This window comes from Carcharhinus amblyrhynchos, chromosome 4 (assembly GCF_965287045.1).
Source record: "Carcharhinus amblyrhynchos chromosome 4, sCarAmb.v2.hapA, whole genome shotgun sequence".
Classification (NCBI taxonomy): domain Eukaryota; kingdom Metazoa; phylum Chordata; class Chondrichthyes; order Carcharhiniformes; family Carcharhinidae; genus Carcharhinus; species Carcharhinus amblyrhynchos.
The window spans coordinates 45,217,068-45,361,246 of NC_137327.1; the positions used below are offsets into that span (position 1 = coordinate 45,217,068).

Consider the following 144,179-nt stretch of genomic DNA (forward strand, 5'->3'; position numbering starts at 1 on the left):
GCTGACTCCTTTGCACGTCTTGTTTTAAAGAGATAAATACTAGAGTGGACAATTATTCAAAATCTCAGAAGCAGATTATCATTGTACAAAATTCCTACCAACATCAGAAAATGGATGAAGGCTGCTCACGAAATAGAAATGAAAAAAAAACTGCACAGCAATTACATCATCAGAACCTCAGGCATAATTCTGGCAGCATAACTATGTCTGTGCCATGGATCTTGTGCATTCACTACGAGAAACTGAGAGAGCAGTGCTGATAGATCTTTGCTACTTTAATCCACCCCACAACATAAAACCACATTAATCAAGACACCCTTTGTTTCTGTTGCCTCTACTCTCCTAATACTATTCAGCCACAAAACCTCTTAATTGGGGATGAAGCATTTTGTGTCCTGAGGTCATGAAAAGTACTTAATACGTGCATTTTTTAAAATCTTCTTTTTAATGTTGCTGACTTGGTGTCATTAATGGTAGTCTATTTACTTGGTAACTTCTTTCCACATTGAAACTATCATCAGTAATGCTCAGTGGCAGGAATTCCTGATGTCTGACTGATGTGTCATTTGTTGATCATCAGCTATCTGCCTCACCTCACTTTGATACCATGCAGATAACCTGACAGGAGTTAGCCACCTGTGGAAGAAGCTCATTTTGAAAAACAGGTGAGGTAATTTGATCCTGATTCCACCAGTGATGAATGGCAGAGAAATAACAGATTTTCCCGTTGGACCATCAAACATCTTCTTTCATTGACGTATTTCCTTAGTATTCTTCTTTCTTTTCCAAAGGGGCTGAATCTTGTGGTTTGGCCAAATCTCTGATGCTATAGTCCAGTTTGAATAAACAAAAGAACTCATAAATGTTGGGGACGACCTCTTTCTAGGCCATGCATGGTAGTTGTGGGATGATTGAGCTCTGAATAAAACTAGAGCAAAAAGATTGATTCAGGCACATGTTTGTTTATTTAACAATATCATTGTACATAAACTCTTGGAATTTCTTCACAGGCAAAGATTTTTAGGAAGGCTCAGTGGTTGTAAGCCCATTTATGGCTAGTGACTGGCAGATTTTCCCACAGCAGGTGCAGGTGAAGTTATGATGGGGGCAATAATTATTTTCTCCTTCATACTGGCTCTTTACTCAGTCTCAAAAGTGTCTGTAACACTCCTGATGTGACATCTCCAGGAATCACATCTATGGCTTGTGCTTCCCAGTGGTGATAGTCAATGTGACACCCAGAGTGAATTCTTCAGGGAGTCTTTGACAGGTTTGCATGGAGACCCTCTGTTCTGTTTACCAGTTGTCAGCTCTCCATACAACACAAGGTTGGGCAAGTGACTGTTGTCCATCAGGGCAATGTGACCCGCCCAATGCAGTTGGCTTTGCAGATACTGGTGATGCAGCACTGGTGATGATGGCTGTTTCCAGGACTTCAATGTTTGAGATGTGGTTCTGCCTATAGATCTTGAAGATGTGGTGCTGATAGCACTAATGGAAGTATTCCAGAAGGTGTAGATGATGGTGGTACAAGACTTGGTGCCATACAGAAGAATGGCGAGGATTATGGCTTTGAATAAAAATAATTTTGAGTATGGTCTGTGCTCTGAGGATGTGTTTGCTCCACATTCATTTGTAGAGTCTGCTGAATGCGTTGTTTGCTTTTGAAAGCTTATTATCCAGTTCCTTTTCAATGATGGCATCAAACAAGATGATGCAACCAAAAAAAGTAAACTGCTGATGGGATTTAGCTTGTTTCCCATGATGACAAAGCTTGATGATTTAAGTTTTTCTTGGGGTGCAGGCTGATGTAGGACTTCAGTTTTATTCAAAAGACTTTTAGTCTGAAGAGCTGTGCTGCCTCAGAAAAATGTGTTGCTATAACTTGCTGATTTGACTGACTGTGGGCCAGGAGAGTGCAGTCATCAGCAAAACAAACTCCATGGATGAGTTTTTCTTGTGTCTTTGTGTGAGCCTGAAGATGCCTGTGGTTGAGAAAACCTCCATTAGTCTGAAGTGTACGTAAACTCCCTTGATAAGGTCTTCTGGTGCCTTTTGCAGCATCTTGAAAAAGATGGTGAATATGGTCAGGGCCAGCACGTATTCCTGCTTCATGATATCTGAGATTTGGAAGGAACTTCGAGAGGTCGCTATTCTGCTTGACTTCTCCATACTGATTTTTGTGAAATTGCTTCACCAAGGCCAAGAACCTGTTTGCAATTCAAACTTTTCAAGGATTTTCCAAAGTCAATCTCTGCTTAGTGTTGAATGCCCTGATGAGATCTAGGAAAGTACGGGCCCCTCTTTCATTTACAATACTAGTATTTGTCTGGATACAAATAGCATGAGCAGAACTTTCCTAAAAATATTTTAAGTGTCACAAAAAACTGGAGAGTTTCACTTTGTTTTTTCAGCAAGCTACCACATGCAATTTTTCCACACTCTGTCATTCTTTTTGGCAGTAGGGAGATGTGCCAGTAGTGGTGGGCACAAGCTCCAGTTTTCAGACTGTAACTCTCTGGTTTTCAGATTTTTTGGGAAAATTTCACCCACTATATTAACACAAGTTTACACAGTATATGGGAGATCTGTCAACACCGCCCCCCCACCCCACAGAGATCAGTACCCTCCCCCACAGACACCTCTCCGATTGCCATCCCCCCCCAGCAGACACCCCCCACATACCACCCATATACTCCCCCGCAGACCCCCTCACATACCCCCTCATCGACCCCCTCCACAGTTCCTCCTGCAGAACAGACCCCTCTCAGATCGCCACCCTTTCCCCAGTAGGCCCCTCAAAATTGCCAGCCTCCTGGTTGCCACTCCCCTCACCAATCACTGGCCTCAGGATCATGACCCTGACCCCACACTAAAGCACACCCCCTCCTCAAAGCAGAATGCCCCCATTCTCTTTTTACCAACCTTCTTCTCAGGCCCCACCCTCGGCACTGCCTAGTGCCTGGTGAGTAGTACCAGTGTGCCAGCCTGGCACTGCTAAGGTTGGTACCATCTTAGAGGCATGCCCTGCTCCCTCCCCCACCCTCTACCTCTTGGGGAGCCTCAATAGCCTTCAATTCCATTGGCAAGGCCATCATGTCGAGTCCCCATTGCTAGGGATCAGCTGTGAACCTTCACTGGATAGGTTAGAAACTTAAGTCAGTCCAGACATGGGTTCTGAAGCTCACTAAACAGGTATAAATGACATTATAAATATTTAAATCAGCCCATGAAAAATGGCTCGGGAAGATCACGACCTGCTGGATGCTGGGTGTCAATCTAATTTTTTGGGTCCTGCTGAAATTTCTTTGTTGCATCTTTTCTCTTTGCTGCTAAAAGCCTTGTCCACATCTTTAGTATTTCAAAGTTCAATTTTTTCTAATTGAACTGCTAGTCTCCTAAACTACAACTTAAACATGATAGGTTATATCCCTGTCACACCTGTTCTCACTAAGCTTACAGACTTCTTGTGCCCTGTAAATTAATTTTAAATTTTGCCCTGGCTTTCAAATCACTCCAAGGCCTTACCCAACAATATCCCTGTTTCCATTTCTTTAACTCTAGTTCCCCATTCAAATGCATGGTGCTCACATCTGGAATTCTTTCATCTTCCAATTGCCTTTTCTTTCCCTACATTCAAAACCATCCTTTTACATAAGAAATAGGAGCAGGAGTAGGCCATCTAGCCCCTCGAGCCTGCCCCGCCATTCAATAAGATCATGGCTGATCTGTCGTGGCTCAGTTCCACATTCCCGCCCTCTCCCCATAACCCTTAATCCCCTTGCCTATCAAAAACCTATCAACCCGCGTCTTAAAAATATTGAGCGAGGCAGCCTCCACCACTTCAACGGGCAGAGAATTCCAGAGATTCACCACCCTTTGAGTGAAGAAGTTCCTCCTCAACTCCGTTCTAAACCGCCCCCCCTTTATCTTGAGGCTGTGCCCTCTAGTCCTACTGTCCTTTCTGAGCAGGAAGAGCCTCTCCACTTCTATCCTATCCATCCCATTCAACATCTTATACATCTCAATGAGATCTCCCCTCATTCTTCTAAACTCTTAACGAGTACAAGCCTAGTTTATTCAGCCTCTCCTCATAGCTCAACCCCCTCAACTCCGGAATTTGCCATTGCCAACACATACAAATACACAAATTAGGAGCAGGAATAGGCCACTTGGCCCCTTAAACCTGCTCCGCCGTTCAATAAAATCATAGTTAATCTATTGGTAACCTCAGCTCTACATTCTCGCTTACTCCCAATAGCCTTCTACCCCTCTGCTCATCAAGAATCCATCTACTATTCAAGATTTTGTCTTTTGAGGAACGAAGTTCCAAAGACTCACAACCCTGTGGGAGAAAAAGATTTTTGTCATCTAGGGGTTAAATGGGCAACCCCTTATTTTAGTTTAGTGACCATTAGTTCTGGATTCTCTGACAAGAGGAAACATCTTTTCCATATCCGCCCTGCCAAGACCTCTCAGGATCTTAAAGGTTTCAATCAAGTCACCTCTTGATCTTCTTAACTACAACAGATACAAGCCTAGCCAAGCTTGTCCTGATGAAACAACCCTCTATGCCAGGTATTAGTCTAGTAAAACTTCTCTGAACTGCATCCTCCCTTAAACAAGGAGACATCTACACCTTCTAGTAGTTCAGGTGTAATCTCACCAGCATCCTGTACAACTGAAGCATAACCTCCCTATTTTTGTAATCAATTTCTCTCACAATAGATGATAAAAATTTTATTAACTTTCCTAATAACTTGCTGCAGCTGCACACTAATCTTTTGTGATTCATGCATGAGGACACCCAAATCCTTTTTCATCTCAGAGCTCTGCAATTCCTCACCATTTAGATAATATGCTTTTTTAAATTCTTCCTGCCAAAATAGACTATTTCACATCTTTCCATGTTATACTCTATTTGCCAGATCTTTGCCCATTTCTTTAACTTGTCTATATCAGTCTGCAGCCTCCTTGTGTCCTCTTCACAACTTACTTTCTACCTATCACTGTATCATCAGCAACACCTTCCCACTCACTTTTTTTAGTTCACAACCAGTAAAGTATGTTGAGACATTCCTCTGCAAATGATGAGAGCTATAGAAATGCAAATTATTATCATTTACAGTCAGATGGGGAATGAGCCTTTGAAAAACAAACTAATAGAAGTATGACTCAGTTGGTAGCACTCCATACCTCTGAGTTTTTAAACATTACTCAAGACTTAAGCACCTATTGTGGCCTAGGACTCAAATTAAGGGAATCCTAAATTTCTGGAAGTCATGTCCTATAATTAAGACACTGAAATCAATTTTAGTTTAATTATTTAGGTAGATATTGCTATTCAAGGAAGGACTGGGATTCTCCCTGTACCTTTGTCATGCTTTCTCTTTCAGCCAATATCACAGAATTACATAAAATTTGCAGTACAAACACAGGCCTTCAACCCAACTGGTGTATGTAAGTATCTTTATTCCCCATGTACCTCCTCCCAGTCTAATCGCCTCTTTCCACTCTGTCCCTATTGCCCATCAATCCCTTTGTCCTCATACATGCATCAAACCTACATTTAAATGAATTAATGATACTTGCTTCAGTCACACTACATGACAGTGAGTTGGACAGTCTCATGAGTCACAATGTAAAGAAATTCCTCCTAATATCTTTATTTGACATATTGATGGCATATTATATTGATGAACACTATTGTTCTGGGCTCATTCACAAGTGGAAACAATCTGCTTCACTTTCACATTATCCCAATTTTGGGAATCTTTATTAATTTTGGGAATCTTTATTAATTTTGAAAATCTTTATTAGGTCTCCTCTTTTCCTGAAAAAAAATCAAAGTTTTCCTGATACATCAGCCTCACCATTCTGGTATCATATTTGAATAACTTCTCTGCATTTTTTCTAATGTAGAGACCAGAAACTCACAGACCATCCTGTGGTCTGATAAAGAACCTATAGAAATGTAATTTTACCTGTCTGTTTGGTATTCTGTTTCTCTGGAAATGAACTCCAGCACTTTGTTTGCATTCTTTGTGGCCTAACCAATCTGTGATGAAACCTTGAGCAATGTATGTGTCTGCATTGTCAGAATGCCTTCATCTTGCCTCTTTGCTGGCATCTTATCAAAAACCTTCTGCATATCAATGTTAAAAAGTCTACTGCATTGTCCTTGTCTATTCTTTCTGTTATTTATGTACTTGCTTACTTAATTAATTAAGTGAGGTTGGTTAAACGTGGACTTTTTTTTAGAAATTCATGCTATTGTGTTCTGGGGTTTTTAGTATTTTATCATTTGATCTTTTAGCAAATGGCTTTGTATCTTTCCAACCATTTACAGTTAGCTAACTGCTTTACAGAGCTTTGCATTAGTTATATCTCATATTTTGAAAATAGGAGTTAAAATCTCTGTTGGCCAGCCCTCTGGCGTTATCCCTTTTTCCATTGATTTTATTGAAATATGTGTCTATCTCCTTCCTGGGATAGAATTCTTCCTTGGCCCAACCAACGGGTTCAATAGTGGGCAGGGGGGGAGAATTTGGTGAGAATCCAAAAGTCAGTTTCATACCAGTGTGGATTGCCTGTGATTTCTTTGGCTTATGCCCGCCATGGCAGATATGGGAACCTGCTGGAAGCTGGCATGAAATTGATTTGTATCCTGCTAATGGGATGCAGATGAAGGCCCAATTGGAATCTTCCCTCCGCTCCCAATTCTCCATGACACCAGTGGGAAAACAGATCAATTCAGAATGTGCCTGGACCAATGTAGTGTGCAAGTTGGGACTTATCTTTAGGGGTTTGCTCAGACATCCAAGGAGAAGACAAGAGGACTGCAGTGGCAGGGGATAAAGATGGGGTTGTGATGGAAGGAGCTGTGCGAGAGAAAGAATTAAGGGAGGATCAGAAAGGGTGAGGGAGCGAGGATGAAAGTGGGTGTCATGGGGGAAGGGGTTGGGGAGGGAGATTAGAGGGCTGAGAGTGTCTGGGGGGAGGAAGAAGTGGTGGAGACTGATGGAGCTATGGGAGAAGGCGTCAAGAAAGTATAAGGAGTGAGGGTGGAGGCAAGGAATGGCAAAAGAGTTGGGGGAGACAAGAAGTGAGTGACAGTGCAGAACTGGAGGGAGAGGTCAGAGTGACAGAAAGTGAAGGAGTGAGGGAAGGAATCTGGAGCACTGAAAATGTAGGTGTTTAGGAAGGAGTAAGGAACACTGAAGACAGAGGGAAAGAGAACAGAGCGAGGGAGGATGCAGGACTGGAGGGAGAGGATGGAGTGAGGGATAATGCAAGAGTGGAGAAAGAGGATGGAATAATGGACAATGTAGGAATGGAGAGATAAGACCAAGTGAGGGTGGATGTGGGAGAAGTGGGGGGAGGGAGAATGTCAGGGGAAGTTGCTGCATGCTCTGTTCTTCTTCATTTTGTCAGAACCAAAAGTAATCTTAGCCAAGTGTTGGGCAGATATAAGTACTGCATGGGAATGGGTGCACAGAAACACTGATCATTATGGATGGACAACTGAAAGGATACCCCAGCAGGCAGCATTTTAAACATTCAGGGCAGTTAGGTGAGTGTGATTGTTGGCAGATCCGCATGAGCTGGCTTATGTGTATTCAAAGCTGTAAAAGGTTCTGCCACACATATTTCTCCTTCCAGAATCACTCATGATGTGGTTGTGTGCAGCTGAACAGCGAGTATGTAAGCGGAATGGGGGTTGGGAGGCCTTGTAAAGCCGATATATTGGCAATAAAAGACAACACTAGACATTATTTAGTGCAAATGTGAATATATTTACATATAATAGTGTGTTCATCCATGCAACCATTTGTGCTCAAAATTTATTTATTTTCCTAGGCCTACCACTTCTACATTTATGTGCTGCCGGGACATCTGCAGTAAGGGTGGAGGAAAGCTGTGGAGATGTTGCCCCTGTTCCTTTGATGATTTTGGTGGCTGTCCTCTGGAGAGCTGAGGGCTAGAGGACCCCGAATGACTTTGGTTTTCTACTGATGGGCCAGCTGCTTCCTCTATAGTGAAGGGGATCAGAAACTGAAGGGATTTGGAGGGATTGGATTACCTCTGGGAGTCCTGAATCAGAAGCCCTTAGTGTCCAGCTGCTTCTCTTCCTCTGGTTAGTTGCCCAATGGCTCCGGCCTGACTTCTTGAGGGAAAGGGGCTTGGAGGGATGTCGAGGTGCTCTTCCCTGTCAGGTTCCCACTGCACAAACTCACCCATGGCAATGGCAATGGAATACTGGTCTGTGCTCATCTCTGGCAGAAACTGGACCTTCTACTGGACCAGGATCTCCATGGCATCTGCCACTTTCCCATGGAGACATCAACATTTTCACTCTTAAGGGCCATTTCATAGAGCAAGCATATAGATGCCTCCAATTCGTGTACCACTTTGTTAATGGCATCCAGCAGCTTTTCCTGATGTTGTTCTGCCTCTTACTGTCTCCTCACATGAGTTGGAAGACAGATTTCAGAGGCTTGTCATCAGACTGGGATCTCACAGATGCCTCTTCCTCAGTTGTCCTCCAAAAATCAGGGAGTTGGGCTGAATTTGCCCCTGCTGAAAACATGTGTCCATGCGGTGACCACAAATTGTACGACCTACATGAACTAGCATTAAAACGCACCAAGTGTGTGTACCTGAGCTGATGGTGAGTGCAAGTGACAGCAGTGACACCTCGAACAGTATGGAGCTCACCACCTCTTCCCCTCCCTCCTTGCTCTCATCTGGGCTGTGATTTGGACTGGGTTCGGAGAATGGCCTTCCTCCTCCTCTGGCCTAGTCTTTTCTTGGACGCATCAGCAGGTGATAAAGAAGCAAGTGATGGCATCATCTACTCCCAAGATGGAGAAACATTCAGTCCTCAGGTTTTCATTCAATGGAGAAATCCTTTCTAGGCCAAGGCCTAGCTCCCTGTCATAGATGACTCTGTCCCACTTAGTGCCCTCGAGCTTGGAGGCCCTTTCCTCAAATTCCATCAGGGCCCTTGGGTCTGATCAACCCCCATTGGTCTTCTGTTGCTGTGCTTAGATTAGCCAAAGCTTGTCCTACTCAGAGGAGAGAATACTTGAGAGGGGTTGCATGTTGTATCTGTTGGAGCATTGGATTTCTTAACATTCTTCATATCTGCCTTATAAGGCAATCCATTTCTGTATAGTAAGTCACCATTAGCATGAATTAGGTAGAGGTAGTGGACTAGCTCTGAGCACTGAGCAAATCCACACACAAGGAGAAGGCTCGTACATGCATGTGATATGGAGGCTGCTCAATCCTTCTGTGTCTTTGCTGGGTTGCCCTAAGCAAACCCCTCTCCTGCTCCATGCAGTGTTCCATGTCTGCTGAAGGGTGAAGGAGGCACAGTGGTCACTCCACTGCAGTGTGGTTGCACTGAAGTGGGACTGTGAGGCAGGAGGCAGACCTGCTGCTCCTATCTTCCATGCTGGATTGCCAAACTCCTGTGAACTGCATTGGCCACCTACAACCATGTTGGGTTTGCGTCTCTGCTGAACCTCCTCTTCCCATCTGCCAGGTAAAGAATTTCCCTCCTGACCTCAAAATGGTTGAGACAACATGGAATAGCATCATTAAATCTAGGGGCTTGACCCTTACCTCCCCTTTGTCATATCTTCACCAATGGTGCTAACAGTATGGAATCTGGGTACCTTATAAATATGGTGCCTGGAAATGATGGGGGAGTACACACCATCAGGCCCATCCCACCAAGGAAAATGGTGCCAAACACCCAGTAGCATAATTAATATCACAGCCAGAAAGTATGGCATGATTTCCCACTGCCTCTGCCACGGGAAATAGTCTACATCCATAGAGGAGGAAGAGAGACAGGGCAATAACAAATAGGGATTCTATGGTCATGAGTACAAATAAACACTACTATGGCCATCAACGTAACGTGGATGTGCCGGCATTGGACTGGGGTAAACACAGTAAAAAGTCTGACAACACCAGGTTTTAGTCCAACTGATTTATTTGATAGTAAACTCACAAGCTTTCAAGGGGACTCCCTCTTCGTCAGATGAATGGAGAGTTCCGAGGCCAGAACTCTCCATTCACCTGACGAAGAGGGAGTCCCCTTGAAAGCTTGTGAGTTTACTATCAAATAAATCGATTGGACTAAACCCTGGTGTTGTCAGACTTTTTACTGCATCAACATAACTCCAGGATGGTATGTTGTCTCCCTGGTGCTAGGGTCTGAAATGTCACTGAATGGCTGGAGGGAGAGGGTGATAAGGCAGAGGTCATAGTACATGTTGTTTCCTATGATATTGATAGAAAGAGGAATGAAGTTTTGCATCGAGGATTCAGGGAGTTAGGCAGTAGGTTAAAAAGCAAGACCTCTCAGGTTGTAATCTTGGGATTACTCCCAGTGCCTATTGACAATGCAGGACTGGAGGGAGATGTCAGAGTGACAGAAGATGAAGGAGTGAGGGAAGGAACCTGGAGCACTGAAAGAGTAGGTGTTTAGGAAGGAGTAAGGAACACTGAAGTCAGAGAGAGAGAACAGATCTTGGAATAGCAGTGACTATTGATACAGACGTTAACTGCAGAATAGCAAAGGCAAGTTCTGCTTTTGGTAGACTGCGTTCCACTGTATGGGAACATCGAGGAAGCAGCCCAGCAACAAAAATGCATGTCTACAGCACTGCAGTACTCACTACCCTCCTGTATGTCTGTGAAACGTGGACTGTGTATTGAAGACATGCAAGACAGCTCAATCATTTCCACATGACTTGTCTTTGCAGAATATTACGCATCTGTTGGCAAGACAAAGTACCAGACACTGAAGTTCTCTCTAGAGCAAGTTTACCATCAGTCCACACACTGCTGATGAGAGCGCAAACCCGCTGGGCAGGTCATGTCATCCGTATGTCAGACGAGCACATACCCAAGCAATTCCTTTTTGGGGAACTCTCTGCTGGAAGACGCTCGCATGGAGGGCAGAAGAAACATTTCAAAGACACACTCAAGGCTTCCCTGGAGTCACTTAACATTGATGCGACCACCTGGGAAGTGCTGGCACAAAATCGCCCTTCCTGGCGCTGCCTCATCCACAAAGGCTGTCAAGCTCAAGAAGCAAGGTTTATTGCTGGAGCACAATTTAAGCGCGAGCTGTGCAAGTCCAGAGCCACCAGCGCAACAACTACAGTGCCTACCCAAGTCTGTCCAATATGTGCCAGGACATTCCGTGCCCGAATTGGCCTGATCAGTCATCTTCGGACACACCTCAAAATGACTAATGGTGTCGAGGTCCTCATTGATGACGATGGACGAACAACAACAACTCCCAGTGCCATTGCTTGCAAGCACAGAAAAAGAAGGATAGTGCAGATTAATGCGAGGCTTAAGAATTGGTACAGGAGGGAGGGTTTTAGATTCCTGGATCACTAGGACTATTTCTGGGGAAGATAGGACCCGTACAAGTGGGATGGTCTGCATCTGAACCAGAACGGGACTAACATCTGTGTGGGATATTTTACTAGTGCTGTTGGAGGAGTCTGTTTGCAGAATCAGAGCACTGAATCAATAGCAAAACAAACAAGTCAGAAGGACTGCAACTATGTTAAGTTTCAAGGATGTCAGGCCAGGCTGGATGGCCTCTAACACCAAGGGTGCTGCAGGTGAAATGGTTGAGTTGAGGGCAATGATTGACATGTGGAAGTGTGACATTGTAGCTATCATAGAGACATGGTTGAACGAAGGACACAATTGGCAATTCAACATTCCATGATACAAAATCTTCAGGCGAGACAGGGGAGGAGGTAAAAGAGGAGGAGGCAGTATTAGTTAAAGACTCAGTTACTGCATTAAGGAGAGATGATGGGCCCGATTTTAGCATCAGGTTGCACCTGATTTCAGGAGTGAAAACTTGGTAAAGTCGGGCGTAAGGCAAATAGTGCGATCCGCACCCACCTCCGCACCGGTTCTCCCTTTACCAAGGCCTGAAAATGGCTGCAATCGGGACCATGCCAGAAACAGGCGTGACAGCCATTTAAATGTATTGGCATGCATTTCAATTGACTTAATGGGCTGCATGCCCAACATTGCTGGCACTTCCCCTTTGACACCGTGTTTGCCATTCTGGAATCGGCATGAAACAGACATGCTCCAGATAAGTCCAATTCAAAAACTTCATCAGTGAGGGTTAGTGAAGAGGTAAGTGCCTAGCATTCCATGGCTCTTTGATGCTTACGGGGGTCCTTTCATTTAGGCCATTTTCTTTCTCAGGTTGGTGGGGGCTCTGCGAGTGTGTTGGGGGGAGGTGGGGGGCTGTTGCTCAGCAGGGTCTCCAATGTCCGATTTGCAGCACAGACCCGGATCTCAGCACTGACCTCGGGTCTTATGGATGCTGCTGGATCCTAGTGCACTCAGCACTTTGCCAACTGAAGAATGTGTATACAAAGCCCTTGCAAATTGCACTGCTGCAGCCTCTGAACTTTTCAAGGAGCTGTGATTCTGGGGAGCATGTTGGTGGGGGAGGGAGGGGTCTGTGATTTTGGGGAGCATGTGGCTGGGGGAATGGGCAGTGACTGTTGATGGGCTGGGGCAAGCAGTGTTCCATAACCTCTACATGTGTTCCTCTTCATCACCAACACTCCTACACCCCCCCGTTCAGAATGATGAGATGGCTTTTGCCATGCAACCGATTGATCTTGCTGTTCTTTTCAGGCAGGAGGTGGCTGCCATTTGCTCAGGGGGAGGGGTGCAGGAGAAGGAGAGAGTGGAGACCCTGACAGTTCTGTGCATGATGTCATTTGAACAGATGTTGGAAACCATGTGCTGCTGACGGCTCCGCCTGCGTCCTACTCATGGCAGCCAAGTCCTCTGCGATGGCCACCTGAGTTGTGGGCCACTTGTCAATGGCTGCAGCAAGTGCCCTCTGAGACTGGGCCATGCTCTGCAGCCTCTCAGCCATGACCTCTGCAAATGGGCCACGTTCTCAAGGGCTGCTGTTGTAGCCCACTCTGTCTCAGCGCTGTCCTGCTGGTTCTCCTGCAAGCTTTGCAGCCTCTCAGCCATGGCACTCTGTGAATGGGCCACATTCTCAAGAGTTGCAGGCATAGTCCAGTGTGTCGCAGTCCTGTCCTGCTGGTCTCCTGTAAACTCTCGAACCTCTCAGCCATGGGCCGCAGAATCTCAAGAAGTCTGTTCAGTCCCTCAGTGGTGGCCCACTCTGACTCAGCCATGGCCTCTGGGATTCTGCTGTGACTTGGCCATCACTTGGAGCCTGCCACTCATGGTGAGGATCCCCTGCCCCAGGCTTTCCACTGCAGATGTCACCCTTGCAGTGTTGGCCTGGGAACCACACAAGATAGACAATAGCTGGTCCACCTGAAAGCTTTGGGACTCCTTCCAACAGCTTCGCAGTCACTCCAGTGTGGCCATCAGCCCCTCTTGCATTCCCTGGCTCTGTTGCTATATCTCCAGCAGCTGACAGAGAAATTATCTCAGAGGTCCAGCATGTAGCCTGGGGCTGTCCCTCTCCTCCAGCGGGTCCCTGCGTGCTAGCGGTCTTGGATGTTCCCTCCTCCACCCAATGTACATTATCAAATGTGTCATGTTCACCAGAAAGTGATCCAGAAGCTTCACCACTAACTGGACCTACCGACTTGTCAGTTTCTGGGATGGTGAACTGCAAGGTGGAAGCTGATACCAAAATGGTGCCACCCTCAGAAGTTCCTTCACCCTTACCCTCCGAGGATTTGTCCGAGCTACCTGGACCAGGATGGGCAGGAGCTGCAGTAGGGGCCTTGAGTCCAGATGGCCCCAAGGGTGCCCAGATCTATCCCTGCAACACACAAGGTTAAGTGCAAGGGAGGGAGAGGAATCCAGGATGCCAAACACATGATTCACATGTCTCCATTGAACATAGAACAAAGCACAAAGAAGATTACATCAGAGGAACAGGGCTTTCAGTCCTCTAGGTCTGTAGCGACCAGGTTGCTCATCTGATTTGCAACCCCCTACCCTTCCGGGACCATATGCCTCTATTCCCATCCCATTCACATAGATAGCTGTAAAGATGCTCCTTATGAGAGTGACCTTTAAGGAGCATCTTTACAGCTATCTATGCCACCCTCTCTGTGCAAATAAGTATGCCTCATACATCTCCTGTAAACCTTGTCCCTTACATCCAAAACTCATGCCCCTGAGATGTTGTCTTAAATTGAGTGGAGGACTGACAGGTGCTCCCTTCTTGATTCAGCCCGACCATGCTGTTATTGACAGCTCGCATCTCCCCTTCCCTAGACAGTTCCAGTGCCCACTCTTCAAAGTGGGTGAGGACCCGGAGGTCTGGCTCACCACCCCCTGACTTGCCCTCTCTCTGCTGTTATGGTCGGTCTTCTCCTCTGAAGGAGCCATGAAAGAAATGATGGCGTGATTCCTGCAGAGTATCAGGTGGTCGCCTTTAGAGGGCAAGCGCAGTAGTGCTCTTGGGGGGATAGGAAGGAGGTGCTTGGGGATCAGGGGCTAGAAACATGCAGGGTGCTGGGGATGGGAGGATCATAGAATCATAGAAACCCTACAGTGCAGAAAGAGGCCATTCGGCACATTGAGTCTGCACTGATCACAATCCCACCCAGGCCCTACCCCCATATCCCTACATATTTTACCTGCTAATCCCCCTAACCTACACATCTTGGGACACTAAGGGGCAATTTATCATGGCCAATCAACCTAACCTGCACATTTTTGGGCTGTGGGAGGAAACTGGAGCACCTGGAGGTGACCCACACAGACACGAGGAGAATGTGCAAACTCCACACAGACAGTGACTCAAATTGGGAATTGAACCCAGGTTAAAAGTGAACAAATCTCAGGTCCAGATGAATTGTGCCCTAGGCTGCTGTGGGAGGCAAGAGAGGAAATTGCAGGGGCTCTGACCCAAATTTTTAATTTCACTCTGGCCACAGGGGAGGTCAACACAGTAAGAAGTCTCACAACACCAGGTTAAAGTCCAACCAGTTTATTTGATAGTAAACCCACAAGCTTTCGGGGTTTGCATCTTTGTCAGGTGAGTGGAGAGTTCTGGAACTCTGCACTCACCTGACGAAGGGGCAAACCCCGAGAGCTTGTGGAGCTGTGAAGCAGCAGTGCTACCCACTGTGCTACCGTGCTGTCCAATCTGGTGGAGATTTGGGGAAGATACTAGATGGGATTAAGCACTCACCCTTACTGAACAAATAAGGTCATTGACCTTCTTGTGACACTGCTTCCTGGTTCTGGGAGCCAGTACCATGGCACTGACCGAGGTGGCGACTGCCTCTCAGGCTGCATTGCCAACAGCCCCCTGCATCCTCCTGGGGAAAACAGGGTATCCTGCCTCGTCTCTGCTGCATCAAGCAGCCTCCCCAGGTCATCCTCAGAAAGTGCAGTTGGAAGTGCCAATTGGAGTTGCAGGGTTTTGGGCGCGTTAAGCCCCACCCACAGGATTATGCAGTGCGATTCAGAATCACTTATATTTTTTCAGGCAGAGTGCGTATGGGGGCACCTCAGAATGGGTCTAAAAGTTGCATCTGAAACCCTCCCAGTTTCAATTCCCCTTAGCACTTAGAATCAAAATGGTAAAAATAGGGCCCAATATCTTTGCCCGGGCATCAAATGAAGCTTTGTGGGCAGAGTTTAGGAATACAAAAAAGGGCAGCATATTGTTAGGTGTTTATTATGGATCCCCAGATAGTCAGAGGGATATTGAGGAACAAATATGCGTTCATTGGTGGTGGTGGTGGTGGGTGGGGGGGGGGGGGCGCATTCAAAAAGAAAATGGGGAGGATGCAACCCAGTATATTCCCTCTAGGGTGTTAGATAGGAATAATAAGCCCAGAGAACATGGATGACCAGAGATATTCAGGATTCAATGAGAATTAAAATAAAAGCAAATCAGTGGAGGCATTAGTGAGGTATAGAATTGCAGGTTGGAACTTAAGAAAGCAATTAGGAATGTAAAGAGGGGATATGAGAAAGCTCTGGCTGGGAAAAGTAGGGAAAATCCCAAGATATACTATAAGTATATCAATGGGAAGAGGATGACCAGGAAGAGAAGACCCATTAAGGACAAAGGGGGCACTCTGTGGGTGGAGCCAGAGGACATTGATAGTGTTGAATGAATTCTTCACATCTGTCTTCACCTAAGAAAATGGGGATAATGGAATTCAGAGAGAGAGACTGCCAGGTTCTTGAGCAAATTGACATAGGGAAGGACAAGATATTGGAAGTGTTGGCAGCTTTAAAAGTGAATAAATCTCAGGTACAGATGAATTGTGTCCTATGCTGCTGTGGGAGGCAAGAGAGGAAATTGCAGGGGCTGTGACCCAAATTCTTAATTTCAGTCTGGCCACAGGGAAGGTCAACACAGTAAGAAGTCTCACAACACCAGGTTAAAGTCCAACCAATTTATTTGATAGTAAACCCACAAGCTTTCGGGGTTTGCATCTTTGTCAGGTGAGTGGAGAGTTCTGCAACTCTGCACTCTGATGAAGGGGCAAACCCTGAAAGTTTGTGGGTTTACTATCAAATAAACTGGTTGGACTTTAACTTGGTGTTGTGAAACTTCTTACTGTGTTTACCCCAGTCCAAAGCTGGCATCCCCACATCACAGGGGAGGTGCCAGACGAGAACAGCTATTGTGTATTTAAGAAGGGTTGCAGAGATAAACCAGGGAATGACAGACCAGTGAGTTTCGCATCAGTGGTAGGGAAACTGTTGGACAAGCTTCTGAAGGAAAGCATCTAACTCCACATGGAGAAGCAAAATTTGATGTGGAAATGCTGGCATTGGACTGGGGTAAACACGCCTGATGAAGGGGCAGCCAGCGTTCCGAAAGCTAGTGGCTTTTGCCACCAAATAAACCTGTTAGACTTTAACCTGGTGTTGTGAGACTTCTAACTGTGAAGCAAAATTTGATCAGGAGTAGTCAACACGGCTTCATCAGAGGGAGATCATGACTAACAAAATTGATTGAACTTTTTGAGGAGGTGACTAGGTGTGTGGACAAGGGTCGGACAGTTGATGTAGTTTAAATGGATTTCAGCAAAGCCTTTGACAGGGTCCCACATGGGAGACTGTGAAAAAGGTGAATTCACATGGGAGACAGGGTAATTTGATAAAGTGGATTCAAAATTGGCTCATTTGTAGGAGATAGAAGATGATGACAGAAGGCTGCTTTGGTGACTGAAAGCCAGTGTCCAGTGGCGTATCACAGGTATCTGTGTTGGACCCCTTTCATTCGTCATTTATATAAATGACATTGATGGCTATGTGTTGGGGGGGATAGGATTAGTAAGTTTGTGGATGACACGAAGATTAGAAAGATGGTTAACAGTGAGGCAGAGTGTCTTGGGCTACAAGAAGATATAGATGGAATAGTCAAATGGGCAAATAAGTGGCAGATAGAATTTAAGCCTGAAAAATGTGAGGTGATACATTTTGGAAGGAATATTCTGGCAAGAAAGTTGTCAATGAAGGGTAGGACACTAGGAAGTTCTGTGGAACAAAGGGACCTTGGCATGGTTGTCCATGGATCTCTGAAAGTAGAAGGGTATGTTAGTAGAGTGGTAGTATTATGGGACACTTGCCTTCATTAGTCGAGGCATACATTTCAAAAGCAGGGGAAGCCATGCTGGAGTTGTATAGAACTTTGGTAAGGCCACAGCTAGAGTACTGTGCGCAATTCTGGTCACCACATTATCAGAAGGATATGTTTGCACTGGCTGGGTGCAGATGAGATTCACCAGGATGCTGCTTGGGATGGGACATTTAAGTTATGAAGAGAGGTTGCATAGGCTTGGGTTGTTTTCATTGGAGCAGAGAAGAATAAGGCTGGGGGGGGGGCATTATTGAGCTGTACAAGATCATGAGAGACAGGGACAGACTGGATAAGGAACAGCTGTTCCCCTTAGCTGATGGATCAGTCCCGATGACTGATTCACAGGTGAGAAGCAAGAGGCTTGGAGAGGTGTGAAGAAAATCATTTTTACCCAGAGGGTGGTGACATTCTGGAATGTGCTGCTTGGGAGGGTGATAGAGGCGAGTTGCTTCATATACTTTGAAAAATAGCTGGATGAGCAGTTGGCACATCATAACATTCAGAGCTATAGGCAGACGGCGGGGGGGGTGGTGGGCTAAGTGAGAGTTCAGGTGCTTCTAATGTGTCAGCGCAGTCTCGAAGGGTTGAAAGGCCTGTTCTTCACTTTGTGGTTCTATGATTCTGTGACTTGGTCCCAGATGGGAGAATTCCACCCCTAGTCTCCTTGAGCATCTGCAATCCATCTAGAGCAGGAATTTTATTCTTTTTTAGATTTGGCTCGTAACTCCTTTCTTTCTAACTTATCCTATTGTAATATTGATTTCTACTGTTCGTCATTTCCTCTTGCCGTTTCAGTAAAGTAGAAACAAATTATCTATTCAGTATCACCGAAATATGCCTTCATCACATCGCTATTTGTGGAATTTTGCTTTGCACGTACACGGAGGGTGGCATTTGCTTTCACGAGTCTTTACATTTCATGTAAATTATTAGACGTGAAGCGGGTTGAAATGTTTCGGAAACTGGTAAACGAAGTGACTGAGACAATGCAGCTTTTCTGCTGATACCTACCTATCTACATTGCCTATGAATACCTGCAAAGTGAATGCTCTGAAAACCATTCTCTGGCAAGGGCACAAATTACAATCGCGTTCTGGTGTTGCCATCGTTACTGGACAGCAACATTCCAGATGACGTCACAATGATACCTGTCCCGGCACGCCCCCAGGACAACAAGCAGCCATTCATGATTTTGAGGGGGCGGGAGTTAGCATAGCGCGGTGACGTAGCGCTGGGTCAGTGCTATTCTGGTTGAAGTCAGTTCTACACGGTAAGAGTGCAGCTACCTGCAGCCCAGTGTGTGAGCAGCGTACCCGCGGGCAACGCAGTTAGACCATGTCCAAGCACCACAGGACACCAGCCAGAACTGTGGACAATATTATCGAGGTGAAAAGCAAGGTAGGGAATTTGCCATATCCTTTATTTTCTTATGTTTTTTTTAAAAAAACAGTATTTCCCTCAAATGCTAAATTGGCTTCATTTATCAAAGCCTGTGTAGCAGAGTGGAATTTTGTGGGCTTTTTTGGCGTGGTGAGGTGGTTCAGGTTATGTAACAATGCAACAAAACGGGTCTCAATTCTTCCGATCGTTGTTTCTCTAGATGTTTTTCAGGGGCTGTGTGTGTGTGTGTGTGTGTGTTATATTCACAACTGCGCACAGAATACGGTTACTTGGGACGTGCTGCGCCTGGGAGCGAATTGATCCGCTATTAATGTAGCAAACCTCACCTCTCGCAAAAAATCTCGTGATGCCTGTAATTTTTAGAAGCTGGCGGGTAATGTTGCTGCGGCTCCTGCTTTTCTTGTTTTGTCCGCCGACTCTGAGCAATGGTGCTAGTTTCTCAACATATAATGTGAATTATGATCGCAATTTTGGAGCCATGTTTAATATTACGTATGGCAAAGAGTTTGATAGGCAGGGTTTCTCGCTCGGTAACATTAGATTAACGTTTACAAAATCCAGTCTTGCATTTTTAAAACGGTATTTTGGAGTACTGGATTAGTTCAATTGTTCTGCTGAATTCGAAACCCAGCAGTTGAGTCGAATCATGCAGGTGCTTCAAACTCGTTTTTCCCAATGTCTTTTTACACAGTTCGATGCTGAATTTAGAAGATTTGCTCTGAAACGGTCAAATGTTGGAGGATTCCAGGAGTTTTACCAGCTGATCCAAGCCATCCATCAGATCCCGTACGTGGACGTATTGTTGGGATATACCGACATCCACGGGGATTTGTTGCCCATCAACAACGATGACAATTATCACAAAGCGCTTTCGTCTGCCAATCCTCTACTGCGAGTCATCATTCAGAGACGGGGTAAGTCCAATACCTGCTCAGTGGCAACCTTTTTATTGAAACCCTGGCTCCAAAAGATGTTCCTCTTTTTAAAAAAAATGCTTCTGGAAACGGTATTGCAGAATCTGATAATGGGCTAAATGGTCTCGGTAACGTCTTGAAACGACATGAGACATTCTTACCAGCCGCGACTGTTTGATGTAACATTCCTTAATCACTCCTAATCCTAAAACCTTGTAAGATCTGCGATGGTCATAAACAGGTCTGAACTATGCACGGAATCCCGTTAATCCTGACTGAAGCAAAAAAAAGCGTTATCCCACAATCTGTTTAAATGAAAGTGCTATTTCTGACTGAAGATTTATCCATTATTCACTTTGACTGTATCTATATTTAGCCCAAACAAGACACACTAACTCACTGCTGCCAGTACTACTAGATTTGGGGATAGAAGTGGCTTTAAAATATAGATTTTTAAGATAAATTATCTAAACTTTGCGTTCCCTGTTACAATCATTGATTATATTGGGTTAAAATGTGTTACTTTTGAGGCTGGGGAAGTGTCTCACTCAAAGGTTGCTGGTTCCTGGAAAAATTTGTTTTCTCGATTAAAATGCTCATCTTTGGGCCGTCTGTAATTACAATGTTCTACAAATACCCAAGTGAAATTGTACAAATGTGCATACTGATCTTCTAAGATATTTTTGATGTGCTGAAATGTGATTCTACTAGCCTTTTTCCTCTTGTTCATTGGGTTGATCTGTGGGCTACAAACTTTGCAATAATAGTTATCTTACAATCCCCCAAATGATATTATTACTTGATCAGCGTTCAAGTTCTTTGGATTGCATTGTCAACCATTGATGCTGTGCTCTGATGCCTTAACAATGCATCACAACTCAAACAGTATAATTGTGAAGTTGTTGTTTGCACAAGTATATAGTTGTTATTAAACCAAGGTAGGTAGCCAAAATGTGCAAGTGTCAGTGATTTCATGAGTACCCTCTACGCTAGTCACTGAGAATGATTAAGTGGAACTCTATTGTTGTTTTATCACTGGATCTTTTAATTGCTTTAGAATAATTGAAAATGTTTTGTTTTGAAGTTAAGCTGCAATTTAATTAGCAACCATCATTTGTATTTTATATATTTGCCATATCCAAATAATTTGTAACCAAAGGTAAATTTGAGTTAGCAAAATGTTAAGCCTCCACTTAAACATGAAGTTGGGATTGAAAATATACTGTTAGTTATTTGGAGGAATGAGATTTCAAATATTTTTGCTTCTGCAGATGGCATTTGCTGCTTTTCCCTGCCAATTTTGTCAGTCTGCACTCTATCAAGCCCCCTTCTTCACTGACCCTATGGTCTCTGCCAGCAGATCAGCTATCATTGCTGTTCTTTGCATCTTCTCTAGAATGTCCCATTCTGGATAATTGCACTAAACTTTTCGCTATACTTTTCTCTTTTGTCCCCGTCTGAGTTTGCCTTGTCCGTAAACCCACCTTCTCCCTTAGTCCTATTACCAATAAATTGCTGACCTCCTGACTTCCCTATTTAGCAATATTGGGTAACATGAAAGTCAATTTTACTCTCTCCTCATGTGTTGTGCACCGTCCTTCAAATCTGCTATGACTTTTCTTTTCAAAGAAAGACATACTTGGCTGCTCCATCCTTGCAAATTACATTCCCACGTCCTTGGCTTGTCACCTTTCAAATCTGCACCCACGTTGCTCTGAACCCAATGTTGAATCCCTCAAATGAGGTTCCCACCCTTGCCATAGCACCACTAATGGTCTTCATTAAAGTAACAGATGATACCGTATGTGATAGTGACCAAGGTAAACTGTTCCTGTGTTTCTTGACCTGTCTACAGTCTTTGACATGGTTCACCAAACTATACCCACACCACACTGTCGTCCTCCAATGACTCTCCATTGTCATCTAGCTGGGTTCTAATCTTAATTGTAGCCAGCGCAATAGCTTTAATTCCTACTCCTGTGCCATTTACCACTGTCCCCTGAGGAGCTACCATTGGCGCCTCTCCCAGTTCGCAGCCACTTGCTGCCCCTCAGTGTCCAAAAAGATAGCATCAGTTTCCCTAAATAACATGCTGATATTTAGCTGTGTCACCACCACTACCACCTCTCCTGGTCCCTCCATTGTCCTTAAGTTATGAGGCTGCTTGTCCGACATCCAGTACTAGAAGAACAGAAATTTTCTGCAACTAAACTCAAGGCTTCAACCTTGGTGTTATATTTGATCCCCAAGATAAGTTGCTAAGAACTTATCTGTGCCATTTCTAAGATGGTAATGTATTTCCACCTTTAATGTTGCCCAGCCCCACACATTTCAAGCTCATTGGTGTATGTGGTTGATTAACTCTCTCTCGACATGATGATGCCATTGCATTCCTGGCCAATCTCCAGTGTTCTCTATTTTTGCAAAATGCTGCTGCCCATATCTTGATTCCACACCCAGCTCTGTTCATGCATTTCACTATGTGCTTACACTGACTCCCTATTGAGCAATACCTACATTTTTCAAATTCTCAACCTTTTGTAAGTCCCTCCAAGGCCTCACTGCTCCCTCTTAAGTAACCCCCTCCAATTCTGGCCTCTTGGTCAACTATAATTTTAAGCGCTTTGTTATTGTTGGATGTGACTTCAGCTGCCAGGGTCCTGAGCTTTCATTGTCCCCCTAAACCTTGATATCTCTCTAGTTTTAAGGCTCTCTTTAAAACTATCTCTTTGACCAAAAGTTTGGTTGTCAGCTCTAATATCTTACGTGGCTTGGTATCAAATGTTTGATTAAAAACTATGCTCCGGTAGTATTTGAAGTCTGCCCCAAATATGGATTTTGTAATGTTTTCAGATTGGTTAAGTCACTGAACTAACTAATTTCCTAATAATTTGATTATAGCTCGTGTCAAAAGTGTTTTTCTAGTGAAATTGTTTATTGCAGTGCTTTTCTAATAGGTAAGCAAATGGCATACTGCCAAGATTCAAGAATGCAGTGGCACGTATTCAAGAAGTTTAAGTGCTTGGATATAGTTGAGTAATGCTGATAAAGATACACAATGAAGACCTCATCAATTCCAATACAGCATCCAAGTATTTGATGTTGAGCTAACCTTTCTGGACTGGTTTCTATAATCTTAGGTGGATACAATGTTAAGATTTTTTTGCAAAAATGCAGAACAGGCTGAAGGTGTTGACTTGAAAGCCTTTGTTATCTGTGTGCTAACAGATGATGGTTGTGCTGGCCAGGTAATGAAATTTTATCCTCATTCTCCACCCCACCCACTGTCATGAGATTATGCAATTAATGCCAAAGAGAACAAAAGTTAGTTGAATTCAACCTGAGTTTGTGCCTTCACTGTAAATATTTTTTAAAGAAATATGTAAACGTCTGAAGCAAAAAAAAGGCAAAAATACTGCCCTTACTAGCTTATTATTTTGTCCCACACAATCTTAAAAATTTGAAGAGAACAGGACCTCAAGTCAGTTGTATGTAAACCTGGGCTTGCATGTTTATGCCAGGAATATTGAATGTTCAATTGAAGCATTTGAACCTCAATAATCTTGTGCCAGACCTCTACATTTTTAATTGGCTTTTTCACAGGTAGTCATCAACTGGAACTTCACAAGTCATCATAGTCAAGTTCATAACAATCTTTTGTATTCTCCTGCTTTATATTTACCTCAAATGTTCTAGTTGGTTTCAATGGCACCAAGTTTTACCATCCAGTATGGGATTTTTGTGCCACATTGTCCAGCATTTAGTCAATGTTTAACACCTACTTTCCATTAAAATTATTCTTTAGGAAAGCATCTTAAGATTTTTGTAAGCATTACAAGAGCTAATGTCAAAAGTTTGCAAGATGTTTGGCACAATTTTTGGTAAATTGTAATAAACTGGAAAACTGATTTGGTAGAAGTTACTAAATTAAAATGGATCCAGATTCATTTAACGTAGGTTGCTGATTGTGAAGTGCTATGGGATTTTAATTCAAATGATGCTATGTAATGCAAGTTCTAATTAATAAGTGTGTGAAGTGTAGCAGGGCATCACAACCATGAAGCAATTATCTAGTTTTCATAAATTTTTGTTGAATGCTTGCCAATGATACAGGCATCAATTTGGTAATCCCTCAACTTTAGAAGTAGATAGGACTAACTTGCAGTACTTTGGTAGCTGTGCATGTAACATTCTAGTTGGTAAAATGCGTGTGCATAGTTGATCTAACTTTAAATTTAGTTGTATCTACCTCCTTACCCTGCGCTAATTTACAATGTAGATAAGAACATAAGAACATAAGAAATAGGAGCAGGAGTAGGCCATCTGGCCCTTCGAGCCTGCCCCGCCATTCAATAAGATCATGGCTGATCTGTCGTGGCTCAGTTCCACTTTCCCGCCCTCTCCCCATAACCCTTAATCCCCTCTCTTATCAAAAACCCATCAACCCGCTTCTTAAAAATATTTAGCGAGGCTGCCTCCACCACTTCAACGGGCAGAGAATTCCAGATATTCACCACCCTTTGAGTGAAGAAGTTCCTCCTCAACTCCGTTCTAAACCGCCCCCCCTTTATCTTGAGGCTGTGCCCCCTAGTCCTACTGTCTTTTTTGAGCGGGAAGAGTCTCTCCACCTCTACCCTATCCATCCCATTCATCATCTTATACGTCTCAATGAGATCTCCCCTCATTCTTCTAAACTCTAACGAGTACAAGCCTAGTTTATTCAGCCTCTCCTCATAGCTCAACCCCCTCAACTCCGGTATCAGCCTAGTAAACCTCCTCTGCACTCCCTCCAAGGCCAAAATATCCTTGCGCAGGTGCGGCGCCCAAAACTGCACACAGTACTCCAGCTGCGGTTGATTGACTTTAAATATGCCAATGCATGGGCTGGTCCACCAACCTGATCAATGTCACCCCTTTGTTCTTGCAATAAGAAATTGCATCCACCAGTCTTCTCTCTCCTTTTTGGTCAAGATTAAGAATAACATTTCTGAAGGAAAAGTTACGAATGTAAATCATGGTTTGGTTTCCAAGCTTTGGTCTCACTTGAATCACTGTACTTATAGGTCTACTAATATATGATTAAACTACCAAAAAGATAATTTGCCAGTTGATTATTTAGTGAATGTAGGTAACCCTTGCAGAAGAAGCAAGAGATCTCATGTGCAAGTTTTAGATGGAATAAATGTGCTAAATTTGACATTTCAATATGGAAAATTGCTGTGCAAGTAATGGGCTCTTTGCTAGATTTAAATGTTTATTTCGTATTTGTGGACCTGTCAATGAGATTGTGTTCCACAATGTGAATCCTTTGTGTCCGTATGCAAATTTCTCAATCCTTCCTGCCAATGCTTTGTGTGTAGACTTTGACTGTGGCACATGAAGTTAAATATACTATCATTGTAAAACAGTCTTTGTCAACGCTATCCAAAAAGTATGTAATCATGGGAGGCTTGTATCACAACCCCGTTGAACTGATAGGATTTGATTTTAATTGATCGAAATGGGTATGCAGTCCAGTGAAATTGGTGTATACTGGAGACGATATAAGAAAATAAGCTATTTGAAACCATGGTATACTGATCTTGTCAAGGTTTTTTTTTGAACTTCCAACAAGTACGATATTTTGCTTTCCGTTCAATTGAAACCTTTCTGGTTTCTATAGTCCAAAATTCAGAGGCAACTATTAGTATCTTAATGTAGCAACCCAACTTTGAATTTTCAACAACATATTGGCATTTTTTGGGTACATGCCAATTTGCATCCACTTGGATATTAGGTATTATCCACTTGGATAATATTTGTCCATCTAGCGTGAGTATATCATCTGTTCAAATTATTAGATTTTTTTTGTTGTGCAGTAGTTGGCATTGAATGTGTAAGATCAGTGTACTCAAGTAAACTACATTGAGTTATTGCGTGAGGGTTCGCATTGGCAACCTTGGATCATTCAGAATTTGACAATTTGTACAGGTAAATATTTCAGCTGAGCTGTAAAATTAAAATGACTGAGGGGGGGAATGAGTAGGGGAAGAACACCCATATTCAGTGATAATTGTCCAGCAAGCCAACATAAGATCTTGTAAAATCCCTTACTAACTGGGAAAGCTAAGCTATATATTGCTTCAAAGCTACATGTTTGAGTTTGGGAGTGTAGATCTTTCTGTAAAATGTCTTTAGTCTAATGCTGATCAACTGTAGTTTCTATTGGAAGGTTTATTTTCATGGTTAGGAGTGAAGGTAGTTGGTGGCAGATGAATTGCTTTTGTACTGAGTTGTCAGTCATGTGCGTGGTTCTTCTGCAGGTACTGGCATATGTAAACATGGTGGCTAGGATTCTCCCAAAAAACTTCTAAGTGTTGAATTGGCATAAAAGCTAGAGTAAATCACGCTTTCTTTTTCAGTTGCCATCTCAAAAAAAAAAGTCTCCCATACTGCACTGTAGAGTGCCTGAGCGTGAATCATGCTGAAATTCAGTGGAAGGGGCCTGTTCCCATCTTGGAGGCTGGCGGCATAGCATAGAGCGGGCCACTGCACATGCGCTGATCTGTCGGTGCTGAGATTGGTGTATGCACAGTGGTGCCACACTACTGGCCTTCTGGTTTTTGCTAGCCAGCTCAATTGCTGGCACCCCATGCATGCCTGGGCCCAGCCATCTGGGCAGTGCCAAGATGCCCCCTGGGCATTGACACTTCACCCTTTGGGCAGTGCCAGGGAGCACACACACTACCAGGGGTTACCACAGCATCCAATCCTTTAGGGGCCCCAATTTGCCTCCCCCTTCTCTCCAGTAGGTTTGAGCCACTAGCTCCCCGAAAGTGGGCAGCTACTATAAATCCTGCTGGAGTGAAATACTCCTAGCACAGCGGGATGGCAGAATTGCCTCTGTTGGCTTTAACACTGGCTCCTGCCAACACTTTTTTTATATAAAAATCTTTCTTGTGCAAATCTGACATTGCTACTTCACTGTTGCTGACTGTATTAGCAAAGTATTAACCCAATATAAAAGCAACTTCTTTACCTTGATTTTGAAAGGCGTTTTTTTTTTGCATCTCATTAATTATAGTTTTTTTAACATGGTCACTAGCATGAAGAATCAGGTGTGGCAATAGATGTTACCCCTATGGACTTTCTGGAAGACATGGTAAGTTTCCACATTGAGCAAAAGATCCTAACCGTGTGGATTAGGAACGGTATTGGTGTTCCCCAGGGAATTGGTACTGAGGCCTCAACCTTTCAGAATGTTTGTTTTTTTTGTTAATTTGTATGAAGGAGAGTTGTATATCTAACTTTGTAAATTATACAAAGTGGGGAGGTATAGTAAGTCCTGTGAATGGGAGCAGAAAGTTGCCAACGAGACGTGCAGTTCAATATATCAAACTCCATTTTGGCTATTAATGATCAGGTTTGTAAGGATCCTAGACAGGATTCTGACAAGAACCAAAAAGTATATGAATAGTGATGTCCACACAAACTCTTGTTTGAGATCCCTTAAGATAACACATCCATGCTAATGTGGGATAGGCTTAGGAACTAATACCACATGATACGTAGAGCAAATTGTGGAATCTGTGTTTCAGCAGTTAAATACAAAAGGCATCAAATTAATCTAGTATCTATTTAATTTAGATAGGAGTATTAGTTCCCTGTGGTACTGTTATACCCTTGTAGTACAATTGTTTAATTAGTATCACACTGAAATCTCTTGGTAGATATATGGTTTCTACAGTTCACATTGGAGGTGTGACCTGAACAGCATAGGCTTTGAGCAAAAAAAACTAAAAGCTCAACTAGCTGAGGAGAGACCAGAAAATTGTGAGTTGGAGATTACTATGTCTGGTGGGGCTCCTCAGCTAGACCAGATAAACATAATAAGAGCGAGGTGTAGCATATTCAGCCTCTCCAAGTCTGCTCTGTCATTCAATGGCTGATCTTGTCTCTGCCCCAACTCCATTTTCTTGTCTGGTCTCCAGAACCTTTCAACCCATTACCAATCAAAGTGTCCCAGCAGCCACAGTACTGAGGTACTGAATTCCACACCACCAACTACCCTCATTCCTAACCGTGAAAATGAACCTTCTCTGTAGAAATTGCATTTGATTGGCATCGGACTGGAGAAGTTTTGCAGAGGGACCTGCATTCCCAAACAAACTTAGCAAAGATTTTCCGCATGTGGCTTTGAAGCATTATATAGCTTAGTCTTCCCCTCTTTTAGCAAGGGACTTTACAAGATCTTAATTTTTTTTTTGCTGGAATTTTGTAAATCCAATATCTATTTTAAATCTGCTACCCCTTTCCTAAAACCATGACCCCTCATTCTTGATTTCCCCACAAGAGAAAACTTCCTCTGTACATCTACTCTGTCAATCCCTGTTGTTGTATGAACTTCAGTTAGATCTCCTCTCATTCTTCTTAACTCTGGAGAGTATAGGCCTAAACTATTCAATCTCTCAGAACAAACCCCTCATCGCTGAAATCAATCTGGTGAACCTTCTCGGAACTGCCTCCTTAAAAAAGGGGACTAAAACTGAACACGGGTTGAGGTCCAATTTCACTAATGCCTTGTACGGTTGCAACAACAAGTTCAATGTGTCTTCCTGCCATATCTACATATTAGTTTTGTGATTCATGCACAAGGACACCCAGATCCCCATGGACCAAGGCACTCTGAAGTTTCTCTCCATTTAGATAGTTTCCCTGTTGACTGCCTTTTTTACTTTTCTGATCAAAATGGATGACCTCTCTTCTACATTAAACTCCAGCTGCCAAACTTTGCCTTACTTATCTAACCTATCCATATGCATATCCAAAATTTGGCAGGTGGAGTTTAACGTGGAAAAGAGAGGTCATCCATTTTGGTCAGAAAAGTAAAAAAGGCACTCAATAGGGAAATCATCTAATTTACTAGCCCACCTATTTTAGGGTCATTTGCATAAGAGTTGACGACCAAGGCACAAACAATTCTCTTGAGACAAGAAGGTTGCCACCAATGAAACAATCATCCAAGGTTTCTACATAAATTTGGACTTGAGGAAGCTTATTTTATGCTCAGTTTGTGAACAGTCAAAATATTGAGCATTTGCAAATGTTGATATTTGTACTTAATTTAAATTGGTGTTTCAACTAGAACCAGACTTGGCACAGATTTGACACTCTGCATTTTTTTAGATTATAACCACAAGTTGATTCTTTGGCAATTTCATAGTGTCAATACAAGCAACTGCTGTTATTGACAAGTCCTTGACTTTTGTCATGGGAATTGGCATAACACCATTGCATGTGTCTTGATGAGATGCTGACCACTTTGGTGTAGAATTTAGATGAGATAGTGATGAACCTATTCTCTGAATTAATTCTGGATGAATATTAGATTAAGATGCAGGATTGTGGATTCATTTGGGATATTAATACTAGTCAAACTCATAATGTTGTTGGAAGACATCAAATGAAAGAGGGTGCTTTTTCTTTTTTCTGTGCCGGTATATGGGCTTTGGCACATTAAGTAGAATAGATTTTGCCCTATGAAGCCTTGTTGGCCTACAGAAAGTCTGACATTTGTTGAGAATTGAATCAATGTGATCAGCTGGCAACCAACAAATGAGAAGGTGATTGAAATTGCTAGCTGCAAAATTCAGATGGTTAATTTTGTGCTGGTTACAGATTTGTCTGGGAAGCAGAAGGAACAATTCTGTGGTGGAACAAGTTAGAATTAATTGTTCAAATGCATCACTGCTCAAGTGAAGACAATCTGACAAGCTGGTGTGAAAATTGGAAATAAAATCATGTTTTCAAATTTTGCTTTCCATAAAGCAAATTATACAACCAACTGAGAACAGATTTTCAGATCGACTATGGAACTGCCTAATGTCAGGTGTCTACTGCTGCGAAACTGAGACTGTCTTTTTTTTTATTCATTAGTGGGACATGTGGATCGCTGGCTGGCCAATATCTAATGCCCGTCCCTGGTTGTTTTTGAATTGAGTGGCTTGCAAAGTCATTTCAGAGGGCTGTTGAGGGTCAACCACATTAGTGGATCTGAAGTAACATGTAAGCCAGACCAGTTGGACAGCAGATTTCCTTCCCTAACGACATTAGTGAACCAGATAGGTTTTTCCAACTGTTGACAATACTTTCTGTCTACTGACTGAAGTAACTTCCAGGATATTACCATCTAAATCTGCTCACTTTTTTTTTGACACGTTTTCATTTTTCTGATCTGTTTGCTAATTCCAAAGTCTTTGAGAAGATTATGGTATGGCATGGTAATAAATCATAAGACTGTCCCCAGCATCTGAGGTTCTCATAAATGGCTTATTTGGATAGCTCTTATAGGTGGTTTATTTCTGTTATACCTGGATAGAGAGGAGGGCAGAAATTAACATTCGAGTTCTAATTGTACGATGTTGAAGATGTGCGCCATGTCAAAAGGCAAATGTGGAAAAATATTTTGCACCAACTTGTTTTATTTTATTTTCAATTTGAGCCACAAAGATCTGTTTATCTAATGTTACATCGCATTGTCTTTTAATACTTGTATCACTCCAGGTTGTCATTTTTTGAACATTACTTCAAATCCAATCTTTGTAAAGTAATATCCTTGTATTCACATCTTGTTCTCCCATATCACTGAGTGATCTCATTCCACCTATTCAAATAAGAGGAAGGAAAACATGTTCCTTAAATGAAGTAAAAGTAAAGTTTAGTTATTAATCACAAGTAGGCTTACATTAACACTGCAATGAAGTTACTGTGAAAATCCCCTAGTCACCACATTCCTATGCCTGTTTGGGTACACTGAGGGAGAATTTACCATGGCCAGTTCACCTAACCTGCACATCTTTGGACTGTAAGAGGAAACCGGAGCACCTGGAGGAAGCCCATCCAGGCACAAGGAGAATGTGCAAACTCCGCACAGACATTGACCCAAGCTGGGAATTGAACCTGGGTCCCTGGTGCTGGGAGGTAGCAATGCTTGCCACTGTGCTGGCCCACTTTTAAATTTGATCTCATTGGTTAATACGGCAATTCATTTCCTGCTGAATGTCTGTGCTTCTTTAAGTAGTTACTGAGACAGCAGGTTCACAACAGCTCTTATAGTGTAAAATTCTATTGGGTTGGGTGTCACCTTGGTCAGAATGCAGTTCTACAGCAACTAGTCTCATGCTAGTGAGACTTCAAGCTGTGGTTGTGCCTATCATTATTTAGAATACAAGTATGTGCCATTGTCATGCATAAAATACTCTTGTGGGAGAATTATTGCCCTGTAGTTAGTGACCAAACTACATTCCATTTAAACAGGAACCAGAAAGATTGCATTGCAAATGTGCACTTAGAAATGTCAATGTTGTTTTTGCTCCTGTGCCAATCTTTTTCAAAGCTGTAGACCAAAGGTTTATTGTTGGTTAGTGGCGATTTATAAGAAATCTCAGCCAGTGAGTAAGAAAAGATGCATCAAATATATGAAGTGTGACATAATCCAATTTTTAATAGGCAGGATTATCTTGTTGAGCAACAAAAGATTTTCAATTTCTTTAAAAACAGACTGCTATGCTATTGAGCAATTTTGTATTTGTATAGTGCCATTTTAAATTGAAAAAACACTCAAGGTGCTATGCAAGATGTTGAATGTTAACCAACAAAGCTCTTGGCAAAGAAACTCGCATTATAAATTAATGTTTGAAGCTCTTAAAATTTGAAAGACTTGTAAATATTGCATCTTAAAATGACCAATCCATATCAGAATTGTTTTATTTTCAGCCATGAAGACTTGAAAGTAAAGTTTATCAGTCAGAAGTGTACTTACATTAACACTACAATGGAGATACTGTGAAAATCCCCAGTTGCCACACTGTGGTGCCTGTTTGGGTGCACTGAGGGAGAAATTAGCATGGCCAGTGCACTTAACCAGCATGTCTTTTGGGCTGTGGGAGGAAACTGGAGCACCTGGAGGAAACCCATGCAATCTCGGAGAACTTGCAGACTCTGCACGGTGTCTCAAGCTGGGAATTGAACCTGGGTCCCCAGTGCTATAAGGTAACAGTGCTAACCACTGTGCTGCCCCTTTTCAATTTACTTAAAAATCAATAGAAATGTAGCCAGCTACTCTGATTTTGTTTAACAGCTGCCAAATTTAGTATTCTAATTTATCTGAGGTCATCCACTTCTGTATCTAAAACAATTGAGATCAGTGGTTGTTTTGATTGTCCAGCAGAGGATCATTTCCTGTTGAATCGCAATCCTGCCATTGTGACAAGATTGATTATGCTTTCAAAAACGACATCCTAACTATGACTATTTAGTATATGTGATGGGTTAGTCCGAGTTCTTGAACGGTCATTCGACCCTGACCTTGAGGAATGCATGCAATTTCAAGTATATTCATTATTAATGTTTATGCCTCATCTAATACCAAATCCAGCCTCAGCAAGTCAATATTTCCACATGGAACTGGACTCTCACAATCTAACTATTTCCCGAGGGTAGGCAAACTGTTCATTCAGTAAAGGACAATAAAATGGAGACTCCTAGATTGCATTTCATCTGCACCTAACCTACCTAGATATTTACATTTTGATAGCTTGTTTAATGAGATCAGCAAATCTGAAATATTAAACTGTAAAGAGTACCAGAGGCCCAGAAGTTGAGTGACTTACTCCAGAATTGAAGATGCAGATAGTGTACAGAGCTGCCATTGCCCATTAACCCCTGAACCAATGAAAAATAAATTTCTTCATTGACATGGTTTGTCAGTTCATATTTTTGCTTGATGCAATAATTAGATTATTTTAATCACATTTTAATTCCTCCAAGAGACATGGGCATTGTTGCCAGCCAGCATTTGTTGCCCATCCTGAATTTCCCTTGAGAGGATGATGGTCAGTCATCACCTTGAATCTAGTGCAAGTGCATTCTTATTTCGTTTTTATCTTTTCTATAGTGATTGAGCACAACTGAGTGAATTGCTAGGCCATTTTGGTGGGAAATTAAGAGTCAGCCATATTGCTGAGAGTATGGAGTTGCATGTAAGCCAGGCTGTAAGGATGGCAGATGTCTTTCCCTAAAGAACATTGGTGGACAGAATGAGTTTGAGATAATGGATGATAGTCGTCATGGTTAGTATTACTAGGACTCTATTTGAGTTCCAAATTTAAATTATAATTAACAGTACAGATTTCTTAATTTCCAGCTGCTGTGGTGGAATTTGAACACTGTCCTCAGAGCATTAGCCTGGGTCTCTGGATTGCTTGTCCAGTGACACTATTGTATTGAATAATTCTAATTAGTCAGTTTGAGTTAATTGAAGTACACTGTATAGGTTAGTGTTTGACTACTTTGTGAATTTACCCTTTGTCTACATTTCTTTTTTTAAGACTGTTTTTGGTCAGCATCTTTAGCACAAAATACTATGTTTTGCTTAAATTATCTTAATTTAATTAAGTTCGTGTTCTCCTTTCAGTCTGACTCGAGGCACAAGTTCGGCAACTGTTATTGTAGTATCATTACCAACAACAGTCTCTAATTCAGTTACCTTGTTTTCTAAATGAGCTGACCGTTGTTATTTGGAGGCATGGAGTACCAAAAGCTGCTTTCTCAGATATAAACCAAGTAAAATATTTTATTATTTTGCAGTTTTAGGATGAGATAGCAGCCATTTTTGTTTGTCAATCGTGAAACCACATTGATATTTGTCAACTCCTGATGAAATTTCTATAAATCATATAGCTTTTACTTTAACAGCATGTGTATATAAATACTCATGTTATTACAATTCATAAAACAAAGGCATGAATTAGTTTAATTTCAAAATTAAACTAATTTTAGGGAGGCTGTGTAGAGGAGGTTTACTAGGCTGATACCGCAGTTGAGGGGGTTTAACTATGAGGAGAGGCTGAATAAACTAGGCTTGTACTCGTTAGAGTTTAGAAGAATGAGGGGAGATCTCATTGAGACATATAAGATGTTGAATGGGATGGATAGGATAGAGGTGGAGAGGCTCTTCCCGCTCAAAGGACAGTAGGACTAGAGGGCACAGCCTCAAGATAAAGGGGGGTGGTTTAGAACGGAGTTGAGGAGGAACTTCTTCACTCAAAGGGTGGTGAATCTCTGGAATTCTCTGCCCGTTGAAGTGGTGGAGGCTGCCTCGCTAAATATATTTAAGACGTGGGTTGATAGGTTTTTGATAGGCAAGGGGATTAAGGGTTATGGGGAGAGGGCAGGAATGTGGAACTGAGACACGACAGATCAGCCATGATCTTACTGAATGGCGGGGCAGGCTCGAGGGGCTAGATGGTCTACTCCTGCTCCTATTTCTTATGTTCTTAAAATACTTGGAATCAGCAGATTTTAAAGGGTAATAAGATGGGAGGAAATTGAGGGGCCAAGGCCATGATGGCTGAATGGATTGGTATAGTTTGATACTGGAAGCAACATTTTGACCATTTATTTGCAGAGGGTACAAGGTGGGATGCAAGTCTGGAAGTGACAACATAAAAAATTTTGTAATCACAGCCTAAACTAAACTGAATTTGAGTAACTTAAGGAAGGGGTTTCTGCTTGGCTTTATGTTCACTTTGGATCTAAACAGTTTTACATTTAGACAAGTTTAGTGTTGGTGAAAAGCAAAAACTACATGGTATTTTTATCATTTGTCCTTTATTGAGGGCAACTATGCTCTTATCAAATTTTGAGTAGGAATATTTGTTTGCACATTCTCCTCGTGTCTGCGTGGGTTTCCTCCGTGTACTCTGGTTTCCTCCCACAGTCCAAAGATGTGCGGGTTAGGTTGATTGGCCATGCTAAGAAATTGCCCCTTAGTGTCCAGGGATGCATACATTAGAGGGGATTAGTGGGTATAATATGTAGGGATATAGGGGTAGGGCCTGGGTGGGATTGTGTTTGGTGCTGACTTGATGGGCTGAAGGGCCTCTTTCTGCACTGTAGGGTTCTATGACCTATGATTCTATGAATATTCAGGCCAATTTTTGTTACTTCACATAGTGACATCAGTCACTGAACACAGCTTTATGTACGTCAACGTTAATGTTACTTGTGACATTTAAAGAAGTTTTTTCTTTTTGGGTAGGGCTTAAAATTCTGACTCATTGCTGTCAACCCGATTTTCCTATTGTTACAATGTCACGGAGTAAATTACTGAGAAGTCAAGAATGGAGATGGAGGGTGTGGTCTCTTCCTAAATCCAGCTGGCAAAGCAACATTTATTTATATCTTGAAAGGATACATTGGTTCCAGAAATAGTTCTTTTACATGTTGCTACAATTAGTAAAAATCAAGCTGCATTACTGGCAAAAGTAATTCTGGGGCAGGATCCTAAATTAGGGGCAAGTGCCCAGGGTGGATGAGGAGGGAGAAGGGGAAAATTGCAACTTTACTGCCACATGGGCAATGCACAAGCCCCTTCTGAGTGGAGAAAATGAGCGTGGAACATTATGGTTCTGATAACAGCAGAACAGTCTACAATTGCCATTGTTAACCTGTGAAACTGGCAGCAACTTCTGATGTCCACATTTACAGTTAAATGTGGAAATCCTAGATGTTTGTTGGTTGATTGCTACTACAAAGTGTGGTGTTGTCTGCAGGGAAATGGGTGGATGAGAACTTTTTTACACGGCAATTATAGATATTGAAAATGCCTATAAGATTGCACCTTGAAATGTAAGTGGGATTTAAGCCACAACTGTTGCTGAATGATGTCTTCAGTGCTAGCAAATTAATTTCATATTTGTAATGCTAATTTCCTATTTAAATCCTAGATTTTAAAGTTTAGAAGTGGAAATATCCCACAAAAAATTCAAAGGCACGTTCTAATCTTTATTGTGTACTTTTTAAAATTTACAAGAGGGGGATCTTGTGGTGCAGTGGATAGCATTCCTGCCTCTGAGCCCGAAGCTCTAAGTTCAAGATTCACCCAAGGACTTGATGGGCAATGAAGTTGTTTATACTGTGACCAAACAACTTGAGGAGCAGTCTGCAAATTTTTCCAGCACGTGCTAAATGGTAGGATTGACAAGGAATCTCTCCTGATCTTACTATGTTATGAAAAGGAATGTTGGAGCCTCCACCATCTCTATCCATTAGCATCAAACCACATGTAGAGAAAATGCTATTACTGTCATTAGCAAGTCTGAGACACACACGTTTTAATTGGGAGATGGTCAGTTAATGAGCCTGACTTTATCAGCAATTCTATTGGTCAAAACCTGTTGCTGCTCAAATGTTACTTATAAGATTGTAGCTTTCAGAAATGGCTCAGTTGAAGGTGGAAAAAGATTTGCGATCCGTATGACTTGTCTTCATTAGAATGCATTTAATTATTCTTTCCAAATGTTTTGGATTGACTGTATTTTGCTTTACATATGATTACCTACTTTGTTTTCAGTTCAAATTAAACTACATTGAAGCATCTGTGCATCTACCACATATCTTTCAGGGGAAAGTACAAACTATTGGTCCGTAACAAGAAAATTGCATTTTTTTTGGTTGTGATAATTAGGTATCCCAGGAAAAAAACCTGTTCTAATTAACAAAAGGCAAGTGCTACAATTCCCTCCTTTAAAAGAAATAGCAAGTCTGAGAGTCACGTCTCAAATATCTTGACATAAGTGAAATCCTATTTTTTTTGGGGGGGGAGGGGTGTGGGGAAGAGGAGGAAACAAAAAGAGAGAAAGAAAAAAGATGACCATTGAGCTTCTTCTGTAAATAGTTCTAATGTTTTGCTTTTGCTTTTCTCTTCCCCTTGTAAATTCAAGATTCTGATCAATCTGATGATCTAGCTCCCAGCCTGTCCCTCACCCCCCAAAAAGCTTCAATTTCCCTCCCAAATCCACTGGTATTTCAAGTAATACAGAGCCTTTTTTCAATAATTAAAGATGTATTGCTATTCTAGGAAGTGTTTATTTTTGACCAGTTTAGTTCCTGGAATGGCAATACTCCAAAAGCTCACCATAATGAAATTCTGTCACTGGAAAAGTTCAGACACTGCTAACAAAGCAAACTATTGTGGTAGTTTCATGCAAATGTCTTATTTTTTGGGCAGGGTGTGATCTAATGATGAATTTTAATAAATATGTATAGATAATTTTACTAGGATGCAGAATCCATATTCTATTACCATCTATTTCTTCTCTGCCTTTCTGCTATGTCTCCTCCCACCTCTGCCCACACTAGTTGGAGTTTGAACCTGGCCACTTGTGTTTTTTCATTCTTTCATGGGGTATGGACATTGGCTGGGCCAGTCTTTGGCCATCCCTAATTGTTTTTGAGCGGGTGGTGGTGATCTGATCCCTTGAACCACTGCAGTCCATGTTCCATAGATATACCCACAGTGTTGTTGGGGAGGGAGTTCTAAGATTTTGAACCAGTGAAGGAATAACAATATAGTGCCAAGTCAGGATGGGATGTGGCTTGCAGCTGGTAGTCTTCCCATGCTTCTGTTGCCTTGTCCTTCTAGCTGATGGAGGTTGTGGGTTTGGGAGGTGCTGTCAAAGGAGCCTTGGTGAGTAGCTGCAGTGCATCTTGTAGATCAATGAAGGGCATCCTCGGCCACGTGAGTGGTCTTCCATCTCAGTGGGCCACAAGATTATGTTCGCTAACCATGGTCCCATGAATAAGATAAATACATTTACTACACTAGTTACAGAAAATGCTTACTCCTATATATTAATAGAACAATAATCAACTTCAAATGGTAAAAACTAAATAATTTTTTATGCTTTGTATACAGGGAACACATGTCTCCCAGTCAGTGTGTGCCCTTCACAAATATGCACTTCACTTGCCCTTGATTTGTATGTATCAATTTGGTCATACCGATAGGAAGAAACTATGTGGACAGAAATCAAGTGGGATGTGGCAATCCTGCACATGGGCAAGTGTCAATGAAATCCGAATGGGCCACCTGTGGCCGCTACACCGCAGGTAGCCTCCCCACTAGTGTAGATAGTACACTGCTGCACTGTGGTGAAGGTGGTGTATTTTTTTAAGATGGTGGGCGGGAAAGTGGAACTGAGCCACGACAGATCAGCCATGATCTTATTGAATGGCGGGGCAGGCTCGAAGGGCTAGATGGCCTACTCCTGCTCCTATTTCTTATGTTCTTATGTGAGGTGCCAATCAAGGCTTTATCCTTTGTATTTCATGGTAGCTAGTTGAGGGGGATGTTAAACATGAGATAGCATACCTACTTCAATTACCGCTGCAGAAAGGACAAAAAGAGCAAGTAACTGAAGTGCACATAATCTGTTATGTTTTATATCTACCTTTGCTTTCCAAAACAATTACGCCAATCTTCAAAATGCTACCTATTACTTGAATTGCAAAATAATATTGTATTTATAATAGCTGGTGTAGTGCATGTTTTGAAGATAAATTTAATGGAGCAGACTCTTAACAGATGGCATATTTGCTGTTTGTCTGAGGATTTCAGCTTCACTGCCCCCTAATTAATCTGCCTGGAGTGGGATGCAATTGGTACACTCGGGCAGCTGATAATGAACTACTTGGTGAGTTTTTCTCAATTACTGCTTACTGTATGGATAAAGCAAGGGAATTCAAACCATTCATCAAAAAAAGAATTTCTTGCAGGCTGAAGTATATTGGAAACCATTACCACCATTTCCTCTAGGTTTAGGAGATGCTCAGAGTCCTCCCAAGGGCTCAGTTTATTGATTGAAATGCACTTGCATTAGACTAATGTAATAGCCCAAGCTCTATACAAAGCATCAGTTCAACAAGCCATGTCATCAAAGGCCATCAACCAAATATAAGTGCAGTGGGTCTAGACAATAATAGAGGCTGTCTATTTCAACCAGGCTAGATATTGGAGAATGCTACTAAAATTTGTATTCCACTAAGTGTAGCACGTATGATGTAAAGAGACTTTGTTCGTAGCTGCTGAATTAATGCTATATGCCTCTAACAACTGGCAGTTATCTCAAAGTTTGTATTCCATGAATATTGGCCAGAATTCTCAGACCTTGCCTGCGGCTGGGATTCTCCGGTCCTGTTGCTGTGAATGGATGTTGGAATTCACCAGTCTCTTGTGCCCTGCTATCTTTGCGTGCGAATGGAAAATTTGGCACTTGGTTAAATCTTCGGATTTTTCTGGTCCCAGTGCAGTAAATTGGCTAAGTGCCAAATTCTCCGATATATTGCTGGCAACAGTAGCAGGGCGTGCAAAGCTGGAATATTCTGCTGTTGTACCTATGTATCACGTTAATGACAAATGCCCCAATTCACAGTCGAAATGGACACTGAAGCAAAGCTGGTACTATTAGGATGGATGACCAAAAGCTCTTGTTGGCTATGATGTGGAAGATGAGGAAAGAAATTTAGGGACTTGGGGAGGAAATTCCAGTAAAGCTGAAGGTGTCATTTTTGAGGTGTCCTATCCCACTGCAGGACTGATCATCAGATGTGGGAACACAATGGGATCCAGTCAGGACTCTCTGGGAATCTTGACCAGTGGCTAAGGCAGTATGAAGTCCGATGGCATTAAGTCTAATGTGGGCAAGGAAACCTGCTGGGTTAGCACTTCTTGCTTTCCCTCAGCTGATGAATCTGTACTTTCACATTGAACACCAGTTAAGCAAAGGTAGCAAGGACACAATGTACTGAGTGGGGGACTTCAACGTCCATCACTAAATTTGGCTTGGTAGCACCACTAGTGATTTGATCTGACTTGAATTCTGAAGGACCTATCTACCCTATGCGGCCTCAGGTAGGTGTAAAGAAAACCAACATGAGGGAAAAGTCTCGACCTCCTCCTCTTCAAGCTACCTGTTGCAGATACATCTGCCCATGACGACGGTATTAGTAGTGATGCCTATGCACAGTCCTTGTGGAAGCCAAATCATGTGTTTACACTGAGGACATTCATTGTGTGGCACGACCAAGTTCTGAATCAGCCCTATTTAGCAACTCTGGCATCCATGAGGCATTGATCAGTGACACCAGAATTGAATTCCACCAGATCTATGATGTCATGGCCTGGTGAATCCCTCACTCTACCATTGCTATCAAAGCAGGAACTAACCCTTCTTCCATTACGAGAATACCAGGAGTTGAGGGGGATGTTAAACATGAAGTGCCACCCTGGTGAAGGACTAAATGTATAATAGCAGAAGCAACATGGTATGGATGGAGCAAAGCAATCCCATAACCAGTGGACTAGATCAATGTCCTGCACATTGAGTCAAGAATGATGGTGAGCAGTTATACAGTTCATGGGGAAGTGCTGGAATAGTGGCTTGGTAATTCAGGCCCAAGATAATGCTTTGGGGACCCTGGTTGGAATCCCACCATGGCAGATGAGAATTTGAATTGACGTTTTTTTAAAAAATTCTGGAATTAAAAATCTAACCATGACCATGAATTCAATGTATATGGACCCTTCTGGTTCACTAATGTCCGTTGGCCTACATGTCCAGATCCACAGTAATGTGGTTGACTCTTAATTATCCTTATTCAGAAGATATTTAGGGATAGGTAAAAATGCTGGCTCAGCCAATGGCACCCACCTCCCATAAATAAATTTAAAAAAAAACTAGCAGCAGGAAGTGCCACAAATATTCCCACCCTCACCAATGGCATAGTCTAGCACCTCAGTGAAAAAACAAGGTTCAGAAAGTGTTGAAAGAGTGATCTATCTCTGATTATTCCTGAGGTCCTCAGCATCACAGATGACTGTCTTCAACTAATGTAATGTCAGAGCTAAAACGACAAAGACTCTAGGCAATGAAAACACCCCTGCAGTAGTGCCAATATCTCAATCTATTTATCACAAGTAAGCTTACAAATAGCCCTGCAATGAAGTTGCTGTGAAAATCCCCTAGTTGCCAAACTCCAACATCTGTTCAGGCACACTGAGGAACAATTTGGCATAGCCAATGCACCTAACCAGCACATCTTTCGGATTGTGGCAAGAAACCAGAGCACATGGAGGGAACCCACACAGACACTGGGAGAACGTGGTCCCAAGTATGCCGTATCAAAATACAGGACAGATCAATTACTGCCCTATAGGTCTACCCTCAGCAGAGTGAAATAAGAGGTCACTTGCGGTACTGTCAAGTGACACCATTGGCGTGCTTACCAATACTCAGTTTGGTTTCCACCAGGGTTGCTCTGCATAGATATTACAATATTGGAACTCAGTGTTTATGTCCATGTTTTGGAGGTGAGGTGATTATGACTGCTGTTGACACTGGCATTGTGGAAACTTAGCAAAGTTAAAGTTGATGGGAATTATGGGATGGGATCTCACTGGTTGAACCAAGTACAAAAGAAGGTTGTTTGTCAGTTAATCATCTCAATTCTAGGACATTATTGCAGGAGTTCCTTAAGATAGTGTCCCAGGCCCAATGGTCTTCTGCTGCTTCAGTGATCTTCTCTCCATCATAAGGTCACAAATAGCAATGTTCACAGATTGCACAGTGTTCAATTACTAACTTCTCAGATACTGAAGCAGTTGGTGTGCACAAGCAGCAAGACCTGGACAACATCCCGGCTTGAGCTGATAACTGAGTAGCAACACTCATGCCAGGTAATGATATCGCCAACACAACAGTATAACCATCTCCTCGTGACGACATTACCATCGCCAAATTCCTTAATATTGGAATCCTAAGTGATCACCATGAGTCACATTAATACTATGGCTCTAAGAGCAGGTCAGAGGTGCGTTCTGTGGAAAATGACTACTTGCCAGAGCCTTTCCACCACTTGCACATGTCAGGACAGGAATGGAATACTCCCACATGCCTGGATGAATCCAACAACCATCCAGGCTAAACAGCCCAGTTGACCTGCCACACTATTCATATGTTAACAGCCATCCCTTCTTCACTGGTGCCCTGTGGAGTTTTCTCAACTGAGTTCCCAAACCTGAGTCTATTACAGCTGAGCAGGAAAGGGACTAGTATCTGTTAGTTTTTCAAGTTTCATTATCCTGAATCAGTGATACGTTGTTGCATTATCATTGCTGGTTGAAAATGCTGGAACTTCTGATTTTAGAGCATAGTGGCAGTACTTTGACTGCAACAGTTCAAGAAGGCACCCACTACCAGCTTAAGTAATTGGGGATGGATAATAACTGTTTGTCTTATCAGTGCTGTTCACATCCATGAGCAATTTTTTAAAGGTGCAGCGACCAGTAATGGAAAAGGATGTGCAGGAGACCCTGAGTCGTTGAATCATAGAATCCCGACAGTGCAGAATGCAGTCATTTGGCCCATTGAGTCTGCAACAATCACAATTCCACCCAGGCCCTATCCCTATAACCCCACCTAATTACCCTAGTTGGTCCCCCTGACACCAAGGGGCAATTTTGCATGGTCGATCAATCTATGTCAAGTGAGAGGAACAGAAATTTTAGTCATTGCACTGGAGAAGGTTGAAGTTGGGTTAGCAGGAGAACATAAGAACATAAGAAATAGGAGCAGGAGTAGGCCATCTAGCCCTTCGAGCCTGCCCCGCCATTCAATAAGATCATGGCTGATCTGTTGTGGCTCAGTTCCACCTTCCCGCCCTCTCCCCATAACCCTTAATCCCCTCTCTTATCAAAAACCCATCAACCCGCGTCCTAAAAATATTTAGTGAGGCAGCCTCCACCACTTCAACGGGCAGAGAATTCCAGAGATTCACCACCCTTTGAGTGAAGAAGTTCCTCCTCAACTCCGTTCTAAACCGCCCCCCCCTTTATCTTGAGGCTGTGCCCCCTAGTCCTACTGTCTTTTTTGAGCGGGAAGAGTCTCTCCACCTCTATCGTATCCATCCCATTCATCATCTTATACGTCTCAATGAGATCTCCCCTCATTCTTCTAAACTCCAACGAGTACAAGCCTAGTTTATTCAGCCTCTCCTCATAGCTCAACCCCCTCAACTCCGGTATCAGCCTAGTGAACCTCCTCTGCACTCCCTCCAAGGCCAAAATATCTTTGCGCAGGTGCGGCGCCCAAAACTGCACACAGTACTCCAGCTGCGGCCTCACCAATGCCCTATACAGCTGCAGCAAGACCTCCCTACTTTTATATTCAATCCCCCTCGCTATGAAGGCCAGCATCCCATTCGCCTTCCTGACCACCTGCTGCACCTGCAAGCTGGGTTTTTGCGACTCATGCACAAGGACCCCGAGGTCCCTCTGCACCGTCGCCTGCTGCAGTTTTTTGCCACGTAAGTAATAGTCCTTCCTACCATTCTTCCTACCAAAAGATTTTAAAACTGGAGAATTTTGAATTTGGATGTGGAGGGAAATCGAGAAATTGGGTTATCAAGAGGCCAGTGGGATAGTGTAGGGAAACACTCAGTGGAGAGTGGAGGATGAAAAAGGTGGCTAATAAATAAAGTTGAGCTTGAATACGTGAAAGATGGTCTCACCAGCAAATGGGCTTAGTGATAGATGCACTTTTCCTTGCATCATAGGGCTCAAACTTTGCTCTGTGTCAGACAGAACTCTCAGCCAACTTCCTATCCTCTAAATGTCAGTTCTGAGGTTGGCATTAAGGAGGAGAAGGTGGAGAAGGTGGACAAGTACAGAATGTTTATGGGTTTGATTAAGGTTATCTTGGCTCTCCAAGATCGAAACTCGATGAGAGCCTCAAACCATTAGAGAGATGTGAATTGAGTATGTACGTCAGCGTCTAAAATCTTGCCTGAACCAAAATGACATTTTTTTGAACCACATTAATGTCACTGCCTATTTCAAATTGTTTTCTTTCAAATTGGATAAAATAAATATTTAATCAGGTTTTAGTTAAAAATCCAACAAATTTTATCAAAATATATTCATCTGATTGTTGTGACCTTCAGATTAATTTTTTTTCCTGTTCCTTTTCTGAAACTTAATTGATTCTTGATTTATTGGGCACTGTTAAGCTAGACCCTGTCCTCCCATTTTGTACAATCCTCATGGATTTTGAATTATGGGTAGGAAGTGAGAGTTTTGACTAATGTTCCCCCCCTTTAAACTAGCACTACTGTACCATCACAGCTGAGTTCAACTAACTCAACACATTGGATCCAATCTCATTCCTCCTTTTGTGGTTTAGCTACTTAGTGGGCAAAGTTTGATCTCTGGCTGGAGCACCTCTACTAAAATATGAAGCAACAGTGGGATTGTAGTCTCTTTCCTGTTATCAGATATTTTGAAAATGAACAGTTGGAATAATTTCTTCCATGTATGATTGACTAAGCTTGGGGTAAATGTATTCAAAAGCTGGAACTTAAAGTTGTGTTAACTGTCAAGTCTAATTCTATCTGGGCAAGCATCAAATTTTTCTTTTGAAAGTTTTTTACTTTTACAGTTGATCAGTAAATTAATTTTACAAACCATTTGTATTCAAGATTGCTATAGAAATTATTTTGATAACTTCTGGTTTGTATTACTATAATGTTAAAGCATTGAGCCCATAATGCTGGCCCTTTCACATTTTAATTGGTGGAATTACCAAGTTTGATTTTGGCATCTAGGAAGACACAATGAACAAGTGTCAGCATTCTACTTAGAGTGGCAGAAATTAAGGGAATGATCTGCTGTTTGATTGGAAGGGAATACAATTACTTTGACACTTAGGTAAGTACACATGCTATCACTTCCATCTTATAGATGAGTAACCATGTTGCTTTGAAGGTGTAATGCTTCCAACACGGCCTGGTCTTCTCAGCTTATGCCAAACTAATGACCATGATATAATCCACATTTAAAAATGGCTTGGTTTTTATACTGCTAATGAATCACTCGACATTGAATAGTACAAATGTGTTGAACGAAAGCAGGATTATTCCTTGTCTCTTCATTTTGGATTATCTGTCCTTTCAGGCATTAATATTCTGACGCATTAAGTGCAGGCCTAGGTTATAAGCTAGACTGCCTCAAATATGTTAATATCTGACTTCATCTGGTGTCCAGCTGTTGCTCATCACAGTGAAATATTTGCCTAATGTTTCTTCAGTGTGGGCTCCAGCTGTTGCCTACTGAACAGCCTGGTAATGGGTAAAGTGAAGGAACATAGCTCTATGCCAGGATCCTGGAAACCGGTCTGTGTTCTACTTCACAATCTGGAAAAAGATCTTGCATTCATGCTGTTAGGATACCTAAATTGGAAAACATGAATTTTCATGCAGATATTTGGAATTTCTAGAGAGGAAAATTGAAGGTTTTGTGGAAGAGGGGAAAATGGAACTATACAGTACTACTTTAAAAGATGCCTAACATCCAAGTTCCACCTGAATACTGCTGATGTACTAAAATTTTAAATCTTGCTTCATTTTACAGATGTTTTCAATATTTATTGTAGGCATAACACAAATGCAAAATGCTGCATGGTTGGCTAAATAATGCATTAAATTAACAAACTTAAACTTCCATTGTAAAATGTAATATGTTTTGTTATATTACAACGAATCATCCTTTTTAAGACAACGATGGGCTGAGGTGAGTAGCAAGATACTCGTTTTTATGTCAAGTGTTTTTAAAGAAGCGAATGAAGTCAGCTGCTTCTATCAAGGACACATTAACCCCAGAACTAGTGGCAGGGTGGGAGAGGCTAGCAGGCCTGGAGAATTCAGTCCTGAACCCGCTAATCATGTCTAAGTAACATTAAAATTGGATGAAAATAACTTGCCTGTCTTGCTGCCAATTTCCAGTGCAGATCTGACAGCACTGGAAATCCAGGGTTGGGAGATGCATGTGCAGTGGGAGCACATGTGTGAATCCTGCACATGCCCAAACGTAAGATTCTTCCACCGTGCTAGTTTTCTAACACAGCAGGGTGGGGTTAGAAATTGTCCCCGTAATTTCTCCATCACGCGGCAAAATTGAATGGCATTTGCAGCAAGACATCAACCTGTGAATCAAGCAAGTTTTGGAAAATTATAACTAATGCATCCATAATTTATGAATCAAGTACCTTTTTAGCCCTAGAGATTTGGTTATTTTAAGTCCTATTGTCTTTTCCATGGATTTTTTTCAAGCTAGTATTAAACTCATTAAGTACCCCTCATTGACTAATTGTTGGGCTTCTTTAAACTGCTGGTATTTGCTGCCTTCTATCAATTTGGGTGGGGGGGGAAGAGTATTAATTTGTGCCATATTAAGATGTGCCATTTCCTTTTATTTTTAAGCATCATGTCTGCATGCCTTTAATTGTTCCAGATTCTTTGCAATATATTAAAAATATTGGTATCAATGTTTACAATTAGCCATGATCTTTTATCTCATTATTGTGTTTGTCTCCTTTTTATAGCTCGCTACATTTCTTTGCGTAAATCCTTTGTTTTCATTTTATGCAGTGTCTTGACTTACCCATTGCCTGTGGTGGCTCAACTGCATGGGGCACCTTTTTGCCTTAGGCAAGGCTGTGTTGTATCAAATGCTTTGGATGGAATTTTATGATGCCACCTGCTGGTGGGATTTTCCAATCACACTGAAGTCAGTCAATAGACTTTTGATCTGTTCACTGGATTTTCCTGCCCTGCCCATGCTCGCGCTCTCTCTCTCTCTCTCTCTCTCTGTCTCAATAGGGATGCTTTTTCGGCAAGTCAGTGCAAACTTGATGGACCTCCTTCTGCACTGTAGGGATTCTATAGGGACTAAATCCTGTGGCAGGGGTGGAAGTGAGTGTTTTTTGCTGCAGAGACTGATGAGGAAAATGTGACAAATCTTCCAACTCTGATCTCAATATGCAACCAGATGTTTTACGCCATATTCTCTGGCAGGGCCAGCATGATGGTGCATAGTTCTCAGTCCTATCTGAGTATCATTGAAAAGATATCTAACGTCACTAACCCGCTACCAAAGAAAGATGGACCTCCAGGAATGTGCTGAGGATGGAAAAAGTGTCCAGGAGGGGTCCAATCTGGGAGGTCTATCTGTAGATACACTCCCACCCACTGCTCTGGTGTTCCTGGGTCTAGAGTTGCAGTCTTGACATTTGCATGCTACATTGTTCCAGATGTGTTTTGCATCAGTATGTTTTCAGGCTCTGTGGACAATTAGGCATGCGTGGTCAGGTCTTCATCTGCAACCAATTAGAAGGGTGCAAATGAGTTTCACATTGGCCATCAGCAGGTTTCCTGATGCTGCCGTGGCAGGCACCAAGGTTCCACTAAATTAATTTTTGGTCTTCCTGTTTATTATTTGAAGAGTTGGGAATGTTATGCATATATGCAAATATCCTGGATGTCACCTCACTCTCATTACTGCTCTACAGTCTGTGTATCAAAGCAACAGTGTTCCACAGCACACGGTGAGATGTGGAAAATACACTGTTAGCTCCAGTAACTTTGTCTAAACATTCTGCGGTTACAAGATGTAGCAGTTTATTCATGCCTAATTAGATTTTAACAGTTGTCGTAAACTAGTGCAGATAAACTAGTTCAACTGCTGGTGCTAACTGGCTTTGAAAATACTTTGGCAGGACCTGAAAATCCTGGCCTATGGTCAGTATTGTTGTAGGCAGGAAGGGAAAATTTGAAGAGCAGCCAAAAGTCAATTTTCCAATTTTCTTGTCATTGTCTGCTGTTGATACAGCCAGAATGTCCCATCCTTAGAATAATTTTTTAAAAAATTGGGGTGCAAGATTTTGTATAGAAATGTGGTGTATTGTCACAATTGAATCTTTGAATCCTGGCCCTGATCTTTTGTCTGAGAAATGGGAGTGAAGCATACTTGTCCTGCTCCAAAATTGGAAATGAGTTGTCTTCCATAACTCTTAAATCTTTTGGTGGCACAATCAAGTGATTGTTCAGTACTGGCATGAACATGCCACCTTTTCCCATTTTCACCTATAAAATAATTCATTGTGCTAGAGAAGAGAGTAGCAGGGGATGATGAACCTAAATGGAAAGAATGCTTAGAACACTTTAGTACAGGCTATTGGCAAAAGATTTTTTAAACTTTTGGATAACCTCAGCTCACCCAAGTAATTGACACCAGGTAGAAGTGAACTGCTGAAATGTGTATGTCTCAATCTTTGTACTGAAAATTGCATGGTATTGACTTACTCTGCAATTTTCCCAAACATAATGAGGAGCCTCCCATGGAGCCAGCACATTGAGAATGTGTACTTAGGTAGAAGATGAATCATATAAGTGTCTTATTTGACTATATTTAAGAACATATAAAATATTAAATGTATATAGCTTTTTCTTTGTGTTTAAATACATCCCATAAATTGTTTGGATGTGCTTGTATTTTGGTAATGCAGTAGATGATACATTGTGTTGATCACTGACAATTAACACCATTTTAGGAAGGACTAGGTTTGTGGTGGTTTGAATTCTTCAGTTGTGTGTTTGTTTACCATGTTGTAAAGTACCAATCTGGCCTGAAAATCCCAGTACAAGAAGACCATGAATATGCAAGGTGTTACTAATTTAAACTGCTATATTTATAGTGTAGTGAGGGACCTGGCCACAGTTGTAAAAAAAATAAATTTGTAACCAAGATAAAGGGAGATAAACAGGATTTTAAAAAGGTTTGTTTGCTCTGAGGCCTCCCCTCTGCATTAAGTTATATTTTTGGTCATGGGAAGAGCATGAACGCAGCTGTATAGACTGGTTAACATTAGACCACCATTTTGGAATCCGGTGGCCTCAAATATGCCTCCATGAAGAGCAGGAGAAATTTTCACCGAACAAATGTGTTTTAATTGTTAAATTATCCTACTCGTAGAATCCTATAAAATTGAGGATTTTTGGTGTATACTAACTGTATGTCTAATTTAAATGACTCTTTTTACTGTATGACAGTTTTTGCAACCTTCCGTTCTAGACTTGTGCTGCGCTGTGGCATTTCTTTATCTATCTTGCATGTTGACATGCTGCAAGGATAGCAGGAGAACAGCCTTAATAATCACTTATCTGGATAAGGGGCCTTCATACAGCTGTATACAAATTATGTATTTAAATGAGGAAGATTTTAAATTCTCAGCTTTTAGCAGATTAAATCATGTGCCATTAAAACAAAAAGGGTTACATTGTGAATTGAGCAATCAATATTTCCTCTTTCATAAAATAGTTTGCTGCAAAAATTATTGTACTTGAAAAGAAATTGACTCAATTGATCTGCTTTTCCAAACATTGGAATGTGACAAATATGAAGGAAAATTTGCCATATTTGTGCTCCACTTGCATATTTAAATAGAAATCATTCTGTTCACCAAGCATCTGAAAATCATTGGAATAGCTGCTAAATCAGATGAAAAGAAAAACCCTGCATTGTATAGCACCTTTCATAGGATGTCCCAAACACTTTTTGCAGTCAGTGAGGTAGTTTTTTAGTAAATTCACTGTTTTATGGTTGGGGATAACAGCCAATTTGTATACAGCTTCCCTAAATAGCAATGACATAAATAGCAAGGTCATTAGTCTTGGTGATATTGGTTTAGGGCTAAGCGTTGGCCCGGACCCAGGAAAATTTCTCCTGCTCTTCATGGAGGCACATTTCAGGCCAACAGCTTCCAAAATATTAATGTTAACCAGTTTATGTAAGTGTGTTCATGCTCTTCCCAAGACCAAAAACGTAACAATGCAGAGGGAATGCCTCAGAGCAAAAAACCTTTTTAAAATCCTATTTATCTCCCTTATCTTGGTTACAGATTTGTTTTTATTTATTTGTGGAACATGGGAGTTATTCGCTGGCCAGCATTTGTTGCCCATCCCTAGTTGCCCTTGAGAAAGTGGTGAGCTGCCTTTTTGAATTGCTGCTGTTTTATATGTTATGGGTTGACCACAGTGCTGTTTGGGAGAGAATTCCAGGATTTTGACCCAGCGACTGCAAAGGAATGGTAATACATTTCCAAGTCAGGATGGTGAGTGGCTTGGAGGGGAACTTGCAGGCGGTGGCGTTCCCATGTGTCTGCTGCCCTTGCCCTCCTAGGTCGAAGTGTTGCAGGTTTGGAAGGTGCTGCCTAAGGATCTTTGAATTGCTGCAGTGCACCTTGTAGATAGCACACAGTGTCAGTGGTGGAGGGATTGAATGGCACACATCTCCAAACAGTCAAGCAGGCCGCTTTGACCTGGACAGTGTCAAGCTTTTTGACCGTTGTTGGAGCTGTACCCATCCAGGCAAGTGAGGAGTATGCCATCACATTCCTGACTTGTGCCTTGTAGATGCTGAATAGGCTTTGGGGAGTCAGATGAGTTACTCACCGCAGTATTCATAGCCTCTGACCTCCTGTAGCCACTTTTTGTGGTGAATCCAGTTGAATTTCTGGTCAATGGTAACCCCAAGGATTTTGACAGTGGGGGATTCAGTGATGGTTACATCATTGAATGTCAAGGGGCAGTGATTAGTGTCTCTTATTGGTGATCATTTCCCGGCATTTGTGTTGCAAAAGTTACTTGCTGCTTGTCATCCTAAGATTGGATATTGTCCAGATCTTGTTGCACTTGAACATGGACTGCTTCAGTATCTGAAGAGTCGCAAATGATGCTGAACATTGTGTAATCATTGGGGAGCATCTCCACTTCTGACCTCTAACCTTATGACGGAAGGAAGGTCATTGATAAAACAGCTGAAGATTGTTGGGCCTAGGACACAACCTTGAGGGACTCCTGCAGAGATGTCCTGGTGCTTAGATGACTGACCCTCCACAACCATCTTCCTATATACCAGGTATGACTCCAACCAGCAGAGTGTTTGCTCCCTGATACCATTGTTTCCAGTTTTGCTGGGGCTCCTTGATACCACAATTGGTCGAATGCGGCCTTGATGTCAAGGTCTGTCACACTCGCCTCACCTCTAGAATTCAACTTTTATTCATGTTTGAACCAAGGCTGTAATGAGGTCAGGAGCTGAGTGATCTGGTGAAACCCAAACTGGGCATTGCTGAGCAGATGCTGCTTGATGGTACGGTAGATAACTCCTTCCATCACTTTACTTATTGAGTAAACTGGGCAGTAATTGGCTGGGTGTGTACATACCTGGGCAGTTTTCCACATTGTGAGATAGATGCCATGTTGTAACTGTACTGGAAGTACTACTGCCAGAATGTTATCAAGGTCCATTGCCTTTGCAATATCCAGTGTCTCCAACCATTTCTTGATATCATGAATAGTGAATCAAATTGGCTGGAAACTGGAATCTGAGATGCTGGGGACCACTGGAGGAGGCTGAGATGGATCATCCACTTGGCACTTCTGCCTGAAGATTGCTGAGAATACTTCAGCCTTATCTTTTGCACTGATGTGCTGGGCTCCTCCATTTGAGGATAGGGATATTTATGGAGCTTCTCCTCCAGTGAGTTGTTTAATTGTCCAGTCGTGAATGGTGATGGATGTGGAAGGACTGCAGAGCTCAGATCTGATCCGTTGGTTGTGGAATCACTTGGCTCTGTCTGTCACTTGCTGTTTTTGCCATTTTACATGCACGTAGTCCTTCTTGGTAGCTTCGCCAGGTGACCTCATTTTTAGGTAAGCTTTGTGCTGTTCCTAGCATGCCTTCCTGCACTCTCCATTGAACCAGGGTTGATCCAGGTTAATTGAGTGGGTGATATGTCAGGCCATGTGGTTGCAGATTGTGCTGTATTGTCCTGCTGCTCTTGGCTCACAGCATCTCATTGATGCCCAGTCTTGAGTTGCTAGATTGGTTTGAAGTCTGTCCCATTTAGCACAATGATAGTGCCACACAACACAATGGAGGTTATTCTCAATGTAAAGGCGGGACTTTGTCTCCAAGTACTATGCAGTGGACCAATATTGTCATGGATCCATGAAAACTAGGTCCATGTTAGTACCAGTCAGAATAGCTGCATAAATAGAAAGAGCCAAAAAAAAGTGCTAGAACCTGAGTTCAAATAATACAATCTAAAAGTACAAAGGAAACTTGTCTTTGCATTATCTCTGGAAATTCCTAATACTTTACTCCTAATTATTTACACTGATCACCTATAACAGCATAAATTATGGTCTGAAGTCTTGAATGGGGCATGGAGCCCACAGCCAGGAATGGAAGGGTGGATGGTGCAGATAGGGTTCGCATGAGTGAGGCATTGTGCGAAAACTAATTGAAGAGGCTTGAACAGTAATTTAAGAATTTTGCATAGTCAATGTTTTAAGCAATTACATTTCTAGTTGCTTTAGAATATTAGCCTTATAGGTTGGACTGGAGAGACTGCAGTTGGAAAACCTTCATTTAGTTCATTGATTTTAATATATCCTGAACAATAAAATGAAACTTGGTGTTTTTAGACTAACCATTTTTCAACATCAAGGGCATCATTTCTAGACCTGGTGACTGCATTGCTACCAGCCACCCAGAATTGATACAAAATTGACCTCATTTACCAGATGTGTATTGAATAACTTCTGACTCCTTTTGATCAAAAGGAAGGATAACTATATTTTTAAAATTGCTTCTTGGGATCTATGCAGCACTGGCAAGGACAGCATTTGTTGCCAATTCCAAATTGTTTTGTTCTCTAGGATCATTCTGAGCTATGTTTTGAATTGTTGCATTCCATGTGATGTGATGTAACTACACCTACAAAGTGCTAGGGAGGCAGTGGCAGGACTTGGACCAGTGACAGTGAAGGAAGAGCAAAAAGAGTTCCCACTTTGGATGATGTGTGGGTTGAAGGGGGAACTTGCAGGTAGGTGGTGTTCCCATGCATCTGCCCCATGTTGGTTTGAAGGGTGCTGTCAGAGAGCCATGGCAGTTTGCTGCAGTGCATTTTGCAGATGTACACATTGCTTCCACTGAGTTAGTTGTGGAGGGAGTGGGGTGTTTAGTGGTGAAAGTGCACTGCCTTATCCTGCGTGGAGTTCAGCTTCTTGTGTTGATGTCACTCATCCAAGTTTTTCAATTGCAGGCAAATTGTAGGAGAATATTCCATCTCATTCCTGACTTGTTGATGGTGGACAGACTTTTGGGGAATCAGGAAGCGAGTTTCTTTCTGCAGAATCCTAATACTCTGATCTACTTTTTTTTAGCCATTGGAATCATATGGCTGGTCTAGTTTAGTGTCTGGTCAATGTGACTGGTCGGATGTGATAGTAGGGAATTCTGTGATGGTAATGTCAAAGGGATATGGTTATGATCTGAGTCTTTTTTCTTCCTCCAACCCCACCCCCCCTTGCACTTGTGTGATGTGAATGTTACTTACCACTTAGATTAAGTTTGAATATTGCCTAGGTCTTGCTGCAAATGGGAAAGAACTGCTTCATAATCTGAGGAGTTGCAAATAGTGCTAAACACTCATGCCAACTTCCTTCATGTGAAATAATATTGCTTGGAAGATCTGGTGTTATGATAGCACCATCAGAAATGTGTGTTTGTAAATTGGCTGAATCAATGGTAATAAGAACATAAGAACGAGGAGCAGGAGTAGGCCATCTGGCCCCTCAAGCCTGCTCTGCCATTCAGTATAAGAAATCTACCTTTTTTAAAAAAAATGCAAGCTTACAGCTTCATTCTAGCACTATTGACCAAACTAGTGGCTGAATCCAAATTATCCAAATGTTTATTTCTATACAATAGAGGTGAGGTCTTGTTATTCTATAGGCCATGATATGTCTGATGTAAACCACTGCATACATGTCACCATATTATTGTAAATTTGATCCCAGCTCCTGAACTATTTGAAACAACCAGGCATGATTTGAAGGCTGATTTTTTTTTTGTGTGGACTGAGCTCCACTTAACTTGCCTGCTCACCATAACCCTTATTTCTTTACTGCTCAAAAATTTAATTTTGCTTTAAAAACATTCAATGAGGTAGTCTCAACTGCTTCACTGGGCAGAAAATTCCACAGATTCACAACCCTTCGGGTGAAGAAGTTCCTCCTCAATTCAATCCTAAATCTACTCCCCCTTATTTTGAGGCTATGCCCTCTAGTTCTAGTTTCACATGCCAGTAAAAATAACCTCCCTGATTCTATCTTATCTATCCCCTCTATAATTTTATGTTTCTATAAGATCTCCCTTCATTCTTCATATTGATTTTGCACTCTGATTCCATTGATGCATATCCTTCCACAGTCTGATTATACAATGATTTGAAATTGATGCAGCCAAGAAATAAGCAGTAATTGCTAGATATGACCAAATGTGAACTTGAATGATCTCGACTGCATAAAATGACCTGGATCAGTGATTGTAATCCTCCATCTTTTCACATTCCTAGGTTTGTTGATCAGATTAATATGACTAATGGCTTTTGCTTTGGTTAAAACTCAGCCTGGCATGCAAAAGTGTGAATGTGTTTTTATTAGAGTAATTGGAAATAATCTGGGTCATGTCTTGAGTTGTGCTTGGGCTTTTTTAACATGTGGCTGAGGGAAGTAGTTTGGGGTGGGTTTACAATGAGCCACATTCCAGAAGTAAACTTACTCAACTGGTCAGAATGGGTTAACTGGGTGTATTTCCAACAATGTCAAAAATGTCAGTTAGCTTTAGACTGTTTATGGGTCACTGGTTAGCTTACATTTCTGAAGCTTATCTTTTTGAATAGATTGGTATTCAAAATACTGGACACAGATATATTAGTGATACTTATTGACTTAGCAGAGTTGCTGAGTGGCTTTTGCAGTTTTCCTTTGCAATTTCTCATCCATATGGCTTAAGTAGATTGGCATTTTAAAAAGTTGCCAGTGTTATTTTGTGCAAATTGTTTCAGATTGTCACATGGAGGGGGAGGTGGAGGAACTGAACTGAGGGTTATACTGACCTAGTAGCAGAATACATTGCAATGCACAGCTTGGTTGACTTGAGCTGGCATATCACTATGGGGAGCACTCTTCTTCAATCTGAAGTATATGATCCATCAATTAAACTTTGAATTTTTAATTAAAGTATAATTAGCCTTTTTAGTCAGGTCAGTTACTATCAGATATTTAAAAAAAAATACATTGTGGGGAATTGGTATGCATGATGCCTGGTTTCAAATCGTTCAGGAGCTGGATTGAATTCACAATATTATGTGACATGTATGCAGTGGTTTACATCAGACATATCATGGCCTATAGAATAACAAAACTTCACCTCTATTGTATAGAAATAAACATTTGGATAATTTGGATTCAGCCACTAGTTTGGTCAATAGTGCTAGAATGAAGCTGTAAGCTTGCATTTTTTTACAAGGTAAATTCCTTCTATTGAAATCCCATTAATTAGATGGAGCATTAAACTACTTGGAGCTCCAAGTAGAGAACCGCAGAGGAGACTATTTGGCCCAATAAATCTTGAATCAAAAATCCCGTTTTATTATTGGAAAGAAAAATGTTGCTAAAGCTTTCATCTTGTTGTCAACAGGACAAATGCAACAACACCAAATTTCAAATGAACATAACTTGGTCTTGAGCATTGCCATGGGGAAAGCAATCCATCCACTAGCCATCTCATTGACATCTTTTTCACTTGCCATGTGGCATTTGCTCCTTTTCAATAATACTTAAGTCCTCTACTTTCAAGTGTCTGTTTACATCTTTGCAGGAGAGCAAGGTGGAGAATTGAGAGTTTGGTCAAATGAATGTGTTTTGGTTAGCTTATTAATGTAGGTATGATACTTTGTCCCACCCTGTTCCTACTATTCAATGTTAAAAGGACTAGCCTTAAAAGTTTTGTACCTGAATACTCAAAGCATTCGAAATAAAATGGATCTATTAATTGTAAAGGAGTATGATATAGTAAAGATTAGAGGCATTGCTCCAAGATGACCAAGGGTGAGAATTAAACATTAGAGCTATTCAGTGTTTTGGAAGGACTGGCAGAAAAAGTGGTGGAGTTGCATTGTTGATTTAAAGAAGACATTGATACAATATTGAGGAAAGATATTAGTGCAGACTGTGAAATCTATATGGGTTGAGTTGAGAAACCAAAGGGCAAAAAACATTTGTGGGGGTGCATGCAGACCACCAAACTGTAGAGGTAATGTTGAGAATAGCATTAGACCAGGAAATCTGAGATGAATGAGTTATGTAAAGGAACATCTGTGATTATGGATTACTTTAATTTACATATAGGTTGGATGAGTCAAGTTAGTCACAGTACGATTGAAGAGGAATTTCTGGAGTGTGTAAGGGATTTTTTTTTTTTGGACCAATACATTGAGGCATCAACAAGGGAATGGGCCATCTTGAACTGGGTATTGTGCAATGAGAGAGGATTAGTTGGTAGTCTAGTCGAGAGAACCTTGGATGAGCGACCATAATATGATAGAATTATTTGTCAACATAAGAACATAAGAAATAGGAGCAGGAGTAGGCCATCTAGCCCCTCGAGCCTGCCGCGCCATTCAATAAGATCGTGGCTGATCTGTCGTGGCTCAGTTCTACATTCCCGCCCTCTCCCCATAACCCTTAATCCCCTTGCCTATCAAAAACCTATCAACCCGCGTCTTAAAAGTATTTAGCGAGGCAGCCTCCACCACTTCAACGGGCAGAGAACTCCAGAGATTCACCACCCTTTGAGTGAAGAAGTTCCTCCTCAACTCCGTTCTAAACCGCCCCCCCCCTTTATCCTGAGGCTGTGCCCTCTAGTCCTACTGTCCTTTCTGAGTGGGAAGAGCCTCTCCACCTCTATCCTATCCATCCCATTCAACATCTTATATGTCTCAATGAGATCTCCCCTCATTCTTCTAAACTCTAACGAGTACAAGCCTAGTTTATTCAGCCTCTCCACATAGTTCAACCCCCTCAACTCCGGAATCAGCCTAGTAAACCTCCTCTGCACTCCTTCCAAGGCCAAAATATCCTTGCATAAGTGCGGCGACCAAAACTGCACACAGTACTCCAGCTGCAGCCTCACCAGTGCCCTATACAGCTGCAGCAAGACCTCCCTACTTTTATATTCAATCAAGGTACGTTGTTGATTCTGAGCCCAGGATATTGAATCTCCACAAAGGTAATTATGATGGTATATGACCATGAATTGGCCATGTGAAACTGAAAGGAAGGACAGTGGCCAGGCATTCAAGGAACATATTGGTGAAGTCAAAGTTGTATGTTCCCAGTTCCTGCAAGAGTATTGAGAGAAGAATTCAGCAGAAGTAGACCCAAGGGAAAATAGAGTGCAAAAGTAAGCCAGCAGAGAAAAAGATTGACAAAATCGAAAGTAGGCCTCTTACAGTCTAAAAGGGAACAAAGAAATGGCTCAGGAATTAAATTCACACCTTTATTCATTCTTGGAAAATGGCATGGCTGGCTGCCCAGCATTTATTGCTCATCCCTACCGTCTGAATTAAAGGAAGGCATAAATAATGTACTGGAAGCTCATTGTTGAGGAGCTGAAGAAAGTCTGTATTAGTAGAGAAAATGGGATTGAAGGCAGATAAATCTCCAGGGCCTGATAATCTTCATCCCAGAGTATTTAAGACGCTAGAAATAGTAGATTCATTCGAGGTCATTTTCCAAAATTCTTTGGATTCTGGAATAGTTCTGCAGATTGAGCTAATGTAATCCCACTATGCAAAAAGAGAGGTAGAGAGGAAACAAGGTACTATAAACCAGTGAGCCTAACATTGGTAGTAGCGAGGTTGCTAGAGTCTATTATCGGGACTTCATAGCACAGTGTTTAAAATGCAGTGATGTAATCAGACAAAGTCAGCATGGATTTATAGAAGAGAAATTATGTTTGACAAATTGTAACTAGTGGAGTTGACCAGAGAGAACTGGTGTAATTTAGACTTTCAGAAGGCTTTTGACTAGATCTCAGGAGGTTACTATGTAAAAGTTAGCATATGGGATTGTAGGTAGTATCTTGAGATAGATAGAAAGCTGGTTAGCAGACAGGAAGCAGAGCGTTGGAATGTATGGGTCTTTTCCCATTTGGCAGGTAGTCAGTCACACCTGGAGTATTGTGTGTGGTTTTCGTGTCCTTATCTAAGAGAGGCTGCTCTTGCTATACAGGGAGTGCAACAAAGTTTTTCCTGGGATGGCAGGTCTGTCATATGGAGTTGAGTGAAGGGATTTTGTAGATGCTTAAAATTCTAAGTCAGTTAGAATTTTGAGCATCTACAAAATCCCTTCACTCAACTCCAATGAATATAATCCTAACAGGATTACCCGGGTAGATTCAGATAAAAAGTTCTTGATAGTGGTGGGGGTCCAGAACCAGGGGTCATAGCTTGAGGATAAACCTTTTAGGACTATAGTGAAGGGAAATTATTCACCCAGAGTGGTGAATCTGTAAAGTTCATTGCCACAAAGTAACTGTCATTTGTCATTTTCAAGAAGGGATTGGATACAATTTGTGTGGTTAAAGGGATATTTGGGGGGAGGGGGTGGATGTTGAATTTGATCAGCCATGATTGTAATGAATTGTGGAGCAGGTTCAAAGACCCAAGTGACCTACTCTGTTGTTTCAATGTATTGAATATGTAGGAAAATGAAGGCTTTATTTCAGCTATTTGAGCACTTACGCATCTGTTCTCTTCCAAAAGACGTTTTGCTGCATTACAGGCTTAAATTATAGGTCATGGAGTAAAAGGGACAGTAACATCAGGGTACAAAATTGGCTTGTGGTTAATTTTTTTTAGGTTGGTAGTGAAGTTCTCCAGGGTCTGTTAGGACCCTTGCTTTTCTTGATATTAACAATCTAGACCTTGTGTACAGGGAATAATTTCAATTTGCAGAATGTACAAAAATTAAGTATTGTAAACTGAGAAGGATGGTGTAAAACTTCAAAAGGACATAGACAAGTTTGTGGAATGGATGGCAGGTGTGGAGAAATGAGGTGATTCATTTTGGTTTGAATAACGTGAGAGATGATATAAAGGGTACAACTCTAAAGATGGGACCTGAGTGTAAATGTGCATAGTCATTAAAGTTGGCAGGACAGATTAGAGCAATTAATAAAGCATACAGTATCCTAAGCTGCTTTAATAGGGTGAAGAGTACAAGAACAAGGTGGTAATGTTGAGCTTGTATTAGACACTAGTTAGACCTCAGCTAGAGTATTGCATATTGTTCTGGGCACAGCTGGAGGAATGCGTACAGTTCTGTGCACTGCATTTTGGGATGGATTTGAAGACATTGGAGTGAAGTTCACTAAGATGATTCCAGGGGTGACAAAACTTCAGTTATGAAGGTAGATACTTAGAGAAAAGAAGGCTGAGAATTTCAGTAAAAGTTTCAAAATCATGAGGGTCCTGGACAGAGCAGATGGGGAGAAATTATTTCAACTGTGAATGATTGGGAAGAGGAGGGTGTAGACTCGAAGTAATTTAGTAATGGAGGTGGTGAGCTTCTGACCTCATTGTGCCATTGCCTGTTTCCACCTTTTTGATTTCACTCCCATCTCTGCTAATCTTGTGCTAACACCCTTGTTCACATGCTTTTATTACCTCCAAGATCTGCATTCCTGCTTGTTTTCTCACATTCTATTCTCTATAAACTTAGGGTGGGATTCTGAGTGTCAAATTTGTGTAAACTGGAGTAAATCCCATTTTTTTAGTAGGAATTTCAAAATGAATCTCCCACTGCAGAGTGCACTAGTGTGATTCATGCTAAAAAAATCAGTGGGTGGGGCCCATTTCCACTGGCAAGGCCAATAGCATAGTGCTGAGCAGGCCACTGCGCATGCACCAGTCTCAGTGCTAAGATGGGCACATAGGCAGTAGTCTTACATTGCCAACCTCCCAATTGCTGGCCTCCCTGTCACTGCTGTGCAGAGTGGCAGCAGGAACCCCCACCCCCACCATCCTGCCCCCACTAGGTCCTGTACCCTTGACACTGCTGAATGGGCACTGCATAGGTGCCCTTGGGCAGTGCCAAGTTGGCAATTGCTCCCTTAACACTCAGCCTCTGGGGGATGTCAGAAATCAGCACGGAACTGATGGCACCAGAAATCTGGCAGGTGGAGGCTGTGGCACCCAGCGGGGAGTCCAGTATATGGTCACTGCTTGAGTCTCCTAGCCTGCTGTGCTGCTTAATTTGCACCCATATTCTACCCTCTAAACCAGAGATCATCCAATATTCTGCTGTGTCCAACTTGCACCAAGTCCCACTACCTTGTGCTTGCTGGCTTACATTTGGCTTCTTGTCCAGCAACCTTTTTGATTTTAAAAATTCTCATCCTTATTTTTCAAGGCTTCACATTTCCTTATTTCTAATACCCTCGGGCCCATAATATTTGTGTTCCTCTAATTCTGGCCTTTTAAGCAACTGACCTTTGTTCATCTTTGGCTACACCTTCTGTTGACTAGGCCCTAAACTCTGGAAAACTGTTTTTACCACTCTGTTTTCTTTAAGGTATTTGTTAAATCTGTCTCTTTGACCAAGCTTTTGTTCATCTGTGCTGATATCATCTTGTGTGACTATGAATTTATTTTTGTAATGCTTGGGTGAAGTGCTTTGAGATGTTTCGTCAAGTGTTGTGTAAGTTTTTGAGAACGTATGTGTCCATACAAAACTCATTACCAAAAATAGATGTAAAACATTTTTCCCCCAAGACTGTTGTATTTTGTTTTTAAATTGGTTTGAATTTTTCCTGAGATGTTTTGCTAACTGTTCTTTTTATAAATCAACCTTTTCAGCTATTATTTGGTGTCAACTGGCTTGTATAACTCATGTCTAGCATTGTTGAACTTTTGTCTTCAGAAGTTCTGACTCATGCCCAGTTTTTAGCATGAGCAACTTGAAGCTGGCAATTTCCTTAATGACTTGGGTGTAAAATGTGAAACAGATATACAGGCTAGCAAAGGCCCTAGGATCAATCCCTGGACTCAGCTAAATTAGCTGATTTTTCAGCTGTGGTGCTATTTTTGGCTAGGATTCTCGCTAATTTTGCTACAGTGATTCTTGTTGAACTGTTTGTGTATGTTTTAGTGAATAATATCTGGCCCAGTATTGGTTTCACAAGCTCATTGTTCATAAATGAAGATGGAGCTGGAGGAAGAGAGATGAGGAGCTTCTTTAGCATGTGGGAAGATAGGCTGGTAGGATCGCCCCCTTAGACTTTTCAGCATTATAACTTCTTCTGCAATTAAAATTTTTCTTAAGACCACACTTTACTAGCATATTACTTATCATAGGGCTCACAAGTGAAATTCTGTTGCAAATTGTGTAAATGATGTGTCAATCAGGTTAAAATTCACAAACAGAAGTTAATGTTTTGTGATTGACTTCTAAGTCAATCTAAGCTCGGAGTAGGAGATAGATGCATGCTAAGATTGAGAGCACATCTTAACTTTGGCTGGGCTTGTCACAAAGGTAAGATCACCAGTGAAAAACTTGTTTTAGACATTTTAAATGCCTGCTGCTGTAGTAATAAAACTATATGGCTAATTGGGACAAGTTTTGTTGCTTTATTACATGACCACTAAAATTAATACTGAAAATAAGTTTCACACAGTGACTATTCAAGATGTTGGCCAATAAAGTGTTTGGAGAAATTTTATCAGTCCATCATTTTTCCTTGCTATTTTTGTTTGACTTTTAGTTAGATGTTATTACAATTGCTGATGGTTTGTGTTTGGTACCCATTAAGTTGTGGCTTGTCATTGTTCCTGAAAGTGAAATATCAACCAAAGAATGGCAAATGTTAACAAAACATAGATGCTGGTCAAAATTTATAGTTATATGCATATGATTGGCATGTCTGCTAGAGTTGCCCAGTTCTTTTAAATGTTTTTAAGGATGGAGGTAAAACAGTAGTAAAACAGAATCCTGAGGGTTCCCTTTAATGAGTAATGCAAAACTTTCTCAAATCATGGTAACTTTAATCATTTGGCATTTATAAATACATTAATGGTTTAGGTGGCTCTGCACATTCTGAGGGACAGAATTTTTCTGGGATAATTTGGATAAGGTATACACTTTGTTTTAACACAGGATATCCTAATTGCTTTTTCAAATATGGTTTGAAAGCTTTTTAAATGTGATTATCCTGGAGACAAAAGTGTAGCTTAATTTTGTACCCCGAACTCAAGATTAATATTTGCCTATCACTTTGTGCATTCACTGTAGTCATGGAAATGACAGATGAGTGACTGTACTTGGCATTCAGGATTAAGTTTCTTAAATCCATTGTAGACCAATCTCAAACTGGCAAACAGCACATTAAATCAGCAGACAGTCGCTAACAAATCAAAACTGCTTTTCAAATGTAAATGTTTTGTGTGACACAATGTGAGAAGCTAGTATGAGAGTCTTCAAGCTTCAGTATAAGCAGATTCCAATTTAATAAGTTGTACACACTTTCCAATTTTCTGCTTTCTCTCTTTCTCCCCACTAAGCCGCAATGCCCTGAATGCTACATATAACCCCCTTTGTTATTTTTATGATAACCCTCTTTTATTGAAATAGAAGAACTTATTAAAATTGAAGGAGAATGATCAATTGAAGGAGAATGATGGAAACATTCAAGTTCGGCTGGGGTGAAGAAACAAATTAACTAGTGTATAATTGAAAATATGTGGCTGTGTTACATTATCAAAATAGGTTAAAGCAGTGATGGAAGTATCTCCTTAACTTGAGAACCAAGTTCTGGACTAATGGAATCTGACTTTTCCAAATGATCAGCTGTCCCTTAGTTGAAGGATGGCATCAACTAAGGGTGGCAGGTTTCTGCCATGGCAAGTCTTGTGACAGAACAGTTTGATTCTCAAGCATCTTTGGGGAAATGGAGCTGGATGTCCGCATAAAATATTAAGGTGGGGTGGGGGGGAGGTCGGTCAAGGTCTTGAGATCAAAAACCCAAACTTTTTTTTATAAACACTACAGTTAAGAACAAGCCTTTTGGCTAAGATTAAGATTTGGATCAATCCCAAAATAGCAGGAATGCCTTGCCTTGTCAGCTTGGATCTTGTTTGTGTCTCTTGTGGGGACCATGAATTGGATTCCATTTGAATTTGTTTTTTGGAGCAAGCCAGGAGATGGATTTGGGTCTGCTGAGTTGACTGAGCGTTAGTTTTGTAACTTTAAGAATAGAGTACAAAAAATTAAAAAAGAACAAGCTTGTTTATACGCACTGCAGTTCAAAAGTAAGTGAAAACCCTACTTGCTGTGAAGTAGCCTGGATCTGTAAATCAGAACAAGCCTCTTTATAAACATTGCAATTAGAAAAGAGAGAACTTGATATATTCAAAAACCAACACAGCTCCTACCTGCTGTGTAATAACCCAGGCTACTTAAAAGTGCCAGGGCATGTAATTGAATGCAAACAAAGCTTTTCAGGATGTTTAAACTTTAGACTAAAAATGTAGTGTTAAAAGAATGGGACTGAGTATGCAGCTGTGGTGAAAAGAGGAAGCATTTGAAACTTGATTGCATCAACAGTGAACTGTTTGGTTTGTTCTGCAGCTATCAGAGCAGTTCAAAGTGACCAAGCTGCATCTCTTGTCAGAACTTTAAAAGGGGACTATTCACACCTAGGGCTTCTGAGTGTGTGCAAGGGAATCCTTTCTGTAGAATGGAGTGCTGCTGTTAACTTTCTGGCTTCTAGGTGTGCAGGGGACATGGATAGTAAAGTGACCAGGCCACTTCACTTCAAAGGTTTCACAATATACAAACCAAAATGAAGAATTTTAACAGAAAGCTGCCTGAGATCACCATGCTAAAAGTAATCTCCACTTTTCCTAAACCTAGAAAGGGAGAGTTCTTCCTCCCTCCCTCCCCCAGGTTCCTTGGCAGTGGCAAAGGGGCACATGGGCACAGAACTTATCTCAGTGCACCCTTCGGTGTAGTCCAAGGCACCAGGTCCATGCTTAGTGGCATATTGGAGACCGGAGAATCTGGCCTTGAACTCGAACAATGTGTTGATTTGATTTTAAGTGTATTCATGAGCGCGCGTGTGTTCTCTCTCTCTCTCTCTCTCTCTCTCCGCCTCTGCACCACCCCCCCCCCCCCGTAGGAACCTGTTCAGGGCCAGCAGAGCGAGCCGGGGGAATCACAACCGGCTTGATGAATCACCCCCATGATCTTCTGTAAACATAACTAACTCTGTTCTAACACATTTGCGGTCTGTTGATTTGAGGGTGTACCTTGACCATGCTGTAGGCTATCTAAAACATTTTACAGAATGTCAGCTATAAGTTGGCTGTCTTGTTGCCAATGATGCATTCGCTTGCTATTTTATAAGATGGAGTAGCGGTTCCTTAATTTGGATTTCCCTAAATATTTTCTAGTTTTCTAGAAGAAAAGAAATCTTAATGTACAGGAGCTGTGCTTATAAAAGTGAATACTTAATTTTTGTCAAGGTGGCAAATTTAATTCTATAACCTCGAGTTTAAAAAAAGTAGAAATTTTTCAATTGAGATTTTCCAAAAGGTTGAATCTTGTGGTGAAAGGAGATGAGAATTGTCTTTCCCTAGCCAGTTGCAAATCTTTGGAATTTTCTAAACTAGATGGACTTGGATGTTCAGTTGGTTAGTCTATTTTGATTTTTGAGTAATATGGAAAGGAGCTGAGTTAGTTTGGCATGATCTCACTGGCAAAGTAGGCACACTGCTGTGTGTAGCACCTCTGACAGAACTAGAGTTTATTTTTGGAGCATTTTTTCCCCAATATCTTTGCATTAGAACCGCTGTCTCAAAGGCATTTAGCAGTAATATTTGTAAGTTGAGGGCACAAAGTTTTGAGTATTTTGTATTATCTTGATTTAGTGACTAGAATGAAGTTAAAATAGTCAATTCAGTTGAGACTGAAGTTCATTCAATTCCTTCATGTTGAGGGCTTACGCTTTATTTCACAACTTGCATTTTTTTTGTTTGCTGCCCACTCACTGGTTCTAAAAAATATTGTGTCCACTTTTGCCACTGGTTCTACTTTTATGCACAACTAATTGTGATCATCATTGGGAAAAATCATGGCTATTGACATCCTTGAGTAGCTGCTGTTGAGCTGTGAGAATTTATAACTTTTTCTTTGTTCAATTCCCTGAGACTTGTCATCTTGGCATGCTAATTGCATTAAATCAGTCCTGTGCTACTGGAATACAAATTACATGTCTGTACAGTTTTCCAACAGGGAGCATTGACTATAAATATTTATTCAATAAGCTTTCAATCATAAGTAGTGAAATAAAAAATCCAGTGTTTTACACCATTAAGGCAATGATTTATGACTGCATTAAAAAGCATATTGGTCAACAGTCCACTTTCTTTTATTTACAGTGTTGTAATCTATTTTACTGCATTACTCCTTCTTGGTTCCTATCCTAAGACACTGATTCAAACTGGATGTGCATCCATCAGTGTTGGCTACCCTCCAGCATTTCCTCCTAATTGCCAATTGTGTGATTATAAAGATTAATATCTTGTTATTTGATTGCAGCGAACAAGAAACCAATGTGTTTTTTCACTCCCTAGCCCAAGAGTGTGGAAGCTAGGTACACAGCTGATGCCCACTAAGTCTACAACGATTGAGCCTTTGTTACTGGTCAGGCTTCATTACACTACATTACGAAAGTATCCATTACATAGTATTTAAAGCACAGAAAACCCATTCAGTCCAGAAGAAGGTTGTTGCTATTTCAAACATCTGTATTCATAATTAATATAATTCCTACAAATGTATTTGTTTGCATTTGTTTTTTACTTTACAATTTTTGTTCCCATTGAAACTAGTGGAGATAGGAATCTGGAGAAATACATCATGGATTACTGATTTTCTCTCTGCCCTTTTACACGATCTCAGTCAGCCCAGATTTTGAAAAGAATGGTGAAGGAATTGTCTGCTATTTATTTTTGCTTGCAGCTGCCTGCAAACGTTTTTTGTGATTTTTGACAGACAGAAGTCTTCCAATTAACTATTTCACAATGTATAGAAAGCAAAAGAGTGAAAATCACAATTAGGAAAAAAAATTCTAAATCAACTATTTAAAAATTGTGTATATGTTGAAGGAATGTGAAATTCAGGACCAGCGATTGTTTAGCAACAATCTCAAATATTATGCCATTTAAAAAATCACTTGTGCCTGAATATACCAGCCTTCACTTTTGTATTTTGCATGTTTTTGGGTAACTACTGGAGAGATACGGAAACTCTCTTTGCATGGATTCCAGTGCTAGGTTCATTGGCAAGGTTCCAGTATTGTGCAGCCTGCCTAAAAGCAGAGCAACTTGGATTGCAGCTTCCAGATTTCTGTAATGTGCACATCAAGAGTTGCTGTCTGAAGTGAGTTTGTGTGTTCGATAAAATGCAGAAATCTAAAGGTTACTGTCCAGTTTATTCGAATAATGATGAGTGCTGATAGTCTTGCCATTATTAATATAATTTCCAGGCCAAAATCTTGTTTTTTAATACTGTTCTTGCAGTGTGATGCTGGAGTAAATTACCAGTTTAGTAGCAGAAAACAGGAGGCTTGTATATGGCTTAATCATGTATTAACTGATTTTATGGTCTGAATTAAATACATTAGCCAATGGAGACCTAAAATGAAAAAATGTAGATGTAAAATACATTGGGATTGAAACTTTTTAATTGAGCTATTGAATCACCATTAGGGGACTTATCTAACTTAATACTCAGTAGATCTAAAATAACTTGAATATTTGTCTGGGGCACTCTGAAACACTTTTCACTACAAGAAAATGTTGACCATTCAAATAAAATGTGAATAAGAACATTATCTTTCATTTAATTAGTAATCCACAACCATAGATCTCACTGCAGTGTTTGTATTGTCGTTGGTTCACTATAGACAACAGTTTTGCTGATTGTAGTGAATAAACATGTGGATTAGGTATCCAGTAAGATTATGTATATACAAAGGAGTTTTGACCAATAGTACCCCCTCACTGAGAACATGAGTAGAATATGGTTTTGCTGATTTGTTCTTTTATGTCTTGGGACTCCTTTGTAGATAAGTGTAAACAAAAGTTCAGATTTACTACTGTGTAGTGTCATTAGTAAACTGGGGGAGGTATGTCCAAGTTTCTAAAACTATCAGTGTGCAGTTTTCAAATGGAACTTTGGTTGCAGAAGCAATTTTACAATGTTACTGATACACTGGGGCTGTTTCTGCAGCAAATCAATATTCCTAAATTAGTTTCCTAAAGCACATTCACAATGCAAGTGCATTGAGAGGTTTCAATTTTCTTCCTCGTCCTGAAGGCACAGGTCCTTGCTGGAATATACATGCCAGTTACATACCTGTACCTTGCGCAGTGGGAATTTTTTTGTTGGCAAGTTTTAGTGCTGTGTCTAATAGATGAGCCAAACCTCCTAATCATGTGACATTTTACACATGCATACTTGCTAGTTGAGGTCATGTACAACAAAAAGGAAGGTAGAATGGAATAGGATTGCAATATGTGATTCTGCTGTTTTGTTTAAATGTCACTTGATCTGCCTTTTATTAATCAGCCTGAGAGGTGGGGCATGCACAGCCACAGCACTGGAAGGAATAATTTGCAAATGTTTTCTCACCAGTTAGCAGTGAATACTTCTGTAAACAGAATTGCTTTTTAAACTACATTGCCTTGTTAAAAATGTCACTTGATACATAATATCCTGGACACATTTTTAAAGTGTATTTTTGATTAAGTTTTTGTGCTACGTGACTAGGAAAAAAATCATTGTTCCTTCATTGTCACAAGCTCAATTCTAACTCTCAACCCAACAGCACTATGGGAGTACCTTCACCACATGACCACAGTGGTTCAAGAAGTTAGCTCCTTGCCATCTTTTTGAGGGCAATTTGGGGTAGTTGACAAATGCTGAATGCATTAAATTACAATAAAAACAAGTCTGGCCTCTGTCTAGACTACTTTGCTCTGAAGCAGAGCATTTGTTGTCTTGGACAAGCTTGAATCAACACGTGATTTACCCAGTTATATGGACCAGATGTACTTGCACTGTTCAATTTTAAATGGATGCTATGAATCTGTGCACACTTAAATCTTTTGATTTTAAGTTTTTTTTTGTAAGTAAATGATGTGTTTAATTCAGCATAGCTGCAAAAATAAGATACGGTTTTCTGTGCAATGTCTCTGTAGAGGTAAGGAAAATATTGTAAACCACTTCCACTTTAAAAACTCTCTCAACTCCAACTGACTCGCCTGATGAAGAAGCAGTTTTCCGAAAGCTTGTGATTCCGAATAAACCTGTTGGACTTTAACCTAGTAGTGTGAGACTTCTTCCTGTGCCCACCCCAGTCCAATGTCAGCATCTCCACATCATGATTTCCATGTTAGTCATTTAGATTCTACAAATGACAAGCAGTTAGTTTGCTGCATAAAGTTGAATGATTCTTTGGTATAGCCTTGTTCTTAATCAACAGCTGCATTCTTGGAATGTGGATTTCTTAAAACTGTATAAAGTGCTGGTCTGAAAGCATATTATAATGAACGATACTGACTAACATAGCATGATAGACTGGGAGGGACTGGACTAGGACTGTGTCTAAGGTAACATAGCGGAATGCCACTGAACACTGGCTTACAAATCTACACCAAACATGGGTTATTTCTAAAAGCAATAAATCTTAAGAGATTTGTACTTGACAAGACCTATATTTTTCCTGCTGGCTCCAGGTCTATCAATAGTTATTATGTCTATTAATTGTTTGCTCAAAAACCAAATATGTTGGTCATGATTTTTAAAATCCCTTGCATTCATGATGAATTGAAAAACGTTGCTCTTCAAACTCAATAAATGCCTGCAAAATATAACTTTTATCCCCTTTTCTTAATTCACAGTAACTTTGAGATTTAATTGTTCTGTAGCACATTGCTTTGCTCTATTGTATTCCATTGGATCAGGTAACCTGTGTAGTGTTGGCTTCAATTTCATGCACATCCAAGGAGGGATAAAAAGTAAATTATTTAAAGATTCTGACATGACAGCGAAAGACTTCAGTTGCTTTAAAATGCTTTCTTTAACTGGCCTTTATACTATAATAAAGGGGGTAAACTGGGAAGCGAAAGGGATGAATTGAATTACACTGCAATGTTCTATTGTACTGTCCTGTTTTCTTTTACTTGAATACAACTGTGGCACTATTTTAATTATTCAATGCATACTTTGCTGAAACAGAAATGGCAATCTCTCATTTTGAAGGCAGTGTTCTTTGGATAGATCCAAACAATTGTCTCATTTTAGTATATTTTGAGAACTTTCTTGCTACCTGGCACAGTTTCAATAACTGATACTAAGTTATTTTGTGTATATAAAATCTGATATTAAAAAGCACTCTAATTTTGTGCCTGTTTTCTAGGTAATTTCTGAAGCATTTGTCTGTCATTTGGATATCAAACAGTTTGATTGGAAGGTGGGTTGGGTTTGGGACTATTACATAATACCAAAAAAAGTGGAGTCACATATTTCTTCTATATCATAATGTACTTTGGTCAAGCTTACAAAATCCTATTACTCATTGTGTAACTATCAAAACCTTTGACCAGCACAAACTTTTGAGCATTCAGCTTATGTTGCATCTCAGATCAATGATCCATAGTATTCCTGCAATTTAATAAATGTTCAGGAGTCTGCTGGCAGTGAGAGAAACATTAAAACCACAACGTTAGAACTACTAATTTGATCTTTTCTCCTGTGCTATTGTACAGATAATGTCACTTGTATGTTTTTGTATCAACAGTGTTGAATGATTGTCAACCAGTTGGTCAGAACTGAGTTTTTTATAACACATTAGAACTACATGTAACCATAGGTCATGGAGTTCACTTAAAAATCAGTATGTCACTGACCAATAATGTACATTATATGCAAACAAAAGAATAATTTTATGCATTGGGATTCTAAGTGTTCCACACAGAATAAGATTGGCCTTTGTTGGCAACCTTGTGAATAGGGTCCAAGCCATTTTCTCACCATGCAAGCTTAATGCTGAAATAAGGTGCATCCTGTAGGATTATCCTGATCAGATTATATTGTGCAAACTCGTGAACAGGTGTAAAGCAGTCACTTTCAGCCTTGAAATGCTAAAGCTACCTCACATTACCCTGGAAGGACATGATCTCTCAGATTATGCTACTACCATGCAGTAGCAACATGAGTGATAATCACCACTACCACTAGGGTGCTGTTGTCAAGCCAAAAATATGTTATGGCTGTCATACAAATGAGTAATGTGATATGAATTTCAGTGCCAGTGTAATGTTGGTTATGTAGGCTGTATGTGCCAAGGATCACACCAAACAGCATGTCCCAACCGCTGTTTGCAACAGGCATGGTACAGACCATTCCTGGCTAGCCCTTGCTTGCAAATCCCAAAACATAGTCCAACATTAGATGTGATTCTGTGATGGGATACCATTTGCTAAATAATCCTTGGTGTACTCAGAATTATGCTGACAGCAGGTTTGGTGCTACACCAGGCCTGTTGCAAACAAAGATAACATGTACACGATGCCTGTTTCTGCTAAATGAAATGTGACAGCCATTTGCTGACTCATTCCTTGGGACAATGCCTTGACCAATTGGTCAAACTGCCTGGTTTAAACTTCAAACAAATGCGTGGCAGTTAACTGTCAATCAATCACCTTGTGCATTCTGAATGACAATGGCACTACCCCCATCAATGTACTTACCAACCCAATCAGCACTTCCTTCTCATACAATATGTTTTGTCCCTTGGATTGGTAATCATAGTGTGTCCTGATGAGTGCAAGATGAAAAGCTTTGGCTTTTTTTTTCAGCATTACTCCATTTCTGTGCTACCAAATGATTTATTTAATCTTTAATGTAATAAAACATTCCAAGGCATTCCAGGAAAATTTATAGAACCATAGAAGCTCTACAGTGCAGAAAGAGGCCATCCAATCCATCAAGTCAACACTGATTCTTTGAAAGACCATTTCCTCTAGGTCCTCCCCTCCACCTTATCCCTGTAACTCTGTGCATTTACCATGGCCAAGCCATCTAACCTTTGCCAGCTAGTTGCTCTGAAATCTCTGGACATGAGGCTTGAATTTGTGTGTACACACTGGTTACATGGTACCAGAAATGCATTCTGATTTTTAAGTGTCCTTTCCACACCCACATCTCAAGATCAGGTGGGTGGCTGGGCCCTATTACAATGGTACACTTGGTCTTGGGCAAAGAGGATTTCTTCTTCCATCCTCAGCAGCTTTTCACTAATGCCGAATTCTCTCAGTGCAGCAGTTATTTTGTGTTAGCAAATATTAAGAGTTGAATTCGCCCAAAAATTACTTGAAGTCTCCAGTGGTTCAGCACGATCCTGATTGTAATTTACCTAATGTATTTTTTGTCATTTTTCTTGCTGACAAATGTGCTGGACCCAAGGAAAATGGTGAAACCAGCTCCTCAAATGGTATGATTTCCAGACAACCCTGCAGTGCCCCTCCACGCCGTTTGCAAATCTCTCCAATGGGGTTGCAAAGAGGTGCTGACACTGCCAGGGTGCTGGGTCTGTGCCAGTCACTGCCCAGGCTTCAATGGCATCCCAGCCTTCCAGCATGGAGGGTGGGGGAGTACACATCTGACTTAATTTGAAACTGGCTTCGTACTTTATTCATTTTGTTGGAGGACCTGTTTATGTTGTCAATTGCCATACCACGAATGGTCTACTGTAGGTGTATCTTTAATTCAGGCATCTTTTGCAACAGAGTCTGCTTGATCCCATGTACCAACTTGCAATTTAAAGCATATTTTTAAATTTACAAGCCTGGGATGGAAAATTGGAGGACAACTTATGGGTCCAAAGATATGTTGATTGGCCATGCTAAATTGACCCTAGTGTCAGGGGTAAATAATAAATGGGGTTACAGGAATAGGGTACGGGTGGGGTTGTAGTCGATGCAGACTGGGTGGGCCAAATGGCCTCTTCTGCACTGTAGGATTCTGAGTGTAACATTTATAGTTCAAAATGGGAGTTGACTTGCATGCCAAGTATCTGCAGTGCTAAAAGAAATCAAGTCAACTTTCAACTTTTGCACTATGATTTAAGTGTCTTAAAGCAGTGAGGTTTAGGGAAGGTGTTTGAGCTTGGACCTTGTTGATTAGAGACACGACCAATAACAAAGGAGTGAAAAAATTCTAAAATGCTTGAGTTTAGAATTAGAGCACACAGTCTCAATATTATGTGGCTGGAGAGGGATCATATTAAAATTCCACCATGGCAGATTCTTAAACACAATGTAACTATGAAAGGTGCTGGATTTTGTTTTTTAAAAAAGGATTCATCCCTTTAACTGGAGGACTTGCTTCATCCTATCCGATCTTATCTACATGTAATTCTGGTTTCATGCTGCAGGTAGTTAACTCTTGATGCCTTTGAGCAATTGAGGTTGTGCGTGTTAACTACGTACCAATAATTTTTTAAATGGCAAAAAGCAAATATCTGGAAAAAGTAAATAGGAAATGCTTTTCTTTCAATCTTATCTGGTTTTGATTTTTCTTACTCTTTTCTCTCTTTCTAGCCTTTCATTTTTGCTACACTGTCTTCATTCCCTTTTTTGTGCAAATGAATGTCTTGTCGGTTTCAGAACTTTCCCAAGTGAACCTGCTTTTGAAACAGAAAACTGCCATTTACTGAATTAACTACTTTTTTAAAAAGCTGCACTTTTTTTGGAAATTTGTAATTTTACATATATTCATTTGAGGCAATTTTTCCATTGCAGCACACTTTTATAACTAACTTTCTCTCACTGTAACCCTATCAAAAATGTTAATGTTATCCCTTAAGTTCTGAAATCGGTCAGTACTTTCCTGGGAGCATAACTCGTGACAACCTGAAAGTAAGTTTATGGAACGGATCATTGACTGTAAGTGTAAAGGTCAAAGTGGTGTCGCACCACAAATACAGCAATGTACAAGTGAAAAATTAACCTAATTTCCATGGAGCTTTGAAATTTAGTTCCATTCAATATGGGTTAAGAGGCAAAAATCATTAATTTGGTCACATTCACCACATGTTCAGCAATGGGAGAACTAAATTACCTCAAAGTTTGACTGGAAAGATGTTCAAAGTCATTGTCCTCATCCTTCTTGCATACAACTTGATCCACAAGAGGATGTCTGAAATACATATTATGTTGTCTTACTTGCCAGTCAGGGGTCAGACAGCTGGTTCATGATGCAGAGTAATACCAACCGCATGGATTCAATTCCCATACCGGCTGAGATTATTCATGAAGGCCTGTTTTCTCAACCTTTGTCCCTTGCCTGAGGTGTGATGATCATGTTAAATTACCAGCGGCCTATGATTGAGGTGCAGTGACTTTACCATCGTTGAATGTTCAGTCCACAGATGTGAGTACATAACCAAACACGCTTTGGGCCTCTTCTAACACCTTGGCACTTGGTGTGCACCTCGTTTAGCTGAAGTTATTTTGGTTTCACCAATATAGAAATTGATGTGTGATATAATTATTTGAGTACAATTGGTCTGAAACTACTGCATTGGTACTTGCTGGTTCAGACATTCATGGTAGTTTCTAAAATTATACTTGCATTAAAAATGGTCCTGTGCCTCTTTTGGGAACTGCCTACAGGACCAGGAGGATAAATTAGGTGGACCTTGTGTCACAAAAACTAGAAGCAGGAATAGCCTGCTCTGCAATTCGTTTTGATGATGGCTGTCATAGCTAATCATCAAATTCAATCTCCTGATTTCCTCTGCCACCAATCCCCGAAACAAACATCACCCTTGATCCCTTTAGCCTCAAGAGCTATATCTAATTTCTTCTCTTGTAGTGAATTCCACACATTCACATTCTTCTGGATGAAGAATTACCCCTATCCTCAAACTGTGATCCCTTGGGAACATTCTTTCAGAATCCATCCCGTTAGAATTTTGTAAGTCTCTATGAGATTCCCCCTCTCTCTTCTAGACTTAATGAATATAATCCTAATCAATTTAGTCTCTCATATGACCAACCTACCATCCCAGAAATCAGCCTGGCAAACCTTTACTGTATTCCCTCCAAAGCAAGGATATCCTTGCTCAGATAAGGACACCAGAACTGCACACAATACACAAGGTGTGGCCTCACCAACTCCCTACAATTGCAGCAAACCATCCCTATCCCTATATTCAAATCCTCTCACTCTGAAGGCCAAAATTTGCCATCTTTGCTGACTGCTGTATTTGCGTGCTTACTTTCAGCAACTGATGTACAAGGATTCCAAGGTCTCGTTGAGTGTCCACCTATCTCAATTTATACCCATTCAAATAATAATCTGTCTTCCTATTATTGCCACCAAAGTGGAGAACCTCATATTTATTCACATTATATTGCATCTGCCATGTACACATCCATTCACTCAGCCTGTCCACATCACACTGAAGCATCTCTGCATCCCCCTCACAGCTCACCCTCCCACCCAACTTTATATCATCTGCAAATTTGGAGATAATACATTTAGTTCCCTCTTCCAAATCATTAATATATAATGTGAACAGTTGGGGTCTTAGCACAGATTCCTGCGGACTAGTCACTGCCAGTCAAAAAAAAGACCCATTTATGCCAACTCTTTGCATCCTGTCTGCTAACCAGCTTTCTGTTCATCTCAAGACATTACTTGCAATCCTTCGTGCTTTAACTTAGTAGTCTGTTATGTGAGACCTTATCAAAAGTCTAAATAAACCACATCTTGGTCAACTCTACTTCTTACATCCTCAGAAGATAAATTTGTCAAGCATGATTTCCCTTTTGTAAATCCCATGCTGACTTTCTGATTTGTACCACTACCTTCCAAATACTGAGTTATGAAATCCTTGATAATGGACTCTAGCAACTTCCCCAGTACCGAGGTGGGGCTCACTGGTCTATAGTTCCCTGTTTTCTCTATCTACCTCCCTTTTTGAATATCAGGCTTACATTACTATCCTCCTATCTTGGGAACTATTCTAGAGTCCAAAGAATTTTGGAAAATAACCACCAATGGATCTACTATTGCTAGATTGTCACCTTAAGTACTTTGGGATGAAGATTATAAGAACTTGACAATTTATCCACCTTCAATCCCATCAATTTCTCCAAACCCATTTATCTAATGCTGGTTTCCTTCAGCTCCTCACTAAAACATGTTTCTCTCAGCACTTCTGATTATTTATGTCTTCCTTTGTGAAGACTGAAGCAAAGTACAAATTTAATTCCTCAGCCATTTTATTCCCATTGAGTTTTCCTGTTTCTGCCTAAGGGGCCCACTTTGTTTTTGTCACTCTTTCTCTCTTTACATACCTATGGAAACTTTTACAGTCAGTTTTTATGTTCCGTGCTGACTTATTTTCATACTCTATTTTTCCCTTTTTAATCATTCTCTTGGTGTCCCCTCCCTGTGCCAACACTATAGTTAGGAAAGCTCACCAACATCTCAACTGTCACAGAAGACTAAAGAAATTTGGCATGTCAGCTAAGACTCTCTCCAACTCCAACTTCTACAGATACACCATAGAAAGCATTCTTTCTGGTTGCATCGCAGCTTGGTATGGCTTCTGCTCTGCCCAAGACCAAAAGGTCTTGAATGTAGCCCAATCCATCATGCAAACCAGCCTCCCATCCATTGACTCTGTTTAGGTTTCCTGCTGCCTTGACAGAACAACCAGTATAATTTAAGGACCCCACACACCTGGATATTCTCTCTCCCACCTTTCGTCGGCAAAACGATACAAAAGCCTGAGGTCACATACAACCGATTCAAGAACAGCTTCTTCCCTGCTGCCATTAGACTTTTGAATGGACCTACTTTGGCATTAAGCTGATCTTTCTTTACACCCTAACTATGACTGTAACACCACATTCTGCACTCTCTCATTTCCTTCTCAATGAATGGTAAGCTTTATCTGTATAGTGCGTGAAACAGTACTTTTCACTGTATGCTAATACATGTGACAATAATAAATCAAAATTTTCCTTTGCATTTTAAACTGCTTCCAATCCTCAGGCTATTGCTTTATCTTGTCAATTTGTACGCTTCCCTGAATCTGATACTATCTCTAATTTCCTCTGTATGCCATGGTTTGGCCATAATTCCCATACCACTCTTGCGCCAAACAGGAATAAATAACTTTTGGAGTTCACTATTCATTCTTTACATGTCTGCCATTGCCTGTCCACTGTTCTTCCTTTCAGTAATGTTTCCCAGTCCTTCAGGGCCAATGTCATGCAAGTGCAAACTAGTTTTTTTCATTGCAGCAGCTTTAAAAAAATAATTAAGTACTTTTAGTACTCTTACCCTTTTTATGGAGAGGAGTCCTCCACCCAGCTTTATAGGAATATTGTGGGCTGCTGCCAACTCTTCTATCTTCTTGGATGAGATTTTACGACCTTGCTGCGCCTGGCGCAAATCACACCAATCCTAAAAAATTGTGTGCAGGCCTTGAACTGGTTTTATGCTAGGCGCCAAACTGTTCTCGACTATTCCAGCCCCTTTCTCCTGGCACAAACCAAATTGTGCCCAGGAAGGGTGTGAAGCTGATTAGCAGATTTAAAGTAGTATTTAAATATGCTCAGCTTCTTTGATACCAGATTCTCCCAGTTCGTGGGATCTTCCAATCCTCTGGTGTGGCGTGGGCCAAATGAGAATCTCAACTGGTGTGATGACCATGCTAGGGGGCGCAGAGGCCATTGAAGCTCTGGGTGCTTGGAGACATGTCTAGGCAATGGCCATGCAGCACCATTTGGGCTGGGGCAGACCTGAGATGGCTATGACAGGGATCTGATTGGGAGGATCCCATTGCTAGCGATGAGGGGGAGTGGGTGGTTGCCTTGATGTTCATGGGGGGGAGGGGGGTCTCAGTGCACTGTGATTGGGATGCCTGATCATTTTAGAGGGGTCTTCAAATGGAAGGTTAAACAAACACACTGTTTACACTTGAGTGGATATAAAGTTTCAAAAGTCAGATCATCCAACAAGATTTTTATTTATTTATGGGCCCTTGCTATGTGCAAATTTGTTTTTGTTTCCCTACATTTTGAATGACAGCCACTGCTTTATTGCATTAGGTGGATAAGGTGGTTAAGAAGGCATATGGTTTATTAGCCAAGGTAAATAGCAGTTCCCCAGCATAAGCTCCCCTATGTAAAACAAATTGGTTAGGTTACAGTGTATTGTGTGCAGTTTTGGAATCCATATTATAGGAAGGATGTGATGGCATTAGAAAGGGTGAAGGGGAGATTTACCAGAATATTGCCTGGGCTGGAATTTCAGTTATGAAGAGAGATTGAATAAACTGGGGTTGTTTTCCTTGGAGCAGAGGAAACTGAGGGGAGACATGATTGGGATGTTTAAAATTGAGAGGTATGAATAGAGTAGTGGGGAAGAAACTCCACTCAGTGGAGGGATCATTGACCAGGGGTTGATTTAAGGTAAGGAAGGGGCAGGACGTTTAGAAGGGTTGAGGAAAACCCTTTTCACCCAAAGGGTGGTGGGAGTCTAGAACTCACTACCTGAGGGTAGTGAAGGCAGAGACACTCATAACATTTAAGTATTTAGATGCGCACATGCGATGCCAAGGCATATAAGCCTATGGGGCAAGTGTTGGAAAATGAGATTAAAGTAGTTGGGTGGTTTGCCTTTGACTAGCACAGATGTGATGGGTCAGAGGATCTTTTACTGTGCTGTAGACCTGTATGACTGACTAAATGTTTTGGGATGTTCTGAAATTGTGAAAGACATACCGTTATTTGTAAGATGAAGGGGATTGACAAAGTAGATGTGGAGAGGATGTTTCCTCTTGTAGGACAATCTAGAACAAGCGGTCATAGTTTTAGGATAAGGAGTAGCAGATTTAAGAGATGAAGATAAATTACTTCTCGAAGGGTCGAGTCTGTGGCATTCACAGCCTCACAGAATGGTGGATGCTGGAACTTTTGAGTAAATTTAAGGAAGAGATGGACAGATTTTTTAATTAGCAAGGGTGTGAAGGGCTGTAGTGAATGGGGCGGAAGATGGAGTTGAGGCCAGGATGAGATCAGCCATGATTGTATTAAATGGTGGAGGAGGCTTGAGGGGCTGAATTGCCTACTCCTGTTCATAGTTCTGTTTCTGTTTCTTATGCAGTTGTGATGGTTCCTAGTGGATAATGATTAGACGCTAACATTTAAAATTACAAATTCCAGCATTGCAATTAATTTGGCTCAGACAACCGTTATCTACACTGTTTATTGGTTCAGCTTTCAAATTCTTTGCAGGAACTTTATCTCCCCTGTTGCTGTGGAATATAACCAGTCCAACCAATACTAGTTTACACTGGAATTGTAGCTGAGGAATTTGCAGGAATTTAGGCTAGCAGTACTTGTATGTGCCTAGACAAATTGTTTGAAACGGTACAAAATATTACACCTAGGGATATATAAGAGTCCTATAAATAGTTCCAGTATTTTTTAGTTCAAGTAATAGTTTGGTAGTTCAGAACTTGCATATTGCTGAAGAAAGACAGTTTATCTAAGCTATTCACTCGTTTTTCACTCATCAGGACAATCTCAAGAGAAACACTTTATATTGTATAGGAGGATGCAGATTGGTTGACAATTAGTCTCTGGTAGAGATGTTGCCATGGAGAATGCACCAGTTGATGGTGATTGCCAGTTAACTGCTATGCATCATTTGAAATTTAAACCAGACAGCTTGACTCTGGTAAAGGCTTTTCCTTGAGGAATGAATCAGCAAACGGCTACTACTTTAACTGAAAAAGGGGCAATGTGCGTAGATCATAGAAAGGATGCCATTTGGTCCATCAAGCCTGCAGTAACAATAATCCCACCCAGGTCCTATCCCCGTAACCCCACATTTACCCTGTTAAATTGCCCCTTTAGTGTCAGGGAAATTATCATGGCCAATCCACCTAACCTGCATATCTTTAAACTGTGGGAGAAAACCGGAGCACCTTAAGGAAACCCATGCAGACACTGGAAGAATGTGCAAACTTCACAGTCTGTCATCCGGGTCCCTGGTGCTGAGGCAGCATTGCTAACCACTGTGCTAGTGCACCACCGGGAATCAAACCCAGGCCTCAAGAATGGGAATCTTGCATGATACCTCTACACCAGTGGCACTCTAGATGTTCTATCTGTCTGCAATGAACATGACCCTGTGTATTAATATATGAAGCTTCCAGTACACATGCCAAATTGATTCTGACTTAGCACACCAAGGATTATTTACTGAATGTTGCCCAATTGTAAAATCACATCTGTTGGATGATTTGAGTTTTGCAAGAACAGGCTGGTTTGGTCTGGTCTGTATTTTTGCCCATTGCAAACCATGAAATGGACATGCTGTTTGTTATAATCTGCCAGTCTTTGAAATGTACAGCCTCCACATTTGGTATCATACTGGCACTGAAATTCATGTTCCTTTATTATTCACTTGTGCAATAGGTAGAATATCTTTTTGGCTAGTGGTGAGTACCACCCTATTGCACAATAGCAGTATGAAACAACTAGCTTCACCTGTTTCTCAGTTTTTGTGAGATACCTTGCCCTTCCAGAACAATCAGGGACTGGCATTTCGGGGCTGAAATTGACTGCCTTAAGCCCATTCATGAGTTTGAGCAATATACAGCATTGAATGATCTGATCACGGTAGCCATTATCCCCCGGGATGCTCCTAATGCACTGTTACTTCCCACTTACCATCCCAAGCCAGAATATTGTTCAGGTCTTGCTGCATATGAGTAATGACTGCGTTAAGTATCTGAGGAATATCCATTTCAGTGATCACTATTCATATGTGAAATTTCCACTTCCGACCTTATGGAGAGAAAGGTCACTAAAATTTGACCTAAAACACTACCCTGATGAACTGCAATAGCTTTGGACTGAGATGATTGGTGTCCACTAACTCCAGCCAGTTGAGTTTTCTCCCTAATTCTGACTTCAATTTTGTGCAAGGATTCTTTAATGCTATACTTGGTTAAATGCTGTTCCAATGTCAAGGGCAGTCACTTTCTCCTCCTGAAATTCAGCCCTTTTATCCATGTTGAGTTGAGACTAATGAGATCTGAAGCAGAAATGCCCCTGGCAGAACTCAAAACTGAGCAGGCTGTTGTTGAGCAAGTTCTGCTTAATAGCACTCTGCCTTCCACTATTTTGTTGATTAAACTTAGATTGATGGGGTAGTAATTGGCCAGATTGCACTGTTCCTGCTTTTTGTGGAAAGGAGGCAGTGTTCCACATTTTTCAGGAAGATGCTAGTGTTACATATATACTGCAGCAGTTTGGCTAGGGGTGCAGCTAGTTCCAGAGCACAAGTCTTACAATAAATACACTGTCTGGGCCTATAGCCTTTATTGTATCCATTGCCTCTATTGTATGAATTACCCTCAGCTGTTAAAATCATGGAGTGAATCAAAATGGCATAACACTGACACCTCATGCTGGCGACCTCAAGAAGATGGCAGTCATGATGTGGAGATGCCAGCATTGGACTAGGGTAAACACAGTAAGAAGTCTCACAACCCCAAGTTAAAGTCCAACAGGTTTATTTGGTAGTAAACGCCACTAGCTTTCGGAATGCTGTTCCTTCGTCAGGTGAGTGGGGAGTTCTGATCACAATCAGGGCATATAAAGGCGCACATAGTTTACAAAATACTGATTTAGAATACAAGTCTTTACAGCTAATCAAATCTTAAAGGTGCAGACAATGTGAGTGGAGATAGCATTAAGCATAGGCTAAAGAGATGTGTATTCTGTCCAGACAGGACAGTAAGTGGGATGTTGCAAGTTCAGGCAAGTCATGGGAGTTACAGATAGTGTGACATGAACCCAAGATCCTGGTTGAGGCCGTCCTCATGTGTGCGGAACTTTGGCTATCAGTCTCTGCTCAGCGACTCTGCGCTGTCGTATGTCATTAAGGCCACCTTGGAGAACGTTTACCTGAAGATCAGAGGCTGAATTCCCATGACAGCTGAAGTGCTTGCCAACAGGAAGGGAACAATCTTGCCTGGTGATTGCCAAGCAGTGTTCATTCATCTGTCTCGTAGCATCTGCACGGTCTCCCCAGTGTGCCTCAGGACATCCTTTCCTGCAGCATATCAGGTAGACAACGTTGGCTAAATTGCAAGAGTATGTGCCGTGTACCTGGTGGATGGTGTTCTCACATGAGATGATGGCATCTGTGTCGATAATCCAGCACCTCTTGCAGAGGTTGCTGTGGCAGAGTTGTGTGGTGTTGTGGTCACTGTTCTCGTGAAAACTGGGTAGTTTTCTGCGGACAGTGGTCTATTTGAGGTTATGCGGTTGTTTGAAGGCAAGAAGTTTGGGTTTGGGGTTGGCCTTGGCGAGTTGTGTCATTGATGAAAATGAACATTGAAGACTCCAGAGAAGATGTCATAGCTTCTTTGCTCTGGAGAAGTTCTGGACAATGAATGGTACTCTGTCTACTGTGTCCCTTGTTTATCTTCTGAGGAGGTCAGTGCGGTTTTTCGCTGTGATGCATCGGAACTGTTGCTGGATGAGTCAAGTGCCATATCCTGCTCTTGAGGGCATCTTTCAGCGTCTGGAAGCGTCTGTTGCGATCCTTCTCATCTGAGCAGATCCTGTGTATACGGAGGGCTTGCCCATAGGGGATGGCTTGTTTAACGTGTTTAGAATGGAAGCTGGAGAAGTGGAGCATTGTGAGGTTATCCGTGGGCTCGCGGTACATCAGGTACACAGCACATACTCTTGCAACTTGGCCAATCTACCTGATACGCTGCGGGAAAGGATGCCCCGAGGCATGATATATTGGGGAGACCATGCAGACGCTACAACAATGGATGAATGAACACTGCCTGACAATCACCAAGCAAGACTGTTCCCTTTCTGTTTGCGAACACTTCAGTGATCACGGGCATTCGGCCTCTGATCTTCGGTTAAACATTCTCCAAGGTGGCCTTCACAACACACAAAAAGCAGAGTTGTTGAGCAGAGACTGATAGCCAGGTTCCACACACGAGGACGGCCTCAACTGGGATCTTGGGTTCATGTCACACTATCTGTAACCTCTATGACTTACCTGAATTTGCAACATCTCACTTACTGTCCTGTCTGGAGACAATACACATCTCTTCAGGCGACGGTGCAGAGGGACCTCGGGGTCCTTGTGCATGAGTCGCAAAAACCCAGCTTGCAGGTGCAGCAGGTGGTCAGGAAGGCGAATGGGATGCTGGCCTTCATAGCGAGGGGGATTGAATATAAAAGTTGGGAGGTCTTGCTGCAGCTGTATAGGGCATTGGTGAGGCCGCAGCTGGAGTACTGTGTGCAGTTTTGGGCGCCGCACCTGCGCAAAGATATTTTGGCCTTGGAGGGAGTGCAGAGGAGGTTTACTAGGCTGATACTGGAGTTGAGGGGGTTGAGCTATGAGGAGAGGCTGAATAAACTGGGCTTGTACTCGTTAGAGTTTAGAAGAATGAGGGGAGATCTCATTGAGACGTATAAGATGATAAATGGGATGGATAGGATAGCGGTGGAGAGACTCTTCCCGCTCAAAAAAGACAGTAGGACTAGGGGGCACAGCCTCAAGATAAAAGGGGGGCGGTTTAGAACGGAGTTGAGGAGGAACTTCTTCACTCAAAGGGTGGTGAATCTCTGGAATTCTCTGCCCGTTGAAGTGGTGGAGGCTGCCTCGCTAAATATTTTTAAGACGCGGGTTGATGGGTTTTTGATAAGAGAGGGGATTAAGGGTTATGGGGAGAGGGCGGGAAAGTGGAACTGAGCAGCGACAGATCAGCCATGATCTTATTGAATGGCGGGGCAGGCTCGAAGGGCTAGATGGCCTACTCCTGCTCCTATTTCTTATGTTCTTATGTTTGACCTATGTTTAATGCTATCTCCATTCGCATTGTCTGCATCTTTAAAACTTTTTTAGCTGCAAAGACTCGCATTCTCATCAGCATTCTGTAAACTGAGTGTGCCTTTATATACCCTGTTTGCAATCAGAACTTCCCACTCACCTGACGAAGGAACAGCGTTCCGAAAGCTATTGGCATTTGCTATCAGATAAACCTGTTGGACTTTAACCTGGTGTTGTGAGACTTCTTACTGTGTCGACCTCAAGAAGAGTCAGAGTTAGATCATTTACTTGCACTTCTGACTTGAAAATGGTTACAAGTGCTTCAGCTATGTCTTTTGCATTAATGTGTTTGGCTCCATCTTGTACAGTGGGGGAGGGGAGGTGTTGGTTGCAAGGCAATGTCTGTGGAATCACCTCCTGTGACTACTTTAAATATCCACTCTTTTTCTCATGCCTGGATGTAGCAGGATTGAAGAACTCTGCTCTGATCAATGTTAAAGGATTGTTTAGCTCTGTTTATTGCATGCTTCGTATGAAAGATAAGCTTCACATTTATGAGCAAGCAGTTTCTTCCCTTGCACCTTGGTTACCAAGTGATGTGCTGCTTGTGGTATTCGGCACTGCATTCCATTCAGTTCAAAGTGATGGATCATCTGATTCCATTATCAGTTCAATCAGTTGCTGTAACCAGTCAGATATGCGTACTGCCCACTAATACGTGAGAAGAATACATTTAAACTATTCAGGTAAAAGAATGAAGAATGACTGGATGGAATCATTCCATTACTTCTCAAGTGGTGATTCATAGATTGAAAGTTCAATCTATGCCTGCCTCAGTACGGATAGATCTGTCATGTGTCACTAGTTATGTTTTAGTCTGCTTAAGCCCCTGCCCATGACTTGCATTCTGCTCAGGTTAAATTGAAGTTTTTGCTCTGCTTATTTTTGAGGACAAATTCTGTGATATAAACAAAATCCTAAGGACAAGAAGTCTGAAGTTCCAAACTCTTAATTTTTTTTATTCCTGTAATGTACAATGGGTCTAACCAATTTAGTTTTGTTTATTACAAAACGTAATTCCTTTGTGGTGCTTATTTCTATCACTTATTTTGGAAACTTTCACCAAATCTTTCAAGGGGCAGGAGGATTCATTCTTTCAGGTTTACACATTCAGAACCTTCCCTTTTGTCTTGTTCTTCCTGCCTGACCCATTTTTTTTGATCTTCCATCACTATCTACTCCATTGAGAAGGATGGAATGTGATTTTGCTGCTGGGTGTCGGCTAGCTATCCATTCTTTTTAAATCAGTGCAAGCCAAAAAATGAAATCTGCTGCACATAGTGATCCTTTAGATGGATTACTTCAGATGGATTATATTATAAAATTATTGACTTTTTAGTTATCCAACTTGTGCAAGCATTGATACTGTAAACAATTATGCATAAGCTCTACTAGCATGCTATGGTTTGAAATGTGTGTTTTGTTGTTTAATATTAGTTGGCATTAGATTGTCTTTGATAAAACTACTCGAATGTGATCATAGCAAACAGAGAAGGAATACATAATTAGTGAGTGCTCAGTTATGTGACCTGAGTACCAGAAATAGGTTTCCATCAAATAGAAACAGAATTCATTACCAATTTTTAAAAAGGAAAATGGCTAAATATTAACAAAAAAAAATCATAGGGTGAGAAAGCTAACTCGATTAGAAAGCCAGTACAGACACAACAGGCCAAAATCTTTTGTGCTATAAACTGAGGAAAACGAGGATTGACAGTTGTGCTATCATCAGATCAAGAACATTGTCCTATTGCTGCAGGTTAGGAGTACCACAAGGAATCTTTTTTTACAAATATATAAAGTGGAGGCTGGCTAGAGTGAATGTTGGACCCTTAGAGGATGAGGGAGGGGATTAGTGGTGGCAGATGAGGAAATGGCTGAGGCCTTAAATAAGACTTTTGCCTCGGTCTTCACGGAGGAGGACACGAATAGTTTGCTGGATATTAAATATAGAAGCATAGAATGTGATTACTGTCACTAGAGAGGTAGTGCTTGATATACTAATGGGACTGATGGTAGACAAGTCCCCAGGACCAGATGGAATGCATCCCAGGATTCTGAAGGAAATGGCAGAGGTGATAGTGGATGCCTTAGTGATTATTTACCAAAATTCGCTGGATTCCAGGGAAGTGCTGGAAGATTGGAAAATGGCTAATGTTACGCCGCTGTTTAAAAAAAGGTAGCAGACAAAAGGCAGGGAATTATAGGCCGGTTAGTTTAACATCTGTAGTTGGAAAAATGCTTGAATCTGTCATCAAAGAAGAAATAGCGAGGCACCTGGAAAGGAATGGTTTGATAGAGCAGACGCAGCACGGATTCGTTAAGGGGAAGTCGTGTTTGATGAATTTATTGGATTTCTGAGGATGTGACTAGTGTGGTAGACAGAGGGAAACCGGTGGATGTGGTGTTTCTAGATTTTTAAAAGGCGTTTGATAAGGTGCCGCACAAAAGGTTGCTTCAGAAGGTTAGGGTGCATGGAGTTGGAGGTAAGGTGTTAGTGTGGATAGAGGATTGGTTGTCTAATAGGAGGCAGAGAGTTGGTATCAATGGGTGCTATTCTGATTGGCGGTTGGTGACTAGTGGAGTGCCGCAGGGATCGGTGCTGGGGCCTCAGTTATTTACCATTTATATAGATGATCTGGAGGAGGGGGCTGGGTGTAGAGTGGTGAAATTTGCTGATGACACGAAGATGAGTGGAAAAGCAAATTGCGTGGAGGGTGTGGAAAGTCTGCAGAGGGATCTGGATAGGCTGAGCGAGTGAGTGAGGAACTGGCAGATGGAGTATAATGTTAGCAACTGTGAGGTTATCCACTTGGGCAGAAATAATAGTAGGAGGGATTACTGTTTAAAGGGTGAAAAGCTGCAGCATGCTATGGTGCAGAGGGACCTGGGCGTCCTTGTGCTTGAGTCGCAAAAACCCAGTCTGCAGGTGCAGCAGGTGATCAAGAAGGCGAAGGGTATGCTGGCCTTTATAGCGAGGGGGATAGAATATAAAAGCAGGGAGGCCTTGCTGCAACTGTACAGGGCACTGGTGAGGCCGCAGCTGGAGTACTGTTTGCAGTTTTGGTCGCTGCACTTGCGCAAGGATATATTGGCCTTGGAGGGGGTGCAGAGGAGATTCACTTGGCTGATACCGGAGATGAGGGGGTTGGACTATGAACAGAGACTAAATAGACTGGGTCAGTACTCATTGGAGTTCAGAAGGATGAGGGGGGATCTTATAGAGACGTATAAGATAATGAAAGGAATGGATCGAAGTAGAGAGATTCTTCCCGCTTAGAAAGGATAGCAGGACTAGAGGGCACAGCCTCAAGATAAGGGGGGGGGCAGTTTAGATCCGAGTTGAGGAGGAACTTCTTCACTCCAAAGGGTGGTGAATCTCTGGAATTCTCTGCCCGTTGAAGTGGTGGAGGCTACCTCGCTAAAGTATATTTAAGTCACGGGTAGGTAGGTTTTTGATAGACAAGGGAATTAAGGGGCATGGGGAGAGAGCGGGAAAGTGGAATTGATCCACTTCAGATCAGCCATGATCTTATTGAATGGCAGGGTAGGCTCGAAGGGCTAGATGGCCTACTCCTGCTCCTAGTTCTTATGTTCTTATGTTCTTAAACTATTGTCTACTGAAATGGAAAATTAATAAACATGCATATTTCTCAGAATAACAGGCAAGAATGAATTATTATTCAAAAATGAAACCTATTTTAGTGAAGACATGTCCTTTTGATATACTGTCCTAATATGAGAGTTATACAAACTAAGAATCTTTAAGGTTAGTTTGGTCTGGGTGGTCCAAGCATCTACGGGCAGTAAACCTGAGTGAAGAGATCATTCAAGTGTCAAAATGTCTCCCTTGTAAATTGTCCTTGTAAATTCCAGTGGGGATGGTGGTTATAATGATGAGGTAATTTGGGGAGGGGGCTCCTGTGGTAAGGAGACAATCTGTAGTCCTGTTCCTTCTGGCTCCACAAATATTTTTAAAGAAGGTAGATGAGTCTTGTTTTGTTGTGAGGGCTGCTGAAGAACCTGGCGTTTAGTTGGGCCAAAAGCTGACCTCAGCAGCAAATCATTTCTGAATAGGTGATGGCCCTTACTTTACATATTTAAGGGTCTGTCGGTTTGGGCACTCCAAGCAGAAAGGCTCACAAATATAGCATTGGAGATCACTGCCTATTGAACTTGGGTGCATTATGACTTTAAAAAAATAAAGGAGGAAAGACATTTCAATTAGGGTGCCTTGCTATATCAGTTGAGATACTGGATGTTGATATTGGTAATATTTCAAATTTTACATATCATTGGAAAATAATCTGGTGAGAACTGTTGCTGCTTTCTGATAGTGTTATTGGCTCAATGTTCTTGTATAGTCAGCAGCAACATTAAAATAGGTTTACTAGACGGGCTGTTAAGATTTTTTAAAACCAGGACTTGCATGCCCAGAGTAAAGGGGTTTTTCCCACCGGCGATTCCAGGCAGTATATGGAATATTTAAAAAGGGATGCTTTGCTGTACAACTGGAGCTGTTTGGGAAAAATAAAACCTCAAACTACCAGCAAAAATAACATGCTATGAAAGTTTGGCTCATCCTAGAATAGATGTAGCTTGACAAAGGCAGTAGAGGTTTGAGATTTTGACATAGTACATGAAACAACTGATCCTTCCCTCTGTAGATGTTGAAAGGAGGCTGTTGATGGAAGGTATGCCATGCACCCCACTTTTTTCCCCCTCAATTCTCCTCTTTTCAGAGGCTTGAGTAGATCACTTACCAGGCTTCCCCTCCCTACTGCTGAACTCCTGCTGGCAAGAGCCTAGGATTTTTCACTACAATGCAAACAGGCCATTGAGGAAATGTAAAATTCTGCCCAAGGAGTTAAAACGTGTTTGCAAACCTGAAAGGAAAGGATTTTGAAGATGGAACAGTGCTCACAAGGAAACAATATTGGGTTTCTTGAGGCTTGATTGTGGTTTTGAAAGGTAGTTACAATGCCGCCTAGCTTGGTGTTTATATATTTAAGTGATTACATGATTATCAGAGTTGGTCACATAATTTGATGTCACTGGAGTGTTTTACAAGCTGCTGCTAGTTCAATTTTGTACTGTGTACAGGCAACAGCTCCTTCAATAAATCTGTTAGTTTGGATCTACATGTGAAAATCACATTGTTTTCTTTGTGTAAACCTACGCAGCCCCTAAAGTAGTTAGAATGTTACAAAAAGAAAATTGGTAATGAATCAGAATTTTGTTTAATAGCGAACATGGAGAAAAGATCTGAAGTAGAAAAATAATGTTGTGGGTCCTTGCACTTTGAATATTGGACGGCTGGGTAAAACAAACAACAGGATTTAAGATTGAAATGTCAATGAAGGAAAATAAGTAAGGAAAAAAGTATTTCTTCCTGGGGGAGGGGCAGGGGATGGAGGTGAGATAAAGAATCTGGTAGACTGATTTAAGCTTCAGGGTCTGCACATGTCGTAGTGTGTAGTGGCAGAGCAGGACCTTCACTATGCTCTGGAAATTGTGGTTTTAAAAGAAGGGGATTTTTCCCATCAGAGATTCCAAGCAGTACCTGGAGTATTTAAAAAGGGATGCTTTGCTGTACAACTGAGGTTGTTTTGGGAAAATAAAACCTTAATTTAACATTGTCCAGGGTAAAAAGAGAGTACTGGGCAGACAGCAAAAAAATAAACTGACCAGTCCTGTATCACTAATGCCTGTAAGAGAAATGTTGGATCTGTTAGGATCCAGAAGAAAATTAATCATTAAACACCTATGTAGAGCAGTTTCAGTACTTTGTACGAGTGAATAAAATTGCAAATGAGTTGCTTGTACCAGCTTTTCTCAACACAATAGGAAGTAAGACCTTCAATTTGTTCTAGAACAAGGCCAGGAACCAAAATTTGATTTGATGCCAATCCTTGAGTATTATTCTAAAGTGACTGATAATCGTGGAATGGTTCAAGTTCCACTGAAGGAATTGAGTGGAAAGCAAAAACATTGCTCAGTTTGTGGCAAGGCTGGCATGACATTGACATTTTCAAGAGCATCTAGTTTGTAGACTGCAAAATGAAGCTATCCAAAAAAAATACTTATTGAACAGGCTTTGACTTTAAAGACAGCAGCAGAAACCAATGCCTATAGAACTGGCCGCTAAAGAGGCTTCACAATTTGGCGCATGAACTGCCCATGAGAAGACAAAACAGCATCAAGCATGTCAGATGTGCTGGAATTGGCTATTTGAGTGAATGCTGGAGCAAGGATAGTCGATCCAAGAGTTCTGGCAAAATGGATAATGTTAGACAAAAGCAGCTTCCCCTTAGAATATTCAGAAGAATTTGGGTACATTCAAGAAGAGTAATTCTGCAAAGAATTTACAACATGGGAGAAAAGATGAAGAGCTCCAATTGAATTTCTCATCCGTACAGGGTGAATCACAACTTAAGAATCACCCAGAATCTAAGTAGGCAACCTGTTAGGATGGAGATTGATACTGGTGCTGCTGTATCTTTAATTCCTGAGATTACATACCAACAAAAGCTGAAGCACTCTCCCTCAAAACCAGCTGGTGTAATTTTAAGGACATAGAGACTATGCCGTTAAAAGGTTACATCATGGTCGACATAAAGGGGCAGCTCTGCTGTTCACTCTGGTTTGTGATTTTCCATCTTTATTAGGAGATTATGGTTGGAGATAATATATGCTTAACTGGGGTGCTGTCAATGGATTGGTCGATGTCAAAACAGACCTTCAACACCTTCTGATAAATAACTGTATTTGAAGACGTGGCTCAATGAAGAAAGTTCAAGTGAAATGCCAAGCTGAATAGTCAACTAAAAAGACTCAAAGCAATAGCAGTGCTGTATGCAATTCATCCCAAGGACAAAGAAGAATTAGTATGACTTGTTAACTGGTTACAATTACTGGACTCCATCGTACCTGCCATCTAACCAGATGGTTCAGCTCATGTGGTGATTTTGAAACAACCATAAATTCAATATCTGCTTTTTAATTGAAGATTTGTTTGCTGAGTTGGATTATCAGATGAACATAAACTCAGTAAGAATGATCTTTCATACGCATATTACAGATGCATGTAGCTGCTAAACCTCAACCATTGTTACTCATAAAGGTCTTTGTCTTTTGGAATAACATCCACATCAACCCTATTCCAAAGATCGATAGATCAGGTTTTAAGTATTCTCTGGTGTACAATGTTAGCTGGATGATATTCTAATTACAGGGTCCAATGAACAAGAGCACTTGAATAATTCAGAAGCAACAATGTAACATCTTCAAGTATGTGTTTTGTGTATCAAGAAAGAAAAAAATGTGACTTTTTCCTGGCACAGTCCAGAATTTGGATCACATTTAAAGGCCTACATAAAGCACCTTTTTTTAAAAAAACCGTGATAGATGAATGTGACACAGTTGAGTATCTTTTTAGGATTAATAAATTATGGCAAATTTATTCCTACGTTTTTGAAGCCATTACAAAATTTAGGTGTGGATTGGCCATGGAACTGGACAACAGACTGAGAAAGCATCCAAGGATGTCAGAGATACTTTGCAGAAGTTGCCAATACTGCTTGGTTGCAATGCTTTACTTTATGGCATAGGGGCAGTAGTTTCACAAGAACAACCAATATCTTTTGCTTCACGTACTGACTAATGCTAAATCTAACTATGCTCAGCTAGAAAAAGCATTGAGTGTAATTTTTGGTGCACGAAAATTTCTTTATTTATAATGCTGTTATTTCACATTATTGACAGTCTACACTTCAGCATGTTTGGGCATACATTAACTGCAGCCAATGGCAAAGATGGTCACTGACTTATCTGCGTGTTCCTGTGATATAAAATATTGATAATCAGTACGCTATGCTGATACATTTTCATGTTTACCTTTACCTATTAAACAAATGCCACCTAATTTTGCTGGTATTCATTTTTTTCAAGATCGTTTGCCTGTGACAGACTCAAGTTCAAAAACCTACCAGAAATGATCCTGTGATGGTGAAGATGATAGGGTATTGAAAGGGACAACAGCTGAAATGCATCATCCGCATCCTGATTTGAAACCAGATGTGTCAAGAAAGCTTGTGTTGACTGACAAAGGTGGTTTCCATTGTGGGCAATCAGTGATCGTTCCTCCTAGTCTGCTTGGAAGAATTCTTAAACAAGACATGTAGCCCAGATGAAGGAATTAGCAGTTAATTTTGGCCAGGTCTGGATATTTAGATTGGACAAATAGTGGGATGGTGTCAATCTTGTGCATAAACAAGTACACCAGCATCTTCTCCCTTTTAGGGAATGACCTAAAATGCCAATGCAGCAATTGCATATAGATTTTCTGTAGGTTTGCCAACGAAAATCACACTTTCCAATTGAGGTATAAAAATGTGTTTAATTGCACTATCTGAAAATCAAATGTGGAGTGACTCTCTTGTTGATGTGGCATAAGTGACGAAATGGGGCCTAACTAACAATTGATCTAGGATTGAAACAAAAACAAAATGCTGGAAATCCTCGGCAGGTCTGACAGCGTCTGTAGAGAGAGAAGAGAGCTAATGTTTTAAATCTGGATTGTCTAGTCTTGAAACATTAGCTCTGTTTTTTTTCCACAGATGTTGTCAGCCTGCTGAGATTTTCCAGTGTTTTCTGTTTTTGTTTCAGATCCCAACATCCTCAGTAACTTGCTTTTATATTGACCTAGGGCTACTTTATCACAAACCCCTTGCATATTTCTTCATTTTATTTTGTTTGAATTATCTACATAGCACTGCTCTTATTAGATTTCAAAAGCATGTTTAATTTTATCTGGTAAAGTTATTGCTTGGGGAGTCCTCCTCTCAACCTCCCCTTTACAAAAGAACTTAAAATTGTGAAACAAATTTAAAGGTGGCCATACTGAGCCAAAATCATGGCATGGAAGTATAAATTTTAAAATGGTGTTCTGCTGGTCCAGCAATTTGTGATCTGGTATCCAGGCAATAATGCCTCAATTAATTTGAACAATCAGAATTTTCTTATAATGAAAAATAATAGCATAATGGGCTTAATCAGCCAAGAATACAAAATTGAAGCCTTAACAACTTATTTGGATAGTACCATTTTAAAATTGATTTTGGCTGGATTTACACAAAAAAAAGTACAGAAATGTTTTAAGCATAGGAGGACTACCAAATTTCAGCCAGGATACCTGGGCTTCTTACTGAGCCCAGTCATGGATTCTGCTGTCACTGTCTTGATTTTTGTGCTCAAGCCCTGGAGTAGGAAGCGAGGATAGTTTTCTTGAGTGATGGCAGATTTAAAGAGGGGAGGGGACAATATGTAAGGGGAGAAAAGAGAACTGTTAAGAAATGTCAAGTAATATGGAGACCAGTGAAATAGATTTGGTGGACAACAGTTTGGAAATGAGCTCCAGGAAAGTGGGAGGCAAGTTCAAAAATAATAGGTGGGAGTTAGTATGAAAGAAGATGGGAGAGAAAATGGAGATGAAAGTTCAGGGCTAGGAAAAATCATCAAAGCTTGGCCAAGAGAACCAGGGGAAGTAACAGGCAGCAAATAGGTCTCGGCCTTAATGACCAAGAAATCTGTGGGTTTGTCACACTTGCAAAAGGTGGGGAGAGGGTTTCCTGCGGAGAACTGAAGCCAGAAATTATCTTGTTGTTCCAGGATGGCACAAGGGAATGGGATTAGAATGTTTGTTTTGTGAAGAGCAATACGAAGAAATCAGATAGGTTTGATATGGGTGTAGCATGGTCACATGAAATGGCAAGGTTGAGTGGTCATGAATACAGGTAAGCAAGCTTATATGGAGGATAGGAGGGAAAGGAGCACATGGTAGTTTTCAACTTTCTCAACCAACTAAGGACAATACGTCCTTTAGTGGATGCCAAGGGAGATGCAGATGGAGCTAAAGGCTTGTCTGCACGAATGAAATCTGGAATGATGGATGGAGCAGAAGATTTGAGAAATTCTGAAGAGTTGGAGTAAGAATTTGAGTTGGGATATATGAAAGGAGGCACATCAATAGGAGGGTCCTTAAAAGGACTAAGGGATAAAAAGGAATTGGGCAATCAGCAGCCAAATTGTGCATGCAAATAGGCACAGAAGTTCAAGCTACAAAGGTGTGGTTGCATGAAGATCAGGGTAGATATGTCCTGTTGATCAATAAGATGGGTAGAAATGAAGTGCAGAGTTGGTCAAAGGTTAGCATAGGTAGAGCATTCAAGGTTTGACATCCAGATCCTGAGACTGATGTCATAGTCATACAGTACAGAAGAGGCCATCGAGACTGCACTGACAAAACTACATAAAATCTAGACTAATCCCACTTCCAAGATCTTGGCCCATAGTCTTTTCAAATGCTCATCTAGTTTGTTTTTAGAAGGTTGTGTGGTGAGTGATCTGAATATTACAGCCTCTGAGGACATACTGCTGGAAATATCTGTGGATGTGAACACCTAAGTTGTGCAGAATAGTTCATGGGGTAGATTAACTGCGGTGTTCACTCCATGGTAGAACATTACAGCACAGTACAGGCTCTTTGGCCCTCAATGTTGTGCCAAGCTATGTCCAATCCCAAGATCAAGCTATTAATCTATTGGTCTAGAGCCAGTGGAGACCACTTGAGATAATTTCTGGTTAGGAACCAGATTGTAGTTAATGAGCACTTGTAAATTCATCAGGTAAAGCAGAGATGAGTGATGATTTGAAAACTAAACAAAGTGACTTCAAATTTTAATCTGAATTGTGGATCAGAGACACAGCAGCTGGGTCTTAATGCAGCGTCCAGTCAAAGTATAGTCATGATTTCCAAAGAAGTCCAGATATCCCAAAGGCAAATTTGAACAGAATCCATGTTTACTGAGGAAAATGTAGGCATGAACAGTAAGTATTCTAGCAACTTAATTGCAAATGAGGCTGAAAACACACACACACATGTTTACAGCCTGGGAAACTTAAACAGTAAAACAGGAGACATAAAGAGAAAGGGCAGTGGGTTGGCCAAGTACAGAACTGTGGAACAATAGATCTCCCTACAAAGTTACCAGTCTGAGAACCATGTTCTGGGAAGGGTAGGAGCAAGAGAGAACAATGATGGCTGTGTGGCCAGTGGCTGTCCTTAATATGTTCAGTCAACTTTAATCCATGTGAGAAAATAAAATATTAAGTGGATCCAAAGTTAGGAACACCAAATATACAGAACACTTTGTTGAAGAAAAATGTTTTGAGAAATGGAAAATTCCTTCCCCCAGTTGTTAAGGCACGTGCAAGAACATTCCTGTTTGAGAATGCTGTCTACCTTTGATGTTGTAAAGGTATTTATGGATCACATTTGTGATCCATTATTTAAAAAATATTACATCCACCAGCTGGGTTTGATTACATTTTGGCACATTGATGCTGGTGGTGTTTGTTGCTAAGTGAAGGTCTGTAGGAATAGTACTAGAAATAATTGTACAAAATTCTAGTAATACAGATTAGTTATTTGTTGCACTATAGATTGCTCCTAAAGAGAGTAATGGATTTGTGTAACTCACTAATCTTAATATAAACTAATATATACTAATTGAGTTATTCAGCTGTTATCATTTGATAAGCTTGCACTGATGACAGTTAATGCTTCGGTGTGCAATGTCCTGGTCAGCACCATGCAGTGACACTGATGCGAGTCCCTAATGAAACACTGAAAGCAAATATGCTATAATTTCCTTTTGGATTTAGATAAGTACAATTTCATCTTTTAGCACAGATGAGATCACTGCCATGTAATAAGATCCACATATCCCATGTTCGGTTATCTTTCTGCAGTACATTGAATAATTCTAGTCACAATTGTACATCTGTTGGGAAAGGTGATTTGTAATAGTTGTTTGTAGAAAGAATTTCTAAGGTTCACTTGTTTCTTTCTGTACGAAAGCTTCCAATGCTACTGTTGCAATTTCACAAAATAAACAGCCCACTGTTACCATGTGCAAATGGTCATTCTTCGGGGCTGAATCTTGACTGACAGCTAACTGATCCCTGATCCTGTCGTTGTGCAAGTATTATGTAGCCTGAATCAATGGACAGCAAAGGGAATGGTAGGGGGAAACATCTGTACTGTTTTCCCACTCTTGTGGGAAAAAAATTAGCTAATTCAGAAACTAAAATTTGAAACTTTGGTGTGCAAAGTCATTAAAAATGTGACTTTAGCCACAACTTAGCACCAGGATTCTGAGGTTGGCCTAAGTTGCCATATCGGTTCACTAACTTGCTGAAATGTAGTAATCAGATGTTGCTACAAAAATTGAACCCTTCAACCTTTCACACTGCTAGATAGTAATGTAGCACATGGATAGAGTGAACCCTACGTAGTGCTTGTAATTAGGTGGAAGTTGTTGCCATGAAAATAATTGTACTACAAATATCAAGGTGGAAGGTAGAATCACAAGCCAGTCCAAGTAATTTTTTTGGGCGATTCCGCCTGATTACGCAACAAATTGCTTAACCAGTTGCAGCTCTTTGAAGGAACAGAAATGATGGCTGGGGATGATGTGGGTTTTCTCTGGGTGCTCTAGTTTCCTTCCACAGTCCAAAGATGTGAAGGTTAGGTGGATTAGCAGTGGAAAAATGCATGGGACTGCAGGGGAAGGGGAGAGCCTGGGTGGGATGCTTTTTTTGGAGTTGGTGCAGACTCTGGCTAGAATGGCCTCCTTCTGCATTTTAGGGATTCTGTGTTTGCTGTGTATATGAATTTTTAAATTTCCTCCACTCTTTAGATACCATGCCCTAAAGGACTTGGGGGACCATGGCTGGTCCATGATTGGCAAAGTACTGCAGTGGTTTCCATTGCCTTCTGCAGTATGGCAGACCAGGAAACGTATTGCCCATTGTCTGCTATTAGGTGTAGTGAAGGAAGTCACAGGCTGATGATCAATCTGTTTGGCCAAGTTATAAATGCACCTTCTGTGGTGATCCGGGACCTGAAGTGGAACTTGAGGCTGGAGTGCCTAGCCTAAAAGTAGGGATGTTACCACTGCACCAGAAGACCTCATCAAAGTGCCACTTAATAAAGTTTGATGGAGCAGTGAAAAGCATGGATATGGAATTGGCTGAGATTCAGAGGGCAAAATAGTAGTGAATGGTTGTTCAGACAGGAGAATAAAATAATACGTGGTCCTCTGATTTGGTATGCAGGACTTTGGGTTTCCTCTGGGTGCTCTGATTTCCACACAGTCCAAAGATGTGTAGATTAGATGGATTGGCAATGATAAATATGCAAGATTACAGGGATTGGGTGGCATGGTAGGCCTTTTCAGAATTGGTGTAGACTTAATGAGCTAAATGGCCTCCTACATGGCAGGATTCTATGGCACAAGGTTATGTATAGAAATGTTTGGTAGGATTTGTTATGCCCATTGTAGCATGTGAAATCTTTGGCTTTACAGAGACTTAAGCAACGTTTGCTAATTTTGCTCAGTCACTGTCTCAAGTAAAGCATTGTGCCAAACCCTGGGTATCAAGTATTAACAAGAATGTTGGCACCTTGGTGAGGGTGCATGTGAGATTTACAGGAATGGTACTAGGGATGAGAAACTTCAGTTGTGATTTCTTAGCTTACAGCATAAGAGGTGACTACCATTCAGCCCACTCTGTGTTGACCCTTTGAAATTAGTCCCACTCCCCTACTTTATCCCATTACTCTTGGAGCAGAAATGGTTAAGGAGGAATAGAATAAAGATGTTAAAACCATGAAATCTTTATATATGATAAATGAGTAAAACCTGTTTCAAATGGCAGAAGGATCTACAACTAGAGGACAAAGATTTAAGGTTATTGCAAGTACCAGATGTGACATCAAGCTATTTTAGTCTGAGTTATGATCTTTCTAGAAAGATAGATTATAACTTTCAATTGGCCAAAGTTTATCAGGCAATGGGGATAAAGTATGGGAGTGGGACTAATTGAATATCTGGCTTTGTCAAGGGAAGATCAACCTTAGAGTCCTTTTGAGGCAGTAACACAGAAGTTAGATAAGGAGAACCAGTGGATATGATTTATTTAAATTTCCAGCATGCCTTTGACAAGGTACTGCATAGGAGGCTGTTAAATAAGTTAAGAGCCCATGCTGTTGAGGGTAAGATCCTGGCATGGATAGAGGATTGGCTGACTGGCAAAAGGCAGAGAATGGGGTTAAGGGGTCTTTTTTTCAGGATGGCACCTGTGACTAGTAATGTGCCTTGGGTTGGTGCTGGGACCACAATTTTTCACAATAAATGTTAACGATTTGGAAGAAGGAACTGAAGGCACTGTTGCTAAGTTTGCAGATGATACATTGTAGAGAGACAAGTACTATTGAGGAAGCAGGGGGGCTGCAGAAGGACTTGGACAGGATAAGAGAGTGGGCAAAGAAGTGACAGATGGAATAGAATGGGGAAAAGTGAGGTTATGCTGGAGGCATAGGGAAATGCTCAGGAAATCAGAAGCACAAAGGGACTTGGGAGACCTTGTTCAAGATCCTCAAGGTTAACATGCAGGTTCAGTCAGCAGTTAGGAAGGCAAATGCAATGTTAGCATTCATGTCGAGAGGGCTAGAGTACAAAAGCAGGGATGTACTTTTGAGGCTGTATAAAACTCTGGTCAGACCTCATTTGGAGTATTGTGAGCAGTTTTGGGTCCCATATCTAAGGAAGGACGTGCTGGCCTTGGAAGGATTCATAAGAACATAAGAAATAGGAGCAGGAGTAGGCCATCCAGCCCTTCGAGCCTGCCCTGCCATTCAATAAGATCATGGCTGATCTGTCGTGTCTCAGTTCCACATTCCCGCCCTCTCCCAATAACCCTTAATCCCCTCGCTTATCAAAAACCCATCAACCCGCGTCTTAAAAATATTTAGCGAGGTAGCCTCCACCACCTCAACGGGCAGAGAATTCCAGAGATTCACCACCCTTTGAGTGAAGAAGTTCCTCCTCAACTCCGTTCTAAACCGCCCCCCCTTTATCTTGAGGCTGTGCCCCCTAGTCCTACTGTCCTTTCTGAGCGGGAAGAGCCTCTCCACCTCTATCCTATCCATCCCATTCATCATCTTATACGTCTCAATGAGATCTCCCCTCATTCTTCTAAACTCTAACGAGTACAAGCCTAGTTTATTCAGCCTCTCCTCATAGCTCAACCCCCTCAACTCCGGTATCAGCCTAGTAAACCTCCTCTGCACTCCCTCCAAGGCCAAAATATCCTTGCGTAAGTACGGCGACCAAAAAAATCCATAGAATGAAGGGCTTGTCGTATGAGGAACGGTTGAGGACTCTGGCTCTGTAATATTTGGAGTTTAAAAGGATGAGGGAGGATCTTATTGAAACTTACAGGATACTGCGAGGTCTGGATAGTGGATGTGGAAAGGATGTTTCCACTAGTAGGAAAAACTAGAACCAGAAGGCACAACCTTAGGCTAAAGGGACGATCCTTTAAAACAGATGAGGAGGAATTTCTTCAGCCAGGAAGTGGTGAATCTGTGGAACTCTTGCCGCAGCAGGCTGTGGAGGCCAGAATGTCTTTAAGACAGATGATAAATTCTTGATTAAGGGGATCAGGAGTTATGGGGAAAAGGCAGGAGAATGGGGACGAGAAAAATATCAGCCATTATTGAATGATGGAGCAGACCTGAAGGGCCAAGTGGCCTAATTCTGCTCCTATGTCTAATGGTCTTATGGCCTAATAACCTTTTCAAAGGGTCAGTGCAGCCTAATGATGTAAGATTCTACAACTTGTCTACATGACTACATGTTCTCACAAACTGATCTCTTAATGGCATCAATGTTGAACTGTAATTTGCCTTGGGATGTTTCTGCCTGTTTTAGAGCTTTATTAATGCTACTTGCAAAATCAAGGGCAAAGTGGTTAAAAACCCTTATCACAGCTATTTTATCCAACTGCTACCAGAAGTTAGCCCCCCCCACCCCAAGCACACACCAAGGCTAAAAAAAAGGGTGTAAGTTGAATAAAACAAACAAACAATGGCAGAAATGGGCAGCAAAATAGTTTCAATTTAAAATGTTGTCCAGGTGAACCACGTTCCTTTAAACATATTTATCACAGAAAAAATGTAACCATAACTGAATTACTTTATTTAAGCCTGCTGTTGCTAATTCTGTCTCTTTCTGGACATGTTTCAAAGCACCCCTTTTGCTTTCACATTTATTTTCACATGTACCATGTTGAACTAACATGCATGCAGATATTCTAACTGTTAGAGTGAGTGCTTTTTTAAATATGCAGCTGGAAAAGTACCTTGTGGTTTCTCTGCAAGTTAGTTACTTTTAGTTAAAGGCAAAATAGTGCAGATGCTAGAATCTGAAACAAAAACACAAAATGTTGGAAAATCTGAGCAAGTATGATGGCACCTTCCTTGGTGGAGAGAATGCCTGCTTGTAGAACTGCTCACAGATGTTTGCTCGCCTTGTTATATAATGGACAAACTTAATGGTGAAATCTCCTTTTACAGTCTGCTTTTTGCTTTGTGCCATGGTTTTCCACATGTATATCAACTCCCCCTTCTCTCAAGTTAACACATTTAACCGTCTCTCAGGCTTAGCCATGCTAAGGTTTTGCGTATCTTTGTGGGAAGATTGTAATGACACATGACAGCCTGTCCAGCACTCCATGATTTTGCCCTCTTGTGTGGTCTATCTCTGGTCTGGTTGGCAAGGTCATATGACAAGATTAGACTATTTCAGCTGAGTAACCAGTGTGGAATTTTGGCTCATCACAGTTATCATTACAGGGAAATTGCTTTTCTGCCAGTGGGAATGGTTGACCACTTCAATATTTTTAAGAAGCGGGTTGATGGGTTATTGATAAGCGAGGGGATTAAGGGTTTTGGGGAGAGGGCGGGAAAGTGGAACTGAGCCACGACAGATCAGCCATGATCTTATTGAATGGTGGGGCAGGCTCGAAGGGCTAGATGGCCTACTCCTGCTCCTATTTCTCATGTTCTTATGTTCAATGTAACTAGCATTTTGTCATCTGAGTTTGACTCATTTGCAGTTTCACCGCATGTTAAATCATTAACATATATTGGGAAGAATAGGGTATCTAACACTGGGGAATTTCACTCCACTCCAGTCTGAAAATATCCATTAAGCACTGATCTTTCCTGTCACTCAGCCAATTTCATATCCATGTTGCTTTTTCACAAGCTCAACTTTGTTCAGAAAATTCTGAGCAGCACTTTTATCAAATGCTATTTGAAAGCCAATGTACACCACAACAGCATTACCCTCATCAACCCTCACTGTTACCTCTTTAAAGGTTTGGCAAATTGGTTAAACACCATTTACAAATCTGTGCTGGCTTTCCTTAATTAACCTACATTTACCCAGGTTTCTATTTTATCCCAAATTGTTCCTAGAAACTTCCCCACCACCGAAGTTAACTTGACTGAGCTGTAGCTACTGGGCTTATCTTTACACCCTTTTATTGAACAAGGGTGTAACATTTGCAATTCTCCAGTCCTCTGGCACAGGAATTACTTTAGATTTCGGCAGACCAACCCCTCCAATTGGTTTACTGATTGTACTCTAAGAGCTGGATTTAACATCACCACAAAACACAACACAGGCATCAGTCTTTTGGAATCCAAGTGGCACCAACACTCTGAAGGATTCTGTTTGAAACATGTTTGAACATATCTCTACAAATTCACTGTTATCCACGTTTGTTTTTTCACACATTGTAAAATTGCAATTGCTACCCTATAAAAACTGTTTAATTTAAATACCGGATATATAACAGTGTGCACATGACAAGTCAGTTAAGAGTTGCAACATTTAATGACAGTTCAAAACACTGTAAATAGTGAACTTTTTCCAGAAACAAGTGACGGAAATATTGAGCAGGTCTGGCAGCAACTGTGGAGAGGACATGTTGACTTCTGTTTGAATGTTTGGGCAATTTGCTGCAATTCACATTTCTGAACAATTCAGATAGCAGTTATTACAAGTTTAATACTTGTTGCTAATGATGACACTAGAGGTGCTGGAAAGAATATACCACCACCTTGTTGGGTTAAATGTGAGAACATGATCAGCAATACAGTTGATTTGAAGACTGTAGATATGATCATTGTTAAAAAGTATCCTTTATACAGCAATCAATTCTGTATGTAAAGTACAAACGTTCCATCACATGTTCAGAAGAGCATGCTTCATTGTGGCTTACCTCACCTGAGTCAGAGGATTGGAGATCATCTCTTTTCATCCAGACCAGCATTCCAATCCTGCCCCTATTTAGGTGGCATCTTTTGGATGAGCCATCAAACAGAGGCCCTATCTACCCCTTGAAGGATCCAATGATCAGATTCAAAGAACTTTGTAGTTGCCAATGTTTAACCCTCAATTATTATCACTAAAACAGGTTATCTGTTCATGATCATTATCTGTAGGACCTTGCTGTTGGTGGCCATTTTGCAAACTTCACATCAAAAAAGGTATCTTGTTTGTCTCAAGTGCTCTGGAATGGTTTAGGGATCAGAGGCACGTTATGAATGCTTGTCTTTTGTCTTCTCTCCAATGGTTGAAATTATCATTTAATCTGAACTAAAAGCAGAAAATGCTGGCAAAATATTGTCTACAGGCACTTGTGCAAAGACTGGCTTGGTCATGTTGAATGGGAAGCAATGAAGTTAATTCCCAACCTTAAGAATTTAGGTCTGTCCAACATTACTGAATCATGTCTACACAGACCTTTCCAGTTGTGGCTTAAACTTGGTCTACATTTCTTGGCTTCTGACGATTCAGGGATAAATGACTAAACATGGTAAATCCTTAACAATTTATCATTTTGTATTTTAAAATAGTATTTTAAGTAATTATCAGCCTCTGAAATTCCAGTCTTATATCCTTAAAAATTGCCAGTTACGAAGGTTAAAAATACATTTGATCTTGATGTTTTTAGTCCCATACAGCAAAATAGTTGCAGCAATTGCTGCATCTCCATTCTAATTTTATGAATGATAGCTCCTGATGTGGGGAAAGGGAGTCATGATTCAAGTTTCCCACTCTGAATTTGTTCTGCTGTTATGAACTGTTGCTGTTAATTGGTGCTGAAGATTTATCATTCTCTGTCCCCATGTCATCCCTGCATTATAATTCTGTAGTTGGTTCCATTTCAATTCCTGGGGGTGGGTGGGGAACCTTTACAAGAGTGGGTACTAGAATCTACCCATATGTTAACTGGCCAACTGATTTATTAAAATTGTCTCCTTGGTATCTTCCATTCTTAAGCAATGATTCATAAATGCTATATATATGAGCCTACTTTAATGCGAAGCTCAGAACTTCTCTGTATATCACAGGTGGACAATTATTTTCTGTGAATAATACTTTAACTACAGGTGATGTGGAATATACTTTTCCTACAATTGTGTTGTGATCATCAGAACTAACCAACTAGATTCCTGTTCTGCTAATCTATTAGCCACAGAACAAAAATCTTTTCTAATGTAGCTGAAGATCACATACGCAGTGTGAATAGAAGGTACTTGGATTGAAAACTGCTAAATCAAAATTCTTCAGGAGTCCATGGATAGGCGCATACTTTGATTCTGCAAAGATATATTTTGTGATGCCAGATAACTTTGGGCAAGATTTTCACCCACTGTTGGGTAGGGTAAGTAGCTTTGAGCTCTCTGACAGCAATAGTGGATTTTTCCACCTCAGTGCCCGCAATTTGAAGAAGATGGTGGGCAGGGCTTCCATGTCATATCAGTTCCAGCAGCAACTCAATGAATCAATGATCTGGGCTCCATTTTTTTTTAAAGGCTCCCCAATGCACAGCGAGCAAATTGAGACAGTTTTCACCCAGGTCTTGCGTCCTGCTTTCAGTTATGAGGTCAGGTGTTTAAAAACAAAACTACCACAGAATGGTTTACTTCCTCCCTAGCTGTGCTTACTGGTATAATTACAATTCAAGAATGTTCCTTAAATGCTTTTTTAAAAAATTGTTCATTGTAATTGGCATATTTAAGACATTGAGTAATAGGATGTTTCCTGCTTCAGTGCATCTTTCAAAACTAGATGAGAATATTTATTTTGCAAGAAACAAAAATCACCTTCACTAAATTCATAGATCAGAGTTTATAAAGGATTGTCTTGACATACGTTGTTAAAAGATCTCTGAAAAAGAACAGGATCCCTAGAGCTATTATTTTTGTACTTCAAAAGTGGCAGTATCCTAAAGGATGGCTGGCCACAGCCACAAGATGTTAATTATAGATGGCGTTAAAGAAAGCTGCCACATTTGAGGATGGAAAATAACATGCTTTAATTTGCTAGAACCTAGCAGGTCATTGTATGGGGACAGAATAAAAGGGGCAAGAGGCAAGACTGGTTTATGTACATTATAGTCTGCAAATTGAACTGAGCTGGGGGGCAGGGAGAAAGAGACAAAATGGTGCACAAAACTGATAAAGCAATATTTTCTGTGTAGAGATTAGTGTACTTCAGAAGGCCAAAGGGAATCAATTTCTGCAGAATTTTGTGGTGACCAGGTGTTCATTTTTAGAATTAAAGCAAAATTTATTTTAAATAATATAACTCTTTGCCCAGTTGAACTTTATTGATTAAAAGTAGGCATTTTCTTTAATGTAATCTGGAGCTTTGGTCAGTCCCCAACAATCAGCATTCCAAGAAAGTATAGCTTGAATCTCTAAACAACCTACTGTGTGGGAACATTTTTCTTGTCATGCTTGACTAGTAAGTTAAAGTTAATAATCTTAAAATCGCTAACTTTGCTCTGTTCTTGGCAGACTGGTTCCCCCTTCCATGTTTTAAAATATGAAATTCAAAAGCATCAATTTAAATTCTTTGCCCTCTAGTAGGCCTAGTTGTTTTCCAAGGAAATATCCTTGGACACCAAACAAACCTTAGTGCTTCAATGCATTTTTTAAAAAATTGGTACCCTTAACTGCTTTTATATTGTGCGAAATCCCATGCTAGCATTATTGGCATCCGGTACACATCTCTGTTGTAGTTGACTGTGACCAAAAATAAATTGGCTAGAATCTACCATAGCCCAGCAGCCAGGAAGATGCAGAATCCTGAAAAGACTCAAGCTGGCTGCACTAAAGCCACATTTCAGGAAACCGTGCTACAATCCTAGGTTTTCAGTGCGATATAGAAACACTCAATTTGTGTATTCCGTGCTTATTGATGAGCAAATGGTCCTATTTTGCAGCATGTTTCAGGAAATTTGTGAACTGGATTCTTTGAGTTTGTAATAATAGGAATTTTAAACAGCATTGGTCATTAATAATTAATGTTCCTGCTGTATTACTTTTGATCCTTGTGTATTTACACCAACTGGTCCAAAAGTGCAAAAGCAAGATGCCATATGTTTGTCTTACCTGATGTATGTTTGTAAATTTGCCCTAATGATCAAATTGGATCAATTTGGCAGTTAGTATTATCTGTGAGCAGCTCCAAGGTTACTAGTTTTTATTTCATTTGGACCAGTGGAAAAATATTATTTTGTGTGCTGTTAGAAGTTATGCAATATTGATTTCCAATAGTGCTTTTGGAAGAAATGTGTGAAACCTAGTGTTTCACATTGGGTGCTGGACATTGATTAAATGTTGTGAAATTTGTAACTTGTACATCAGTTGCTGTTACACTAGCATATCATTGTTCAACAAGTGATTGTAACTTTCAGTTAGATAGGTAGAGGGGACCAAGGGTAAAAATTAAGTTATAAGTCCAAAGCCAGGTTAGTTGTCAGGAAGTGGTTCTTTTTGCAGAGAATAGTGGGACCTTAAGAATAGGCTGCCATCATATGCACTAGATGCTTTCACTGAATTCTGTCAAGTGAGAAGTTGGTCTTACAAATGATTGTTACATGCTGAAACTTGGGCCAGAGTTATCTCCTGGACTATCAATTGCCAAGATGCGTTGGAGAGGAATTTTCTATAATTTCTTTCCCCAAATTCACCTGGGTTTTCTTTGTCTTTCCATGCCTGACCCAGATCACATGGTTTCAGCTGGGATGAAGAATGCACAGGATATCACACTTGTGTGGGAGAGGCAGAATGGACAAAAGGATCTTTACCTCTATAAATGTTCAATGTTTGTATGCAAGTTGTATGTTAGTATGCAACTTTGCATTTGAACTTTGACATTGAAAAGATTAAGTTCCGGGTCTCCAAGATAGAGCCAAGACAATTTTTTAATAGGTTAAGTGAGTGGATAACAAGGGGGCAGATGGCATATAATTTTAGGCATTGATGTGGAAAACGGCTAATGTTACGCCGTTGTTTAAGAAGGGTGCCAGGCAAAAGGCGGGGAATTATAGGCCGGTTAGTTTAACGTCTGTGGTAGGTAAAATGTTAGAATCCGTCATTAAGGAGGAAATTGCGAGGCATCTTGAAGGGAATTGCTTGATAGGGCGGACGCAACACGGTTTCATTAAAGGGAAGTCGTGTCTGACAAATTTACTGGAGTTCTATGAGGATGTGTCTAGGGCAGTGGATAGAGGAGAGCCGGTGGATGTGGTCTTTCTGGATTTTCAGAAGGCGTTTGACAAGGTACCTCACAAGAGGTTATTGCAGAAGGTCAGGGGACATGGAGTTGGGGGTAGGGTGTTAGCGTGGATAGAGGATTGGTTGTCAAATAGGAGGCAGAGAGTGGGGGGTCAATGGGTGCTATTCGGATTGGCGGTTGGTGACTAGTGGGGTGCCCCAGGGGTCGGTGCTGGGGCCTCAGCTATTTACCATTTATATAGATGATCTGGAGGAGGGAACCGAGTGCAGGGTGTCGAAATTTGCTGATGACACCAAGATTGGGGGAAAGGCAAATTGTGCGGAGGGTGTGGAGAGTCTGCAGAAGGATCTAGAGAGGCTGGGCGAATGGGCCAGGAAATGGCAAATGGAATTTAATGTTGGCAAGTGTGAGGTGGTCCACTTTGGTAGGAAGAATGGTAGGAAGGACTATTACTTACGTGGCGAAAAACTGCAGCAGGCGACGGTGCAGAGGGACCTCGGGGTCCTTGTGCATGAGTCGCAAAAACCCAGCTTGCAGGTGCAGCAGGTGGTCAGGAAGGCGAATGGGATGCTGGCCTTCATAGCGAGGGGGATTGAATATAAAAGTAGGGAGGTCTTGCTGCAGCTGTATAGGGCATTGGTGAGGCCGCAGCTGGAGTACTGTGTGCAGTTTTGGGCGCCGCACCTGCGCAAGGATATTTTGGCCCTGGAGGGAGTGCAGAGGAGGTTTACTAGGCTGATACCGGAGTTGAGGGGATTGAGCTATGAGGAGAGGCTGAATAAACTAGGCTTGTACTCGTTAGAGTTTAGAAGAATGAGGGGAGATCTCATTGAGACGTATAAGATGATGAATGGGATGGATAGGATAGAGGTGGAGAGACTCTTCCCGCTCAAAAAAGACAGTAGGACTAGGGGGCACAGCCTCAAGATAAAGGGGAGGCGGTTTAGAACGGAGTTGAGGAGGAACTTCTTCACTCAAAGGGTGGTGAATCTCTGGAATTCTCTGCCCGTTGAAGTGGTGGAGGCTGCCTCGCTAAATATTTTTAAGAAGCGGGTTGATGGGTTCTTGATAAGAGAGGGGATTAAGGGTTATGGGGAGAGGGCGGGAAAGTGGAACTGAGCCACAACAGATCAGCCATGATCTTATTGAATGGCGGGGCAGGCTCGAAGGGCTAGATGGCCTACTCCTGCTCCTATTTCTTATGTTCTTATGTTCTTATTCAGTTTGGGCATAAGAATGCATGATCTGTATATTTAATGATTTCTAAATTGGAACCTTGCACCATTCCACCTCACATACACCATTTTGTAAAGGTCTTGCTGCTGCTTGTTTTTCCCCTCAATACAGGAATATTGGGACTAGTTTGTTTCTCCTGTTACAGCTGAAATTAGCTATCTCAACACAGATGATGAATTGAATCAGGGGTCTCGTGTTCTGCATAATCTCAAGGAACTGAATGTACAGCTCACTGTCAATGAATATTTAGCACTAAGCTTGGGAAGCTGCTGCAGAGGTACAGTAGGGAAAAGTCACTGTCTAAGGCATTTTAACCATAGTACGTAAGGGGGCAGGAAGCTAACCAAATACCTGATGTGAAATGTATATTGCACATATCAGGAATATTGCAATTGTATTGTGGTACTTTGAGTGGAACATCCTGTATGAATAAAAGCTGAATTTTACTGCACTTTCTGTAACTTTCGATTGTAATATACTTTTACAAATTTGTGAATGAAGTGTATTTTTGAAATAATAAGAAATTGTTTTTGAAATAAAGTAGAACTTAGGAGTAAGTTGTTGTTGTGCTTTAAAATCAGTTAATACTAGAGAAAGCTGCTTGATATTGAAATACCATACTGTATGCTTAATTGGCTATCTATTGTGGTTCAGTGGAGCATCATTCCGGAATGCTTTTTTACAAGCATTGAATGACATTTTTCTGGGCAAACATTAAATTCATCTGTGGTTGACACTGTTAAGTATGTTAAGCACTATCCTGTGACATGATTTGCTATATGCCTACGCTGTAAAAGTTGCAAATTAATTTAACAAGAATTCTAATTTTAAAGATTTTCTCTTCAGTGTATGCTTGCAATTGTGCTCCTTGTAACTTTTTTACAATATTAAGTTAGCCTCAGCTTCTATGTAGCCTGCTTAGATGCATTTTAAATTGGAGATCTAGGCTCCGAGCTAAGCAAGGATGGTGGGACTAATTTGGATGGCCCTCAAACAGCTAACGGAGGTGCAATGGGTCAAATATCCTATATCAGAGTAACCAGAGTAATGAAATGTAATAAAAATGAATGAGAAATGTCAGGTTATATTTTGTTTTAGGACTGTTGCAGAAGGACAAAAGTAAAGATTTCATTTGCACTTATTTTTTTCACAGAAAAGCAGATTTAATTTGGTGTCGGCTTTTTGATTCTGTTGTGGTTAAAAGGTGTTAAAAGCAACTTCATACAAATTATTGCATCAGAGGTGGACTTAAAATAAAACAAAGTGCAGATGCACAGGATCCCAACCAATGGGGGGGTCCTCATGCCAGCTGGTGTCTGAGTACCAGTTGGAGCCTAATAACATAATACAGAGCAACATCAAACTCTGGTCGAGTCCTCTTAGAGCAGGAAAACATTGAATGCAGAAGTGATTACGAGGGAGAGAAGCAGCAAAGTGAAGATCTCTTGTCTTTACTTAAGTAACTTTTTTGCAAATTGGTGAAAAAGCCATGAGGGAGGGAAGTGGTGAGCTGGCCAGCTGGTTGACATTCTGAAGCAAGCCATCATTGAGACAACCTGCCTCCGGGGGAGAGCTGGGGAGGGCCAGGCAGGACATCGCTTGGCAGCTAGCAGCAAGGCAAGGTTGTCCAAGTGCCACTGGGCTGGATGAATTGTTGAGAGAAAGCACAAGTCAGCAGGGGGGGGGGGGGGGGGGGGTGGGTGTGGTGTGTGTGTGTGTGACCCAGCTGATCAGGACTTGGAAGCATGCGGTCATCAAGGGGAGTAGAAGTGACTTGCCCCCATTACCAGTGCTGAGGAATGCTGGGCAGGCTGTAGTTTAGCAGCCAGCAGCAAGGTAAAGTCCTTGAGGTGAGGTGTGAAACACTGCTGGAGCTGGCAGAATTTGCAGAAAAGCCACCAGGGAAGTAGTGAGTAAGCCAGTTTGTCTGGGCTTTGGGTAGCTGTTGTTGAGCAGCAAGGGTGGGGTTGGGGAGGAATGACTTGGACTTCAGGCCTTTTATCCCCTTTGATTTTATTCTTTAATATATTCTGAGGTCACTGATCAAACAGCAAAGTTGGAAATGAACCCCTATTCAGTGAATCAGCATATACTAAGTAAGATGGTGATCAATTTGTTGATCATTGGTCAGTTGTTTTGAGGAGTTGCACCTGTTAATTGGAACAGAAACATGTGATTTAAAATCTTTGCGGAATTAGCAGTTCTTAATTTTCAAAGCCTTAGTTATTGTTTAGGTGCACTGGCCATGCTAAATTTTCCCCCAGTCTTGAACTGATGCCAGAATGTGGCAGCTGGGGGATTTTCACAGAATGTAAGCCTACTTGTGACACTAATAAAATAAACTTTAAAACTGTTGCGAACTAAGTGACCTGTTCTGGTAATGAAGTCAAGCTCACTCTTTAATTTATTTCTTGTCTTTGGAGGGAGGTTTTCTGCAACAAGGCCACGTAAAATGTTTGAAATTTGCATCTGTCTTGTTAATTGCAGTGTTTTGAATTTCATATCATGGTTTTTGGCGAGCACATAACACTGCAGTGACTTCAAGATTTTCTCAAAAGCAACTGGGGGTGATGGGAGGGTGGTGAAACAAATGCTGGCCAAGCCTATGACATCCACATCTTGTGGAGAAAAAAACTGTCAATAATAAGCATTTAAGTAAATAGAATGATTTTTGAGATCTTTCCTTAAGTTTTTGAGGAATGTTACATTATTATCTTGTAGTACAGACAAAAACAACTGATGTTTAATTTTAAGAAATGGACTCTGCCACCCACCCCATGCCAAATGTGGAGGAAAAGAAGAATGCATTTCTTGTTTAGTAATTGTTAATAATCTGCATAATAATTGCCTTAAATAGAAGTTTAAATATTGTCTTCAAATATTTGAATATTTTGTTTATAGTTCTGTAGTGTATCTAATCTGAAGGACTGTAACTGCTGTTACAGTTGCTTTTAAGATATTCAGAGGTTTTAATAATTGCTTATTGACAGATGTAATGGTAATGTGTCTAGTGATGCTGCCAGTGGGCTGAAAGTGCCCTCTCAATTAAAATACTGCATTTGATGGAATATGAACTTACTATCCAATTTGAAATGCATTTTTGTATGCATGTTTTGGGGCAAAAGAGGGAGAAAACTAGATCTTGATGCCAGGGATAAATAAAGTTGAATTATGTAGTAGATTAAGAATTTAATGGATTGAACAAAAATCAATTGACCTGATATTCTTTTGCTTTTCTTCCCTTCCCCACAAGATGGTTCCCTATTGATTGATTTATTTTTATTTTCAATTTACCATCCAAACATAGATTGGATTGGCCCAGCATAAAAGTGTACTAGTTCAAGTTTCTAGGTTTTGCATTAACATAAACTGACCATAAAGAGTCTCTTTTGTCACAAGGAAAAGTTAATCTCTTGAAGTGGTCTGGTAGACTAACAGTTGCAGCAATGTTTTATCAGCTTGAGCAGCCAAGGGTTGAACTCTCAGGGGTTGCCAATCATTTAAATCCAGTTAGAATGGATTTTCAGGTCACCCAAAAGGTCACCAGAAGAGTAGTACAATGCACTCTGTTCTGAGGATTGATTAGCTGCAATGTACAATTCATAACTTCCACTGTGAATCCCTAGTGGGATGGGGTGGTGGTGGTTGGTGTGTAAAGAGACAACAGTAGTAGAAAAATTGTTTAATTGCATCCCTTTTATTAAAAAAACTTTTAGTTCTTCGAGTTATGCCATCAATATGCAACCTAAATTGTAGTTAATATAAAGAGTAGCATAAAAACAAAAAATGGAAGTGTGTATAGAATTATACAAATGAGCTATCGTTATGTATATTATTGTTAGCCACAAAGCTTCTTCTTTGTTTCCTATCCACAGTTATCCTCCTGTTCTAGAGGAAAAGGTTAGCACTGTCAGAATGGTTATGATCATGTTAATGGGAACAGGTGTTTTGGAATGCCCCAAGGGCTAATTGGTGGAAATGTATGAAGGTTTGTGTAGTGGATTACGCCTTCACTCCCTTCTAGTTTTTACTTTGTTTCTTTATCAAGCTGATAAATGATTGCTCACATTTGCTACAATCTGTACAGCTACATGTCATTGAAAAGTATACCTAGCTAAATGCCAAATTCAAAGAGTAAAATCTTGAACTCAGTTTATTCTAAGATGTACCGTAATGTAACAGTGTAGATATGTAACTGTCACTTTAAAAGTACTTTGGACACTTCCAAAAGTGTTTGAAGTAATATGTACTGGGGAATGGGGAGATGGGAAGGTGTGTGAGGTCCTTGATTTGTAGGGCAGGAGTAGGCATTCATCCCTTAAACCTGCTCTGCCATTAATTTAAATCTTGCTTGTAGTCTCTATTTTACTGTCAGACTACCCCACCCAACCCCTGTAATTATTGATTCTCATCAAACAAAAATCAATTTAATTTGGCCTACAATAAATTCAGTGATCCTATTTCCATCGCTTTCTGGGGAAGAAAAGTCCACATGCTAACAAACATTCAGAAAACATTCTCCTCATTTGTCCTAAAAGAGATATCTCATTCTTAAACTCTGTCCTCTAGTTCTAGTCTCCACTCTGTTTCCACTCCAACTCCCCTGATGATCTTGGTGTTAGGAAAACAAAGGTAGATTTAAAGGGTTTATATTTGTATCGGTAAGCATTAGAAATACGGTATCATTTTAAGTGGGTTGAGTTCAGTGTTTCTGTGGAAGGAAGGGTAAACATTTAGTTAGATTCAAGCTGGACAAAGATGTTTGTGTGGGCGTTGGTTTTAATTCCAACTGTTTCTATTGTGCTTGGAGAGGGTTATGATGTGAAGAATAAACTCAGTAGTTGCTTAGCAACAAGGGCCTTTGAAGGTAGAAAGGTTTTTTGTTTTCGGTTTGGCTGAATTTGTTGGCATTTGGAGACAGGCCATGGAAGCAAATATTTTTCTGCTGGACATGGGAATGAATATCTTTCTCCTTTGTCAGAAGAGAGACTGGGCAGGGCAACGCTGCAAAGGGGCAGGCTTCCCAAAGAATAAGATATATCCCAGATAATCAGGGAGTTGGGATGCAACTTCAGTCTTCAGGTTTCTTCAAGAGAACAAAAACCAAGGTGGTGTTCAGAAGAATTCAAGGGGGAAAAGTAAATAGTGTTGTGAATTAGACAGCTGCAGTAACCAGATTTAAAGTCAGAAAACAGACTTCAGAGAAATCAAAAGCTGATGCCATGTATTGAGTATGGGAATTGATAATGCAAACAATTGTGAACAATTTGTACAACAGTCGAGACAAAAATCCTAAATGGGAAGAGGTAAGACCTGGATATTGGATTCTGCTAATGAAAAGCATTTTTGTGAAAAGATTTTAAAGCATCTTTTTTGGCAGTGCAGTTTGGAAACTCATGACAAACATCTGAGGGGATTCCGAGGTGGAATCCACAGACATTCCCTTGAGGTTTAGAGTGGAGAATGTATTTAACCATAGCTGTCTCGTGTGTTATAAGAGACATTTGTTACCAAGACCGTTGTAGCTTAAGATGTACTTTGTAATTTGTGCTAATCTTAATCTGTGTTATTAAACTAAGGGAGGAGTATTGTATCATAATTGTATTTTGTTAAAATTAATTAGCAGTCCATTGACTCCGTTTCTCAATGTTTTATTCTTTTTTAAAAAGTTAGTCTTTTGAGCCAGGGTACCATTCTGGAATCTCCTGCCCACTTGTAACATCTGATTTGTAACTCTTGTATGTTTCAATAAGACGACCTTTCATTTTTCTAAACTCAATTAATATTTTTGTTTATTGCTCTGTTCTGTGCAAGACCAAATGTTATTTCTGATGCAGAAAAGTAACCAAATATTTTCATCTTTCTGCAGCTGAAGGTGACTGTGGAGCATTTGGAACCAATTCACTCCTGCGTAAGAAGAAAGGTCTTCATGTCTTGCGCCCTGTCCATCACAAGTCAAAGCCCCACATTTTGATTGGAATGCCTCAGGATTTCCGACAAATCTCATCTATTATTGATGTAGACATCCTTCCAGAAACTCATCGTAGAGTTCGTCTTCACAAACATGGCTCTGACAAACCACTTGGATTCTACATTCGTGATGGGGTGAGTGTACGGGTCACCCCTCAAGGAGTGGAGAAAGTTCCAGGAATCTTCATCTCACGGCTTGTCCGAGGTGGCTTAGCAGAGAGCACAGGTCTGCTGGCTGTGAATGATGAAATACTAGAGGTAAATGGAATAGACGTTGCTGGCAAGTCTCTGGACCAGGTGACTGACATGATGGTGGCCAACAGTCACAATTTGATCATCACAGTGAAGCCAGCAAATCAACGAAATAATGTTATTCGCAGCAGCAGAGCTTCTGGTAGCTCTGGTGTGTCAACAGACAGTACACCAAGTCAGTACACCATGACAGCTACTTCAAACTATAACCACTACAGTACAGCAGAAGGAGAAAGTGAAGATGAAGGTGACATAATAATTGAAAATGACATGCCATCATACATTCCAAAAACAGTATTCCCCAATTATGTGAATGGAGATCTAACCAAAAAGCTGCAGCATAACATCTCTCTGAACAGCCCACTGCTAGACAACAAAGAAAGCAAATACAAAGGCTCGTTAAACTCTTTGAACACACACAGTGACAGTCCAAGCAAAATAAGTTCAAGCCATGGAAATATGCGAGAAGATGGAACAATGATAACACTATAGACCACTTTCTCTGTTTTATCACTTTTTTAATATATAAAGGATTGAGAATAAAATTTTATATTTCTCGGTTAATTCCATGTTGAGTTTGACAGGAACCTTGTTAAGGAGATTGGAATCCAATTTTTTGCCCTGAAATATTTGACAGAGGTAAATCAAAAAGGTGTTGGTGAAAGCAAGACAATAAAATTGCAATTGCTTTTTACATTATGGATCTTTCAGAATTGTGCTTCACGTTATTTTGGAAATGAAACATTTTATAACTTGGAATCTTGGTAGTTATCAAATACTTTCAGCTAAGACATCACTTTAGGAGCCAACCTCCCAAACTGATTCCACTTCTTTAAAAACTAAAATGCACGACTTCACACAGTTGCATCTGAACAAATGTTACCTGTGACTGAAGACAGACAAATGTATCTTATGAAATTGCAAAACAAGTGTTTTAAAATTAAGTTAAATAACCTCATACCACAAAACTTGCACATCTTATAGTGACCTCATTAGTAGTAGTATTGATTTTTAAAAACCTTGGCAATTTCCAATTATTTCCATTATCTTCTTGATAGCAGACAGCCCCTTTTTCCTATGGAAAACAATTATGAAACTGTGTACTGACATTTCTGTGGAACACTTAAGTTGCTGTTCTGTTCCCTGAGAGGAAAAGAATATTTGGCTGCTTTGAAAATTTGAACATATAGGTATGCTGCTGTAAAGTAACTTTTCTCATTTTTGGTGGTATGAGGATAATCTGTCTAGCTTTTAACACTACCTGTATCTTGAGAGACCCTGCTGACTTCAGTGCTGTTTATCATGGAGCTTGATGTAGTATTTTATGTTGTAATTTATAGCTTATACTTTTTACAAAGCAATATTCAGCATTGAAATGAGTGAGACTGTAGATCATGAGCGCATTTTTCGTTAGTTAATATTTTACAGTTAAGTCAAAAATTGATAGCTCAATAGTTTTCAAGTTCCTTTGACCTTGACTCAATAATAAACAAGATCAGTAAAATGGAAGCTCTAGATGACTGAAAAGCCTTGATTCAGGCTTTAACCTAAGCAGCACTGTCATCTGCATTGACTGCGTAAATGGCTTTTACATTTTACATTTTTAATTATTTGCAGTAGCTAATTCAGTGCCATGAAAATATGATTTTAATTTTGGTTTTAAAAATAGCATTCCCAGGTTGGGAAGCTATTGGATAGCTTAAATTCCCAGAACAACTTTTCTGCTAGATCAACATTGACTATTAAAGCTTTTGTAATAGAACAGACTTGAGTCTGTTTCAATATAAACCTTTACAGCGTGACTAATCTTCCTTCATTAAAAATGATAGAAATGCTAAGAGTGCTTTCCACATACAAGCCATGCAGACCCTTTGAGGGGCCATTACCAATAAAAATGGGGTTGGTTTCTTTCCTGTATGGAAAAGCAGATCAAGAAATACCAACTGAACTTTTTTAGTCCCAGCTAGTTAGTTGCAACCTAAAATGCTTAAAATTCAAATCCAGAATCCGTTCACTGTTGACCACTAGATTAAAAGCAATAATCAAAATATTTATGTCTCTGCACACTTCAAAAGCATTTTCACTGGTCTGAAGCACAATGACTGGGCAGTTTTAATAAGCTTCCTGTAGAATGAGTAGTGTTTCCTGGCTCTGCTTTCTTCCAAAACAAATCTGGGACTGCCAAAAACTTTTATAAAAAGACAATATTTCCTTAATACTGAAAAGACATTCAGGGAAAACACAAATGGAAGTGAAGTGCTTTCAGGAATTTTCATTTTAAATTGTTGTTTGAATATAAATGACTAATCATGTTATGAAGAATTTATTTCAACCATTTCTTTAACTTATTTCAATGGTGATTCCCTTTTTATTGGTAGTTTGGAGTCAGCAGGGTTCAATGGTGGGGTATAACTTTCCTGAGGTTTTTTTAAGCCCATCTATGTATTTTTGTCAATTTGTTATGCATCTAATTTCTTTAGTAAAGAAATGGGGACAATTTTATCTAACTGGGAATATTTTGTATAAATTTTTTATGAAATGAGGGCAGTATTTTTCTTACTTTTTGTATTTTACCCCACTCATCCTTGGCCTCGACCTGATTTCCCGTAAACTGTACAAACCTTGTATTTATAATATTTAACAGATTAGCAGTCTTAATGGTTCAGGCTGAAAAATATTGTGAATGTTACATAGATGTATGATTATTCAAATAAAAGTTCTTCTAATAAGAACTGATGTGACTTTGGGCTTCTTAAATCAAGTATTCTGTTACAATTTGCATTTATACAGGACTATGCGCTGTACAAGAAAATTATCAAGACACTTCACCAATGGCATTTTTACAGTTGGTAGGGTTCTGTGCTCAGCTTCATTTTATGTCCCCCCCTGCTCAACCTCAATATGTGAAGGTCCTGGGCCACCTGTCTCTGACACTTTCTCCCTACGCTGCTCGTGTACACTTTCTTGCCCCCAACCCAACACAATCTTTACTAGCCCCCTCACATGCACCCCTAACATGCAAAATATCTTTCCCCATTGACCTTTCACTTTGCCCCCTTGTGATTTCTTGCCCTGCCCCCATCCACATGCATGCACACATTCTCTCTCTCTCCCCCCCCGCCCCCACCACTGACCCCTTGCATACAGACAGTCTTGCAACCTGATAAACCTTCAGTGCCTCAAACCAAGCTAAGGCTATTTTTGCATTTAAGAATTAATATCTAAAGCATTTGTACCTGTATCATCAATGATGAAGATAAATGCAAAATATATATCCACCATCTGAATTTTTTTTCAGAAGATCTTCTGGCTATTCTGGCCACTGACATCATTTACAAAGCTTTACCATGGAATGCCACTTGATCAGTTTTCTTTCAATGCATGTTTTGGCATTCAGTTTTGGCTTCATTGTTTTATTTTTCCTATGCATCTTAAGTCATTTAAATTTCTGCTTGGTATGTACTCTCCATTTTATGAAGTGAGCAGAACAAGATTTTTGTTTGCTCTGACTTTTTTCATCAAAAAGCACACACAGGTCTATACCTAAAAATTGAACCTATTAAAGCAGGTACCAAGTTGTCTGCACCAATTATTTTCTCAATCAAAAAAATACAACATCTATTTGTGACTTGAGGGATTGTTAGGACTTGGAAGGTCCCATCAGAAACAGTGATAGGAATAGAATCCATAATACTTTTCCTATCTTGGGGAATTAGGACGATGTGGATTGCTCTTCGAGAGCTGTGAAGTTACAATGATGGGCTTCAGTAATTGCCTTACATTCAACCTTTATCTGGTTGGAACCATATTATCCTTGCTGCATCTGGCTGAGCATCTGTGCAGTAAAGAACATCAGCATGGAATCAGGGTCACTACCTGATGGAAGTTGAAGTTCTGACATGCTCAGTGGCTGTTGGCACCCATGTTCAGGAGTTTGAATGGAAGAAATCAGACTGTCACATGGCATCTCTACCCAATCCTGCTCCTTCATTCATGCTCCCCAACTGCACCCCCCCCGCCCCCTCCCAAACAAACCAGTGGAGTGTATTGCAGCTGGAACACACTTACGGCACCTGAGACTGGCTGCAACACCCAGAATTAATAAACCATGAATGCAACCCAGTTGTGGGCGGGAAGAGAATGGAGTAGGAAGAGAGTGTTGTCAGAGTGGACATGTATGGGGGGCATTCATTGGCTCACTCCTAAAGGTGTGAGACCCATTTCCTGGATACCAGTCTGGACAACAGACACCATCTGGGGAGGTGCCATCTGGCACTAATGTATTTGGCTATTTGAAGTGTTTAAGGAGCAGCTGCCATCGTAGTTGAATGTGGCATACAGGAGTGCACTATCAGCTCACTGGGGGAGAGAAGCACAATTGCAGGTAAATCCCTTAGCCTAACACTAAGGTGAGGCAAATCAATTCACTTCAAGCCTGCATTCTCTCAAAGAATGTATTCTATTTTGATTAATGCCCTTTAGTCTTTTATCATAAGTAGGAGTGAATCAGGCAATCTTACCACCAGGACTGTGAGCGCTTCAGGTTTCCAAACCTAATAAATATTTTACAAAGATCAAGACTTGGGCCACTTAAGCCAACTTCTCTAGGAACGTAGAGGTTTCTTTAGGATTCAGAAGTTTCGTCAATCACATCCTTTATCCTTTTTGAATACCCAAAACGAAAATACTCTTTGTAGTCTGAAGCTATAATTGATCAGAAATTACAATGTGTTACTTTATTCAATAGATAGTATGATAGTAAAAAGATAGTTTAGGGTGCGATCAAGGACATGTTCCTTGCTTATCATATGGATTTAATCAGTAGCAGTACTCCGGAGATGATATCCAATTTCATAAATAACATTAAGGAAAATGGACAGGTACCGGAGGGAGGAACTTCAAGTTGCAGACAAAAACAGGGCTGAGACACTAAACATTTTGAAAGAGCCAGCATGGGTCAAATGGTCTCGTTCTGAGTTTCTACAGCAATCTTGATTTCAGTTATTTAAACCCATGATTTGGAATTCTCCTTAAAACCCATTACTCTGACTACCTTTTGGCCACCCCATTTTCAAAATTTAGTTTTGCCTGCCTGATTATGCTTCTTACTACCTTTTAAATACTTTCTACACCAAACGAATTTCATTTAATTGATACTTTTAAAGTACCATTACCAGTTCTTTCTTGGCACTTAAGCTATATTTGCCACAGCATGTAATTTTGCCAAATTTTTTCAATCCTAATAGCTGTAGCGTTCCTAGCTATTGGGGTTCACTGATTATGCTAGGGATCTGTCTTTGCCAGTGATACCATCCCCTCTTGGCTACAGTCTTAGCTCCAAACATTTTGCAATGTGAGGGTTCTATTGCTAAACCTCCAAATCCATATTCTGTCCACAATGCCCACTTACTTGCACATGATATTAGCTGCCTCTGATTTTCATTCAGTCAATTTGATGCTAAAACCCTTCTCCATGCCAACTGCCATCTTAAACTCACACTCAATTTTGGAACTTGTAGATAATGGGTGGAACTTTCCGAGTGTTGCGCCTGTTTTCAGGCATGAAGAAGTCATAAAGTGGGGCGTGAAGCGATTAACGCAATCTGCACCTGTTTTTGTGCCAGTCCTCACTTTACGAAGGAAAAAAATCATTGGATCGGGAGTCCACCCAAAATGGATGGGACGTCAATTTAAATATTTTAGCATTCATCTGAAAACAGTAAGAGAGCTGCATACCCCCTGTTTTCAAACATGCCTGCCTATACCACCTCGTTCACCCGAGCCGGATCTGTCCAGAAATAACACCTCTTTAGAAGTCGGCTTCTGGTGTCCATCAGTGAGCATTACTGAGGAGGTAAGTGCCTACTGTCAGATGGCTCTGTAGTGCACACAGGGTCGTTTTGTCGTTGCACTTGGGGTTGGGAGGGGTCTGCAAGTGTGTGGGGGGCTGTTGCTGATCAAAGTGTCCAATTTTCAGCATGGACCCAGGTCTTGGCATTGACCTGGGGTCCTAGGGATGCTGTTGGATCCTAGAGCATACAGCACTGTTGCAGGTGGGGGATGTACTGGACACCCTTTGAAGTGACAGTGCTGCAGCCTCAGGGCTTTTCAAGCAGCGTTATGGCCACTACTGCATGGTTTCTGGAGGTGTGTGTTAATGGGAGGTGGGGGGGGCTGTGTTGCAGGTGTGTCGATGAGGGTGTGGGTGAATCTGTGGCTCTATGATGATTGGGGGCAGGGGAGAGGTGTCAGGCAGCCATTGGAGCCAAGTGGTGATAGGGGCCGTGTGCAGGTGCATCCAGGGAGGAGGGACCACTGCCACTCTGCCTGTGATCATTCTGGGTGGTGTGGGGGTGGGGGGAACAAGGGGGTCAGTTATTGGACCCAGAGGAAGGCATTATCGAGCCTGGGAAGGATGTGGCAGGGGAGTTGCTTTTATGTTTTTTGCTGTGCATACCAATCAGAGCTGCAGGCTCTGGGCACGTTAAGTCCTGCCCACAGGCTTCTGCAGCGAACAGAGAACTAGTTCAAGATTTTGTAGCCAGTGTGCATATGGGGAGGGAGCCTGAAAATGCACCCAAAAAAAAATCTGGAACTCTCCCGGTTTCACACCCACCCAACACTTTGACAAAAAGTCATAAAATACCCTCCATAGAGTTTAGACCTACAAGGCTTTAATTCCTGTGTTTGTCACTTCTGCTCCATATCTCACATTGTGGAAATCTAGGGTCTTAGGGAAAACAATTCTGAATTAAATAAATTTGGGAAACATTATTGAGAATAGAACATAGACTATTTTACTTTTAAGCAGATCTGTTCAGTCAGTGCCCAGGATTCATCCTAATTTAATTGAACTGCATAGTAAACCTTTCTAGCTTGCTATTCAAAATAATTTGCAAATACTTGGTAAGTCTCCATTCTCCAATTTTTTATAAATAGAATCTCATGCAAATGCTGGCCTTTTAAGGGACACTGCCCCCATGGCCAACTATGAACAAAAAGTATAGGTTGTCAGTGAGGGTTGGCGATAACAGCACAATTCTGTTCAAAACATTTTTGTGAAATACAGCAAATTAGCCATCTGTATGCTAACTCCCGTAGAGTATCCCCACTAGAGGCGTTCTGTAAATATTAATTGTCCTATCTAAAAATGTATAGAAAACTTCTGATCAGTACAATCAGCAAGAAGTATGATCACAAGGCATGTGGGCTTCAGGGACCTGCGTTTGTGTAATGTCATCAGTTTTGGTATTTACTGTTTTTCATAAGGGTGATGATAACTAGATATTCCAGCTAAGATAAACTGAGCAGCTTCTTTAAACAGCGGCCAAAACACAATGGCAGCTTTACCCTCAGTGGCAAACTGAATATCTATCCCATTGTGTGTTGGTTCACATCAGGATATTTACCTTTTTCACTTGTTAGGCTCTATTTTGAAATCAGAGATTCTTCATTTAAGATGCTATTTCTTCTCGAATGATTGGGAGGCAGTCCTAATAATTAACCATCCAGCACTACACATTTGCCTTTGAAGCCTCATATTATCTATAGTTGTGGGAATGTTGAAATTAAAAACCAGTCCTTATGGTCTAATTTTAAATCACCTAATGGTGTTTTCCAGGCCAAACATCCTGTAGTTAGCTTTGAACATGTTCCAACGTTAGTCTTGTGGGAAAATCACCACTTGGAGTCAGATTTAAAGATTCAACATGCAGTTTATTGGACAAAGCTTTGAGAGAAGTGCTGGGCTCTCCGCAGTGCTCGCAGTCACCTTCTCAACTTTAAAATAGCAGCAAAACTTCTTTTATATATTTTCAAATAGTGGTCAAGTATAGACATTAGTAATTAGTACATCGTTGTACATAGAGTAGAGAAGTACAGACTTCAGCAGTTAGCATATTGTTATAGATTCATGCCCCCATCAATGGCTGATCTCGTTACCAAAACTCATTGTTTTGGCTCTGCTTTATTTCAAGCTGAGGCGATCGTCTGGGCCTCAAGGTCTAATTTATTTCCTGTAGCAATTAGACACTAACAGGATTTAATTCATTGTGCAATGTCTGTGCCTAAGTCAGCACATCTTGATGTCTTTTTACAGAGACCATTTTGTGCCAGGTAACTTTCTCGTATCTTTTAATTTTGATTTTACTCCAACAGTTAGTTTTTATTAGATAATGAATTAGCTATTTTAAACAAAAAATGTGGACACTAAGCACACTATTAAACACTGTACCATGAAACTGTTAAAATGTGAATGTTTATTGTCTGATATATTCAACATTGTTGCTGTATTAAAAAGATGGATACAACCAAGCAGTAAGAGAAGAAACATACCTTTGTTACTCTAATGATGCATGTTCAAACTTCTAAGAAACTCAAATATTTATTAATTAGAAAAATTTTACAGAGGCTTGCACCTCTTCCCCACCCCCTTACTCCCCGAGCAGGCCACCCGGCTGCCCCAGTCTTTACGTGTCTTCAGACTGGTCTTCTTCCCAAGACAAGCTTCTGCATCTTGGGGTGAATATCCACTCTTGGTCCCAAATGGTTCATCAAGCCAGGTGACTTTTTTCTATTGTGGTGTCCTTAAAGGGACAAGCTCCACAATCACCACATCTGCCTCCTTTTAATTCCTTTGTACAATCTTCAGTAATTGAGTTACTTAGTCCTCAGGCTCTTAGTCTCTGATTCAATTATTCACTGGACTTAGTCTTATTTTCTACTTGCTTTTTCATGGAGTTCATTATCTCATTGAGTTCCACCCAGGCCCTATCTTTGTAACCGCATATCCCCCTAACACTAATGGACAATTCAGCATGGCCAATACACCTAATTTGCACATCTTTGGACTGTGGGAGGAAACCAGAGCACATGGAGGAAATCCATGCAGACACGGGGAGAACGTACAAACTCCACACAGACAATGACCCGAGCCAGGAATCGAACCTGGGGCTCTAGTGCTGTGATGCAGCAGTGCTAATCACTGTGCCACCATGCCACCCTGATACTCATGTGTCAGGGCCACAGGCAGTGTTTTCATTATCTATTTTATCCTTTTTGTCAATGTAATGATGGATGTTCATAGACTTCTCAGAAATACAACAGGTATTTATTAATTAGGAAAAACTAGCAGCCATTCCATTCCACTACCCCCCACCCCCAATACCCTGGAGCAGGCATCTCAGCTGCTCCAGTCTCTACATTTCTTCAGACTGTCTTCTGCCCAAGAGTGGACTCCACCCCCTGGGGTAATTACTTACTCTTGGTCCCAATTGGTTCTTCAAACCAGTGATTCTCTTCTGCTGTGTTGTCCTTAAAGCTACAATCGCCACAGTTACTGATATTTCTTCTTTAAGACGAGAGAAAGATAAATAGGTTACTACCTACTACATAAGAAATGGAGTGGGGGGCTGGATACTGAGTTTGACTGGGTCAAATATTAGACTGCTGCACACTTTATTCTTAAGGTTTTAGGAATGAAAATTGTCTTTTTATGAGACTCTACTTCAAACAAAGATATTGCAATGGGACAAAGAGGGTTTGTTTATTCTTATATAATATAGCATTCCAAAGATAGCATTGTTTTTTTTTCCAGAAAAGATCAGTCAGCGATGTTGAAAGGACTGTATCATTGTGACCTGATATTAAACAGTTTGTACTGGACTTAATGCACAAAGGATCTTTGTAAACATTAGAATGTGTGCTCCTCCTTTCCACCTTCATAGAAACTTTTTATATTACAAAGTTGGGGGGAGGAGAGCCTTGTGTGCTTGCCTAATTTGTTTTGCAATGTCATGATTAAATCATTTATTCAACCCACTCATGGCAACTGATAATGAATGAATAATATTTAATCTTTTAAAATAATTGGCCTAGTCATTCAAATTTGTGTGAAATATAGTGCAAATCAAGCCATGTTCAAGTTTAAGTTTCCTGTGTGTAAAAGGTATATCCCCTGCAATCCAGTAAGTGGTCAACTTGCAACCCCACCATTTCTATTTGTTGAATTATTAAGAACTGCTATCATGTTCACTAAAATATCTATTAAAAACATGATTTTTAATTAAGTCTGACTGATAGCTCATCTAAGTAAGAATTATCTGCAGTGGGTTTTTTGTCAACAAAACCTTTCCTGTTGAAAATTGGACATACACGTTTTCAAAAGCTTACCACAAATGTTTAATGAGTGACATAATTTTACAAAGAATGATAAAGTCTGAGTAAATCAAGAAGTATTTGAAAATTTAGTTACAAGCAAGAGGAGTATGTTATCAAAACCTCATGATTTATAAACTCAATGTTGGTGGGTATTAGATCAGTGAAAAAAGCTGATTGTTTCAATCATTGTTTGATAAATTGTCAAATTGATCAAATACCTACTCTCTTTTAAGCAATCAGTGAGAGGGAATATAAAGTGGTAATAAGGAATGAATAAGCAGCAGAAGACCAAGCAATAATGACCCACAATCTTTTTCAAGACTATAATTCAAGAAGTAGCAAGAGTCTCAAAACAAACAAATCAAATCACTCAACTAATTTCTTCATATTTATTTTGGATGCCATTTTTCTTCATGCAGGGTAATAACTTTGGCTATAATTTATACTTATAACATGACAAAGCACAATCCAAAATGGTATGTTGCCCCTTTGGTACCAGGATCAAGGATATTACTGATGGCAATTAAAACACCCTTAGTGGGGAGGAAGGTGAGCAGCCAGCAATCATTGGTCCACATTGGTATAGCATAGACAGAAAGAGGGATGTGGTCCTTCAGTCAGAATTTAGAAAGCTGGTTCGGAAATCAGCAAGCAGGACATCAAAAGTAATAATCTCTAAATTAGTCCCAGTACCCACACAAGTGAGGATGAATGTGTGGCTGCAGAGAAGGTGCATGAGAGAAAGTTTTAAATTTTTCAGACATTGGGATAGGCTCTGGGGGAGATGGGACCTGTACAGTTTGGAAAGGTTGCACTTAAACAGAGCTGGGACCAAGTTCTTTGCTGGATGATTAGCTAGTGCTGTAGGAAGGGTTTAAACTAACTTGGAAAGGGTGTGAGAACGAGAAAGTGATGCTATTGAGGGATGCCAAGAACATGTGAAGAGTCAGATAGTATGACAATAGGAAATACAAAGGTATTGGATGGGTTCAGTGTAAAAAGGATAAGTAATAAAGTCTAAACTAACGTTATACTGCTTGTACGTGAATTTGCAGTGTAGTAGATAAGATTGGTGAGTAAACATAGATTCCAATATCAGCAGTATTTTGCTTTTATTTTAGGGACATCAAACACTTTGCCTAAAATTGATCACAAGGTGGTATTGGAAAAGCTGTCTGTACTTGAGGTTAATAAGGCACCAGGATAAGATAAAATGCAAAAAAGGATACTGAAGAAAGTGACACTGAAAATTGTGGAGGAAATGGCTATACTTCCACAATCCTCCTCCGACAAGGGGATGGTGCCAGAGAATTGGGGAATTACAGATGTTACATCCGCTGGACCCGGAGGCTTAAAAGAACGCAAAAGGGAACTGAGAATAGACCCAGAGGTTAAAAAAAATCACAAGGGAGTGAGACAAAGAGTGAACGCAGAGGCTTCAAGAAGCACAAAGGGGGATAAGACGGGCGGAACAGGAAGCTTAAAAGAATGCCCATGGGATGGGGTGACAGGTAGTGGATCCAAAGACTTCGAAGAACGCAAAAGGAGCAGGTTCAGGAAGTGGAACAGGAGGCTTAACAGAGCATGAGTAGGAGTGAGATTGAGAGCAGGCCTGGATGCAGCGAGGTGGTAATGGGTGGAGCTCAATTTATGGACTGCATTTGGAGAACATTAAATGTGCTGTCACAGGAAACTGGGTAAGTGGTTGGTGAATATTTTGCTTGCTTCTCTTTTAAGAACTGGTCCAAATTATTGGTACCGGTTAAGTTTTATTCGTAGTAAGGTTTTGTAGTAGCAGTAATAAAATGTATTGGGAGTAGGAGGGTTTATTAATTAAAATTAATTACTTAAAAAAACTATAAATTATTTGACGTAATAAAAATGGCAGGGCAGGGATGTGTTATAACTATGGAATGTGGGAATTCCTGGACACCAGCGTGATCCAGGAAAAATTCGTCGGCAGTGTTTCTTTTTCTGCTATGTTTATTGAAAATTTTTTTATATTTTACACAGTAGACAAACCCAGATACAGATCCACACAGTGCTCGCATGTATATTCCAACGTGACTGGGCTAAGGGCTCCCCATGGCAAGGGAACAAGTCCGAGTCCTGTCTAATTGCACCAGGAAAGACGGTGATAATATAAAGACAAAAAGACAGAGGAACACCGCTGGAGAATCAGCTGAGGGCCCAAACAGCCCAGGCTATAAACTAGCGAGCGGAGAAAAGAGAGAGGGAGAGAGACAACGAAGGAGAGAGGAGAAAGAGAGAAAAAAGAGAAAAGTTCTCGTTGGTCCCCACATTCGCTAGCGAGTGTGGGCATACTCAGGTAAAGGGCGAGGGTGCATCCACCAATGGGGGGGTGGGGGGAATGAGAATTCTATGGGAGCACCCAAGGTCCTGGCACCATCTGATATCTACTCACCAGGCTCCAACTGCAGCATCACAACATGCGCTATAAATTGTTGCCAGATCTTACAGAACCGAACATAAAATCTGGAGAAGGAGTAGCCATCTGACCCCTCGAGCTTGCTCCACCATTCAATAAGATCATGGCTGATCTTTTTGTGGACTCAGTTCTACTTTGCTGCCCACTCACCATAACCCTTAATTCCTTTACTGTTCAAAAATGTATCTATCCTTGCCTTAAAAACATTCAATGAGGTAGCCTCAACTGCTTCACTGGGCAGGGAATTCCACAGATTCACAACCCTTTGTGTGAAGAAGATCCTTCTCAACTCAGTCCTTAATCTGCTTCCCCTTTTTTTTGAGGTTATGCCCCTAGTTTTAGTTTCACTCGCCGGTGGAAACAACTTCCCTGCTTTTACCTTATCTATTCCCTTTATAATCTTATATGTTTCTATAAGATCTCCCCTCATTCTTCTGAATTCCAGTGAGTAAAGCCCCAGTCTTCTTAGTCTCGCCTCATAAGTCAACCTCTCAACTCTGGAATCAACCTAGTGAATCTCCTCTGCACCCTCTTCAGTGCTAGTATATCCTTCCTCAAATAAGGAGACCAAAACTGTACAACAGTACTCCAAGTGCGGCCTCATCAGTACCTTATACAGCTGCAACATAACCTTGCTGTTTTTAAACTCCATCCCTCTAGCAATGAAGGACAAATTCCATTTGCCTTCTTAATTACCTGCTGCACTTACAAACCAATGAGATTCCTGCACAAAGACACCCAGGTCCCTTCACACAGCAGCATGCTGCAATTTTTTACCTTTTAAATAATAGTCCACTTTGCTGTTATTCTTTCCAAAATGGATGACCTCACATTTACCAACATAGTACTCCATCTGCCAGACCCTCGCCCACTCACTTAAACTATCTATATCCCTATGCAACTTTCAGCGTCCTCTACACACTTTGCCCTTCCACCCATCTTAGTGTCATCTGTGAATTTTGACGCACTACACTTAATCCCCAACTCCAAATCATCTATGACCTGCCCTTCATGAACTCATGCTGTGTCTTACCAATGGGACAATTTATATCCAGATGTCTGCTACTTCTTCCTTGATGATAGATTCGAGCATTTTTCCTACCACAGAAGTTAAGCTAACCGGCCTATTGTCTATCTCCTTTTTTAAACAGTGGCGTCACACTGCTGTTTTCCAATCTGCGGGAACCATCCCAGAGTCCATCGAGTTTTGGTAAATTACGACTAGTGCATTTGCTATTTCTCCTGCCATCTGTTTTAGTATCCTGGGATGGATTCCATCAGGACCAGGAGACTTGTCTACCTTTAACTTGCCCAACACTACCTTTCTCGTGATGATGTTTGTTTCTAGATTCTCACCTGCCACAGCCTTCCTGTCATTAATTTTTGGCATGTTATTTGTGTCTTCCACTGTGAAGACCGACACAAAATACCTGTTCAATGCCTCAGCCATTTTCTCGTTTCCAGTTATTACATCCCCCTCCTCAGTGGACCCATGTAGTGAGCACCACATCTTCTCCAGCTAAATGGTACTATATGGTATCTACCACCTCCTTCACCCACTGAAAGTGCCTCAGGGATGCACCTGATTTCCACCTGAACAGGATTAGTCATCTTACCAGTAGTGTAGCGAAAGCTACAAAATCCATTTGGAATTACAGCAGCAGTGGATTTAAAGGCGCGGCCCCAGATAGGGCAGCCTGGCGGGTATACACTTGTGTCCTGATTTAGCGTTGCCACAATCGTCTCAAATATCAATGTCCAGTAGTTATACAGTGATGGGCAAGCCCAGAACATGTGCAAGAGGATGGCAGGAACTTGCCGGACTGGTCACAAATGGGACTTATGCCTGGGTATATTCTAGAGACCCTAACCCTAGTTGGAAATGCTCTGTGAAGCGTTTACATTTTTTCACACCCAGTTTGGCACATATTGAGGAGGAGTGTACTCGATGCAGCACTATGTCCCAATCTTTCTCCGAGAACTCTTCCCCCAGATTTCATTCCCATAAAGATTTAACCACTGATACAGAGTTTTGTTCGGGCAGAATTTGAAAATAAAGAACAGAAATGTAAAGTCACACAGTAATTGGAGGCACTAAGATGATGTCAATGGGGGCACGATGTAGGAGCGTCAGAAATTGGGGGTTGGCGCTACACACAAAATCTCGAATTTGCAAAAATCTGAAAAATGCGTTACACATAGAACAGCACATAGGATCCCTCCAGTGCAGAAGGAGGCCATTTGGCCCATCGAGTCTGCACCGACCACAATCCCACCAAGGCCCTATTCCTGTAACCCCACATATTTACCCTGATAACCCCCATGACACTAAGGTCAATTTAGCATGGCCAATCAACCTAACCCGCATATCTTTGGAGTTGCAGGTAAAGCAAACGTATCCACCGCCTGCTGGAATGACGCAAACACGCCGTCCACATAGAAGTCCAGAATGTTCTGATTCCGTGCCTGGCCCATATGTTGAAGGCACCATCCAAAACAGATGGGGGAAAAAAGTGGTTAGCCAATATCAGGGAGGCCACCAACCAGGCCTGAGAAGAACTGCAAGGTGGATGAGCAGACTGGTTATGGAAGAGGAATGTGATAGAGAGAGGAGCCAATATAATCAAGGGGATAGATACTGTCCTCTGCAACATTGACCTTGAGCTCCAAAGGTTGTGTTGCCTACCTGGTGACAGGATTAAGGATATCTCCTTGTGGCTGGAGATTTAGACATCCAAAAACAAAGGTCAAGGCATTGGAAGAGTATAACAATGTGGGTAAAGGCAAGCAGAATGGGACAGGAAGGGACAAAGAGTTTAAATAAAACTTTTACATCAAAGAATAGTGCCTTTGCAGGGAATAGAAGTAAAAAAATTAAATTAAAAGTTCTTTGTCTCAGTGCATGAATTTTCTGCCATAGATGGATGAATTAGTGGCATAAATAGCAGTAAATGATTTAGATCTAATCTCCTTTACAGAGGCCTGGATTTCAATAACTGTCCTCATGTCCAGGCATGTGCATTTGCACATGTACTCTTTTATCCAAAATCCTGCTGGACAGTATTGAAATTCTACTTAGCTTCTGAGTAGCTTTCTTGAGCTTCCAGGATACAAAATATCTTCTTGCATACAAAATATCTGCAGTACATCCTGAATCCAATTAAATTGTTATTAAACACCTGGTAAAAAGACTTGCTGACATAGCCAGCACAAAACGAGGATGATACATCCATGTAAAAAAACTCTCAGTGGTGACCAGATTTCCAAATCTTAATTTATCATCTTTTGCTCCATCTAACTGGAAGGACCTTGCGAGCAGATGCAAATTCCAATTTATGGCCAAAATTGGCAGTCTCAAGCTGTGCAGCCTGGCTGCCTCATGCTGCCACTGCTCTCTTACCCAATGTCACCTGAGCCAATATCTGTTGCCATCAAAATTGGCCAACTGTTATGAAATATTGCAGAATGTTATCAAATTTTGTTCAACTTGTTGCAACCAGCTGTTAGGGTTTAACTTTAAAACATCGAAGTGGAAAAATAGTAACAAATGTGTAAAAGTACATTCTTGTGAATAACGTGAACATTTTGCTCTTATCCACATTAATGTATATACACACTGGCCTGATCACTGGGTTTTCTATAGAGAACACAAGCATATAATTAAACTGCATGTATAACATTTTTATGCATTAGGCAGTCGCACATTGGTTAATATTTTGAATAGCGGAGCAGATTCAATGGGCCGATTGGCCTAATTCTGCTCCTATATCTTATGAACTGGGGCGGCACAGAGGCACAGTTGTTAGCACTGCTTCCTCACAGTGCCAGGACCCGAGTTCGATTCCCGGCTTGGGTCACTGTCTGCGTGGAGTTTGCATGTTCTCCCTGTGTCTGCTTGGGTTTCCTCCCGAAGCTCTGCTTTCCTCCCGCAGTCCAAAGATTTGCAGGTTAGGTGAATTGTTCATTCTAAATTCTTCCCTGGTGTACCCAAACAGGAGTGTGTCAACTAGGGGATTTTCTCGGTAATTTCACTGCAGTGTGAATATAAGCCTACTTGTGACTACTAAATAAACTTTAACTAATGAACTTTTATTATTCATTCATGGGACATGGGCATCACTGGCTGGCCAGCATTTATTGCCCATCCCTAGTTGCTCTTGAGAAGGTGGTGGTGAGCTGCCTTCTTGAATCGCTGCAGTCCATGTTCTGTGGGTTGACCCACAATGCCGTTAGGGAGGGAATTTCAGGATTTTAACCCATTGACTGCAAAAAAAATGGCAATATATTTCCAAGTCAGGATGGAATGTGGCTTGGAGGGGAACTTGCAGGTGGTGGTGTTCCCGTGTATCTGCTGCTCTTGTCCTTCTAGATGGAAGTGGTTGTGGGTTTGGGCCATAACTTATTATGATCAAGGTCACTAGAAAGAGAATACTCTTATGCAACTGTTTGTTCCCAATATCATGTTATTAGAATCAATCTTACATTTTTATGACCATGCCACAGGAGGTTTATTTTGACCCACAAAATTATATTATCATTTTTCCATATCCCAGGTCTCTTGCTTTTAAGCCTTTGCAGACCCAACTCCATAATCAACGAATAGGAAATAATTTATAGGAGTCTGTCCCTACCTGTTCCCTGATCTGGTCTCAGTACATTGCCAAAGTCATAAAATTCATCTATGACTTACCGCTCCAGAGTTTCTGAAAGCTGCATCTTTATCTTTCTTTGATTTCCTACCAATTATTTTCCCCTTCTGACCTTCTCATCAGGTGGCAATGCTTGTTGGGATACAATTCCATGCCCACAGGCAATTTTCTAGTATATCACTCAGCAATTCTTTCAGCACAAGCCTACACTGGGGTGACATGGTGGCACAGTGGTTAGCACTGCTGCCTCATAGCTCTAAGGTTCAATTCTTGGCTAGGGTCACTGTCTGTGCGGAGTCTGCAAGTTCTCCCCATGTCTGCATGGGTTTCCTCCTGATGCTCCTGTTTCCCCCTACAGTCCAAGAGATGTACTGGTTGCATACATTCACCATGCTAAATTGTACCCGTGTACCCAAACAGGCACTGGAGTGTGGCGATTTTCACAGTAGGATTTTCACAGTAACTTTATTGCAGTGTTAATGTAAGCCTACTTATGACAATAATAAATAAAACATAATAATTAAGTCCATCCTACTCTATATGACTTCATTTTTTTAAAAACTATTTGCATTACAAATAATAAAGCTGCATTAATCCTAGGATCTTAGACAGGAGACATGAACTTTAAAAATCTATGATTCTTCGTTTAATTAATTTCTCTAGAATCATTTAGAATCTTTTCCCAGGATAGACTGGGTGGTAATTTAAACTGGGAATGAATGCATTACAATTAATAGCTAAAACTTCTGTATTCTAAATCAAAGGTACATTTCCTCCCTAAAACAGAAAATGCTGGAAAAACCAGCATGCACAACTTTTCTTCGAAAGAGCTACATGGACGTGAAACTCTATTATCTCCACAGATGCTGTCAGGTCTGCTGAGTTTTTCCAGCATTTTCTGTTTTTATTTCAGATTTCCAGCATTTACAGCATTTTGCTTTTATTTCATTTCTCTCGCATTCTTATCTTAGCAAGACATCTGGATATAAATTGTCCCATTGGTAAGACACAGCATGGGTTCATGAAGGACATGTCATGTTTGACAAATTTGGTGAAATTATTTTGAGAACATTACATGCACAGTGGATCTTGAGGAACCTGTGGATGTAGTGTATCTAGATTTTCAGAAGGCATTTGACAAGATGCTGCACCAAAGACTGCTGCACAAGATAAAGAGGCACAGTGTTATGTGTAACGTATTAGCATGGATAGAGGATTGGTTAACCAACAGAAAGCAAAGAGTGGGAGTAAATGGGTGTTTTTTTTGTTTGGCAATCAGTGACTAGTGGTGTGCCTCAGGGATCAGTGTTGGGACCGCAATTGTTTACGATTTACACAGATGATTTGGAGTTGGGGACCAAGTGTAGTGTGTCAAAATTCACAGATGACACTAAGATGAGTGGCAGAACAAAGTGTGCAGAGGATGCTGAAAGTCTGCAAAGGGATATAGATAGTCTAAGTGAGCAGGCAACAGTTTGGCAGATGGATAAAATATTGGTAAATGTGAGGTCATCCATTTTAGTAGGAATAACAGCCAAATGGATTACGATTTAAATAGTAAAAAATTGCAACATGCTGCTGTGCAGAGGGACCTGGGTATCCTTGTGCAGGAATCTCAAGGAATTTGTTTGCAGGTGCAGCAGGTAATTAAGAAGGCAAATGGAATTTTGTCCTTCATTGCTAGGGAAATGGAGTTTGAAACAGTGAGGTTATGCTGCAGCTGTATGGGGTGCTGGTGAAGCCACACCTGCAGTACTGTGTCCAGTTTTGGTCCCCTTACTTGAGAAAGGATATACTGGCATTGGAGGGGATGCAGAGGTGATTCACTGGGTTGATTCCAGAGTTGAGAGGGTTGGCTTATGAGGAGAGACTGAGTAGACTGAGGCTATGCTCATTGGAATTCAGAAGATCTTATCGAAACATATAAGATTATAAAGGGAATAGATAAGATAGAAGCACAGAAGTTGTTTTCACTGGCCGGTGAAATTAGAACTGGGGGCATGGCCTCAAAATGAGGGGAAGCAGATTTAGGACTGAGTTGGGGAGGAACTTCTTGACACAAAAGGTTGAGAATCTGTGGAATTCCCTGCCCAGTGAAGCAGTTGAGGCTATCTCAAAGAACAAAGAAAATTACAGCACAGGAACAGGCCTTTCGACCCTCCAAGCTTGCATCGACCATGCTACCCGACTTAACTAAATCCCTTCTGGGGATCATATCCCTCTATTCCCATCCTATTCATGTATTTGTCAAGACACCCCTTAAAAGTTACTACCAATACCTCCCCTGGCAATGAGTACCAGGTACCCACCACCCTTTGTGTAAAAAAAATCTGCCTCGGACATCTCCTTTAAACCTTGCCCCTCACACATTAAACCTGTGTCCCCTAATAATTGACTCTTCCATCCTGGGGAAAGCTTCTGACTATCCACTCAGTCCATGCCTCTCATAATTTTGTAGACTTCTACTAGGTCACCCTTCAACCTCCGTCACTCCCATGAGAACAAACCAAGTTTCTTCGGTCTGTCCTCATAGCTGATGCCCTCCATACCAGGCAACATCCTGGTAAATCTTTTCTGTACCCTCTACAAAGCCTCCACATCCTTCTGGTAGTAAGGCAACCAGAATTGAACACTATATTCCAAGTGTGGCCTAACTAAGGTTCTATAAAGCTGCAACAGACTAGCCAATTCTTAAACTCATTATCCTGGCCGATGAAGGCAGGCATGCCCTATGCCTTCTTGACTACCTTCTCCACCTGCACTGCCACCTATAAACCCAGATCCCTTTGCCTATCAGTACTCCTAAGGTTTCTGCCATTTACTGTATATTTCCTATTTGTATTAGACCTTCCAAAATGCATTACCTCACATTTGTCCGGATTAAGCTCCATCTGCCACCTCTCTGTCCAAGTCTTCAACTGATCTATATCCTGCTGCATCCTCTGATGGTCCTCATCGCTATCCACAAATCCACCAACCTTTATGTTGTCCGCAAATTTACTAATCAATCCAGTTACATTTTCCTCCATATCATTTATATATATTACAAACAGCAAAGGTCCCAGCACAGATCCCTAAAGAACGCAACTTGTCACAGCCCTCCATTCAGAAACACACCCTTCCACTACTACCCTTTGTCTTCTTTGACCAAGACAGTTTTGTATTCACCTTGTCAGCTCACCTCTGATCCCATGCGACTTCACCTTCTCCACCAGTCTGCCATGAGGGACCTTGTCAAAGGCCTTACTAAAGTTCATGTAGATAACATTCCTCATCAATCATCTTCATCACTTCCTCGAAAAACTCGATTAAATTTGTGAGACACAACCTCCCTTTCACAAAACCATGTTGCCTCTCACTAATACTTCCACTTATTTCCACGTGACAATAAATCCTGTCTTGAAGAATCCTCTCCAATAATTTCCCTACCACTATTTAAGGCTGACCAGCCTGTAATTACCTGGATTTTTCTTGCTATCCTTCTTAAACAAAGGAATAACATTGGCTATTCTCCAATCCTCTGGGACCTCCCCTGTTACCAGTTTCGACACAAAGCTTTCTCTCAAGGCCCCAGCAATTTCCTCCCTTGCCTCTCCCAGCATTCTGGGGTATATCCCATCAGGCCTTGGACCTCATTGAATATTTTTAAGGCAAAGAGAGATAAATTTTAGAACAGTAAAGGAATTAAGGGTTATAGTGAGCAGCGGGTGAGTGAAGCTGAGTCCACGAAAAGATCAGCCGTGATCTTATTGAATGGTGGAGGAGGTTCGAGGGGCCGGATGGCCTACTCTTGCTCCAAGTTCTTTTGTTCTTAATGTCCTTAGCTAGAAAATCAATTTCTTTGGGATTTTATATATTAAAAAGTCTTTGTTAATATAAATGGGTGGTTTTATTTGCACCTTACAGCCATGAATGTATTTTCCTTGTAAGTTAATTGTGAGTTAATACACTAATTTATACAGATATTGTTGGCCAAGCATTGTTGATTATATTTCTGGATTTAACCTCATTAAGTTCTTCTAAACACCTTGACTTCAAAGGAATTAAGATGTTGGAAATTGTTCATGGTTTGTATGTTGCCATTTTCTTTTAATGAACAGTCAAACAGAGGGCAAAAATAAAAACATTCTATATTCTCCCTAAGAGGAAACATGTTCTCCACATTTAACCTATCAAGATCCCTCAGGATCTTAAAGATTTCAATCAAGTCAGCTTTACTCTTCTAAACTCAAGTTGTACAAGCCTATCCTGCCCAACCTTTCCTCATTAAAACAACCCAACCATTCCAGGTATTATTCTAGGAAACCTTCTCTGAACTGTTTCTAATTTCTCAGAAAGGACAGTTTCTCAGAAAGGACAGTAGGACTAGGGGGCACAGCCTCAAGATAAAGGGGGGAGCGGTTTAGAACGGAGTTGAGGAGGAACTTCTTCACTCAAAGGGTGGTGAATCTCTGGAATTCTCTGCCCGTTGAGGTGGTGGAGGCTGCCTCGCTAAATATTTTTAAGACGCGGGTTGATGGGTTTTTGATAAGCGAGGGGATTAAGGGTTATGGAGAGAGGGCGGAAATGTGGAACTGAGACACGACAGATCAGCCATGATCTTATTGAATGGCGGGGCAGGCTTGAAGGGCTAGATGGCCTACTCCTGCTCCTATTTCTTATGTTATGTTCCTACAGGTAAAATCTTAGCTTTCTCTCTGCTCCTTCACTCGTCTGCTCCAGCAAACAATGGAATGTTTGATTTTACCTGTTAAAAAGAGCTAAGATTTTACCTGTTAAAAACCTGTTTAAAATAAGTTTAAAGCACTTTGTTCTTTGTAGAACTGTTTAAAGCATTTATTTATTGTATTTACTGCTTTAAGAATTCTGAGGGTGTGGTTAGAAGGCAGTTGTGGGCCAACAGGAGGCCTGGTGTAGACAGCGGGCAGCGTCGGAGCGGGCAGCGGAGTGAGAGGGAAGCAGAGTGAGCTATTAGGGCTCAATATCAAAAAGGGCTGGAGGGAAAAAAGGCCAGGTGAGTTCGTTTGAAAAACAAGGAAAAAAAAAAAATTTTTTTTCAAAACTACTACAGTGAATAATGGAGGGGCATGTGATGTGTGGTTTCTGTATGATGTGGGAACTGGTGGACTCCAGGGTCCATCCCAGTGACCATGTCTGCAGTAAGTGCAGGTTGCTGGAGGAGCTCCAGCTCAAGGTAGATGAGCTGGCCTCTGAGCTACAGACACTGAGGCTCATCAGGGGGAGAGAGGGTGCCATTGTCAATGGGGTGCAAGTGACATCCACCCCCCCTAGACTGGCTAACTCTAAGGGTCAGGGACAAGAGGGGGCTGCTGGGAGGAGGAAGGGGGGTGAGGAGCGGAGGAAGGAGAGTGGGGAGAGGAGGAAGGAGGGTGGGGAGCGGAGGCCTCAGCCTCTTAATCTGCATAACAGGTTTGAGGTTCTTGCTTCCAGTCTGGAAGAGGACAAGGCAGGTGAGGTTGGTGAGCAAACTGCACACGGTACAGTGATGCAGCAGGACATAGGCAAAGAGAAGGGGAAAAGGAACATAGTAGTGATTGGGGATAGTGGGGTGAAGGGTATTGACACTGTCCTTTGTCACAATGACAAAGTGCACAGAAGGGTGTATTGTCTGCCTGGTGCTCGGGTCCAGGATGTCGCAGCTGGGCTGCAGAGGAACCTGGAGTGGGAGGGTGAGAATCCGGTCGTTGTGGTACATGTGGGTGCCGGCGACGTAAGCAAAATGCGGACTGAGGATCTGGGGAGGGAGTATGAAAAGCTGGGAATGGAATTAAAAAGTAGAACCGACAAGGTGGTCATCTCTGGGCTACTGCCTGAACCGAGTGCAGACGGGCGTAAGGTTGACAGGATTAAAGAAGTGAATGGGTGGCTCAGGGATTGGTGTGGGAGGAATGGGTTTGAATTTATGGGGCATTGGCACCAGTATTGGGGTAGGTGGGACCTGTTCGGGCGGGATGGGGTTGGTCTGAACCGTGCTGGGACCAGAGTGCTGGCGAATCGAGTAAAGAGGACTGTAGACAGGGCTTTAAACTAATTAGAGGGGGGGGAGGGTGCGAGGGTAGGTGACGTTACGAGGTCTAAAGTTAAGGATAGGGTACAGGTAAGGGAAGAGGCCGAGGATGTCCCAATAGTAGAGGGAGTAGGGGGCGTGAGTATGGTTGGTGGCGTTAAGGCAAATAGGGTCCAGGTGAAGGCTGGGATGAAAGCGCTTTATCTGAATGCACGAAGCATTCGGAATAAAGTGGATGAGCTGGTGGCGCAGATCGACACAAATGGATACGATCTGGTGGCCATTACAGAGACGTGGCTGCAAGTGACAGGGACTGGGAGCTGAATGTACAGGGCTATCAAGTGTTTAGGAAGGATAGGCAGGAGGGAAAAGCGGGGGGGCGTAGCTCTGCTGATTAAGGATAGCATCAATGTGGTAGCAAGGGATGATATTGGAGCCAAGGAGCAGAACGTGGAATCGTTGTGGGTAGAGATTAGGAACAGCAAAGGGAGGAAGACGCTGGTGGGTGTCGTCTATAGGCCCCCGAATAATGATCTGGAGGTGGGGCGGGCTGTTAACGCGCAAATAAGTGTGGCGTGCAGGAATGGGACGGCCGTAGTTATGGGGGATTTCAATCTGCATATTGATTGGTCGACCCATGTTGGACGCGGTGGGCTCAAGGAGGAGTTCTTGGAATGCTGCCGGGATAGTTTCCTGGAACAGTGCGTGTTGGAGCCGACGAGGGAGCGAGCTATCTTGGATCTGGTGCTATGTAATGAGGCGGGTAGAATTAGGGACCTTGCGGTGAAGGATCCTCTTGGGGAGAGTGATCATTGTATGGTGGAGTTTCTGGTGCAGATGGAGGAGAAAGTGGGTTCCCAGACACACGTACTTTGTTTGAATAGAGGGGAGTATGGTAGGATGAGAGAAGAATTGGCGAATGTTGACTGGGGGAACGCGTTGGAGGGAGGGTCTGCTAAGGAGCAGTGGAGGATCTTTAAGGAGATCTTTCTTGGTGCTCAGCGGAAATTTATTCCGATGGTCAAAAAGGACCGTAGGAGGAGAGGTAATAAGCCGTGGATAACGAAGGAGGTGAAGGAAAGTGTTAAATTAAAAGCGGAGGAATTTAGAGTAGCTAAGAGTAGTGGGCGAGAAGAGGATTGGGAGAGGTTTAAATGTCAACAAAGATTGACAAAGAAGTTGATAAAGAAGGGTAGGAGAAACTATGAAGCTGGGCTAGCGCTTAATATAAAAAAGGATAGCAAGAGTTTTTATAAATATATAAAAAGGAAGAGGCTGGCTAGGGTGAACGTTGGTCCTTTAGAGGATGAGAAAGGGGACCTAGTGGTAGGGGATGGGGATATGGCTAAGGTATTGAATAACTTTTTTGTTTCTGTCTTCACGGAGGAGGACGTGAATAATTTGCTGGGTGTTAGTGATGGAAAGGTGGTAGGACTGGAGGGTCTTAATGACATTACTGTTACTAGAGAGGCGGTGCTCAATAGACTGGAGGGGCTGATTGTGGACAAGTCGCCAGGACCGGATGGAATGCATCCGAGGGTTCTGAAAGAAATGGCGGAGGTGATAGTGGATGCCTTGGTGGTTATTTTCCAGACGTCGCTGGATTCCGGGGAAGTGCCGGAAGATTGGAAAACGGCTAATGTTACGCCGTTGTTTAAGAAGGGTGCCAGGCAAAAGGCAGGGAATTATAGGCCGGTTAGTTTAACGTCTGTGGTAGGTAAAATGTTAGAATCCGTCATTAAGGAGGAAATTGCGAGGCATCTTGAGAGGAATTGCTTGATAGAGCAGACGCAGCACGGTTTCATTAAAGGGAAGTCGTGTCTGACAAATTTACTGGAGTTCTATGAGGATGTGTCTAGGGCGGTGGATAGAGGAGAGCCAGTGGATGTGGTCTTTCTGGATTTTCAGAAGGCGTTTGACAAAGTACCTCACAAGAGGTTATTGCAGAAGGTCGAGGGACATGGAGTTGGGGGTAGGGTGTTAGCGTGGATAGAGGATTGGTTGTCAAATAGGAGGCAGAGAGTGGGGGTCAACGGGTGCTATTCGGATTGGCGGATGGTGACTAGTGGAGTGCCCTAGGGGTCGGTGCTGGGGCCTCAGCTTTTTACCATTTATATAGATGATCTGGAGGAGGGAACCGAGTGTAGGGTGTCGAAATTTGCTGATGACACCAAGATTGGGGGAACAGCAAATTGTGCGGAGGGTGTGGAGAGTCTGCAGAAGGATCTAGATAGGCTGGGCGAATGGGCCAGGAAATGGCAAATGGAATTTAATGTTGGCAAGTGTGAGGTGGTCCACTTTGGTAGGAAGAATGGTAGGAAGGACTATTACTTACGTGGCGAAAAACTGCAGCAGGCGACGGTGCAGAGGGACCTCGGGGTCCTTGTGCATGAGTCGCAAAAACCCAGCTTGCAGGTGCAGCATGTGGTCAGGGAGGCAAATGGGATGCTGGCCTTCATAGCGAGGGGGATTGAATATAAAAGTAGGGAGGTCTTGCTGCAGCTGTATAGGGCATTGGTGAGGCCGCAGCTGGAGTACTGTGTGCAGTTTTGGGCGCCGCACCTGTGCAAAGATATTTTGGCCTTAGAGGGAGTGCAGAGGAGGTTTACTGGGCTGATGCCGGAGTTGAGGGGGTTGAGCTATGAGGAGAGGCTGAATAAACTAGGCTTGTACTTGTTAGAGTTTAGAAGAATGAGGGGAGATCTCATTGAGACGTATAAGATGATGAATGGGATGGATAGGATAGAGGTGGAGAGACTCTTCCCGCTCAAAAAAGACAGTAGGACTAGGGGGCACAGCCTCAAGATAATGGGGGCGCGGTTTAGAACGGAGTTGAGGAGGAATTTCTTCACTCAAAGGGTGGTGAATCTCTGGAATTCTCTGCCCGTTGAAGTGGTGGAGGCTGCCTCGCTAAATATTTTTAAGATGAGGGTTGATGGGTTTTTGATAAGAGAGGGGATTAAGGGTTATGGGGAGAGGGCGGGAAAGTGGAACTGAGCCACGACAGATCAGCCATGATCTTATTGAATGGCGGGGCAGGCTCGAGAGGCTGGATGGCCTACTCCTGCTCCTATTTCTTATGTTCTTAATGCATTTACATCCTTCCTTAAATAAGGCGACCAATACTGTACACAGCATTCCAGATGTGATCTCACCAATGTCATATACAATTGAAGCATATCCTCCCTACTTTAATATTCAATTCCCCTCGCAATAAATTATATCCTTTGGTTAATTTTCTCAATTATTTGTTGTACTCAGGTTCTAGTCTTTTATGGTTCATCCACTGGGTCCCACTGACTCACACTGCTCTTCAATCTCTCGTTATTTAGATAATATGCTTCTTTTATATTCCCCCAGCTAAAATATATAATTTTATATTATCCCACATTATACTCTGTTTTCCCAGGTCTTTGACCATTCACATAACCTATCTTTGTCCCTTTGGAGTCTCCTTATTTCCTCTTCACAACTTACTTTTCTACCTATGGTAGCCTGATGGGTGCCTGGAACATGCTGCCAGAGGAGTTGGTAGAAGCGCACAAAGTAACATTTAAGAGACATCTAGATGGGTACATGAATAGGGAGGACATAGAGGGATACGGACCAAGTAAGAGCATAAGGTTTTTTTTAGTTTAGTTAGGGCATCATGATTGGCATGGGCTTGGAGGCCAAAGGGCCTGTTCCTGTGCTGTACTTTGTTCTTTGCTCTCTCTATTTCATGTCTTACTGACATGAAACCAAATGCTGTCCAACTCCTGACAAGTAGGGAAGTGCAGATGGGTCATAGAGGGAAGATAGTGAGGGCACGTGGCAGTAAAAACTCTTCTCAAGTTGTCCCCATTTGTCAGCCTTTGCCCCCATTCCTGACAGAGCTGCACATAATATCTCCAGTGCCAATGATTGGGTCTAGCCCTGCACAGGTGCAGAGAGGCTGTCTTTGGCAGGGCCTTCAAGGGCTTTAAAGCCCAAAAAGCCTCCACTACAGCCATCTCCTGTCTCAGAGTGGGGGAGCAGTTGGCTTGTGTAATGTCCTAACTATGTCAGCATTTTGGATTTTACACAAAAAGAAAAAGACGTGGTGTGCATATGTAGATTCAAAGTAACACACAAGAGATGTTGCCTGCATTGTACAAACTGAAACTAAAAGCAGAAGCCTCTGAAATACCCCAATAACATTACCATCAAATCATGTGACCTGCTCTTAAAGCAATCACACAATTACTTAAATATATAACAGCTGCAGTCACAGGCGTAGCAATATGTAAGTCATAGAAAGCAGAAGAGAACAATGTTCTTAGTTGCACAAGGGAATTCATTTGGGTGCTTCTAAGAGTGTTAATACTTCAATAATTCTCTATTTCAATAAATGCATGGTTTTATATGAATTGCTTTTTCATGACTTCTATTTTGTTGCATTCTTCAGTCACTCTGGACAATGTCCTTCAGATGAACACTATGATCAGCCATAATGAGAAGGGAAGGGTGGGAGTCTCATGGTTTGCTGGTTGACTGTTAGAATGAGGTGTGGTGGGAGTGGCACAGGATTTCAAATGGTATTCTCAGATGGCATACTTATTCACGAAGCGTACCTGGATGAGTTCATCACGTGCTTCTCCGACATTAAGGTGTGAGGCTGAAAGTACCTTGGGTACATCATTTTTCTGTATCTGGCTTCTCCTTCTCTGATGCCAGTCTCTTTCCCCTGTTCTCTACCTGCAATTTAACTCTACACTGCCAATCAATTTATAGAATCCCTACAGTGCAGCATACCATTCAGCCCATCAAGATTGCATTGAAAACAATTCCACCCAAGCCCTACCCCTGTAGCCCCACTTTTTTTCAATTCATTCATGGGACATGAGTGTCACTGGTTGGCCATTTATTGCCCATCCCTAGTTGCCTTTGAAAAGGTGGTGGTGAGCCACCGCCTTGAATCACTGCAGTCCATATGCTGTAGGTTGATCCACAATGCTGTTAAGGAGGGATTTCCAGGATTTTGACTGCGAAGGGATAGCGTTATATTTCCAAGTCAGGATGGTGAGTAGCTTGGAGGGTAACTTGTAGGTGGTGGTGCTCCCATGTATTTACCTTGCTAATCCCCCTGACACTAAGGGACAATTTTGCATGGTCAATCCACCTAACCCACATATCTTTGGAATGTGGGAGAAAACTGGATCACCCAGAGGAAGCCCACAAGACATGGGGAAGACGTCTGTATGGTGTTTGCACATCTGGGGCCAGAATTGAACCCAGGTCCCTGGAGTTGTGAGGCAGCAAGCTTGAAAACTCAAGTTACTTTTTTCCACGCACCTGAACCACAGTTTGAACAATCCAATAGTTTCTTCTGATATTGCTCTATTGATGATATGGCTTCTGTTATATCCCTTTTGGCTTAATTAGAGTAGGGTTTCTCACAGGAATTAGCAACCAGGTCTTCACTGGGTAACCCTTCTCTCCCAGGATGCAGCTGCTAAGAATACTTGGTAAGAAAACACTGCAGCCAATGTGATTATTGAGGAATGAAACAGTCATGATAGCGCTCCAAATAGCTAATGCAGACAAGCATGAAGATCTTGCAATGGTCACAAGCTAGCTTAAGGGAATGGAAGCCCTTCAGATTGATGTATATACCTGGCTAATCTGAAGGCATCTTGATTACAACACTCATGCAATCAGTCACTGGGAGACCTGTAGAAATCTGTCAAGGCTTCGAAGTCACTGTCCTCTGGATTTGAGTGGCAAAGTTGATTTAATTGAAAGCCTTGGCAAACAAGGCATTGGTGAGTTACATGTTGCACTTGTGTACAGCTGACTGTGACATCCTGGAGACATCTCCTGTTGTTCCCTGTAAGGAGACAGAGACAAAGACATTGAGAGCTGCAGTGACCTGAAGGCTCTGACAATGTGTGACTATCTTGGAGGAAGTCTGCTTCAGAAATGTTGACTGGCTGTTATTCTGTTGTATTCAGGAAGCTTAAGCCTAGCCTATGCAGAAGTATAATTTTCTTCAAGATGGTGCACTCTATCTGTATCCTCTCCCTTCCCTTGGCGAAGTGTGTATTTGTAGTGAGTGCACGTGTGTTGCTCATCCTGGTACTGCTGTCGCCTATGTTGTTATTGTTGATGGGGTTGCCTGATCCTATTGTTGAATCTCAGTCCAGGCTATTTCTTCTTAGGTTGCTCCCAAGCTGCAGTGAAGTCTGACATCCAGGAAGTTGACATGCAGGTCAGTGTATTCCAAGGCACTTGAAAGTAACTGTAAAATGTTGCAATAACCTCTGAGACCAGTGATTTCAGGCTGACATAAGCAATCCTGTAAACACAGTTCTTTCACTGTGGCTAACCACAAGCTTGCCAAACCTTCAGTCTTTATCATCGTCCTAGCAATTTCAGTAAACAATCATCCCCTGCTTTGTTCTTGCCTTCTACATCTTGGCATGATGCAGCAAGATCATGGCATCTGTGGCCTAGCTGTTAAAACCAGAAAGCAGGGTTAAAGACAGACACAATTTGGTACTTAAATATTTTAATCAGTTCCTATCAGCTGTCATTGAAGTCCTTGCTCACCTCCAAACCAAGTGAGACCAGGATTTGGGCAGAATGATGTTGGTTCCCAACATTGTTCCACTTTTAGGAGATTTAGCACCCTGAAGGCAGTCAAACCCATCTCCCCAGCCTGTTAAAATTCCCCCAGATGTTTTCAAAAATATTCAGAATTACTACTGGAGTACATGCCCAATGAGTGTTGTTATCTAACATCCGTACACATATTTTAGCAGAGATCACTGACTAATAATAAGCAGCAGAAACCCAAGGTAATTTTTCTCCTCCCTAGTCTAGAAAAGCTGAGGCTAATTGTAGAACTCCAACTTTAAGTTAAGCTAACTCAGCAGAAGCTGGAGATTGAGGCAGGGACATTCCTAGTCCATGTGGCTTGGTGCTGCAACAGACAGTGGACATGACTTCACATTCGAAAGTGTGTGTTATATTACAATATTGGTCTAAGGTTGGAATTGAAGAAAGTGAAACACAGCTGTAAAACTGGTGTATAGAAAGAATGCAAAGAGCTAACAGCAAGACTGGAATTATATTTTTGGTTTGCCCCTGATTGTGATTCATACATTCTATGCCAGGAGGGAATTTGGCAATTAACTATTCAAATATGGCTAGGAGAGAATGAACAGCAACTAGAATTTTCCAATGTATTAAAAAGCTTAGACTGAGACAGTTTCCTAGAGGGGAAGTCAAATCTGAATTACGCTATCGGTTTTACATTCACTTGGAGCAGTTTTTTGATGTAAATAAATTGCAAATCATGGCAAATTGCAGCCTAAACAATCACAGCAATTGTACCTGACTACATTTTCCCCTCAAATGGTTCATTTACTGCAGCTAGTCCCTTTAAAATCATTTTCCCCTAGCTACCAATTCTTAAGCAGGCTGTTAGATGAATCTTTGAGAAACAGTGAGACAATCCATCACATGACATGGTTTGTGGTTCATCTTGTCAACCAATGCTGACAAACCTTTGCCATACAACCAACAGATGGCAAACTTGAGGGGCTTGAGATAATTCCCTTTTAACTAATAAAGAGTGCAAAGAGTAAAAATCTTTTACGAAGTTTATGCCATAATCATACTTCCATTTATGAAAAGAGTGCACATTTAATGATAACCTTCAGGAATAGTTAAATTATCCTGTTGAGAAAGATATTACATTTGCACAATATTTTCAACAAGCTTTAAAAAATGGAACAAGCTGTAATGGAAATTTGGTAAGACCCTAACAACGTTAATTATAAAACTAAATACTTAAAAACAAATTGAATCTAGTAAATGTTTTGCTGAAAGGTCCTCCAATCTACCTAACTAATTTAGTTAATCATTTCATCATAGTAAACACTGTTTTTGCGCAAGCATTTCAGGATTGCAACAGGAATTTCTGTTTCCTTACATGTTTGGGTTTTAGTTACAAGAACTATATTCTTACAAGTACTGCAGATATTTTAAGCTGAGAATTTGTCCTCTTTGCTGAAAGTTCTTACAAATTATAAACTTAACTGTTGAAATACTGCAAAATTATAAAGTTAGATGGACATTTAGATGAAAATACCTGAAAGAGAAGAATGAGCTGAGCTAGTTAGTTGCTCTGGTGTACCAAAAGAATCCTCTTTGTTTATAATTATAATAGCATTGAACACAAAAGCAATTCTTTTGTGAATAAAAGATCCATAAACATTTTACAGCAGATGAAAATAAAATTTATTTTCTGCCCTGGATGGGCACAACACAGTAATAAAGTAAAACAGGAACTCCTTGGAGACTCATCAACC

At 41.3% G+C, this 144,179-nt stretch overlaps 1 protein-coding gene across 1 annotated transcript; it reads left to right on the plus strand.

Moving 5' to 3' along the window:
* Positions 1-18,876: 18,876 nt before the first annotated feature.
* On the plus strand, positions 18,877-115,291 carry pard6a (par-6 family cell polarity regulator alpha). Its single transcript, XM_080187064.1, has 3 exons — positions 18,877-19,021; positions 19,716-19,938; positions 112,207-115,291. Exons 1-3 carry the CDS (start codon positions 18,959-18,961, stop codon positions 113,049-113,051), a joined length of 1,131 nt encoding a protein of 376 aa, XP_080043190.1. The 5' UTR covers positions 18,877-18,958; the 3' UTR covers positions 113,052-115,291.
* Positions 115,292-144,179: the final 28,888 nt, after the last annotated feature.

Coding starts and splice junctions, on each gene's coding strand:
- pard6a (XM_080187064.1), top strand. CDS start 18,959: ATGTCCAAGCACCACAGGACACCAGCCAGAACTGTGGACAATATTATC. Junction 19,022..19,715: donor TTATCGAGGTGAAAAGCAAG/GTAGGGAATTTG, acceptor CTTTTTACACAG/TTCGATGCTGAATTTAGAAG. Junction 19,939..112,206: donor AGTCATCATTCAGAGACGGG/GTAAGTCCAATA, acceptor ATCTTTCTGCAG/CTGAAGGTGACTGTGGAGCA.